Source organism: Equus quagga, chromosome 14 (assembly GCF_021613505.1).
Source record: "Equus quagga isolate Etosha38 chromosome 14, UCLA_HA_Equagga_1.0, whole genome shotgun sequence".
NCBI classification, from domain to species: domain Eukaryota; kingdom Metazoa; phylum Chordata; class Mammalia; order Perissodactyla; family Equidae; genus Equus; species Equus quagga.
Genome location: NC_060280.1, coordinates 42,527,023 through 42,671,201, shown reverse-complemented (window position 1 = coordinate 42,671,201; position 144,179 = coordinate 42,527,023). Strand labels below are relative to the sequence as shown.

Below are 144,179 nucleotides of genomic sequence, written 5' to 3'. Positions count from 1 at the left end.
GCTTTATTATCTACATTTTATAGATTAGGGCACCAAGGGGAAAACATTTCAAATAGCTAGTTCAAGACTGTAAAACTAATTATGTGAAAGATTTCATTATTCATTCCAGGTCTTCTGATTCCAAATATTTTATTCTCTCTCAATGTATTGTTGATTCTGAACAGTTTTCTCTAAAATAGTGTTAGTAACCAATTACTTGACAACCTCCCTCCTCCCCCATCTGTTTTCTGCCGTTGTTAAAATGGTCATGGGTTTCAATGAGGTTGCAGCTTTTGTTGGATGGATTCAGCTGAGGAGGACCACTGACTAGAAGGGAAGGCATCCCCAACGTCCAGTCAAAACCAGAGTTTAACTTCTCTTCGGTCCTTTTTCTGTGCATCTCTTCCTTTCATCTTTTGTTCTCTTTTTTTCTCTTGTGTCCTTTTTACCCCTTGGTTATCATACCTCCAGTGGTATTACAAGTGTGGCAGAGGTGAGAGATCTCACATGTCCTAATGCTGAAAGTTCAGAGAAACAGAAATGAAATAATCTCGAATTTACTGGTCTTTCCTTTTTTAAAAAAAACAAAACTAAAATGTATTAAACCAGTTCTTCACTTTGGAAGGCTGTTACTTCCAATACCATAGGACTATGCAGTACTATAAATATGCTTAATAAACTCTCAATTCCTTTGCAGTTTAGAAGTATATTTTTTAAGAACTCTGTGGTCTTTTGCGCTGGACTCAATGTGCACGAAGGTATTTTGATCTCTGTGAAACATTTACCCAATCCAATTTGTTGCTCAGCCACACAGAAGAGAAGAGCTAAATTTAGAAAAATTAACTGAGTACATTTAACTTGGAGGGCATGTCTAAGTCATACATTTGCTTTCAAGTTGATAAGTCAACTCAAGTCATTGATTTTTGACAGATGGTCAAAACTTTTCAAACAAGTTATTCAAATGATAAAATATTTCTTTTAACTCAAAACTGATTCTAAAAGAACACAAAAGAATACGAAATCACTTTACCTGCAGAGATAATCTACTACTACTTTATATACTGTTTCAGCCAAGATTTTTCTACTTTAATACAAATTAATTTCAAAGTGCTGCAAAATTTTTAAATGGTGCCTTTTAGATTTTGCACCATATTAGACATGTTAGGGCAGAGGAATAAAATGGGGCCTTAAGGATTCATCCGGCCCAAGTGTTACATATAGCAGCTAACAGAATGGTGGCATCAGGCTGGCTGCATCAGAATTACCTATCTGCAGCCGGCCCGGTGGCACAGTAGTTAAGTGCGCACGTTCCGCTTTGGCAGCCTGGGGTTTGCCAGTTTGGATCCTGGGTGCGGACATGGCACCGCTTGGCAAGCCACATTGTGGCAGACGTCCCATGTATAAAATGGAGGAAGATGGGCACAGATGTTAGCTCACAGCCAGTCTTCCTCAGCAAAAAGAGGAAGGATTGGCAGCAGATGTTAGCTCAGGGCTAATCTTCCTGGAAAAAAAAAAAAGAATTACCTATCTGATCTTGTTAAAAATAGATTCTAGAGCCTCTACTTGTGCTACTGAGTCAGAATCTCCCAGGGTTGTACCCTAAGATCTCTGTTTTTAAACACATCCTGAGGGTAATTCTTATGCCCAGTGGTGTTTGAAACCATACAATAAGGCCCTCTCCTGTAGGACATAGAAATCATCCCACAAAGAAGAGATATGATTCTGTTTTTAGAAATAATACTTTCACTATATATTTCAATAGACCTTATATTTTGTAACTTATGGATTTCATTTATTTTTTTTATGTTTCTTTAACTATAAGAATAATAATTTCTTTATAGCTCTCCTATGACACAGGCATTATATATGCAGAGAGAGAATGAGAGATTATACTAATTTAGTTATCTTATAGTACCTCACATTGCTGAGAGGTGATTCTGAGACTGGTACCTGTTCAAGTCTCAATTATTTTCCTCTCTTTTCCTAACAGCTCTTCCTCCCTGGGCTACTTCCTCCCCTTTCCACTCCTTTTCCTCCTATCCCCTTCCGCTTCACTCCAGCTCCAGAAAAAGGTTGTTTCCTTTTACTTATACATAGCCCTCTCTTCATTTCACATTACAACACATACAATACTGGAATAATTTTACCATTTTCTCATGCATGAGTGTTTTAGCTACTTATTATTATGTACAACGCCAACAAAGTCTGTATTTTCTTCTTTCTATACATGCATTTTAGCTTATTGAGCTAAAATGTACAAACAATAAAATGCATGCTTTTTAATTGTATGCTTAGATGAGTTTGGACAATTATATATATCCAAACTACCACTATCTAAAAAAAAAAAGAATGGTATAGAAGGGCAAAAGTTCTAAAGAAGAAGTCATCCAAAAGAGAAATGTTAAATGGGAATGAAATTCAATATGAGTACATTTTCAGGCTCTGATTTTAACTTTGGTGACAAGAACTTCAATCTGCCATGAGGAAAATTTTGACAAATGGTAAGAGGGAGCCATTTGTATTGAGACACACACACGTTTCTTGGCCAGGACAAGAATGGATAAGGTCATACTAGTGGCTAGGTAATATCCTTATATCCTTCCAATATTGTATTTTTATTAGCTCTATATTTTTTATGTTTTCATTCTTGTAATTGTGTGGAGCATTGATGCTTTTTCCATTAGCTCTCACTGTTTGGAAAATGGCCTTTGGTTGCACAATTTAACTACCATAAGACAGTTTAAGTAGTTAACAAAAAGGGGTAAGAAAAAGGATAGGATGTCCGCTATAGCAATAAATATTAACTCCCTCCCAGGTTTAAGCTTTATCATTCATCATTCCTGTGTGCAGAATTTTGGCAAGGCTTAACAATTTTTATACAGATACGTCACACAGTAAACATGATACTATATATTGCAAGTTATCTTATATGAGCTCAAGTTTATTCAACTTAGTGGGCAAAGTGGTAGTTTTACACTGGAAACATCTTGAGCACAGACTACACAGAAGGAAAGAAATGATAAAACATTTAAGTTCAAATTAATTCACTGAGCATTAAGAGCTACCCTGTAATAGTCCAGGTTTAGCAAACTATGGCCTAGGGGCCAAATGTGGCCTGCCACTTGTTTTTGTAAATAAAGTTTTATTGGAAAGCAGCCATATTCATTTGTTTATGTCTTGCCAATGGCTGCTTTTGCACTACGATAGCAACATTGAGTAGCTGTGACAAAGACTACCTGGCCCCAAAGCCTGAAACATTTACTATCTAATCCTTTAAAGAAAAGTTTTCCAACTCCTGAAATAGTTCAATACTCTCATTTTATGTCAAATGGCACTGGATGCTTAGATAACATCTCCTGTTAAAAATTTCCCATGGGCTCCACATATTGTTACAGGGCTCAAAAGTGAAAACACCTCTTCCATTTGTTGCACTAAGACAGCCATGATCTAAAAGGTAACTAAACAACCTGAAAGAGTGGATCATCTTTCAAAAGGCCTATTTTCAGCTCCCTTTATGTGTAATCGCACTGAAACTAGAGCAGTGACAAAGAATAAAGAATTGGGTCGGGGATAGTTGACAGTATTTGAAATGAAAGCCTGTGCTAGGTGGGAGTTCAGCAAACACATGGAAATTTCGGCCCTCACAGATCCCCTAAACTCAAAAGTATAGTTTGGAGAGCGCAATACAGCAGGCTCAGGTGGATACAGGAAGCTGAGATAGAAAGCGCCTCAGGAATTACACATCTAGGTCAGAATAAAAGGAACTAAAGGAAGGCAATCCAGGGAGCTGAAGATTCAGAGAGGAAACCAAGAAATAGGAGCTTATGGAAACAAAGTGCAAGAGAGAATAGAAGAAGAAATAGAATGAGACACCACAGCAGAGTAATCTTGTTACTCAGGTTTCCTTTAAGAAAAGGCCAAAGCAGGAGCTTAGCACCACAGGGCTTTTTGCTGATCGAAAATTTTCCAAACACCATCCTTGCCTTGCCCTGCCACCATCACAAATTGTACCCTTTCTCTCACTCAGCTAGAAGCTCCTTCAGCCCCTGACTATTGTAATCCTTGCTCTCTTCTTTCCTGATTCTTAGAACTAATGTCCTTTGAACTGACCAGTCATTTGAAACCACTTTTTGACCTGGCTCCTGTTGAGTCAGAATGACATTCGGCGTCTTTGCTCTGATTTGTTTTGGATCTTCTTCTATTCAGTATTCTGACTCAAATTCAGTCGCAGATGACGAGGACAATTCTTATTTTTTGCCCTTTATTTTACCATTCTCACTTCATATATAATAGAACTGTGATTCTAATGGGCCCAATGTCCTTCTTTAATAACTTTATGATATAGAGTCCCCTTTAGTATCCTAACAGGATTCACAAAGAATATTAACCACTTACTCATATTACTTAAAAATCAATATAATGTCCTAACAGTAATTGACAAAAGTAATAAAAATTATGCTTATAATTGTCATTCAATATGTAAATGTTTTGGCATAGCCACACTAGAAAATGTAATGAAATGGTCATATACTTGTTCCTATAGATAGAATGAATATTAATGAATCAGCCATAAATTCAAATTGATGGTTGTATTGATAACTTAAATACCCAAAATTGACATTGCTACCCATGCTGAGATTTCTCTAAAGGTGAATAACTCATGTTAAAATTCCAAACAGAATAAAATATAATGCTGCATTTATTTATATGGTATTATTTTCCTGGAAAATTTAACAAACATTAAAATTAAGAAAAACTACTGTGGATTTAAAGGTTGTATACAGAGATGTTTTAATATTATATTTCTATCATATGTTTTGTGCATTAATAAATATGGAAGTGCTGTGAACCGCAGGATTATGTTTTGGTAAATTTGATACTCCAAGAGTACTGTAATGATACTTACCTGTTACCTCTCCACCCTTGACAGTAGCGCGATCCTCGTTGTGACAACAAAAATACCCCGAGGACATTGTTCCCCATTAAAATAGAATGAGGAGCAAAGAACAGGGATTCCCTGCTCTGCCTTCTGGTTGCCTGCTCTCCCCTTCGTGTTGTAGTTTTGGAACCCTAACTAAAAGAAGTTTGCACTGTAAAAAATAAGAATCCTGGGAAAATTCCAGAAGTGAGGTGATGTTTCTGATGTAAGCTATTTCTAAGGCTTAAATTTAGTAGCGATTGAAGGTAAAAACAGGAGAAGGGTTAGTTATGACTGGAGGGAACACATCAGTGAGAAATAGGACAGGACTGGGACATGGAGTGGCATGGCCATCTGGACATATAGCTAACTATTTCATACATGTAATACTGAGTTCAAGAATAGGCTTAGAGCAGGTGCTCAATAAACACTCATTGATAATTTACATCAGTGATTTTAGATAAAAGAAGCAGAGTTGTTGTTAACAACTTCATTAGTTTGTATTTAGAGGGTTTTTTTTTTTCAAATTGATATTAATACTAACAGCCTACGAACAACTCATACATTTTCCAGGGGATGATGATAATCGTATTTGTAAATTTGCCTTCTGTTTAAAATCAGTCAGAAAGCAAATGTAAGTAAGTTTATTTCTGTTTCATGCCTGAATCACAGGTGTTATCAGTAAAAAGCAAAGTTCCGGAGAGAAAATACAAAATGGTGAAATTCCAACGTGCTTGTAAAAATTCAAGAGGATTTTATTTACTAATCTACTCCTGAAGTCCGAAATAAAAGTACAACATAGAAATAATAGGAGAAAGCAAATGATACTTGAATTTGAAACCGGAACATAGATAATTCATGAATTTGTCATATTTTTATCTGAAGACAGATTGATAGGAAAACTGATCAACCTTTAGAATTCTTCTTCTGTTCTCCTCCTACTTTTATCCTTCTTCTTACCACACATGCTAGATCCAAAATATTCTCCTTTTATTGTCTCTTTGTGGGAAACATGTTTTTAATGTTCCAGACTTACTATTAATTTCAAGATTTGTAATTTCTCTCAGAGTATGAAGTAATCTCAAAATATTTTAAATTTTCAAACAAAGGAATATCATGTTGAAATCTGGAAGATTATCAGAGATTGTGAGCTTTAGTTTTCAATCCCAATCACTACTCTTCCTAAAAGACCAAATAGATAATACTCAAGGGAGTTTGGCAAGTTAATAGATGAAAGGGAGATCATGGAGACCCACGTGGTGCACATCAGGCCACACCCCTACTCTCTCTGCTGTCGGGTACCACCTGAGGGTTGAGTGAGAAATGGGCATAAGCAAAAATAAAAGCTAATCTTAAATCTTTCAGTCAGACCTGGGATAAATCACTTAACACATACATCCGTCTTCTTGTTTTTAAAATGACAAAATGCTTTCTTTCTCTCAGAAAATAAAATCACTTGAAGTCTTTAAATAAGACTTTTGAGTCTTATTTTATTAATAAAGTATTATTTTTCTTCTAAGAATAATGATTCTCGGGCTGTTATCCCCTGAGCCATTATCCATCAGGAATTGAGAAAGCATTCATAATGGTTGCCTTTCTTTCAAATGATTTATTGTTAATGCTGAATATGTTTCTTAATGACTCCAAGCTTGAGCAGTGCTGTGAAACCACAAAACTTGATGTTTGAGATTTATTTTTCCATACAGATAAAATTTCAACTATGCTACAAGCAATTAAAGTGTGGGGAAAGTCTTCGTTCCCATTTAGACCTTTTATAAACTTTTAAAAATATATCACCATCTCTCCAACATGATACAGTCTTCAGCTGGGACACTATGTTACAGTAAAACAGTGGGGACTGAGTCAGGTTGAAAAGCTTGTTTGCAGAAATCATCGAGGACCTTTACAAAGCAAAGCACAGGAAAGTCATTTGCACTAGAAAATACTGACTTTTGGATGGAACTATTACTATGCAGAATGACATCAAACTTGGATATGACGGAGACAGAAGCCACAATTCTCATTAAAATTGCAAATAAAAAACGTAATAAAAATAGGAAAATTTAAAAAAAAGAAGAGATCTGGACATTTATAGATTTAAACACATAACTGGCTGGCTCCTAGGCATTCCTTTCTTATAAAACACTTGAATGTGTTCCATGGATATCAGGTACAATGCAGGATTCTCAGGCTGCGCTTGCTGTTTCGTACCTTCTCCAGTCCAAGTGTTCAACCGCCTCTAGCTCACCAAACTCACAGGAAGTATCTTCTTATATTTTACTAAGCGATAAATTAATTTGGGTTGACAAAGTTTTCTCAAGCAGCTCCTCCATTAGATAACTATCCTTTTTACATTTTTCCTCCCCCTTACACAGACACGGACATATTGTTTCTTACATTTGGTCTCACTTTGAAGCAATCTTGAAAGCTAAACTATAAGATCCAAATTTGTAAGAAAGGAAAGGAGCGTATACTTTGAAGAAGATTTAGAGAGAGAAATCAGACCTTAATTCCTTCACGTGTTTTTCACACAATGTAAAAATATTTTTTAATGTGAATCTTTGTGCCAGGTATTAAGAAGGGTGTCAAAATCACCATTATGAAGACCGACGTTATTGGCTTTGAGGATTAGTGATATTTATTTGTATTGATTTAGACTTCATGTCACCAATAGGAGGCTAAACTCGAAGTTACAAAAATGTACTAGTAAATATTCAACAGCAATCTTCTCTTCTATAAAGAACTCTACGCATCAAGGTGCTGAGCTGAAAGACAGCATACATCAGCTCTGTCCTTCGTTCTCTCAAAAAATAACAGAGCGGCATTGAATAAGCTGCTTTCCTTGATTGGCTGATTTTAACATTCTCTTCAGCTCTAACATTCTTCATTACCGATTATAGCTTACTATATGCATATGAACACATCTCTGTATAATAGATGTCACCTCTGTTATATTGGAAGATCTAAGAACTGGAGTCATGAGTTTGCTCCCTGATAGTACAGAATTGGTCACATTAAGAAATGCAGGTATAGGTGATGTCAGTGAAAATGGCAGACTAGGGAACTCTGGGGGTGCATTCCTCCCCAGAAACAGAATGATCTAGCAAAAACTGTCAAATCAATCTTACCAGAACTCAGAGAGATAGTCAAAAGTTTAGAGCAATCAAGCAAACACTCAATCAGAAGAAAGACAATTTAAATGTGGTAGATCTTTGTGGCATTTTAACTGACCGTAGCCCCATCCCTCTCCCAAGCACAGTGGAGGTCTTGAAGATGCCAGCTCACACTCTTGATATGCATATCTGGTTTCTGAAGGAACACAGCAGACTTTGTCCCCAAGAAATATTGTTTAGGCCTGAGAGATTTCCAAAAGGACCAATGCAAGGGGCTTCTCTTTGCTCATCTCACTGGGAATTCTATCAGGCATGAGAGGCTATGAAAATCTAAGAAACAAATGAAAAGCCTTTGCCATCTGGGGCAAAATGTAAGAGTTGGGGCAAATAATTGACAGAAAACCTTGGAAGAATATCTGGGTAGTGAGAGTTTTGGGAAATAATGTCTTTGAAAGTTTTCACATTTTCTGGGGCAACTAGAAAGCCATGTGCATACCCAGGGCAGGACACATGCTTAGGAAAGATTTGAGGAGACCAGAAGATTTAACTTTGGTTAATTTTTAAGCTCAGCACAAGCAGGAGGTAAAGGCTAAAGTGGAATTGAAAATGGGTTGGCTCCAACCAAGAATATTCTACTCAGTAAAGTTGTACATCAGAACTAAAGAAGAGAGAGAGTTTTACAAACAAGCTGAAGGAGTTCATCTCCACTAGACCAGTCTTAAAGAACTATTAAAGAAGTTCTTCAGGCTGAAACAAAAGGGTGCCGATTAGTACTAGGAAAATATACAAAAATATAAAATTCACTAGTAAAGTAAATATCTAGTTAAATTCAGAATACCCTACTGTTATAATGGTGGTGGATAAATCACATACAACTCTAGTATGAAGGTTAAAAAATGAAAGTATTTAAAAAACTATAGAATAATTTGTTGATGGATACATAATTTTAAAAAATGCAAATTGTGATAGTAAAACCATAAAATGTTGAGGGGAGAGCTTTTGTAATCATTTGAAATAAAGTTAGGGAGAAGATTTGTATTCATTTGAAATAAAGTTATCAGCCTAAAATAGACTGTTAGATATTTTATGGAAGCCTTATAGTAACCACAAAGCAAAAACTATTATAGATACACAAAAGATACGTAGAAAAGAATCAAAGCATACCATTATAGAAAATCATCAAATTACAAGGAACAGAGTGAAAGAGGAAGACAGGATCAAAGGAATTACAAAACAGCCAAAAAACAAAATGGCAGTAGTAAGTCCATACCCATCAATAATTGCTTTAAATGTAAATGCACTAAAATCTCCAATAAAAATGCATAGAGTGGCTCAATGTCCAAACAAACCCAGCACCCAACTATATACTACTTAGAAGAGACTTACCTCAGCTCTAAGAACACAAAGTGAAAGGGTGGAAAAAGATATTTCATTCAAACGGAAACCAGAAGACAGCAGGGGTAGCTGTACCTATGAAACAAAATAGACTGTAATTAAAAAGTTGTAACAAGGGGTGAGTTCACTATATAATGATAAAGAGGTCAGTTCATTGAGAGGATATAAAAATGTAAACATACAAACACCCATATCAGACCACCTAAATATATTAAACAATTATTTACAATAGCATCTAAAAAGATAAAATACTTATGAATAAATTTAACCAAGGAGATGAAAGATCTGTACACGGAAAACTGTAAGACATTGAAGAAAGAAACTGAAGACACAAAAAAGTGGTCAGATATTACATGTTCATGGATTGGGACAACTAGTATTGTTAAAATGTTTATACTTCCCAAAGTGATCCGCAGATTCAATACATCCCTATCAAAATTCCAATGGCATTTTTCACAGGAAAAAGTAATCCTAAAATTTGTGTGGAACCAACCACAAAAGACCCCACATAGCTAAAGCAATCATGAGAAAGAAGAACAAAGCTGAAGGCATCACACTTTCTGACTTCAAGCTGTGTTACAAAGCCATAATAATAAAAACATATGGTATTGGCACAAAAGCAGGCACGTAAATAAATGGAACAGAATAGAGAGCCCAGGAATAAACCCACACCAGCAGAGAACACATTATTCTCAAGTATACATGGACCATTCTCTAGCAAAGACGATACATCAGTCTACAAAACAAGTCAATACATTTTAAAAGATTGAAATCATTCAAAGTATCCTTTCTGATCACAGTGCAATGAAAGTAGAAATCAATAACAGAAGGAAAAGAGTAAAATTCTATACTCAGCCTATAAGTCAAAAAAATAAATACTCTGAAACAAATGAAAATGAAAAGACAACATACCAAAAATTATTGGATGCGGTGAAAGCAGGACCAGAGAGAAACATCTAGCTATAAATGCCTACAGTAAAAAAGAAGATCTCAAATCAATAGCCTAACTTTATATCTTAAGGAACTAAAAAGAAAATAGAAAACTAAACCCAAAGCTAGTGGTAGGAATTAAATGATAGATGTAAGAATAGAAAATGAAATGGAGAATGGAAAAACAATAGAGAAAATCAGTGAAACCAAAATTTGGTCCTTTGAGAAGATAAAACTGACAAACTTTTAGCTAAACTAAGAAAAAAAGATACTAAGTTACTAAAATTTGAATTTAAAGTGGGAATATTACTACTCATTTTACAAAGCTGAAAAGGATTATAAGAGAATACTATGAACAACTGTATGCCAAAAAGTTAGATAACCTAGATGAAATTGACAAGTTCCTAGAAACGTACAGCTACCGAAACTTGACACAGGGAGAAATACAAAAAATAAAGAAATTGAATCGATCATCAAAATCCTCCCAACAAATAAAAGGTCAAATTCTATCAAACATTTAAATAATTAACATCTCTTTTTCTCAAACTCTTCTAAAAAACTGAAGAGGATATAGCACTCCCTAACTCATTCTATATGAGTTCTAATTCCATCAAAATAATCTAATTACCCTGATTCCAAAGCCAGACAAAGACATCACAAGAAAACTACAGACCAGTATGCCTTGTTAATACAGATGCAAAAATCTTCAACAAAATACTAGTCAACGGAGTCCAGCAGCATATTGAAAGTGTACAATGACCAAGTGGGATACATCTCGAGACAGCAAGAGTGATTCAACATATGAGTCACTCAATGTGATGTACCGCATTAATAGAATGAAGAAAAAAAAATCTTCTCAATTGATGCAGGAAAACCTTTGACAATATTCAACACATCTTCATGATAAAAACACTTGAAATTAGGAATAGAAGGGAACTTTCTCAACAGGGTAAAGGCCATATCTGAAAACACCAGAGATGACGTCATACTTGTGTAAGTTTCCTAGGGCTATGGTAAAAAGTATCACAACCTACATGGCTTAAAACAAGAGAAATTGATTCTCTCATAGTTCTGAAAGCTAAAAGTCCAAAATTAAGGTGTTGGTAGGGCTATATTCCCTCTGAGAGTCTGAGTAGAACTATTTTTTGCATCTTCCTAGCTTCTGATGGTGACCACAGTCCTTGGCATTTCTTGACTTGCAGTTGCATCACTCCAATCTCTGCTTCTGCCATCACATGGTGTTCTCACCAAGTATCTCTCTCCACGTGATCACCTTTTTCTAAAAATAACTGTCATATTTGGTTAGGGATCCACCCTACTCCAGTATGACCACATCTTACACCTGCAATAACCCTATTTCCAAGTAAGGTCACATTCTGAGGTACTGAGTGTTAGGACTCCAATATATCTTTTTTAGAGGGATATAATTCAACTCATAACAACACTCAATGTTGAAAGACTGAAAACTTTCCCCCTTGGGTGAGGAATAGGCAAAGGATGACTAACACCTGCTTTCCCACTTCTATTCAATATTGTACTGGAAGCTGTAGTCAGAACATTTAAGCAAGAAAAAGACATAAAAGGTATCCAACTAGGAAAGAAAGGTAAAACAGTCTCTGTTCAAATATGACAAGATCTTGTATGTAGAAAATCCTTAATGATACACATACACACAAAAGCTATTAGAGCTAATAAATGAATTCTGCAAAGTTTCAAGAGTCAATATTAGAACAGGAAAGTGTTGTACTGCTATATACTAGTGATAAATAATCCAAAAAGCATATTAAGAAAACAATTTCATTTACAATAGTATCAAAAATGATAAAATGCATAGGAATAAATTTAACCAAAGAGATGCAAGACTTACAAACTACAAAACACTGCTGAAAAACCCTAAAGATCTAAATAAGTGGAAAGATATACTGTGCTCATTAACTAGAAGATAGTCTGTGCTCATTATTGTAAAGATGACAATACTCTCCCAAATGATCTTCCAATTCAGTGCAATCCCCATCAAAATCCAAACAGTCTTTTTTGCAGAAATGGAAAACCTGATCCTAATGTCAATATGGAATTGAATGGTACCCTAAAACCAAAACAATCTTGAAAAAAAAGAAAAAAAAAGAACAAAGTTGGAGAACTCACACTTCCCAATTTCAAAATTTACTGTAACGATCTAGTAAACAAAAAGTATAGTATTGTCATGAGGATAAGCATATAGACCAAAGGAATAGAATTTAGAGTCCAGAAATAAACACACACATCTATGGTCAATTGATTCTGAAAAGGGTGCCAAGACCATCCAAAGGGGGAAAGGACAGTCTCTTTAACAAATCATGCTGGGAGAAATGGATATCTACATGAAAAATAACGAGGTCGGACCCTTCTTTCACACGGTATACCAAAACTACTTCAAAATGGAAAAATAGACCTAAATATAAAAGCTAAAATTATAAATCTCAGAAAAAAATCGAAGTAAAACTTCATAATGTTGGATTTGGCAATGGTGTCTTAAGTATGATACTAAAAACATAGCAACAAAAGAATAAATAAATAATTTGGAGTTCTTCCAAATTAAAGTTTGTTTTTTTTATTAAAGAACACAATCAATGGAGTGAAGGCCAGCCTTGTAGCCTAGTGGTTAAGTTCGCCTTGCTACACTTCGGTAGCCTGGGTTCCCAGGCAGGAACATATACCACTCATTGTTGGCTATGCTGCTGTGGTGACACGCATGCAAAGTAGAGGAAGATTGGCATGGACGTTAGCTCAGCATGAATCTTCCTCAGCCAAAAATGAAAAAAAAACAAAAGAGTGAGGAGACAATCTGTGGAATAGGATAAAAAATTTTAAAATCTGCAAATCATATAGCCAAAGGTCTAATCATTGATTATATGCAGAATTATTAGAACTCGACAAACAGCTCACTAAAAACTGGGCAAAGGTCTTGAAGAGATATTTCTCCAAAGAAAATATACAGATGGTGAACAAGCACATGAAAAGATGTTTACAGCATTAGTCATTAGGAAAATGCAAAGCAAAACCACAATGCGATTATCCTTACGAGGTAGGCCAATTTTTTTTTTTAAGGAAAATAATAATGTTGTTCAGACTGTGGAGGAATTGGAGCTGTTTTACCTTGCTGGTGAGAGTGTGAAATGGTGCAGCTACTGTCAAAAATAGTTTGGTGGTTTCTCAACAAGCTAAACACAGAATGACCATATGACCCAGCAATTCCACTCTTATGTATATTCCCCAAATAGTTAAAAATGTGTATCCAAACAAACACTTGCACACTAAAATTCATAGAGACTGTTCACAGTAACCAAAAGGTGGAAACAACCCAAGTGTTCATCAACTGCTGAATGGACAAACTAAATGTAGTGTATCCATAGACTGGAATACTAATCAGACATCAAAAAAGGAAAGGAATGATACATGTTACGACGCGGAGGAACCTCAAAAACCTTATGCTAAGTGAAGGAAGCTAGACACAAAATATCTTCTGTTATACAATTCCATTTATATGAAATATCCAGACTAGGTAAATCCATAGGGACAGAAAGCAGATTAGCGATTCTGGGGGCCGGGGGATGGAGGGGATGGAAAGTGACTTCTTGTTGAGTTGAGGTTTCCTTGTGGGGTGACGAAAATATCTTGGAACTAAATACAATCTTGGAGGTATATATATGTATATATATATGTATGTATAGTTATCTGGGTTTTTTTAAAGTAAAATAGAGGTTGGAGAAATCTATTCACTTTTGCCCATATTTACAATTACTGAATTTTCTTAGTAAAAATTTTCTAGAATGTGGAGATATTTTATTTAGACCACAGTTACTGCTTAAAATAATACATTCAAGTGATCAATAATCCTATACTGATATAAGGACTGACTTATAGGCAATATATCACCAAGATACATAGAAATGATCTGATTATGCGCCTGTCTCTGCTGTGGTCTGTGAGCTAAAGGGAAGAACAAAGGTTAACAATTCCCATAACAAACTGGTATAACAAGCCACCTCCAAAATAATTATTTTCTCTGTTCTTTAGGTGAGTTGAACTGGGTCTACTCCACATTTCTTCATTTTTTTGTGGAATTAGCAAACTAGCCAGGGCATGTTCTTTTCATTTTGGTGGTAGAAACACAAGACAGCAAGCAGAAACCAGAGGCTTCTCAAGTCTTAGTTTTGAAACTGCTACGCTCTCATGTCTGTCCACATGCCAATGGATGACTCAAGTTATAAGTTCAAGTGCAAAGTCAAGGGACAAGAAAGCATACTAACAATGATAAGGTTCTAGTAAGGGTGTGGATGCAGGATGGGGTGACATTTGGTGCAATAATTCGGTATACCACAGAAAGTATACAGCCTTACTTACTTTTCCTCAGAACATGGCACAGTGACTGCTACCCAGCAGATAAGTAATAATTGTCTGTTAAACTGAACAGAATCAGGGCTGGCCAGTGGCACAGCAGTTAAGTTCGCACATTTTGCTTCGGCAGCCTGGGGTTCGCCAGGTCGGATCCCGGGTGTGGACATGGCACTGCTTGGCAAGCCATGCTGTGGTAGGTGTCCCACATATGAAGTAGAGGAAGATGGGCACAGATGTTAGCTCAGGGCCAGTCTTCCTCAGCAAAAAGAAGAGGATTGGCAGCAGATGATAGCTCGGGGCTAATCTTCCTCAAAAAAGGAAAAAAAAAAACGCTGAATAGAATGAAAGTATTATATTTTTAGTTAAATCTGTATTGGATGTTATGAAGAAATAGGAAACATTTTGGCAACATTTTCTTTAGCTCACAGAATTGGAAGGAAGAGTTGGAAAAAATGTCTAAGAAAATATAGGAAGCAGCATAACACTAGTGTACAAGATCAGGAACTGCTCAATCAGATCTACCTCGGCAGTATTACTCAAATGATTTGATACATGTGGATATTTGTAGAGCACACACTCTATGAGGGCAGGGGTTTTTCGTTTTTTTTTTTTTTTTTATCTCTTTTGTACACTAACTCCAGTCTCTGGAATAGGCCTGGCACAGAGTAGAGGCTTAACAAATTCACGTTTAGTGAATAAATATGTTTCCATCCTTGTACTAGTCCAATCAGATTTAAAGCTCTTGGAGACAGAATCTAACAGCCTAAATTAGGTCACCTGCCTATCAGATGACTACTAGCTCACCTTGATTTACCACCCCTTGGATTTTGCATATAAGGAGTAGAAGTAATTCTCCAGAAGGAAACTGGGATGCTGTTATCAGAAACTGGGTGATTATAATGACCTAAATACTACATATGTACACTGAACTTATCTTACCAGCCTGCTTAAAAATCTGATGAGTCATGATTGCATCTGTCACAATGCCAACCTCTTTCCTATGAGTGTCTTCAAAACCTGGTCATGTCATTTCTTTCCAGACTTAGTTCAAATCTCCATCCCCTTTATCCCTGAGTCTCCAGCCTTTTTGATTGTACCACATGCATGCAATGTTGTCTCAGCCATTTGTAACGTATTGGTTAAAGTATAGGCTGAGCTACTATGACAAGAGGCACAGTACACACAGCAGCTCTGATGAAATACAATTTTGTTTTTCTCTTGTGTGACAGTCCAAATTTAGGCAAGCAGTCCAAAGTGGACAAGGACCAGGTCCTGTCTCTTGGGCTTCTTCAGCATTTACTAAGATATAGCTCTCATCTTCGTGGTTAAAGTTGACTCAACATCACGTTGTCTGCATTTCAACATAGAAAGGAGGAAAGAGAAGCAAGGGATAAGCATCTTTTTAAAAAAAGATACAACCTGGAAGATGCAAATGTGACTTCTGCTTATCTCCTAATGTCCTGAACATAGTCACATGGCCACATGTAGCTAGATAAAAATATTGGAGAACAATTATTAAAGTAAAGAAGTGGATGTGGGTACTGGAAGACAATTAATAACCTCTATCACAAATGTTTTTGCACATTTTTTCTTCCTGAAATGCTATACTTCCTCTCCCATTCCTGTGGCATGTGTAAGTGCCTTCTGTCCTGGGAAACTTTTCTCAGCTTCTCATGGAGATTTAGTTGCTCCATTTTAGAACTTGAGTACCTGCACTTTGAACTTACCACTTCCACCACTGCTTACCACCTCCATCTCCTTGAGGAAAAAGAACTTATACAGACTTGTATTTCCAGTGGCTAGGTCAGCATATTTTTTGTTGAAAAATCAACAAGTCTTAAGAGTGTATTTTCACTCCAATTTACTGTCAGCTTACGAAATATTATTCCTGCTCGTTAGTAAGTATTGGGGACCACTTATTGGGAACCAGAATTACTGTACAAAGAATTTTTTACCTTCAACTTTAGTTTCTTAAATGGGTTCATTGAAGCTCAGGAAAGAAAAGTACTTTTCCACGGACATCTCTGGATGCAAATTTTCTTTGATAAGGCCATTTTGGTACTCTTTGTTAAAAACCTATATTGTACATGAGTGTATTGTATTGTTAGGAGACATCCAAATGCTATTATAATGTGTATTTTGAACATGTTTAAAGAATATTTTAGGGACAACGTTCATGATAACTCAGTCTGCTAAGCAATATAGTTCTTCTGAGACTGGTTATATTCCAAAGCAGAACAGAAATCTAAGATAGCTAACTGAAAACTATTCTGTGCATTTATGACTCAATATGGTGAATGTAATTTACATTAAACGCATCATTTTCCCTTCACAACAAACAATAACAATTAAAATCCTATTCACTACTTCGCGCTTTGGAAAGTCTCAGTTGCTTTTTTCTAGGTTAGTTCACTGCTGTTAAACTATTACTTAATTATTGAAGCAGCTCCCTGATGTTGAACAAAACTTTTAATACATAATTAATACAAACAGGCTCAAGTTGACATAAAAAATTTCCTCGTATCAGCTTAACTCTTTTTGTCCAGCAAGGTAAAAGAAGCAGAAAATCACGTATTCCTTAAAAAATAGTAATCGCCATGAGACTTGGAGATTATTTCTGAGTTCTTTAGGTGAAACTTGAGAATATCTGGATAGAAGCAGAAGATCCAGCCATTGCAAATTTGGTTCCATACAGGCCACAAAAAAGCTGTTAGGCTAAGTATCTGTTGGTACTTCTTATTTTCATTTTTACTCATTCAGTATTCATTTAAAAAATTGTATGTGAAGATTCATCTAGATATTTTATAGCGGTTGTCTCAGTTACTCATTTTCCCCAGTATAATCTGAGTTTCTGAAAAGAGAATATTGTGTCTCAGTGATTTTTTGAACACTTGGATATCTTTCTAGTAATATCTCTTTCTGCTTTTCCTGGTCTTGGACACCTTTTTTAATCCCACCAAATGGACAGTTAATCAGAAAACTTGAAAACTGCCGCCAGTGCTCTGAACAAAACAGTAACAAATGGAAGGGAAAAAAAGGGTTTTTGTGCTGCCTAGATTAGGTAAAAATATTGAGCCATGGCTAAACAGAATGTCCCAGGGTTAATAACAAAGGATTGACCCAATGTTCTTGAAGTTCTTAATAATTATGTATAAATATTAAAACATTTCATTTATCAATTCATTTATTTCCTTGACAACACATTCAACAAACTCATTTGTTTTAATATTAGCAAGAGTTCAACACTAATACTTTTTGAAGCAATATATTCAGATTAAACAGATTTAAGATATTGAACAGAATGTGTCCCTGTGACTTGTTTAGATGGTAGTTGAAAAGTTTTTCTGGAAACTGTCTTCTTTAAGTTTGAATAGCATGTTTGTATTAGGTGGAATGAAGTATTAGCCCCCCCATCTCAAAACGTTTTCCATGTTCATAATTGTGTTCTGCTCTACTCATATTTTCTATATCATATTCTTCTACTGTAATTGAAGTTAAAGATTTTTATTCATAATATCTATTTGATTAATTCTATAATGTTTTTCTTAAGTTCAATATTCTTTTCTTTTTTTAATATTCTTAGTCTTTATTTCCGCAGATTTTGGATTCCAAGTCTATCGTCTCTAAGAATCAATCAGGACTCAATCAGTACTACTATGAGTACTATGGAATAAGGAATTAGATCAATTAGAAGTTAATCATAGAAGGAACTAGGGAAATAAAGGCGTAAAAAATTGTTGAAGAGTGGGAGAAACATCATTAACCAGCTCTGGCACAGGCAAATGGTCTGAGCTTACAAGGAAATTTGGAAGAAGAGGCACATCTAACTGCTAGAGTGGGACCATGAAGGGAGGTTGATGTTTGTGGCAGGCTATTGGCTCTCCATGCTTACCACATACAAGTTTTCCGCAAAGTGTATGGCAGTGGGCCTTACATCAGTCTTAGTAGGCAGGGCTGGAACTCACAAAGGAGAACTGGATGGTGAAAGGGCAAGAGCAAAGAAGAACTAGAATCCTCTGGAAAAGTTACACTTGAATCTCACTACCTCTAACCCACAACCTTCAGAACATAAAGATTCTGCTTTCCTTATACCTGCCAAACCTCACACAACTACAACTTTTGCCAACTCTGAACTTGAAATCATGGAGTAAAGTAGATTCTGGGAAATGTAGTTCCCAACATAGTGAAGTTGACAATAGAACAATGCAACTCGTCTCACCCCTTGTCAACTTGACATCCACATATACCTCTTTAAGCATATTTAACTCCCACATAAAGGCAATAGCAAAGTCATGCTTCTTTCTAATACTACCAAGCAATCCTTGCTTCCATACAATCACAAACACTCTGACACACTCCCCAATATTATACCTCTAAATCCAATTTATCTATCTTTAGATGATTTCCTCCTCTATCAGTGACACTTCCCCTGTTGCCATTCTGTAAGTTAGATATTGAGATACAAGCTTGACTACTATTAACACATCTTATATTAGTAGGGAAATGGAATAGGGACAAACAAAGCAAAAATAATCACTAGTCTCTCTCTCTCTAGACACAGAGATATGTACAGGTATATAGATATATATTATGTATGTGTATCTCTATATATGTATTATGTATTAATAGACCTTATTTCTGGCCATAGTTACTATTTACTTCCTTCTTCCATTACCCCTTCTGAATATAGTGAGGGATATGTATGGTCACACACACACACACACACACACACACACACATATATATATATATCTCAAAAGAGATTTATTATAAGAAATTGGCTCATAAGATTAGGGAGGCCAGAAAGTCCCAAGATCTTTAGGGTGAGATGACAAGCTGGACACCCAGAAAAACTGATGCTTTAGTTCCAGTCTGAGTCTAATGGACTGAGAACCAGGAGTGCCAATAGTGTAGTTCTAGTCTGAAGGTCATCAGACTTGAGACCCAAGAAGAGCTGATGTTTCAGTCAAAGTCCAAAGGCAGAGAAAAAAGCTGATGTTCTAGTCTGAAGACTGTCAGACAGGAAGAATTTTCTCCTAGTCAGGGAAGAGTAAGCCTTTTTGTTCTATTCAGGCCTTCAACAGACTGGATGAGGCCCACCCACGTTACAGAGAGCAATTTGCTTTACTTAGTCTACTGATTTAAATGTTAATATCATCCAAAAACCATCCTCACAGAAACACCCAGAATAATTTTTGATCAAATATCTGGGCACCCAGGAGCCTAGTCAAGTTGACACATGAAATTGACCTTGACACCTCCCAAATCTAACTCCAATAAAGATGAACTTCTTCTTCTTCTTCTTTTTATTTTTTGGTGAGGAGGATTGGCCCTGAACTAACATCTGTTGACAGTCTTCCTCTTTCTGCTTGAGTAAGATGGTTGCTGAATTAGTTTCTGTGCCAATTTTCCTCTATTTTGTATGTAGGATGCTGCCACAGCATGACTTGATGAGTAATGTGTAGGTCCACACCCAGGATCTGAACCTATGAACCCTGGGTCACCACAGCGAAGCATGCAAACTTAACCACAATGCCACTGGCTTGGCCCAAGATGGACTTCTTTTAAGTCGGTTGAACTCTGCTGCATGTTAAAGGAAGGCTTTTGTAATGAAAGAAACTTATAAATATGTTATCAGGACTAAGATTCAAACCTCCCCTGTAAATGTTAAAAGAAAAGCCTGTTAGGCTGATTGGTTCACCAACTGTTGGAATGCATGGGGCTATTTTGAACAGAATTTTCTTGATGTACTACACCACTATTTCTCAACCAGAGCAGCCCATTAGAATCACCTGGTGGAACTTTAACACTACTTGTGCCCTGGCCCCATCATTTATAGATTCTACTTAATTACTCTGGAATGGGAACCGAGCATGGATACAATTTTAAGGCAGCTCAGATGATTGTGAAGTACAATCCATGTTGAGAACCAGCTACCACTCTATACTCATCCTAAGAAGTCAAAACCTTTTCACACTCTCAGAGAAAGGAAGTTGAGCAAACTGGTTCAATTATCATAGTTTTAATTAAAATATTATGATAGTTGAATAGCAAAGCTGTCAATGTCTTCACTGATTTTTTACTTCACAATATCCTTGGCCAGTTATTCAGATGCAAACCTAATGTTTAATAAGATGACTTTCTGCCTTTTCCTCTATACATCAGAAAATCCATGCCTTGTTATAACTACCATTTTCTGATATTCGGTTGAGTGAATTACTGAAGAACTGTCATTAAACTCTACATGAGCAAGGCCCACACATCTTGCCCGTATGCAGTTTCTTATTTTTTATCTTCTAATTATCTTTGAAACACAACTTAATCTCTTTGATTTTGATACACTTGTTTTGGACTCATTATAAGCTGTAGTGAGGTCATAGATTTTTGATTGTCAAAATTATTTTTTCAGTTATTAGAAAAAAGTCCCTTTGAATTTTTTTTAATTAGAAGCTCATCTGGAACCCTCCTCTTGGATTAGTACAACGTACATGCAATTGATTAAGGACAAGTGCCAGAGAATTCCAAGTGAGTCTTCCACTTGCTGGAGAATTTTCTTTTCATCTAATGGTAAAAAGACAGAGGATTTTTTGTTTTATTTACTTGCTCGCATTGTTTTGCTTCTAATGCAAAATAAGTAGGTAGATAGATAGACAGAAAGCACCAAAGAGTGATTCCTGGGAAAAAAAAAAACAAAACAAAGATCAGTTAGTGATTTATTGTTTTTAAGTTCAATAATTTCTCCAAAAGTTCCACCCCCATGCTCCCTTATTTTCTAAGCAGGGATATTTTCAGTGAGTTATGAGCACTAACTATAACTTGAAAACTTATCCCTTTACAATAAATATCTTCTTTGGAAGATATTCACCTCCAAAATGTGGCCAATAAGCCTGCAAAAAGCAATGACCGTAATATAATTACACTCCTCCTTATTAAAATGTTCAACCATTTGCTACAGATGCACAGTTCATGGTTATGGAAAGGGGTAATTTGTTTAATAATATATTCACCCAGCTACGCATAATGTGATTTAATCAGTACATTATATGCAGGCTTCAAATGTAAAGTATCTCAAATGATCAAAATGAATTATTAACAGTTTACAGTCACTGAACCACATGGGGGAGGGGGAGAAATGGAGATTCATCTTCTCCCTTTATAAATCTTTTACCTTTCAGCTACAGCTAAAGACTGATATTCTGAAAACCACCCACCATATCAAACAATGGAATAACAGCTCTACCTGTGGTAGACAAAGTCAAAGCTATTCCTCTGATTTGACATTGCTTTGCTCATATTGTAAGTTTATGTCACTTGAGAATAATTTACCAGTAAGTTCTTATTCCGGCCAGAAACCTTTCTTCCCTCATAGCACATAATAAATCTATTGCACATTCTTCAGTCCTACCTGCAAAATATAATCATGATCTGGCTGTTTTTTTAATTGCTGCTACCCTGGTCCAAGCCTCTCTCTCACCTGGATTACTGCTACAGACGCCCGTTTCATCTTCCTGCTTCTGCCCTTGCCTTTCTTATGCACATTCTCAATTCAGAAGCCAGTGATGCTATTTAAATGAAAGCCAATTCCTGCCACTCCTCTGCTAAAAGCTCTCCAGTGAATCTTCATGTAACAAAGAGTAAAAGCCAAAACATTGGAATGATCTGAAAACCCTTCTTGTTATCTGTCCCCAACTATTTTTCTGACTTCATCCCCTATTACTCTCTGCATCCTTCACATTGATCCAGCCTCTCTGGCCTCCTCTCAGTTGCTTCAACACACCCGACATCTTTCTACCTCAGACCTGGCACAGACCTTGCATCTATACGGGATGCCCTTCCCTCAGATATCCTAATGCATTACTCCTTCATTTCCCGCGAGTGTTTATCAAACATCGGCACCATAGTGAGGCCTTCCTGAAGAGCCCCATCCAAAATTGCAAGCCATGATCTTTCCCTACTCCATTTTGGTTTATTTTTCTTCTTTTTTTACTTTTTGCCATCTTTTACTTATATATCTACTATAGATATTATCTGAATGTTTCAATGTTGTATCTCTAGCACCTGGTGTAGAATAATACTTACTGAATTAGTAGGTATAGTAGAGATAGTAAACACCAGCAACAGACCTCACCTACACCAATACCTTGAATGTACACTCAAATACAGCGGTTCTCTTTTGGCATGATGGCAGTAGTGAAAGAATTGTCCCCAAATTTGAATGACAAATTAAGCATTCTACTATGCTATATTAGTTGCTAATGGCTTCATAAAAAAATCACCCCCAAAACACAACAGTTAAAACAGTAAGCATTTGTTTAACTTTAGTTCACAGGATTGTAGGTCATTTGGATCGTTCTATTGGTGTGTTTAAGGTTCACCTGATTTTGACTAGTCTTGCTCATGGGTCTATGGTCAGCAGGGTGGTTGACTGGGGATTCACTGATCTACGATAGCTTCAGCTGGGATGAATTGATTCTGTACCATGTGATTTCTCATCCTCTAGCAGGCTAACCTGGATGTGGTCACTTGGGCCCAAGCAAGAAAGTAAAGCAGACAAGGCCTCGGCTTAGAATTGGCACACCTGACTTTCTGCCACATTCTACTAGCCAAGACAAATCACGAGAAAGCCCAGATTCAAGGGAGTGAAGAAAAGATTCCTTCTTTAATGAAGGAGCTGTAAAGCCACATTGCAAAGTAACAATATCACTCATGGTCACAAATCATTAAATCTTAATAGTAACATGGAAAATCTAGGAGATGGTCTCTTTGCATACCACATAATCATGTTGTGTCATTCTTTATCAATAGTAATTGTATATCTATTTTGTGTACACAGCTCTATTATGACCAAGATTAGATTATAGTAGTACATATTCAGAATTTTCTTGTTCTATTTTCATATTCTCAATGGCATCTGTAGAACAAAGGTTTTCTTAAAGGGGAATAATTAGCTTAAGGCCAATTATTATTAATATGGAAGGATATTTTGAATAGAACTAACCATATAAAATTTTAGCAGGGACTTTGAAGAAGGAATTGAGGTGAAGCATGCATTAAAATCGTAGAAAAACAACAATAAACTAACATTCGCACCTATTAGAATGGCCAAAATCTGGAACACTGGCAACACAAAACGCTGGCAAGGCTGTAGAGTAACAGGAACTTTTATTTATTGTTGGTGGGAATGCAAAGTGGTACAGCCACTTTGAATGACAGTTTGGCAGTTTCTTACAAAACTAAGCATATTCATAACATACAATCCAGCAATTATGCTTTTTGATATTTACCCAAAGGAGCTGAAAACAATGTCCACACAAAAACTTTCACAAGGCTATTTATAGTAGCTTTATTCATAGTTGCCAAAACTTGGAAGCAAACAAGATGTCCTTCAGTAGGTGAATGGATAAATAAACTGTGGTCCATCCGGACAAGATTATTTAGCACTGAAAACAAATGAGCTATCAAGCCATGAAGACATAGAGAAATCTAAATTCGTATTACTAAGTAAAAGAAGCCAATCTGAAAATCATGCATACTATATGATTCCAACTATATGACATTCAGGAAAAGGCAAAACTATCGGGACAGTAAAAAGATCAGTGGTTGCCACGGGTAGGTGGAGAGAGATGAATGGGCAGAGCACAGAGGATTTCTAGGGCAGTGAAAATATTCTATGTGATACTACAATAATGGACATATGTTATTATACATTTGTCCAAAACCACAGAACACAAAACACCAAAATTGAATCTTCAGGTAAACTATGGACTTTGGGTGATTATAATGGATCAATGTGGGTTCATCCTTGATAAAAAAATCTACCTTTCTGGTGAGTGATATTTATAATGGGGGGACACTATGCATGTGTGGGGGCAGGGAATATATGGGAAATCCATGTACTTCCCTCTCAATTTTGTTGAAAATGTTAAACTGCTCCAAAAAGATCATAGTAGAAAACTTGGTACTTTGTTGATGATTATAAACCAGTATTTTAATGGGGAAGCGTGGTCTTGGAAAACAGATGTAATCTCTGTAACTCTTTCCAGAGGAAGCAGTCAAATGCAAAGACAAATACATGAATATATGCATTCCATCTGTATTTATACGCATTCCAGCATATATATGTTGGTTATTTATTTTTTCTGCTATTTTCTCTCTTTAATCAATTACCTATTCTTTTCATCTTGAATTTTGCTGACTTTTCTCTGAGATAACACACAATTCTTTTGTCTTTTCACTTTTCTGATCTTGGCATCAGGCTACTCTTTACTTTCTGTCACATTCCCTTTCTTACCAGGTTGGAAATTTGAGTTTGAGGAAAGGACAGAATTTTCTCTTAATTCGCGGATATTTGAAGTCTCCCGTATAGGACTTCCTGTTTGTGCTCAAATACAAATACAAGTATTTGTATTTATTATCTAATATTTGGAAATATTATATAAGTGATGAAATCCCACAGAGTAGATGGAATTTTGATTCTTGTGCCTAACTGTAAACAGAAAATTCCTTAAAAAGTGAGGAAAAAAATAGTAGACTCAATATAGTTTCTGAACTATCTTTTCCTAAACTCTAAAGTGTTAATTTGTATTGATTTAGTTGTGGATACAGAAGAGGATAAAGTTTCTGGTACTAATATGGCCACTTTGGGATAAATATATTTTCAAAAGAACCCCCAGTAGGGTATAGGTTGCATTTTGAGTGTGAATAGCCCCAGAATTTGGTTTGAATGAAAATAAAACCTAGCTATAATATGAGCAACTTATACTGACAAACCACACATGAATTCTACACAAATATAGTTATTAAAAATTCATATATGGCAATGCAGTAGTACTTACAGAATTTGAGTACTGGCTTTAATAATAGAGAGTCCTGGATGGAAATAACTTTCTGCTGTGTTCTGCAAATTATTTAACCTCATGTTCAGAGAAAGATTTGGCTGACTTTTCCTCTATGGGCCAGAAACCTCCTGAATATACACATACATTTAATGATATTTCCCTCTCTCTTGGTCAAATTTTGACTATTTATATTATTCTCCAGTAAATTCCCCCAAGCTCTGTGGTAATCTTTCTCAGAAAAATAAAATCTATATTGCTATATCAAATATAACATGTGGAGCTAGAAAAATATTTTTTAATATCATTATTCAAAAATTGTTGAACAGCTTGCCACTTATTGTTGCTACTGAAGAACAGAGAGGGGCTGGCCTATTATACTTTCTCAAATGAGGTAATGGAATTTGTTTGGGCATCATAATTGCAATAATGGCTGCCCCCAGAGAGATGACGAAATGGGTCAGAACACCTCCACCCTTTGAAGCAGCTTCCCCTGCGTGATTAAAACCCCCTGAATATGTCTCTGAAAAATTCAAGGTGACCCAGATCTGCTTGAATGTATAAAAAATAAATAAATCTCAAAAGCAAAAGACTGAAAAAAAAGTGTTGTTATATTTAAATGTTGTTTAATACCATTGGGAGTAATGAACAGGAGCAGGTCTCAAGTCTTTTATATTTCTTACAATTTTCTCATTAAGAAGATTATATTAGATAATATAAAGTGCTTACTACGACTCTGAGTCACATAATATACTTTAAAAATGTAAGAATTAGTTATAATAATTTGGAGCCATTCCCTATCACCCTGTAATTGCAAATTTCAATTTAGGCTCCAAATAGACTAGTAAATTTCCAGAACAGCCATCAGTTCAATGTGATGTCTCTGGGTCACAATACCTGTAAGTCAGGGGCCAGTGTCACTTCAAATTTCACCCCAGACCCAGTCCAACTCAATACGACTTGGGGAGTCCAGCTCTATGCGTAAGTTATACAAGAAAGAAGCATCTCAGAAGTCCCAGTTTCATTGGAATGCAGGCATGGGGGAGCTATTAGCTCTACCTCCCCCTGCTAAATTAGCTTCTGGCTACACCATTTCTAGATTCCCCAGCTGTTTTATTAATGTTCCAGACATGCACTGGGCAACCATTCTTAGTGGGTGAAGTTCTTATGCCTTAGAAACAGAAATTTATCTTCTGTTCTTATTAATGTTCATCTTATTCTACTTTATATGTCTGAATAAGTATACTGGGTCTATGACCACTTTTGGACTCAGAGGGCCTATCATCCTTCCCTGATTCCTTGGGCCTGGGTGTATGAATCATTCCAAAGCTTGCTCATCCAAATCCCCTGACCCCAAGCCACCTGGTTTTCAACTTTCTTCCTCGTGCTACTGACTGGAGGGCATACATATTCCATGACTGAGATACAAAAGGAACTAGCAGGCTCCCCTGAGCTCTCCAGTTTCGTCTGTGTACTTCAACTCAATCTGCTTTGCACTGGGATACTAACTCAGATTAATTAAAGACTACTTAATTCATCTACAGTCTGTTGTTTCATGTATACTTAGTATGGAATAACTCATGGTGGGGAGAGGTGGTGGATTATGTTTTGTACATCACTATATCTATGACTGTATCATTAAAGATAATCTAAACCTCAATAAGCTGAATTAAAGAGGGGGGGAGGGAGTGGCTTGATATTTGAATACTCAGGCAGACCACACAGAAACCACTGCTGTGTCTTTATTGAAGATTTCTCTAGCCTCTCCAAGTTCTCTTTACTGGATGGCACTATTCCCAATGTCTGGATAGAATTTTACACACCTCACCAACAATATATTGTCTATGAAACTGAGATCTGGGAAAATAGAATTTTTCCTCTTCTAGCTAGGATAATAAAAAATCTAGCAAATAAAAGAGAGAGAAGAGAAGTAAGTTCATATTCACCAGTAATAAATCTATTATGTACATTTAATTCAATACAGACGTAACTCACAAATACCAAGGAAATTGGCTGACCATTTTTTGAATTTTGGGCTTGAAAATATTTCTCTTGCTTTTCTTCTGATTCACTTATTTTCATAGTTAAAGAGAAAAGTCATTTGATCAAGATTCCAGATTGTCAATTCAGGACAGTCTGAAAATGTCATTCTCCACCTTAGAACCCTCAACCAACCTGGTTGTATCTGCTTTAGGAGCCCTGCCTTCTTCCTCCTCTTCCTCCTTCCTCATTGTTTCTCTTTCCTTTCCTTCTGCCGTTCGTTCTTTTCTCCTTCGTTCCCTCTCCCTCCTCCTTCTCCTCCCTTTCTAAGTTATTCTCTCTTTCCTTCCTCTCCTCCCTTACTCATCTTTCTTTCCCACCTTTCCAACTTATTTTCCTCCACTTCCTCCTCTCTTCATCTCTTGCTTTCCTTTTTCTTTCTCTTATTTCTCCTCCTCCTGCTCTCCTGTTTCTCTAGAAAATCACTCACTTTGCTCTTGCTAACCTAACATTTTGGTCTTATCCAAAAAGGGATGTGAGCATCTGTCTTTCAAAGAAAGAAGCAACAGCTGCATATAAATCATATAATACCCTCCACTAGTTTCAGTCGGTGAAATGTACCTGAAGCAAATAGTAATGAATTTTTGGATGTTAATACGCGCTGTATTATGTTTCCAGGTGAACAATTTCTTAGCATCTGTTCGAGTTGAAACATCTCTAGAAACTCTTGCCAGTTTAATAAAGCAGTAGAAACGAATAATAATAGCACAGTTAGCTGACAGAATTAAGTAATATAGAAGAACTGCAAAACTCAGTCTGGATCATGTTTCTATAAAGCTCTATCTATTACCGGATCTTGTGGAACCACAAAATATAGGGAGACCAGCCCTGTGGCGCAGTGGTTAAGTTCACATGTCCCGCTTTGGCGGCCTGGGGTTTGCCGATTCGAATCCCGGGGGCAGACGTGGCACCATTTGGCAAGCCATGCTGTGGCGGGCGTCCCACATGTGAAGTGGAGAAAGATGGGCATGGATATTGGCTCAGGACCAGTCTTCCTCAGCAAAGGGAGGAGGATTGGCAGCAGATGTTGGCTTGGGGCTAATCTTCCTCAAAAAATATATATATATAGTCACTGAAGAATCTTTTCTTTTTAAAAATAGTAGACCCTAATAATGACCTAGCATAGTTCCAAAACTGAGGTATGTTATCCATACATTATTTTTACTAATCTTTCCTTTTAAGACACAGTATTTTAATGGAAAATATTGGGATAATTTCCCAAAGATCCAAGCCTATGCACATCTTTAAAGAAGAATAAAAGCTGGAAAACAAGTCACCAAATAATCAATAACATGATACCATGTGAATGAAGAACTCAGACAATTTTTTTTTAATTTCCCATCTGATAGTAATTAACCAGAATCATGTTAAGTATTGCCAGGCATGAGCTTCAAGTCTAGGTGATTTGTTTAGTAGGAGAGTCCACTGACGGGTCTGTTGCCTACAAGTTTAAGTAAATCTGCATTCTTTATTTTCACAAAAATTTTAAACTGAAGCTAGAAAATATTAAGACAGCTTCAGTAAGTCAAATTTACCATGTAAGTTAGGGACTCCAAAGGGTTCAGGTAATTGTAGATTAGGCACTTCATTACCTAATAACCAGTTCCTATACAGCTAATAATAACCCGGCTTCTACCAGAGCACTTAATAGGCTTCATTGTTTTTCTGAGAGGTTTCTGGGCCCTTCCGTTTTGAGTATATTATCAAATGTTCATATTTGCAAAACTATAAGAAGAAAAGAACAAAGAAGTAAAGGAAGGATTTGTAGGCAAATAGCTCCTAACTACTTCTCTGTCTCTGCCACATGTTGTGTGGCAGGTGTGTTGCTGGGATGAGTGCATCCAAGTCTCAATGAGGAAAGACCTATTTGTGAATTCCAGGCATAGCTTTATTCACCATTTATGCCAGAATAAAGTACTATTTAATTTTATCTAGCAACTGAGACAAGTGACAAGACATAGATGTTCCAAGTGTAAATCTGGCTAGGAAAGAACAACATGATCTTGTGAACCACAAGCAGCAATATTTTTCAATGGCTACAAATGACAGTGTAGATCAGTTGAAAAAAATCTTACTGATTGTTTTTCCCGTGTATCTTCTTTTCTCTGTTTCTTTCTTTCTGTCCCTGAATCTTTGCCTTTCCTTCATCTCAATTTCATCTCTTTTTTTGTTGTGGCCCCTATTCTTTATCATGTCAAGTCTCTTTCCTTTCTTTAAAGCTCCTACCGCTAAAGTTGAAAGAATGAATATATTAACAAAATAGAGTATTGTTTTATTTTCTCAACTTGAAAAATAGAAGATCATAAAAACCTAGAAGTTGTTCTATATTACTAAATTTTCTCTATTTACTTACACATATATGGAGCTACAAGAACAGAATCTGCCAAATATTCAACATAGCAAATGTTAATTTATTTCCCCATGGGTATGTTCCCTGGCTGATTTTTTTTTCCTTCCCAATGGATCTATGGCCTCAGTTGATCTTTATTTTTTCTACTCAGGGTTATGAGCACAAATAATCACGTTTACGCAGTGGTAAAAAGTATAACTTTAAGGTATTAAGTCCTACTCTGCTTCCTGGTTTGAAGAAGGCGTCTGTGCAACACAGTCATTGATTTTCAGTGGAATTGCAAAACTTTATAAAGCTGACTTCTTATGTTACTGGTTTCAGTTTATAATACTATAAAAAATTTCTGCTCACAATTTCCTGAAGCTCACGTTCTAAAAATGTAGATCTTTAAACATCCCTACCCTGATATGTTTCTATTAACATTATATTGAATTATTTCAATTTGTTAGAGATTCAATATTAATTGTAAAATCTAAGAAATTATTGGAATTTTAATAAAAAGAAAATATATCTATTTGTAGGATCTCGATGAATTTATATTTTGATGCAGTATCTATATTTTCCCATCAATTTTTTAGAAAGTATTCACTACTAGAATCCCCATACTTTGGCTATTTTTTCATCATTCCAGCTCTTAGTGTTCAACAGTAGAACACTTACTACATTCCAGGTAATCTGTTGAGGCATTTACATTCATTTTGTCTAATCCCTACAGCAATCCTCTGACATAGGTACTATTATTTCCACTTAACAGCTGAAAAATCTGAAGCTCTGTGAAATTAAGCAACTTGATAAAATTCAAAGAATCATAACTTGAATCTGATTCTGTTTGACTCAGAACTACTTTCTGCTTTGTCTCCTTAATTTTGCATCTTGTAGCAACTTGATTGTGACTTAGATGTGGTTTATTATTCCTAAATCAATCACTGAAGGGTCAAATGGCATTGCTGTAATTATATTAGACCAGTAGTTTTCACCCAGGGGCAGTTTTACCTCCAAGAATACACTTGCCAATTTGATTAGGACAATTTGGTGTTACAATTAGTGGGGGCTGGAAGGGATCCTACTAGTATCTAGTGGATAGAGGACAGGGATGTTGCTAAACATCCTACAGTGTGTAGAGCAGCCCCATAACAAAAGATTGTCTGGCCCGCAATGTCAGTAGCACTTCTGTTGAAAAACGATGCTTTAGGATTTCAATAAATGTCTAGGTGTGCCCCTCCTTCCTAATTAGCCACTCCCTGACCGACCCCTCAACAGGGCGATATATGCGAAATGGACACTATATAAGAGAAAGCATTAAGAAAGAGGAGTCAAAGAGACTGAAAAAATGAACTTTGACTATTGACTTTTCCAAGGGTATATATTAATCAATCAATTATCTTATTTTCTGCCTTGCTTTCTCAGAAACACCTATAGTACGATAATCTCTGTGATCTTTCATAAATTAATTTAATTAATTTAATTTTTGTGGGTGGTATATAATCCCCTTTCATACTACTCCTGAGAATGTTTGAAATATAAGTGTTCTTGTCACAGAGCTTTATAAATACATGTAATTAATAGAAAATATAATACATATATCAGGCATGATGTCTTTAGGCCATATATAGACATTAAAAATTCCAGGGTGACTTCAGTGTGAAAAGTCATTCAAGTGATGCATAAACATTGAATAGTATCTTGGGGAAAAGAAAAACAAAAAGTATCATAACTTTGTCTTCAATGTCTTCAATATGCAGCTCCTGGAATTTCCCGACAGTTCATTTCATATAGTATATTCAGAAAGTAGCCAGGAATTCCCTTTCAGCTCCACATCAGTCAAACTGCGAGTTTTCCTTTCCATCGGTGCTATCTCTTCTGCACTGTTGCATTTGATTTGTGATCCCTTCATCTCTTGTCATCCAAAGGGCAATGTCCAGGCAGTAGCATGTGACTTTCTAGCTTAATACACCAGAGGCCCTTAAATTACAGGAACAGCAGAGGTGGTGTGACCTTCTCTGGGATCTGAGGGCAGGGAAGAGCAAAATCAGAATCCTCTTGCTGGTTGTTGCCACCTTATTTTTCTTCTCTTCATCATTTTTCCTGTCTCAACCAGAGTCTTTCTCCACAGTCAGTTCACTCTCTGATGAACTCTGTTTAGTTTTCCAATATCCCTATCTATCACATCTTTGTATTGTCATCTTGATACACTGCAGTAACAAAGGCTTATATTGTGGATCTAATGAATGAAATCCTTTGTCTGGGAATTAATATCCAAACCATCTTCAGAGGGAAACCACAAAGTAAAACATTCAGACGTCCAGTTCATTACTTACCAGTAGGAAGATCTCAGAACCATATCCCCGAATTGCAAGCAAAATTAGTATATAAAAAGACTGTTTCACCCGTAATCACAGCAGAACACTATTGAAAATGAGTTGTGCTGATATTGCTGAATGAGTTCTAAGAGCTATACAAACAAGGCTTCAGGACCTGACTTCCTAGCAGTTTGCATCAACACAGATGCCAAATATACAACTAATAGCATAAGTGATTCCAAATATTCTCGTAGAAAATTGGTACAGTGTTTAACCAACTACATTTATTTGTTGGATCATTAAAAGCATGAAGTATAGGGGCAATTTTAAACTGGTTTTATATCCAAGAAACATAATAAAAAAGGATTTAAGGAAATAATTATTAATTAAAACAATTTCAAACCTTATTTCACTAATGCGGTTTTATCTTTGAAATAAGCCAATGTATGCTATCAATCAGCAAAACATATACGTATTAAAGTCATACTATTTACAATGCTATTTACTCTAACCTTTAAAAAATTTCCCTACAAATAGTAATGCTCCTACTCACTCTGTTTCTTTTTCCACATTCCCAAATTTAAATTTGTATCTGAAATTCTTAATTGTTCTCTTTGTCTCTTCTACTCACTTGGCTTGAAAAGCCTATATAGATTAGCCTTACTGAGCAAGTATATTTTCCATACAAAAGGAAGAGATCATTCAAAAGAGTGAATAATCAAAATGAGTTTTTATTAAATCCTTTGATAATTGAAGTTGGAAGATTTAGATTTGAGTTAATGAGATGTGTGTTATTCAGATGTATAATTATTTGGGGAAATCACTACACCAAATTTCCAGGTGCCTTAGTATTCTTGTTGGTAGATAGTAAAATATTTACAATATTATCTCTTTTCCCTTAGTTCAAGTTTATGGAGAAAAAAATTATCTAAAATTATGTTTTCTTGCTGGTTTATACTTAGTTTATTAGCATATAACAACTAATTTAATGGCAACTAAGATTGCAAACAATTTATTTCAACAACAGTTCATGGTCAAATAATTGTTTTTTCACTGTTTAATTAAACTGTAAAATGTCTTCCATATTCCTTCCCCTTTTTGCATCTGCTTTACTTATTGAGATCACTAGAACGTGCAGATAATAACAATTAACCTGTGTAAGCCAAGGACTGTTGGTAGGAGTAATAGTGAAAAGATTATCTCACTCCTTATAAATATGGAAGAAGACAGTAATATAAGAACAGCATTAACATTTCCTGGTGGCAAATCACATGACAAAAACTTATATGTTAGAACATGAGTCAATTTTAATGAAAAGATTCAGTTGTGATCTATTCAATCCAACATTTATTGATTGAATTCTACCTACCAGGCATTAAACGAGATCCTGGAAATACAGAAATGTGGACAATACATTTTCAATTCTGCAAGGATTTATAATATTAGAGTAGTAAAAAGTAATTATTGGTAACATTTATCGAGTGTTTACTAAGTATTTTATGTTCTTCTAGGCAGAGAACTTTGTTAATAGAAAGAGTGAGGTACATTTGGCTAACTGTAAGTAGTTCACTGCGGCTGAAGCAAATGAAATTATTGATTTAATTTGAGGGGTCATGTGTCAACATCACTTGAAGAACTAGATGCTGGTAGAATGTACTAACACGTATTACCATATCCATCTAAACAAACACACACAGCAATGGTGGAGTCACATTTCAAATCACTATTTTTACTACCTGTTTTTGTTAGTGACACTTATCTATTTATACTTGAGTTAAACCAGAACCCAAAGTTCACATCCAGGATCATCAACCTGGTCTTCAATATTTGGTGGCATAAATTAGAATTATAAAAATAATATGTAAACAACAATATTTTCATATTGACACATGTTCCAAATTATACCTTTGCTGTTAATGAATGTTCCAATTCTGAACTGACCTTAATAGTCTTACACTAAACAAAATGAAGAGCTAATCGGTAACTTCCACCCACAATGTATTTAACTTTGAGCTTTTCTCCTTTGTATAAAAGTCTGCTATAACACACTGACTCAATTCATGCAATCATGCATTTGTTTAATCTTTCACCAAGACTCTATTGCATACTTTCTCTGCATATGCCTCAGTACTCAGTCCAACACCTCAGAGGGAAATTCTTGAAAAAAAAACTTCTTTTCACAAATCTTTTTAACAAAGCTCTGATTCCGTATACAAATGGAATCAGATCTATGAGGGGAGGATATTATATGAAGGGAGTAAGTACGTAAATTGTAGGGATAGTTAGAAATGACAGAAACTAGAAAGAAAGGGCAACATCATGGTCTGTTGGGAAAAGCACAGAGGTAAAATCCAAAGTTCATGTAGAATATCAATTAATGGGAACTCTGGACCAAAGAGGAAGTCTCCACTTCACTGAGGAGCAGACATATCACAGCTGTCCCTCTTTAATGAGGAATTTTTGCCCTGGAATCAGTACATTTTCTTTAGAAAGACCTAAGTTGTATTAGAGGTGAAATGGAAGTAACTCCCACTCAAGGTTTGGGGAGGATATTTTTGTATCATATAATATGTGTGAGAACTAAAATATTTAGAAACTGTAACATGGTATAAATGAAAGTTTACTGACCAAAAACTAAGTGTAAAAAAAAATCATTCCATTTTATTTTAATTTGTGTCCATTGAATTTTTTAACATCATTTTGAAGTAGATGCACAAGAAGTTGCAACAATAGTATAGAGAAGCCTCTGGTACACTCCTTCAGTTTCCCCATTGGTTGCATCTTATGTACTAAAGTAAAATATCAAAAGCAGACAATCAACTGTGAGTATAGGATGGTGTCATTTTACCAGCTGTGGATTCATGTAACCACAATTCAAAATACCTGCTCAATGTAATTCCTATCCCACCATTGTATGATCACCAGGAAATCCCCCAGACCCCATCTTCTCCTTGGGGACAAAGTGTTGGACCGCACATTCCGTGCTCCAACATTTCTAGGGGCTTCCCAGAAGACTGGCTTCTGTGTTGCCTGTCTCAGAGCATGGATGGGACCTGGAATACTCAAGTTGGCTGGGAATCGCTAAGAACAAAGATGGCAGTTTGGGCTGGCATTAGCCATAGACCGTCTCCCTGGCTCAGTACAGATCAAGTGGATGAAAAACCCCAGCTGCCAGCTTCTCTTTAGGGAGTGAAGGAGCTGACCCTGCATCCAAAGCGCAAAATTTTCTCTGGGCTCATCAAATAATTGACTTCTGTCCTGCTTGTCTTAGAGCACTTATAGGACCCCAGCATACCCTTGCTGCCTGAGAGCCAGTGAGAACAAAGCTGATTCGTTGAACTCTTAGCTGCCATAGTCCCTCTACCTGGCTCAGAGCAGAACAAGCTGGCAAAAACCAGTTTGGGGGAGGGGAAAATGGAGAGTTTCTATTTAACAGTATAAAGTTTCAGTTATAAAGATGAATAAGTTCTAGAGATCTGCTGTATGCCATCTTGCCTAGTTAATAATACTGCATATACTTAAAAATTTGTTAAAAGGGTAGAGTTGATGTTAAATATTATTATTACAAAAAAGAAGAAAAAACAACCAAAATCTATGCATGAAGGTATATAGTAGCTTCGTTCTTAATGGTCAAAAACTGCAAACAACTAAACTGGCCTACGTAGGTTTATGATTACTGTGGTTTACCATACCGTGGAATGATACTCAACAATAAAAAGGAACAAACTATCGATACATAACAACTTGAACGGATCTCAAGGGAATTATGCTGAATGACAAAAGTCAATCTCAAAAGGCCAAATACTATATGACACAATTTATAAAATATTCATGACATGACAAAATTGTAGAAATGGAAAATGGATCAGTGGTTTCCAGGAGTTGGGAAGAGAGTTGGGAAAGGGAGGTGGGTTTGAATATAAAAAGATAAGAGGTATCTTTGTGTTGATAAAACTGTATATTTTCTGAATCAATGTCAATATCCTAGTTGTGATAACCTACCATAATTTTGCAAGATTTTACCACTGGGGGAAACTGCATATCACAAGTACACTGAGCTCTCTGTGTTATTTCTTACAACTGTATTTGAATCTACAGCTATCTCCAAATTTAAAAAGTTCAGTTTAACAAAATGTATTGGGGATTAATCCCCCTCACGTATTCTTTGGAAGAGATTGTGTTGGATCTGTGTTAATTTTTCTTTATATATTTGTTATAATTCTCCAGTGAAATCATCTGGGCCCAGAGATTATCACCAGCACCCAGTCTGTGATAGAAGAGCCAAAGAGAAAAGCCAGAGAATTCACTGTTGTGTCTTTTCTTGGGTTCCAAGATCCCTAGCAGATCTGCCTTATCCTCTGCACCTTTCAGAATCTTCTTATGTTTGTCTTATATATAATGTCAAGGTTTTTAGCTGCACTTTTGAAGAGGTATGGGGAACAGTGGGTACACTTCAACTTTCTGGAAGTGAAAGTCCCAATCTCCTTTTCTTTCTTAAAAGCAAGAATGAGTACTATTTATCGGCCGTCTAGGGCTTTAGTGCTTTAATTACATCATCTTTCCTTTCACATTAACTTTATGGAGGTAGTAATTACATGAATAAAATGTGTCCATTTTAATGTATAGAGCTCAATGAGTTTTGACAAATGTACATATCCTTGTATCTACAAATATAGACTAGAAATAGATAATTTCCCTTACCCCCAATTCCTTCTTCGAGCACCTTCAAAGTAAATCCCCTACCTCGGGATGCAGGGACTCTCTGATCTGCTTTCTATAATTATTGATTTAATTTATCTTTTCTAGGGTTTCTGATAAATAGAATCGTACAATATATACTTTTTGTGCCTGGAGTACTTCAGTAAGAAAAATATTTTTGGGAGTCATCCACCATATTTCTGAATAGGATTCCATTGTGTGAATAAGCCATAATCTGTTTCTCCACTCAGATAATCATGGCCATTTGGGATGTTTCCAGTTCTTTTGGCTATTATGAACAAAGGTGTGCAGACATTTTTACATATGTGTATATATGTATATATATATATGTATATATATTTTTTTTGGTGACGAAGGTTCACCCTGAGGTAACATCTGTGTCAATTCTCCTCTACGTTTTTTGGTATGTGTGATGCCTCCACAGCTTGGCTAATGAGTGGAGTAGGTCCACACCCAGGATTGGAACCCTTGAGCCCAGGCCACTGAAGTGGAGCTCACAGAACTTTAACCACTTGGCTATGGGGCTGGCCTCCAGACATATATTATTTTACTCAAGTAAACATTTAGGTACATAGCTGCATCATTGTATGGTAAGTGTATGCTTAACTTTATAGGACATTGCTAAATTGTTTTCCAAAGTGGTTGTATCGTTTTACTTCAACACAGCAATGTACACGAGTTCCTAAAAATAAGCTTAATCTTATTTTTTTTTTTAAAGATTTTATTTTTCCTTTTTCTCTCCAAAGCCCCCTGGTACATAGTTGTATATATTTTTCTTTTAGTTGTGGGTCCTTCTAGTTGTGGCATGTGGGACACCGCCTCCGCATGACCTGATGAGCAGTGCCATGTCTGCGCCCAGGATCTGAACCGTTGAAACCCTGGGCTGCCGTGGCGGAGAGTGTGAACTTAACCACTGGGCCACGGGGCTGACCCCTTAATCTTCTTATTTTAAAGATGTTTCTTCCACTCTCCTTAGGAATTTCTTCTTAACTGTATAATTCCTATCCTTGCTAAACTCTTTAGATTGGTAATTTGGTTATTTCCTAATCTTTTGTCTATGTGTATTCTGCCTATCTCATAGCCATTCCAATCATTCATTAGAAGCTTCAATCACAAGTGCCAATCAACAAAATCAATTTATGTCCTCACTTTCTTTGTCAATTCTGCAGCCAATGGCTCTTTTTACGTGATGGCTGCTCCTCAGATGTCTTTCATGACAAGATTTATGAATCAACATTTGCTTACATAATATAATGTGAGGAGTGAAGAAAACTTTCTGTCAAAAGTATTCCTTACATTGAATATAAAGAATTGTTTTTGAATATTAAACCCTTTCACATTTCAATGATTCCATTCTAGAATGCAGATACATTTGGAAGAAATAACTAAGATGAATTAGAAGAAATCTTAAGGAGGCAGATTTTGACTCAAGGTAATTGTATTAGGATGGATTTTAACATTATCTTTTACTTCTCTTCTTTGGTTTTGCCAGATACTTATTTCTGGGACTTGTCATAAACCAAGAGATTTTAAAGAAGGAGCCACTTGAAATATTATTTATATCAAGGAAAATATATGGAAACCTTTTAATGTAACAACATTCAGGAGTTATTTAGTTAGACCCCAGAAGCCAAAGAGTCAGGATTATTTTTCTTTAGTAAAATTTTCAGCCTTAATCTGAATTTCCCTTTAATTTTGAACAGGAAAAAAAAAAATGAATGTCTGGAACGTGGTCAGAGAGTCAGGGTGAAATGGAATCCTGAGACTTCGGGGGAGCCACAGCGTTAAAGAGAGAGAAGTGTTCATGAAGGAATAATAAAGAAGCAACATTCCTCTAGAAAATGCTCTACTCCTCTGAGAAAAGGTGAAGGCTCCAAAAAGTACAAGTGGAACAAAATGAATAAAGCAGAAGCGCCTCTCCTTAGCCCTCTCTGAAGGTTAGTGTTGTATAAACCATAGTTTGCAACTTGAGTCTAAAGTGAAGAACTGTATTTTCTATCCTGGATTGTCTCTTGTGTGTTGGTTTGGCTAACAGTAACATTTTCATTTTTTGATGTAAGACTATATTAACAACTTAGCCTCTAGATATTGTGAGCATTGTTAAGTAGTTTCATGAGAAACACAGTTTTAAATTTTACAGTTCTTGGTGAGGAAGCGAATCCTTGACAGTAGTATTTGTTTTCAGGCAATGGGAGTTAACATGGATTAATGGGGGAAAAAAAAACCCTTACATTTGTGGAAACTGTAAGCCATCCAAAGAAATAAACTTCTGAGTAATTTGAACAGGGAAAGTTATTATAAATGAATATTGACTGTAATAGTAGAGTTACTGTAATGGTATAAAGAAAACTCAAAAGAGTATCCTAGGACTGAAGGAGAGTAACCAAAGAAGGGACCAAATGGGACGGGGGCCCTCCTACCAGGCTGGCAATCTGACATTGTTGGAGAAGATATGGTTACGGTTCACTTCATAGTGGAGAAATTCAGTGGGTTCTTGTGCCAAAACTGGTCCACAGTTATTAAGCAAGGAGGAAATAGCCTTCTGGAATGAAGGAGGACCAAGATTAGTGAGCCACCATACAGAGGAAGTTGGCACATTGGGAGCATACATGCCAGTAGTTCCAGCTGAGATATATAGTGTCCATATTGCAAGGGCTGCAAGAAATAACCTCTGGCAAGTGGAAGTTAAAAGACAGGCACATAGAAGGAATCAATGTGTCAGAAGCTTGCTCACTGGTAGCATGGCACTAGGTCTGGAGTGCACAGGGTCCACCTTGAGATGGTTACAGCAAGGTGGTTAGTGAGGGTGGGCCAGGGTCCAAGTTCACAGAGGTATTGTGCTCTTTGGTTGCATGGCTGGAATAAAATGCCTCTGATCAAGGGATGGCAGATTAAGAAGAAAAATCAGAGACACAGGAACAAAGAGAAGATGATCCTTTAAATTAATTAATTAGATTTTTGATGAGGAAGGTTGGCCCTGAGCTAACATCTGTTGCCAATCTTCCTCTTTTTGCTTGAGGAAGATTGTTGCTGAGCTGACATCTATGCCAATCTTCCTCTATTTTATGTGGGATGCCACCACAATGTGGCTTGATGGGCAGTGCTTGGTCTGCACTCTGGATCTGAACCTGCAAAGCCCCGGCCGCCGAAGTGGAATGCGTGATTTTAACCACTATACCACCAGGCCGGCCCCCCATTTTTTTCATAATACCCCTCCAGCACCTCAACTGCTACCAAGCTTACTGCAAAGGAAAAATGCTTAAAGGTCCCAGCCCATTATTACAAAGTAGGTAATGAAAGGATGGATTTCGAGCTGAGAGGCAGTAAATTGATAGCTGACACAAAATTAAAACAGCTTGCTTTTTACTAGGCATGTGATCTTTTGGCTTTGTAAGAGATATTGCAAAAAAAAATGAGACAGATTATAAAATGATTCTCACAGTAATGTGCATAATTTTTTTTCTCTTTAGCTTCCTTTGATCGGATATTGGACAGTATGTGAATCAATCACTGTGTTCTGATAGCAAAAGAGGACAAAAACATTACAAGAAAAGAAAACCACAAATCAATACCACTCATGAACGTAGATGCAAAATTCTAAATAAACAAAAAATGGCAAATCAAATTCATTGATACAAAAAAAGCTTAATAGACTATGGTCAAATGAGGTATATCCCAGGAAGTTTTAATTAATACTAGAAAAAAGATTCAATAGAAAGTTACCATAATACCAAGCTGAAAAGAAAACATAATCTCTTCAGTAAATACCAGAAAATAGCCTTTAATAAAATCCATGATTGTTGGTTTATAAAACCTCTCAGCAAACTAGAAATGAAGGGAACTTCTCGACCTTGACAAAAGGCATCTACAAAAAATCTTCATCTCACACCACACAATGGTAAGAAACTAAATGTTACTAAGATTAGGAAGAAGAAAGGAAGTCTGCTCTGATCACTTTTATTCAACTTTGTGCTAGAGTTTTTAGCCAATGCAATCAGGAAAGAAAAAGAAATACAAGGCCTACAGAGTGGAAAGGAAGGAAAATTTGTCTTTGTTTGCAGATCACATGATTTTCTATGTAGAAAATTCAATAGAATCTCAAAAAAACTGACTAGAACAAAAAGGTGAATTTAGCAAGGTAGTAGGTTACAAGAATGATGTAAATAATTCAACTGTATTTCTAAATATTAACAACATTTGGGAATTAAAATATAAAAATAATTCAACTTAAAAGAGGCTTAAAATATATATCCTTAAAAATCTGTGCATATGAATGCTCAGCAGCTTTTTTTTGTAATAGCAAAACCAGAAACAGCCCAAATGTCTATTAACAAATGAATGGATAAACAAACAGTGATATGTCCAAATAATAGAATACTAGTTAGCAATGAAAACTAATAAAGTACTAATATAGGCTATAATATTAAAGAATCTGAAAATAATTATGCTGAATTAAAGAAACCAGATGAAATAGAGCACATGCTGTGTGATTCCATATATAAATATTCTAGAAAATTCTAGCTAATATTTAGAACCAGAAAATAGATAAATGGTTGCTTGAGAATGGGGATACTGGAAGGATGTGATTATAAAGGGCCACAAGGAAACTTCTGGGGGATATATATGTTCATTATCTTGGTTGTGGCCATAATTTCACAAGTGTAAACATATCAAGTTATCAAATTATATGCATTAAATACATATGGCTTAATGTATGTCAATCATAACTTAATAAAAGTGTTAAAGACAAGGAAGACACACTTTGCCAAAGAAGAAACACAGATGGCAAATAAGCATATGAAAAGATGCCTCACATCATGCACCATGCAAATTAAAACAACAGTGAGGGGCCGGCCCAGTGGTGCAGTGGTTAAGTTCACATGTCCCGCTTTGGCAGCCCAGAGTCTGTCGGTTCTGATCCCAGGTGTGGACATGCCACCACTCATCAAGCCACACTGTGGCAGGCATCCCACATATACAGTAAAGGAAGATGGGCATGGATGTGAGCTCAGGGCCAGTCTTCCTCAGCAAAAAGAGGAGGATTGCTGGCAGATGTTAGCCCAGGGCTGATCTTCCTCAAGAAATAAATAAATAAATAAAAATAAAACAACAGTGAGATACCAGTACACACCTGTTAGAATGGCCAAAATCCAGAATATTGACATCAAATGCTGGTGAGGATGTGGAGCAACAAACTCTCCTTCATTTCTGGTGGGAATGAAAAATGATTGTCACTTTGGAAGACAGATTTGACAGTTTCTTAGACAATAAATATACTCTTACCATACAAGTCATCAATTGTATTTTTTGGTATTTATCCAAATGAGTTGAAACTTATGTCCACACAAAAATTTGCATGCAAATATTTGCAGCAGCTTTATTCACAATTGCCAAAACTTGGAAACAACCAAGAAGTCCTTCAGTAGGTAGATGGATAAATAAACTGTGGGGCATCCAGACAATAGACTATTTTCAGTGCTAAAAAGAAATGCACTACTAAGCCATTAAAATACATGGAGGAAACTTAAATGCGTATTACTAGCGAAAGAAGCCAATATGAAAAGTTTATATGTATGATTCCAACTATATGACATTCTGGAAAAGGCAAAACTATGGAGACAATAAAAAGATTAGTGGTTTTCAAGGGTGGGGGTGAGGGAAGATGAATTTGCAGAACATAGAGGATTTTTACAGCAGTGAAAATACTCTCTATAGTATTATAATAATGGACATATGTCATTACATTTGTCCAATGCCATGGAACGCATAACACCAAGAGTGAATCCTAAGGTAAACTATGGATTTTGTGTTATTATGATGTGTCAATGTAGGTTTATCCTTGGTAAAAAAAAAAAAATGTACCATTCTGATGAGTGATGTTGATAATGGGGAAGGGTATGCATGTGTGGGAGGAGGGAGTGTTGAGAAATCTCTATCCCTGGCTCTCAATTTTATTGTAAACCTAAAATTTCTCTAAAAAATTTGTCTTTAAAAAAATTTTCAGGAAAAAAAACAAAAACAAAGAAAACTAAGTATCTTTGTAGCTCCCAGAAACACCCTTATTCCTACTCATTCTTCAAGCCAATCCATGATACCTGCTTTTAGAATGCTTTCCTAGATTTCCTAGATAAATTTAAGTCCTTTTATCTCATGTTTTATTGTTCATTGTAGCTATCGAGTACTGCGATTGTCCTTGTCCTGCTTGCTCCAATGGCATTCTTGCTTTCCCTACCATATGTTTTCTTATAGCATTCAGAGTAATAAAATCAGATTATATCACTGGTCTGTTTCAAAACTGTCAATGACTTTCCTTAGCAAATGACTTAGAGTAAAATCAAATTCCTTACCATAGTCTGTAATAGTCTACGGGACAAGCTCTTACCTACATTTCTGAGCTCATCTCCTATATTTTTGTGGTGTTTACTAGTGTCAAACTTTCTTTTGGTTCTTCAAATGCTCCAAGCTTATAAAGCTTATATTGTCTTTAATGAATAGCTCCCAGAAGCACTGAAATAAGTGAATTACATTAAATATAAATTTTCTAATTTTATGGTGATTATTTACATATCTCTCTCTCATTGACCTTAAGTTTCTAAAAAATACTTTGTCTTTATATCTATAGCCTTATAAGTATCTCTACTAAAAATATTACTGATGAATACTTGAATGAATAAATATGTCATCTTTAATGTTTAATCTGTCACTTATCCTGAAAACTCTTTAGCATCCTAAAAATTACCTTCTTGCTAGGATGATAGCAGGAATATCCAAATTCTAACCCAAGCTTTCACCTTCACTTCTTGGCACTTATAATACAACTTCACAATTTCATCAAATTTAAGTCCTTTCTTCTGAATTGATAATTTTACTGGCTAATAGCTGTCACAGTTTCCTCTTTATCTAATTCTATATCTCTCATATCTTCATTTTTATGTTTTTAGGGATATATTTTAAAATGTCTTTAGAATTGCATCTATTATTTCTTCTATATGTAGTAACATATCATCTATAACTAGAAATATGGACCAGCATAAAGATTTTATTTCCCATTAAGGCATCTGTATAAATGAAATAAAAATAGATCTGTTTTATTATTCGAACTTTTTGGCTAACATGAACTCAATTCTATTTTGCTCTTTCTCTCCAACTTAGAGCAGCCTTTTCTGGCTTCCTTGTACTTTTCTTCATTTTCCCTCTTGCCAGCAAGACGTCTGTCTGTGATTCTTAGCGGTGTTTTTAATTTGCTTTAGTGAGAATTCTTTTTCTTTGACACAATAGGCATGCAAATTGCACTATCAGAAAAGACCACCTTTCCTGTTTCAAGATGACCCACTTGCTAACTGTCAAAATCCAGGAGTGGGGAAAGTAGTAAATTTCTCAACTAGGACCCACATCAAGTGTGGCTTCTCTTATTTTGAGAACTTATTATAATTTGTAACTCTATCTCCAACCCAGATGAGCCTGATAGCTTGCTATATTTTCATGATAGCTTCCTCTGTCATATCTGTGATTATCGTGTACCATGCTCATTGATCTGCAATTGTAACTTCTCAAATGTCTTCCTTCTGACTGCTATGCCTACTAAAATTGATGTTTATCAGTCTGCTTTGGTCAATGATTCATGATTCTATTTAATTTTATTTATTTATAGAAAATACATTATAAAATGCCCAATTATACAGAAATTTAAAAGAATGGTTTAATTAACATTCATATACTCATCATTTAGATCTTGAATTTATCAATATTTCCCATATTTCGGTCTATTTTTCTGAAATGTTTTAAATTAACTTTCAGGCATCATGATAATCAGCTATAATTATTTTATTATATTTTTCTAAACTATAATGAAAATTCAATTTAAATTTTCCTACATAAACATAATTTCATTATCACACAAAGTAAAATGAATAATTGTTCTTATCATAATTTAATAAAAACTCACTACTCAAATTTCCCCAGTTTTCCCTTAAATTATCACAGATGATTTGCCTTTGACTGTGGTTCTTAAAGTCACATTTAATCGAAAACAGATCCACAGTTTTCAAGACATTGATTTGTTGAAAACTAGGTGAGTTTTTCGTACAGGGAAGTTCCAACTTCTGAATCTTGATGACTGCTTTCTCATGGTGTGACTTAATTTGTTCCTCTGTCTCCTCTATTTCCTGTAAATAGGAATTAAATCTGAAGACTTGATTAGTTTCAGGTTAAACATTTTTGGCAAGAATAGTTAATAGCTGATTCTATATAGTTTGTTTTAAATTATGAATACACGTAATGGTTGACTAATCTACATTGCTTATACTGATGAGTGGGTTCAAAGGGTAGCTGTTTTATTTATTTTATTTTTATTTGCTACTTTTGTGTATTTTAAAACTTCAGGCAAGTTGTAAGAAAAAACAAATAACACACATATAAACCTTTTACCCAGATTGACCAACTGATTACATTCTGTGCCTTTTGTTTTACCCTTCTCACTCTTTATACATGTGTGCACACACACATATATGCACACACATATACACGCACACACATACATTTCAAACTTTTATCTGAGTCATTCGAGAGTAAGTCGGAATATCACACCACTTGACCCCTCAGTCTTTTACTGAGTATTTACTAACACAATGTCTTCCATATTTCACAATGACTAAAATCGGTAAATCTAACATTGAAGCTGTATTTTAGTATTTATTCCAGAGACTATGTTCAATTTTTGTCAGTTGTCTCTATGACGCCATTTGCATACATATTTTTCCAAGTCCAGAATCTACTCAAGAATATACTGCATTTGGTTGTGATGGCTCACTATTCTCTTTTAGTCTAGAACAGTTTTTTTAGTCTTTCGTTATGCTTTATGATCCTGATATTTTTATTTTTAAGTCCTAGGCAGTTATCTTGTAGAGTGTGCCTTAGTTTCGGTTTGTCTGATGTTTTCTCTTGACTGTGGAGATTTAAGGAAGTCAGATTCACTCTTGAGAATCATGGATTGTTTTAAGGCTAAACTGAAACCCGGATTTTAAATACTTGGCACGTTTCATTTCCTTTTCTCAACTCCATGAAAGATATTGCTAATAAACAAAGGCCTTCTTCTCTGCTAAACCAGGTTTGAATTCAGAATCCTTCTCAAAGCAACACTTCCTACACCAAAAGAACTAAAAAAGAAATACCTATTTGACTCTTTTTCTTAGACTCTTTCTTCTACTCATATGGTAATTTTTATATGGCTTGCTTATTTTAGCTTATTTTATAGCCGCTGAATATATAAGACCCTGAACCCACAGGACAAGTGGCATTGCATTAAGCACTACTTAAATGGCGTAACTGAAGGACGATATGTTTCATAGGTTGTAAAGAAGCTCTGAAGTCTAACTGAACTGGATTTTTATCCTTTTAGGATTATCATTGTGGTAAAATAACTTATTTTTTTGAATCTCAATATTCTCATCTATAAAAGAAATGGCACTATCTTCTAAGATTAATGTGAAGAATGGAGATGTTGGACATGTCCCTAAACTACTTCAGGCATTGGGCAATTAGTAACTATTATTGTCACTTTTATTACTTGTTAGACTATGTGCTAGGAGTTTTTACTTTGAATCCTATCTTAACATTTGCTGCTGTGACTGAGAGATGACGTTAAGAAAACCACATCAGAAAGCACATAGGAAACATACAAGCACAAGTAGCTATAGAAAAAATGTTGTAGACAATTGGAATGGTGTAGTACAGTAAACATACCGCTGACTGTGTATCTCTCCCAAAGTCTCTTACTCCCTCCACAGTTTCTTTGCTAAGCAGTCACAGTTGGGAATATTCGATGCTGCTTCTAACTCTCTCGAAGTAATAGGCATATTTCTCCTTTTATTTTCAACAACTCACTATTTTTTGCCACTTGCACCCTTTCAAACACACTGATAATATTGGTTTCCTAATCTTGAACTGTACATAGGATAAAAAAACAACTAGTAATAAAACTGTTGCTAATATTTAGGAGCTTTAACTTTCCATTCCCTAATGCCATTTGCTTCATACGAGGACTGCCAAAATTTACTCATCCTAAAATCAATAATGAAATTTTATATCTATAAAGGACTCTATAATTCACAAAACTCTTTCACAGATATTGTTTCATTTAATCCTCAAAAATGGTTCTCTGAGGTGCTCAAGGCGAAAATTACTGTACACATCTTAATGATAAATAATCTCAACCTAAGAAATTTCAATGACTAGTCTAAAGTAACACGACTAACAAACTGATCAGGACACAATCTGATTTTCTCTAACTCCATACTCCTTGTTATTTCTACTGCATAAGGTTGTTTGACTGCTTTCTGGTTTCCTTCTTTAATTTCTTCAATGATCCATTGTTTGTTCAAAAGCGTGTTGTTTAGTCTCCACATTTTTGCACCTTTCTCTGCTTTTTTCTTGTAGTTGATTTCTAGTTTCATAGCATTATGATCAGAAAAGATGCTTGATATTATTTCAACTCTCCTGTATTTATTGATGTTTGCTTTGTTTCCCAAAATATGGTCATCCTTGAGAATGTTCCATGTGCCCTTGAGAAGAATGTGTAACCTGCTGTTTTTGGATGAAGTGTTCTGTATATATCTATTAAGTCCATCTGGTCTAATTTTTCATTTAATTCTATTATTTCCTTGTTGATTTTCTGTCTGGATGTTCTGTCCATTGGTGTTAATGGTGTGTTGAGGTCCCCTACTATTATTGTATTGTTGTTGATGTCTTCTTTTAGTTCTATTAAGAGTTGCTTTACAGATTTTGGTGCTCGTGTGTTGGGTGCGTATATATTTATAAGTGTTATGTCTTCTTGGTGGAGAGTCCCTTTGATCATTATATACTGTCCCTCTTTGTCTTTCTTTATCTGTTTTGCTTTGAAGTCTACCTTGTCTGATATTAGTATAGCGACACCTGCTTTCTTTTGTTCATTATTAGCTTGGAGTACTGTTCTCCATCCCTTCACTCTGAGTCTGTGTTTGTCTTTGGGGCTGAGGTGTGTTTCCTGGAGGCAGCATATTGTTGGGTCTTGTTCTTTGATCCATCCTGCCACTCTGTGTCTTTTGACTGGGGAGTTCAATCCATTTACATTTAGAGTGATTATTGAGATGTGAGGGCCTACCACTACCATTTTATGTCTTGTTTTCCGGTTTTCTTCAATTTCCTTTGTTTCTCGTCCCATGGTTTAATCTGTTCTGATGAAGAGCTGCTACTCTCTGTTGTTGTCCTTCTACTTATCTCCTCTGCTCTTGGTTTTGTAGCCCCTTTCCTTTTTTTGATTTTTCAGGAATGAAGGTTTTCCTGAGGATTTCCTGAAGAGGAGGTTTTGTGGCAATGAACTCCCTTAATTTTTGTTTATCTGGGAAATTTTTTATTTCTCCATCGTATTTGAAGGATATTTTCACTGGGTAGAGAATTCTCGGCTGTAGGTTTTTGTCCTTCAGATTTTTGAATATATCATTCCACTCTCTTCTAGCCTGTAAAGTTTCTGCTGAGAAATCTGCTGATAGCCTGATGGGGGTTCCTTTGTAGGTTAGTTTCTTTTGCCTGGCTGTCCTTAGTATTTTCTCCTTGTCATTGACTTTTGCTAGCTTCACTACTATATGCCATGGGGTTGGTCTTCTTGCATTGATAAAGTTTGGAGATCTATTGGCTTCTGTCACCTGAAGATCCATTTCTCTCACCAGATTTGGGAAGTTCTCAGCCATTATTTCTTTGAATAGGCTTTCTGCTCCTTTCTCCTTCTCTTCTCCCTCTGGTATACCTATAATCCTTACGTTGCATCTCCTAATTGTGTCTGATAATTCTCGGAGAGTTTCTTCATTTCTTTTTAGTCTTACTTCTCTCTCCTCCTCTGCCTGCAGCATTTCTATATTCCCATCTTCCAAATTTCTAATTCTTTCCTCCATATTATCGGCCCTACTGTTCAGTGCATCTAGATTTTTCTTAATCTCCTCTATTGTGTTCTTCATTTCCAGTATTTCTGTTTGGTTTTTCTTTATCGTATCAAACTCTTTTGTGACATAGCTCCTGAACTCGTTGAGTTGTCTATCTGAATTCTCTCTTAACTCATTGAGTATTTTAATGATGGCTGTTTTGAAGTCATCACCATTTAGGTTATATATCTCATTTTCTTTGGGATTGTTTTCTGTGTATTTGTTATTTTCCTTCTGTTCTGGAGATTTAATGTATTTTTTCATATTGCTTGATGTTGTAGATTTGTGCCTCCTCATAGAGATAGAGTTTAGTTGCTCCTTCCACTTGTTTCTGCTGGTGTGGTGGGGGAGCAGCTGTTTATACTGCACCAACCAGGAACCCTATCCACAGTTGCTAACTGGGCCTGGGCCCCTCCTTGTAGTCACAGTGGTCCTTTGGATTCCCTCTTCTGCCGTGGGGGCCATCACAGGGGGGCTTCAGGCTGCTGGTGCCTACTGTTGCAGCCCACCTAGACATGCTCCCTCCTTGGGGTCTGCAATGGTGTTATGGGCTTTTCCAGTGGCCAGGGGTAGGATCACTTATATTTGCCACTCCGTCACTGTCAGCACCCACAAAATCTCACTTGTCCACTATGGGTCGCAGCAGGGCTATTGGCATCTTCTACAGTCTGTGGTTAGCTCACCTAGCTATGCTACTTTTGTCCTGGGGTCTTCCAGCCTTGTGGCTCCCGGATGGGGGCTCTCTACTAGTGCTGTGCAGAGGCTTTCCCTGAGGCTGCTGTGAGCCTGTAGGGTTTCCCCCTAGGCTACGGAGCTGGGTTGCTGGAACTCCACCCAGCCCCAGTCCTGTTCCCCAGGAACTCGGGGAGCCCTTTGCCCTAGCCGGAGATCCTGATTTCAGTGGTAGCTGGTCAGCTGCTGCACTGCCTGATATTCTCCTCTCCGGGACCCTCCTGGTGTTGTGGATGCTGGGCGTTGCCCCTCCGCTAATAGCAGACAGAGAGTTTTGTCTGCTGCCCGGGCGGAACTCTGGAGCTTCCCCTCCGGGCCGCAGAGCCGGCCTCTGGAGCTCCCCCCAGCCCCAGTCCTCTCCGAGATCACCAGCAATCCCTAGCCCCATGGGGCGGGCAACGGCAGCTGGGGGTCACCTCACCCTCTGGGATTCTCTCCGGGACTTTCCTGGAGCTGTGAATGCTGGGAGTGGCCCCTCCGCTAATGGCAGACAGAGAGTTTTGTCCGCTGCCCGGGTGGAACTCTGGAGCTTCCCCTCCTGGCCGTGGAGCCGGCCTCTGGAGCTTCACCCAGCCCCAGTCCTCTCTGAGATCTCTGGCAATCCCTTTCCCCCCTGTGCAGGCAGTGGCAGCCGGGGGGCCGCCGTACCCTCTGTGATTCTCTCTGGGACCCTCCAGGGGCCGTGAACACTAGGCGGGATCTCCCCATCAATGGCGGGGCGAGACTGTCCCCACGTGCTCAGGTGTGTAACTCTAGAGTTTCCCTCTGTGTTTAGGAGTAATTGCGGGGGGTTTAGGTAGGGTTCTGGTCACCTGTTTCCACCGTCGCTCCTCTGGTGTGTGCTCGCTCCTGCCCTAGGTGTGTGTTGATCTTCTGTGGGCGTCCGTTGGAAGAAAGCCGCTTGCAGGTACTAGGCTGTTCGGTCGAGATCGGAGAGTTTTCACCTATCTCCACATCCTCCCGGAGGGAAGTCCGTCCGCCTTCCAATGTATAGTCACGTGGGTCTCTCAGACGTCCTGAGATGCTATCTGGATATCCTTTGTTAAGCGATGGGTGTCCAAATAATTGTAGACTTGAAGGGGGAGATACAAAGAGGACTACTCACGGCGCCATCTTGGATCCTCCCCATTGACTGCTTTCTGGTTTCCATTGGAGCTCCTGGAGCCCTAAAATTTTAGTGCCCATGATGCAATTAAACCTCTCACTGAGAACAGGTTTGAGTCAGCCACACCATTTGTGGGAATGAAAATAACAATTGGGGTTCCTTCCTCCTAATCCTTCTATCCCTAGCAATATTACATATGTATCTGTATTGTGATTTCTCTTAATCAGCTATTTCTACTATGTCTGAATCTTTGAACTCAATTCATTGAGTCATCTATCTTTAGCTTAATATCATTTGAAATGTAGGAAAGAATTGATGACAGAAAAGAAGCTTATTAGATAAGACAGAAACTAATTCTATTTTTTTAATTTTTTTGGTGAGGAAGATTTGCTCTGAGCTAACGTCTGTGCCAATCTTCCTCTATTTTTTTGTATGTGGGACACTGCCACAGCATAGCTTGATGAGTGGTGTGTGGGTCTGCACCCGGGATCAGAACCCAGGAACACCAGGCCGCTGAAGTGGAGTGCCCAGACTTAAACACTATGCCACCAGACAGGCCCCTGACTAATTTTTTTAAATCAAGAAGAAAATAACTTCTCTTACTACCTTGACTCATCATCTAGGTTACCACATCAGATCCTGAGGCTTTAAATATCATCTGTATGATAATAACACACCAAAGTGTGTCTTTACCCACAACACACAACAACTCCAGGCTTGTATGCTCAACTGCATACATGACATCTCTAACTGTATGTTTAAATGACTTCTCAAAATTAACATGTCCCAAAACCAAACTTTCAAAATATATCCACCTCCAAAACTACCCTTCTCCTCCTACTTTGTTGTACATCTCAATAATTGTCAATTCCATGTTACCACCTACTCAGGCCAAAAATCATAGGGTCATCCTGATTCCTAAATAATAGCCCATATTCAAGTTACCAGGAAATTGTTTGTCCTATCATGAAAATACTCAGTTCCCAAATCTACTTCTCAACAATACCAGTGCCACTCAGGTGCAAGTCGCCATCATCTCACTTTGTTGGAATAATCTTCTGAGATGTCACCCTCTTCCCACCCTTGCCCTCCCTGTTGGTTCATCTTCAAATCCAAACCAAATTGATCCTGTTAAAATAAAAATCTGATTATGTGAATTTTATATTCAGAAACCCCTATAGTTTTTCATTTCAGTCAGAGTAAAAGCCAAAGTCCTTAAAGTGGCCTAGAAGTTCCTCATAAGCTGTTCCCATTCCCAATACCTCTGTGACCTTACCCCCTACAACTTTTGTTCTGCTTAATTCTGTTCTGTTCATGAACATATCAAGCACATTCTTGCCTCAGGACGTTTGACGTTGCTCTTCCTTTTACATGCACTGCTCATTCCCCAAAATATGTTCAAGATTTGCTTCCTCACCTCCACGGCATCTCTGTTCAAATATCACCTTATCTGAGAAACCTTTCCTAATAATCCTACTCAAAATGGCTAATCTCACTGCCTCAACTCTCCCTATTCTTATTATCTCATCCTGTTTGTCTCCACAGCACTGTAAACTAACAGATCAATGATATTTTATTTATTTCTGGACCTGTGATCTGTTTCTAGCAGAATCATTAAAACTCCTTGAAGGAAGAATGTTTGTTCTCCAAAGTATTCCCAGCAATAGAACACTATCTGGCACACAGTAGGCACTCAATGCATTTGATTGAATAAATTAATGCAACATGATTGCATCCCTTTCATTATGAATTTTATCAGTGAGAATACAGACCAGAGATGAGTAGGTAACCTATTCAAGGGGGTAAAGGACAGTGACAGTGCCAGAGCTAATAAGAAAGAAATCCTAGCTCAAAAGGACTGCTAGCTGAATCAGGCCGAGGTGTCCCCAAGCCAAAAAGAACTGCTTAGACTTGATTTAATCGGTGAAGGTCAGTGGTTAAGTATCTATTCTCATCACTTCTATTGGTTTTTTTATGAGCTGTGCTAAATTAACATTGAGTGGTACAATGGCAGTAAAAATGTTATTTGAGTTTAGTAGGTGATAGTTGCATATTAAAACATATAATAGTTGTTAAATTCCAAATCAGACAATGCTTACTCAAAGCTGACCACTATTCAGAGAGTTTGTTAATTTAACATTATTTAACCTTGAGACCATGCTGGCAAAGGAGGAGGGTATATTTAGCCTAATGATTTAGAATTTTATATGGGAAAATCTTAAAGCAGGAGACCACACACACTTTCATCTAAAAAATAGAAAAAATTAAATTTCAAAAATCTTATGATTGCTGCTAGGAAAGGAGTACTATAAGGGACCGTATGGTGAAGTTCTCAGATGGTATAGGTATTTCAGATAAGCAGTTGTGTTCTCTTCCTGCCAGAACTTACTAGGCAAAGACACAGTGACAGCCACAGAATTCCTGACTAATCAGATGAATATGCAAATCATTTGTAGATCATGGTTAACTTGTTGGTGACCCTTAGCATCAAATATTAATTTATAAGAATAGCAAAAAGAAGATGCTATAGATATGAGAGTCAAAAATAGTTTATCCAGTAAAAAGTTACTAACCTTGGGATTTAGCAGATATAAAACTGAAAGACCATTTAAGCTACTAGTTGAAGATGGCCACATGAACTTATACAGTTTTCTCTTTTCTAACTTTAAGTTTATATTGATGGAATTTTTTTAAGGACAACAAATCTATAACAGAAAATAAGTGGGAGTGGAGCCATCAGGAACTAAGAGAATTTACTAAATATGTGGAAGTTGAGGATAATGGTAGAATATTCTCAGAGGAAATGAAAGCCACCACCTAAAGGGTGGTGATGGAGGAAGGAGAAATCCACAGACTCTGGACTTGGAAGATGCCTGTGTGATGAAAGGCAGAAGAGAGAAGATGGGCTGAAAAAAGGATAGTTAAGTATCAACATAGCAGAAAATCAGATATTAATTTGTGTATATTATGTTCATTTGTAAAGTTGCATTAAGCAAGTTTCTTAGCGTTAAGAAATATAATCTTTCTCAAGCTGATTTAAATAGAGAAAGAATTTGTAGGAAGGGTACTGTGTAGTTCACAGAATTTCCAGGAAGGCTGGAGAACCAGAAAATGGGGGAAAAAAAATGACACAGCAAAATCTTAAGAAGCCAGAACCACAGAACCACATCTCAAATGGTCTCTCAGAATAAGTTCAATCTTGCAGTAGCATCACTGAGCATTGGCTGCTGGGGCTGCATTGATACTACTGCTGGTGAAGGTTGATGATGACTCCAAGGATCATCTCTCTGCTTTCTGATTCCCTAAATCACTACAGAATCAAAAGTTGATTATGGTGCAGCTGATTAGCTGAGCCTAGCTCACATGCTCTAATTGCCGGGTTACAGAGAAAATAGGATCTGTTTTTTATAGAGACCAGCTGTTTCTGCTATCAATATTTCTTTATTGAGCACAGACATTGGGTAAGCAAAGGAACAGAAAATTTAAAAGTTGAGAAACAACTAATAATTGTTAGAAGTGGGGAAGAAGTAAATGGGAGTCTATAGATAAAATTTATATGCATGTGTGTATTAACTCTATACATACATTAGAGATAATTTTATATAACTATATAATTTTATGTAATTTGATAAATATATATCTAATCAGAAACTAAAGCTAGAAAAAGGTAAACAGATAAATTTGGTTTGGTTGTTAGTCTAGGATGAAGAGTGGAGAGGAGGGAATGGATGCCCTTTCATTATAAGTGTTTGCCTACTTGACTTTGTCACATCCATGTTTTTGATAAATTTAATTAAAAAGTAATGCATTTTATCAGAAAATTATGAATTTACACAAAATTAAGGGAGATTGGACTAAAGGCTCTCCATTTCCAAGGTTCTGCTCCTGGACTTCCATGATTCTGTGGTACTATAACTCCATATCACAAGTGTAGAGTCTGCAGCAATTTCTGGAAGCCCTATCTTCTTATCTGACATTACTTGTCATCAAAGAAATGCAAATCCAAACCACAATGAGATACTTCTTCACGTCACTACTATAGCTATAATCAAGTAGTCAAACGATAGATAACAAGTGAGAATGTGGAGGAATGAAACTCTCTCAAACTCTTGTTGAAAATGTAAAGTGGTGCAACCACTTTGGAAAACAGTCTGGCAATTCCTCGAAGTGTTAAACAGGGTTAACATATGACCCAGCAATTTCACTCCTAAGTATATACTCAAGAGAAATGAAAACATATGTCCACATAAAAACTTACACAAGAATTTATACATAAAAACTTATACTATTATATGTTCACAATGACATCATTTGTAAAAGCCAAAAAGTGAGAAATCCGAATGCCCACCAACTGAAGAACAGATAAACAACCTTTATCAGTCACAGAAGGACAACTGCTGTCTGATTTCACTTATGTGAAGTACCAGAGGCAGTCAAGCTCTTAAGCAGAAAGCAAGATGGTGGTTGCCTGAGGCTGAGGGGAGGGAAAAATGGAGAATTGCTGCTCAAAGTGTTATAGAGTTTCAGTCATTCAAGATGAAAAGGTTCTAGAAACCTGCTCTACAATATGTGCGTAGAGTCAATAATGCTGTACACTTAAAATTTCGTTAACAAGGTAGATTTCATGTTATATGTTTCTTACCACAAGGAAAACAAACGTTATGGAAATACAAAGTGTTTTTTACAGAGATAAATTTGAATAGCTACAATAAAACAAAACAAACACAACTACTTGTGGTATGTCCATACAATTGAATATTTTTAAGCCATAAAAAAAGAATGAGGTATTGATACATGCTATTACATGAATGAACCTTGAAAACATTATCTTAAGTGAAAGAAGCCAGTCACAAAAAACCTGCATATTACGTAATTTCTTTTACATGAAATAACTAGAATTGTCACATCTATAGACCAGAAAATAAATTAGTGGCTACTTAGGGCTTGGAGAGAAGGGAGTGCGGGTGGGATGTGTTATCTAAAAGGTATAGGGTTTCCTTTCTGACCTAATAAAAATATTCTAAAATTGACAGTGGTGATAATTGCACATATCTGTGAATGCACTAAAGACTATTGAATTGTACACTTCAAATGGATGAATTGTGTTCTTGTGGAGTGTGAATTTTATCTTAAGAATGCTTTTATTAATAATAATAAATTAATTAAAAAGACAAGACACACAGCACTCTTACGGTAGGTAGTATGAACTACCTCACGGAGAAGGAGATAAACCAGCAGCCCCAGCACTTGAAAAGAAAGCTGAATGTACATGAGGATATAGACAAGGAAAAAGCAATCTGGGGAAATAATTCAGCAATTTATTAATGATTTAACTCAAATGTGCTTGTGGTGAAAGCTGAAGATGGAGTAGCCATTGAGGCCTTAGAATAAACCAGTTCAAAGTAGCGTCTACCATCACCCGGGGTTCCTTGTTAAGAAACATGACTACCTAGAAGAGAGAAAAGTAGAAGGAGCTGCAGAGAGTTTTGTTGTCCAGAATGGAGTCAAACTGAGAACAATAAAAATATAAACAGATTATTTTCATAACTAAATAAACTGATTCTCAAGTTCATAAAGAAAAATGAAAAAGAATAGCCAAGAAAAAAAGTAATAATGGAGAATTATTCTTATAAGATATTGAAATGTATTACAAATAAAACCGTGGGGTTTTTTTTTTACAAGAAAACATCTTTATTGTGTTTCAGTGTTCTTGCATTATACAGATACCTAGTCATATAAACTTAGACTTCATGTTAAACATAAATTAAACACAAAAAACTATAAACAAATCAGCAAAACAGCTGGACAATCCCTCCAAGTATGAATGCTTATTGAAAATATGTGCCAGGACGATGAAACTGTCTTAAATCATCGTACTCTGAAAATTGTCAATTATAGCCAATGTAAAATGTTTAAAGAAGGAATAAAGGGCAAAGTGATATGCAATAAAATTCGTAAATTGATAGGTGAATGGAACTAAAGAGAAAATTTAGGGCAAACCCAACTATACAGGGATATTTCATTTTTTAGAAAATATTTTGTCAGTGTGGAAAATACATGGCATCCAAACAATTGAGTAGTCATAGAGAAAAAAGTAAGGTTGAATCTATTTCTCATAATTTCAATAGTATAAATTCCAGTTCGATTCAAAAAGTTTAAACGAAATAAAAACCAAATATATAAAAGTACAAGATGACACAATGAAATGCATTGTATTACTCTGAAGTTGGAAAGAACTTTCTAAATGTGATACTATATCCAGAGAAAGATTGATAAATTACATTATATAAATCTCAAATATATCCTGAAAACAAAAATCACCATCACTAAAAGAATTACAATACCCTGGGAAAATACTTGCACCTCATATACTTACATTCTTATATTACACTTTGCATAATACACACACACACATGCTTCATATATAGGGCTCCTTCTTGAGGTAATGGCTTTGAGTTTACTTCATCCTCAAAGATATGCAATCAGCATCAACCTACACTCACTGTTCTTAAGCAAAAAGGAAAGTTTGGGGGGTTTGGATTGGATTAGAAATACTACAAATTAAAGAGTATTCTGTTTGTAGGTTTTCACTCCTTATACAGAAAGATATTCATACATCCTATTCTTGTAATTGTACTAGTTTATGGTCATATGTTTGAGTGGATTTAGTGCTGAATATGTTTCATTTTCCCCAATAACATAGCATAGAAATCTGCCAAGTAAATTATCCTAATTTAAAGCTTTTTTGACTTCACCCATTTTTCTCCAATGCTTAATAACTATGCTTCAAAATCTGTCTCTGGAACAACTAAGTGGTAAAAAATGCCACATAAATTTAATCAAAAATGAAATATTGCTTATTATAAAAGCAAGGAATGATTTTTGAAAGGCATGAGCTTTCAGTATTTAAGCCATTTTACCTCAATATGCATTTCTCTATTTCTAATACTGGAGCTGATTGCTAGTGGTACATTAAATGATTTCATATCCTATGTTTGTGCTCTTTTCCTGCTTGCTTTCACACCTATTTATGGTCAATAGGAAGGGTCTCTGAAAACTTGTCGTTACCAACTGAAGGAGGCTGTGGGAGACACCATGTCACATCATTAATGACAGTAGCATAGCAGGGGGCAGTTCACGTTAGTCTGAAGACAACTGTAAACCCTTAGAAGTTGGTATGCTAGACTCAAGCTAACGCTCTTCCCTTGCTGATACCCAGTTTTAGAGATGCTGATTAGTTTGACTCTTCTGGAGGATAGAGGTTAAGGATCTAGTACGTGAAGCTAGACTGACCAGCTCCAAAACTGCTAGTATTTGACCTCGAGCATATTAGCCAACCTCACTGTACCTCAGTTTCATCCTTTTTTAAATGGTGCTAATAAGTTTTTGTAATGATTAATTATGTCATTAATGTAAAATGCCTAAAATGGTGACTACTGATCATGTAAGATCAATAAATATTAACTATTTACATAAGAGAGAATGACAAGGCATTTAGCACCAGAAGACCAAGTATGAAAATACAGATTAGATTGAGAAGGTGAGAAAGTCTCTAGATTTTAAACTCTAGAGCTTGAGTTTAGATTGAAAAATTGTCATCAAAGAGGTAGCAGGTTATTAAAAGAGAATGATCTCGGGAATTACAGCAGCCTGATTTTCAGTTACAATTCTGACATTTACCAGCTGCATGGCTTTAGATGAGTGGTTTCTAACCAACAGATATTAACTTAGTGATTATTACAGTCCTAGCACATTAACAGATGCTGGAGCATAGGTCCTGTGAAGTACTTAGGATTACAATGAGCCTTTTGATTGACATTTGTAATCCCAAAGTCACATCCCTGGCAGATCTAGAGATCACTGAAATGCAACCCTAGCTACATGAATCTGTTTAAGAGCGCTAGCCATCTCTCTTGCCTTTGCACAGTTATGGGAGGGACTACTTGCCTATCACTCTGAGGTTCAGCAAAATGCAAAGAAAGAACAGCAAAAGGTGAACCAGAACCTAGGAGGGAAGATATTCATCTAATGACCATCAAGAAAAGAGAAAGATGCTACACAAACGGAATTACCCTATCAAAATATTTCATGCTGTGTTTAACATATGTTAGGGAGCTGATATACATAGAGATGGACAAGACAAGGCCTTCAATGAGCTCAGAGACTAGTTAAGTTATCATTTAGCATGCTCACCCCGGCAGACACAGGGACTAAGCAAAGTACTGTAGAAGCACACAGAGTAGAACTTCTCTTTTTAAGCAGAGAAGGCAGATGGGAATAACATGGAAGCTTATATGTGAGAAGGATTGCAACGGAAGTCTAGGGATTTTTCAGGCAAAGACAAGTAAGGAAGCTTTCAGATAGTAAGAACGTGTGTAAGGCATTGTACACAAATGGCTAGTAGTTTAAAAATGAGAATTTTCAGTGACCCGTACCTCTTCTTTTACTAAACCCCTGACCCCAGGCTACTCTAACGCTTTACAGCCTCATCAAAGGGGAATTATATGGATTTGGTCGAAACATAAGAGTGAGGTAGAGAATAAACAGCTAAATCTGAAAACCTAGGTTCGTCCAGATTGTGAAGGTCGAACATACCATTGTTTAGAGTGTGGCCTTGTCTTTTATGTGACAGGACATCATAGAAGGTACATAAACTGAAAAGTATAGATATTATAACTGATTTGGGGCCTATAATCCTTACAGCAACCTGTATAATAGACAGTGAGCTAAAGCTTGAAGGCAGTGTAACCATGTCAGATGCTGATGCAATTGTTAAAAGAGATGAATTCTCAAGAACTAAGAAAGAAAGGCTAGATTTAAGATAAAGAATAGATAGTAGGTCCTATTTCATTTATTCCACCCATATTCATTGAGCACTTACTTTGTGCCAGACATTTTCTAGTTTCTGGGGATTTAGCCAAATAAGACAAACACAATCTCTGCCACCATGAAACTTAGATTTTAGTGATCTGAAAGCTGAGAAAACATCTGGCACATGATAGGTGTTCTATAAATATTACTGAATGAATAGATGACTTGAATTAATTCAAAGAGATAGAGAATGACTTCAAGCTAGGGGATTCACTGAATACCGAAACCAATAACCCAGGTCAGATATAAACTCTGCATATTTACAGACAACAGAAAAGAAATAAAACTAAATAAATTCCTCTGACTCCCTTCAGATTATCCTTTAACTAAAAAACCAAGAGGGTGTGTGTGTGTGTGTGTGTGTGTGTGTTTGTGTGTGAGAGAGAAAGAATTAACAACTTAAAGTACATTGAAAAGTTAGTACCAAATAAAGGACCTAGAATGTTCTCTGGTGCTTCAAAATTGGGAGGAGGGTCATTGTCTAACAAGGGAAGTTTCGAGAAGAAAATAGGATTTAAATGGTGATTGGGATCAAATGATTAAAGAAGATACAGATAGGGGAACAGTGTGATCAAAATAGTGTGGGGAATGTGGGGAATAGCCAAACACATTCTTGGGGCTGGAAAAGGAAACTAGCCTGGGGGGAAGAGGACACCAGAGAGGCCTGAGAGATGCAGCTGAAAATGAAAGGAGGCGCATTGTAAAGGTGGTGTTGATTGAGAAGGAAGAGTTTTTTCATCAGGAACCTTGCTGAACTCCTTTGCTCTGTCGATTCTTAATGAAACTGACATATGGCAGAATGTGTCCTATAGGGGAGGAAAAATGTTTTCTTGATCCTCTTAGGGTCCCAGCTGAGTCTGAAAATTAAATTGACGAGGACAGATTAACAAAAGAAAAGCATATAAATTCATTTAATGTAAGTTTTATGTGACACAGGGGCCTTCATAAGGAAAGGAAGACACAAAGTAATGGTTAAACCTGAGTGCTTTATGCTAGGTTTGATGAAAAGCGGAAAGTCCTGGAAAGATATGATAGGACAAAGAATATGAGCTAAGTGTAGTAAACAGAGGGAAACTTAGCAGGGCCTGTCATTCAGATTCTTTTCCCTCCTCTTGGAGATTTGGACATTCTTTTCCTAATAGGGAGGGCACCTCTCACATGAGGGTCTTTGACCTGCTTCAGAGGAGAAGGGTGGAGGAAGGTCAGAGAAACCTTCTTGCTTCTGCCATTTCTCAAACTCCTTCAACTTAGAATATTAATCAATATGCCAAGGGGCCATATTTTGGGGTAGCTTGTGCTGAACCCTGTCAGTCTTAAATTACGTTGTGTCTCAGCTCTTGCCCTTCTCTGTTGTTTGGCAACCGCCACGCCGTTAATACCTAAAATGTTAGGGTCTCTCATTATTCTATTGCCAGAAAACGCTGGACTACAGAATGCCCAGTTACGTCTGAATTTCTAAACAATGGATGTATTTTTCATATATGTATGTCTCATGAAATATTTAGGACATACACTAAAAAGTTTTTCATTGCTTATCAGAAATTTAAATTTAACTGGATATCCTATATTTTTATTTGCGACATCTGTTAACTCCTAGAACTATGAGAGAAATTGGACTCTGAGCGGTTCTTATCTGTTAGTTCCAAGGATTTCAAATGAGAGGTTGAGTATCTGTGATATTCCTGTTTAAATTAAACCTACATAATGTTTGATATGGGCTGCGTATGAAGGAAAAATTATTTTCTCTGTAGGATTTATCACTTTGTAACAATTTGTGCAGGGTTTTGTCTAATTGCAAAGGCAAGGGAAAAAATAAAACAAAAGAGGAGAAAAACAACTCAGACATTTCAGAGTGAAGTGATTTAAAAATGGCAACTACCACATGTGACTGCCAATTCCTCTTCTCAGTGTGGACTAAGTACATGAAGGGGTTAAGTCTCAAAGCTCCCCTCAGCCTTTTGCCCTAGGAGTCTTATTTACTTTAATGGAAATCACTTTTCCAAGGCACCATGCAGGGTTCTGAAACACAGGGTTAAAGGTCATCCTGCAACTCCAAGAATAATAAATTTGCAATTTGTACTTTCCTGACCTCTAGAAATATTTTTAGGTGTTTGAGGCCAAAGAAAACAAAGCAGTGCTTTGAAAAGACTGGGGAGCTATCAATTGATCAATTTAAGTGGGATTATCTGATAATTGGGTAAATACATTGTTATTGATGTGCAGAAGGAGGAAGATGTGCCAAGAAAACACTAATGCTTAGGCCTAGATTTATCTGCTAATCCTTGAAGGAGGCAGTTTACTGAGGACATGAGTAATTGCTCTGCTAACAGATTTATTCTTCATTTAGGCCCCATTTGGGGCTTAAATCCTCCCCCTCTCTTTCAGCGGTTCAAAATGTGGCCTGAATCCCACTGCCCACAGTGTTACACTTTGCAGCCCTTCCTAGGTATGTTCAGACTCCAATTTCTTTGATTTAACATGCACCGCTATAGCAAGAGAGTGGTGCTCTAGCCTGATATGCTTTATGTGAATGAACTTTCAGGAATTTTGCATTTGATTGAACTACCTGGAGAGACTTGCCTGTTCTCTTTAACCATATTTTTAACCCAATTATTTTTAAATAGAGCCCTAAGGACAATATGGCTTCATGGGAAGAGCCCAGGACTGGAAACCAGGAAACCAATGTCCTAATCTTGACTATGTCCCAAATTAGCGTTATGACCTTGATTAATCTTACTACTTTCTCTAACTCTTTCGCCTCTAATTTCTCATTTGTGAGTCAAAGGAGTACAACTGAGATTGCTTCCAGCTCAAACTATCAATGAAGGGATGAAATAATTGATCTTTATTTTATATTGAGCATGTAGACCCAAATACTAGGATTTTTTATGATTTTCACTTCTATCCTTCCTGATATAGACATATGTTATCTTTACAAGATGAACGGTACTTACGCCTTCTTGGAATTTCCACTGAGAGAAGTAAGACAATTGCAGAGAGCAGGACAATTTTATTTATCCAAAAAAATCTATATAGAATATTCCTGTAGATATTAAACTATTCTGAAACCTCACTCTATCCAGCTCACTTTAGAAATAGGGTTCTTTGAATAAAATGAGTTCCAAATCCAAATATCGAAATGCAAGTGTGCATATACACAAACAAAATCTTCCCGTATATTCTCTCATGCAAACAGTAACGTCTTTAAGATTACAAAATAAATTATTCCCTAAGTGATGACCCTTTCTTTTCTTGGATTTTTTGATCTGCTTGAGCATATTTGATGCCTCAACTTCATAGCTGACCTCTCTAGAGACATCTCTGGTTATAGGAGGCAATACTCCATTGAAAACCTCTTCTTATTTATTTATTTATTTATTTATTTATAACTATGAGTCAGATTTACTAAATTTGAAATCTTTAAAGCCATCTTGATCCACAAGGCCAGATTGAGCACCACAATATTGAGGGACTTTTTCAATATATATCTTATTTGTGAGCAAAAATATGACATGACTCACATTAACTTGGAGAAAAATCAACAACAAACAACCAGACAATCTGTAAAAGAAAGAAAGAGTAATGATCTTAACCTCATTTAAAATACATTAGAGAGTGTATTAGTTATGGCATCAACTCAGCTTCTTAAGAAATACGAGAGAAGAAATGCTGTGGGTCAAACAAGATAGAAATTTCCCTCTCGAATAACGAGGTTAACAGGAAGCATAAGCAAAAGGCAGGCATGTGGGGAAGCAGCTAAGCATAGCAGGGAGCAGGTAAAGGGACACTTGTCAGAAGCCAAGTTGAGGACATCATTAAAAAGGAATCTCTGTTCCATGAGCTCATCTGAGGGCCTGTGTTGCGTTTGTCTCATTGTTCTGCATCCATTAGTGTTCCTCTTTCCCGCATAGTCAGTGCTGGCTTTCATTCCAGCCCCACATTTCTCCAGATGAAAAATGTAGAGTAGGCAGTTTTCTGATACAAAAGTGACTCAAAAGTGTTATACATCATTTCTGCCCACATTGCATTGGCAAAATCTTAGTCACCTGGTCACTCCTAACTGTAAGGGAGCTCAGGAAATGTAATCTGACAGGATGACTGTGCGGTATACTTTTACCAAGAGTTCTACTACTATAAGAAGTGGAGAATGGATATAGGGGTCATATAGCAGTCTCTACTACAGAGATATGTCACAGTCTAATATTTTTAAAGGTCCCTCCATCAATAGGCAAAACATTTTTCAATAATTCCATATGAGCTCTTCAGTCATCATGAAATCTTAGTGATAATGATAGTGTTTCAAACACTAGTTTTATACCTTCAGTTAATGAAAAGGCCAGCTAAGGACAAATACTTAAATTGAGCTCTTTCTTACCACCATGAAACATTCCAAACTAAAAAGAGGTTTGCTTTTAGGATAGTGTCTCAAATCTTCCCAGTGTCGCCAAATCTCTAATTCTTCTTGAATGCCTTTCCAAGCTCAGACACACATACTAGTATAATTGTGACTTGAGATTAATATACTACACCACAGCTGGGAAGATGTTAGACACGTCTTAACCATTAGAGACTTACTGGTCCTTAGAACAGGAAAGAATCTAGCTCTAGAGATAAATTACTCTCATAGTCTTTCTCATAACATTCACGTTCCTTTCTATGCATCTGCTCCATCCGCCTTCTGTTCTCTGAGCAATCTTTATTTATATTCTATAATCCGAACTGTAGAAGGAGCTAGCCATGTTTATACAAAGAGTTAACATTCAGCAGAGCTCTTTCCTGGTGGCCATCTCATGGTAACCAGCCGAGTTATGGAGTGACCGGCTCTGGGTCAGCTGTAACTTTGAGAATAATTCAGAGCTGCTTCTGAACAAATGCAAGCTAATAGCAGAATCCCTGAACAGGCGGCAGTTCTATCTGGAAAGGGAGGTTGAACATTGAACGTACTGTGATGAGAAAAGCTAATACCGTGTTTTATCCAATATACTATTGATTTTAAAACACATTACTATTTATGTATTTTTAAGATAGAAAACAAATTCTGCTGTTTAAGACAACTCAATTTGACAGAGGATGCAGCGTGAAAAAGTAGTACACCATAAGATTGATAAAACACTGTAAACACTTTATTGATAATAATAGAGATGGTAACTAGCAGTTGTGAAGTACTTACTATGTGGCAGAGATTATTTCATGTGATTTGCATGAATTAAACAATTTAATTACCATGACAATCATCTGAAGAACCTAAGATATTTAATATAACAAATTCGGAAACCTCACGTATTACCTCTCTGGTAGGTAATTATTCGTGCTTTAAAAAAAAGGTAAGGAAGCTATACTCCCTCACATAGTAGACCATTCATTTTTTTTAACACTGAATCCATTTCTTTATTCTTTTTCTCCAATTTTATTGAGATATAATTGACCTATAACATTGTATTAGTTTAAGTTGCACAACATAATGATGTGATATATGTATATATTTGCAGATGATTACACAATAAGTTAACATACATCACTTCACATAGTTATAATTTTGTGTGTGTGTGATGAGAAATTTCAAAATTTACTCTCTTAGCAACTTTCAAATGTACAATACACAACTGATAACTATAGTTACCAGATTGCACATTACATCCTCAGAATTTATCATATAAATGGGAATTTCTACTTTTTGACTACCTTTGACCATTTTCCCCAACCTTCCACCTCCTACTCCTGGCAACCACCAATCAATTCTCTGTCTCTGTATGTTTGTTTTTTTTTAGATTCCACATAAAAGTGAGATCATATGGTCTCTGTCTTTCTCTGTCTGACTTATTTAACGTATCATAACACCCTCAGAGTCCATCCACATTGTTGCAAATGGGGGCATTTCCTTCTTTTGATGGCTGAATAATATTCCATTGTGTGTGTGTGTATTTGCATGTATACACTTTTTTTTATCCATTCGTCTGTTGATGGACATTTAGGCTGTTTCTATGTCTTGGCTATTGTAAACAATGCTGCAGTGAACATGAGAGCACAGATACCTTTTCAAGAAAGTGGTTTTATTTCCATTGGATTTCTTTTTTGCTATTGAGTTGTATGAGTTCTTTATATATTTTTTATATTAACCATTTATCAGCTATCTTATTTGCAAATACTTTCTCCCACTCAGTAGGTTGCATTTTCATTTTGTTGATGGTTTCCGTTGCTGCGTAGAAGCGTTTTAGTTTGATGTAGTCTCACTTGTTTATTTTTGCTTTTGTTGTTGTGCTTTGATGAGTCGTATGGGTCTGCCTGGGATCTGAACCTGCGAACCACAGGCCACTGAAGCAGGGTGCATGAACGCAACCACTATGCCACTGGGCTGGCCCCTAAGACTATTCATTTTTGAAGACTTTATTTCTTAGAAAGTTTTTCCTCGAGCTGAACAATGATCCTCACCAATACCCTTTCAGTGGTCCCAATTTTATTTCTCTTTCTTACAAGTGAAATCTCTTGGGTAAAATACTTAAAATCTGCCATCATGCCACTGTTGGAACCCTCTTTACGATAATCTTTCCTAAGCCCTACAAACATTTCTGAAACAACATGGCAGCCTGAAGGATTGCGATTCTTTTTATCCTCCTCTACTTAGAATCCGTTGAAGCCTCCAGCTGGTTTCCAATGCTGGGTTTATAAGGCTTGTTACAGGGCTGGCTGACTACCTGTAAGACTAGTCACAGCTCAGGGATTCTCCTACAGCTCATTACTTAACCGTGTGCCACAAGGACACAAGCTGGATCCACGTGCCACCTGGGAATTTGTCTTTCAGTAACTCAACTTGCTTAAGTTGTAAAGGTTACAACAGTATCTACATTACATCAACCATCTCAATAAACATATTTCTAAATTTCATGAATTAGAGGAGGTAAAAGTAGGGCAGTGGCTATTATCTGTGGTTATCTATCTACATGGCAACGAAAGGCAAAAAACAAAAACATAACTTTGAAACTAGGCAATTTTAAGAAAAGATGACTTTTGAATTAATTAGAAGAAACTTATATAAGCAGATCCAAAGGTACCAGGATGCTTGGAAATGTTTTCCTTAAATCATTCTTACATGAGGTATCTCATGAAAAAGGGGATGATAATCTATCTATGTTTCAGAACAATTTGAAGTTGACAAAATAAAAAACCCAGAATTAAAATATGTGTTTTCATTTGTCCAAATAAATGCCACTCAAATGATTACATCTTTTTCTTGACCTCAACTTCATAAAAGAATGATCAACAAAATAACTCCGCTCTGTGCCTAAGAATTCCACAGTTAGTTAATGACTCCTTAAGATTTTATCATTTGAGTGGCATATTATTGAACCTGGTCTCCTCAGGAGGCTGGTTAGGTGATTACAGGAGTAACTAGCAAAATGCTTAATCATCCACTTTATTATCTCCCTATTAATAATAAATACCAGAAGGTAGATGTATATAATTACATTGCTAGTTTAAGAATGGCATAAGAACCTAAAGTTTGCAATATTGGAATACTAATTTAATCTGAACAGCATCACATTGGTACCTGGGACAACAGCTGTGTAAAAATATAAGAAAATATAAATCCCTGTATTTCAAACCAGGAAAACTCATTGATAAATTTGATGATGCTTAAATGAATGAAAGCTCCTCTTCACATAATCTGGAACCTTTCTAATGAGTAGTATTTCCTTAAATAAATTGTTGTACAATATTGTCTCTCAGATAATTCATGACCTTCAGTATTTGAGAAGTTCTTATTAAGATGGCTGGCTCATTTATGTCTGACACATAGGGGCTACAAACAAAGATTATTCCTCTAAAAATATCAATTTACTGGTTTAGTAATCTCAGTCTTCTGATTATTAAGTGTAGATACTACTAAGACTGAATTTTGAGTAAATATTCATGGTTCTTTCTACTGTCCTTGACAAAACAAGGCAGAATCATGTTTACTTTTCTTCTAATAAAACGAGTTACCACTAGTAATCTGTTTGAGAATGAAAGATTTCTGTAATTGAGTCCCAACCTACCTATTCATCAGATATCCTTTTGGTCAGACAGCAAGTATTTTCTTGAACACCTACGATGTGTCAGGCACTGATCTTTGGCACAGAGGTTCTCAGCCTTTATAGGCTATGGCACACCTAAGAGAGAATGTTCACCTATGAGATATGCCTCCAATACGCAGTATCGTGAAATACCAACTGTTGCTCCATTTTTCTTGACATTCAAGCAAGAATACTTACATGTAACTGAGTATTAGTACTGTTATTATACAAATAATATTGAATATTGACCTTACGCTAATTTATATGACATGAATGTTGAGTATTTAAAATCATATTAGTGACAAATCACATGTAACACACCAAGACTTACCAGCATGACAGACACTGCTGCTCAGAACCAAACTTTTCCAAATCCGATAAGTCCAAATGTACTCCTCTTGGTCTCTCTATGTGTACCATTTCCATTCCTGCTTCCGTGACTTTGATCAATGTCACTCTTCCATCCTAAATCTCCTTCTTCTTTGTGCCAAGAATCTAATATCTATCCTTCAACTCCAAGTTCAAATCTTCTTTTATTTTCCCTAAACTTAGCCCGATTACCTCTGCAAGTAACAATCTGCTCATTCATTGACTTCCATTTTAAGAATTTATTATACGTCTATAACGTACACAGGGTGCTCTAACTGTCCCTTTGATTTGTACCAGCCAGCACCATTTAAATTGGTTTAATAGGATTTTCTTTATTCTTCTATTGAAAATCTAACTTCGCTTTTTAATCACCATGATGGGAAGGATGCACACATGCCTTACATTTCTTTCTTTGATAGTAGATAGCATAACTTAAAAATATATAGTGCTGAAACTGGTGTGGATAGATTGATTTATGGTGATGCTAGTATTCTCTGTCCATCCATGCTGATATGTCTAGAAGGTAAATTAAAGGTGGGAATCCCAGCATCAACTGAGAGCTTATTAGAAATGTAGAATTTTGTAAATCACTTCAGATCTGCTTAATCAACTTTTACATTTTTAAAAGACCCCCCAAGTGATTCTCATGTATATTAAGTTTATGGAATATTGACAAAACCAAAGCACACAACTTTTTAATTTCATAGTATTCAAAATATACAGAATATTTGGTATTCAGGATATAAAATATTTACAGTATTTGGTTAATGGTATTATTCAAAAATAACTCTTTGCCTAAAAACAGAAGACAAAAGGGAAAAGGATTATTTCGTATTATTAATCCCACGTTTTGAACATTAATATGCAGTTCATATTAGCATTACACGTACACTATATAACATATACAATCCAACATATTCTTTTACTGATGTGGAAGTTAATGTCTAAAAACCGGTCAGTGACTTGTCAAAGGGCACAAAGCCTGTGAGTTACATGCTAGATTTTAGCTAGTTATTCTGTTTCATTATATTTAGTACACTTGGGAGACCTATTAGATAAATATTACTACTAATTCCATTTTAGTGACGAAGAAACCAAAGCTTTAAGTGACAAGAAACTTCCTTTAAATCATGGAGCAAATAAATAAATCAGAGATTCACACATACATCTCTGTTCTTTGACACCATGCTCTTCATTGTGCTGTTTTATGATCACAACCACCCATGGCACAGATTTCCAAAGGTATGACATAGAGAGGAAGCATGGAATATTCAAGGAAGGTAAAGAAGTTTAATTTGGAAAAAGAAAGCCAGGAGGAATGTAGTATACATTGATGCTGAAAAGGAGGCAGGCTTCATTTCACAGGCCAAGTTGTAAATTTTAACTTTTCTCAAAATAGTACGGAATCATTTTAAACAAGAATGTGATATAAATAGTTTTGTGTTTGAACAGACTACTCTTACGGCATTATGGAGAAAATATTGGAAAGGAAAATAGTATGGATGCAAGAAGACTACTATTTCATTGCTGAACTCTAGCAAAGATTAATGGCAGCTTGGACTAGGGGATCTGGCATTGAGAAGGTGGAGACAAACAATTGAATTTGAAGACTAGAATTAAATCAGTAGGAACTGGAGATAGATTTGGTATGTTGACTAAAGGTAAAAAGAAGTCTCAAAGAAGAGTTTTAGGTCTCTGGTTGTCTATTTAAATGAATGAAGGTGTCCTTCCCTGAGATACGAAGCCCTAAAAGAATAATTGGTAATAAACTCTGAGACGACAATATTAATTTTGAAGTACATTTGAACCATTAAAGTTTGGAAGATACTTGAAAATGTAGGTCAAGGACTCAGAGGAGGCATTGAGCTAAACACAATAGTTAGTGAATTATCTGTGTATAAAATGAAAAGTATTGTGGTCCTAAGATTGAGGATTGAGTAAAGCCAATACTAAAACATTGCAGCAGAGATGAAGAGGTAGTAGACATGGAGGAAAGAAAGGAGAACATGTTAGTTCAGAGCCAATGGAAAAGCAACTCTTTTAATAAGGAAGACCTGTGTGAAGTAAGCACTGAACTATGTCCATTGGATTAAACAATATGGAGGTCATTGGAAATTGTACGGAGAGCTGTTTTGGTGGAACACTGGGAACAGAAGCCAGATTTGAATGGGTTTAAAAGTTAATAAGTGAGTAAACTGAGATATTAAATATGGAAAACTCCTCCTAGAGGTTTATTGATGAGAAAGATAAAAGGTATATTGGGGACCGGCCCAGTGGCATAGTGGTTAAGTTCTCATGCTCTGCTTTGGTGACCTGGGGTTCGTGGGTTTGGATCCCAGGAGCGGACCTACATGTCGCTCATCAAGATATGCTGTGACAGCATCCCATATACAAAATAGAGGAAAACTGGCATAGATGTTGTCTCAGCAACAATCTTCCTAACCGCCACAACAACAAAAAGATAAAAGGTATAGAAGTGCGTAAAAGATTTGAAATAAAAATTGGATTGATTTGTTTGATTGTATACATACAATGAGAGACATTTGGGAATTTCTAAATATCTATAGGAAGGATTCAGTTAAAAGAAAATAATATTAGGGTATATAAGATAGAAAAAAAGTTTATTTTGAGTGATTCCTGAAGATAGACAAGGAAGAGGAAAAGAAGCATAGGTTTTTTGGATCTTTTGTTTTACCTGAGATGCTACCTGCTGCCACAACAATGGTTACTAGCTTGATATTGCTTGTAAAATAATTTGGTTGAGCCTCAGTTGCCTCTGTAATTGTTGATGTGTCTGATTTATGAAAAGTAACTATTCATTACAACATTTCAATGTGCCGGGCTGCAAAAACACACACACATACACACACCACATACAACTTTTCAGATTTTTAGAATAAGCCCAAATTTGGCACAGAGAATTCCCATATACAATTCCTTTGGCTTCCCCTAATGTTGACATATTACATAGTGATATTGCATTTAGCAAAACTAGGAAATTTGCATATACGTTATCATTTACAACTCATAAAAAGTTGTGTGACACTTTAGAGGTCAAAATATTGATCCAAAGTTCTGCAATTAAAAATTTGTCTTAACTGAAAGACCTGAAATTGCAACCCCTATGTCAACGTTTTTCAAGTGTCTCTGTATAGACTGGTGTTGGTTTTTGATGATGTTTCTATAAAAATAAATTTCTTCTATTAAAGGACTGATCTTGGGGCTGGCACAGTGGTGTAGTGGTTAAGTTCACACGTTCTGCCTGGCAACCCAATTTGGGTTCAGATCCCAGGTGTGGACATACACACCACTCATTAAGCCATGCTGTGGGGGTGCCCTACAGACAAAATAGAGAAAGACTGGCACAGGTGTTAGCTCAGGGACAATCTTCCTCATCAAAAATAAAAAAAAAAGGACTAATCTTTATCCTGAAATGTATTTGTATTCCCTCCTTTTTGTACACACATACATACATACCCTTACACACATACTCAAATGAAATAGTGCTGAGAATAGATGGTGGTTTCTCTTTGACATTCTTTCATTGATAAAATAAATCATTGGCAATAATATGCTCAACAGATTCACATTTTTTTATAGCTTTGAAAATACCCATAATTTAGACAGTATCTGCTATAATTTATCTTCTGATCCAGAATCATTTCAGAGTACAAAATGACTCTAAAATGTGGTTCTGGGGTGCGATTGTGTATTTTTGTGCAAGCATGTGTTTGTAAAGAGAAGACATGTTATATAAAAATATACTTTAATGATATTCCAGAGGACCTTTAAGTATGATGTCAACTTACTGACTCTCCTAAAACTACAGGTTATGAAAACCAGAATTTTGCCTGTACACGGTAAAAACTCAGCAAATATTTACTTAATAGAAGAATAAATAGAAGCACAATTTTCAGGTATTTTGTGCACTGGAATGGAGAGTAGCACAAGGTGATTAAATGTCTTCTTTTTTAATGGATCAGGAAAGTTTGTCCAAATTACGTCTCTGGAAAGGTCACTTATAACACTCTCCAGGAGGAAATAGGGAATGAGGAACATTCGTCTATTAACATCTAGTACAATACATTTTAATTTTTTGCATACGGGACTCTATTGCAGGTAACAGGAATATAGTAAACTTCAAACAGAAGAGTGAGTTTCCCAACAATGACACATTCTGCAGCGTGAACAGATAAACATGCTCATAAGTTTCCCTTAGTCCATCAAATGAAGCAGTGTTACGAGGTTAACCTTTTGGACTTTAAGAAAGGAAAGCTAAAATACTCTTGCTTATTTACCATTTTTGCTACGTTTCTTGGAAATTCTCGGAAATATATCATTCTTTTTATCCTATCAAAATTATGGTGCTTTACTTATCTCTGAAGCATTGCCAATAGCCTGAAAAGATGGTGGTTTGCTATAGTGAGAACCGATTGTTCAGTTGTTACATCTGGGGCCTTTGGAAAGCTAAATTATCAATTTCCTCTTCTTTTTATATCGTATGATCATTAGACTCCCTTTTATGGTGTGCTTTCGTTTTCCATTAAACTTTCTCATAATTGATGATTACCAGGTTATTTGTATGTGGACAAGGAGCCCTTTGTTCCACAATCATCTTTTCCCTCCAGCCTACTTTAGTTGGTGTTTGCAATATCACAGATTATCACCATGGAGATAACTATAATGACAGATATCGGAACAAATCAAATGGGAAGAGCATGGTTAGAAAGCAGAAGTGATTTTGCTTTTTAAGTGAACAGCCTCACAGTAATCAGCAATATGTACATATTTATTAAAAATATTTATATAAATATATAAAAATATTTTACATATATTTATCTCAATAAATATTTCTTACACTTTTAACTCTTTCACTAAAAGAGACTTTTGATTGTATGGCATTAACATGTATCCAAGTATACGTTCCTTTTTAGAATCTCTTTTGTATTTTTTTTTTAATTAGTGACACAACTCTACTTGTTTAGCAAAGATAGTCTTTTCTTAAAGATCTTCCTTTATAATTCTAATTAAAAACAGAAAGTTAAGGGGCCGGCTTGGTGGTGCAGTGGCTAAGTTCGCATGTTCCACTTTGGTGGCCCAGGGTTCGCTGGTTTGGATCCTGGGTGCGGACCTACACACCACTTGTCGAGCCATGCTGTGGCAGGTATCCCACATAAACTAGAGGAAGGTGGACACAGACGTTAGCTGAGGGCCAGTCTTCCTCAGCAAAAAGAGGAGGATTGGTGGCAGATGTTAGCTCAGGGCTAATCTTCCTCAAAAAAAACCCAGAAAGTTGACATGTAAGAGTATATTTGATATTACTTCTTGCCCAGCTGAGGCAATGTGATATATTGGAAAGAGAAGATAAAGGAAGAGAGATTTGGGTTTCATGTTGATTCCAACATTTACTAGATTTAGTAGTTTTGTAACTTTCAGAAAATCCTTTTGTATATGAAGATGAGATTAAGCTATCTGATTTTATTTATATATATCTCACAGAGAATATAATTCTCATAAATACTGCATTACGTATATTTTACTTCCAGAATGAGAGAGCAAAAACATTCCAATTATGATCCAATTATGGTCTCTCTCTGTTTCCTGCCACAGAGGTGGTAAATGCCTATCAGCCTGAGCCATTGGGTGACCATGTAGATCAGACCATCACTGGACAACTGGGGAGAGTACTTGTCAAACCATCAGTGGACATGTAGGGTGAGTAAGAAACAAATCTTTGTTACATTGTCATTGAGATTTGGGATTAAATTTTGTTATTTTTTATAACAACATTAGTAGTTACTACCTATAGCATTACATATCCCATTACATTTATAATGTACAATATAAAAAGTACATTAAGTATATCACTCATATATCTGTGCCTGTTCTTGGCTCGCCTCACTTCTTATCTCTCAGTTTTCTCAAGAGCTTTTCCTTTTTCCATGTCAGTCTGGCTGCACATTCCTGTGAGGGAGATTCTATTGACTACAGGGAGATGCTAGAAACAGTAGTAGTTTTCTTCCACTTGTTTCCCTATATAGCTGTAAAATAAAGCCTTATTATATTTGCCTTTATCTTACCAGTCAATAAAATTTATTTGACTTGCACCCATTTATTACAAAAGAGAAATAGTTTAGTCATAAATTTTATATCATCCTATCAATTCAAATGCATCAGCAAATTCTACTCCTTCAACATAAAATTTTCATTTGATGAGTTGCTCTTACTGCGGAAAATATTACTGACAAAACTGGTTTTTACTCTGCAATACTATAAGTATTAATTATCACATCTATAGGTTTGACAAAATAAAATTGTTTCATAATTATCCTTTAAATAATATTAGTAAGTTAATCTTTAGGTTAATGGATTAGCAGTACCAAATAAGGGAAAATGTTATCAGTAAAGTTTAACATCCCTAAGCATTTTAATATACCATCAAATAGTTTTTTGTTTGTTTAATGATGTGTCTAATATAACAGAAGTGAGCACTGACTAAAATAACATATGCTGGGAGCGCTCAACACTGTAAACAATGGATGGTATTGATATTATTAATAGAGTTTAAACGTTAAAGTCTTCATTGAAACATTTTGGAGTAAAGAAAGCAGCCATGGTTAACTCTCAGTGCAATCTGTAATACAGAAGTTCCTTTTGTGTTTGCAACAATGTTTGCAGCAATAAGACTGTTACACTTATCAAGAATCAGAGACAACTTGGTCTTTGCTTTCGAGTAATATCTGGTCAGAAAAAAAGACAAAGTAGTTCAGAAAGCAGAACTCATCAAATAGCTAGTTTTAGTGACTGTTTAACAAACTTGTAATTGGGTTCTCTCTTATGGAACAGAATTAATACTTTCATTTACTTCTACTCAATAAATCTTTAACTTGGAACCACTTTCTGTCCCCAACTAAGTTTCTCTGTTTACTCTTAATTCCAGAAAATACTTCAAGTGGATTTGGTTGCACATAATTTGCTCATAGAAACACTGTACTTAGGGAAGGGAGCAAGGACTGTTCCTTTATTTCACTCTCATGGTCTCATGGTTGTAAACAGTATGTGCTCCCAGGTGACAGGAGGACTGGAGAATGTATGTACAGTTTGCTCAGGATAGTCTTCATATATACCTTTTGCTACAAGGTGTAGCATTTGTCCTAGATTTTTCACATGTTTAAGACAATTATATTCAAGACTTCGTATTGGAAAGGAAACAAAGGAAACAGATAAATAAGAATGATTCTTAAATCCAATGAGTCTATTCTTGCAAGAAAGGTTTTATGCATATCTGATAATGTCTGAATTTATCCTTACCCCAACTCAGAGAAACTAGGTGAACTTAACTGGAGAAACTGGCAAAACAGATTAGATTCTAAAGAACCAAAAAATCCAGAATATTCTATCTGGGATATTAGTGGGATAGGCTCTTGCTATGTCTTTTAAAAGAACTTGAGTGTTCTACATGACAAATCTTGAAGAGAAGCCGGAAGGTGATAAACATCAAATGGATTCAGAAGGTCAACACTCTAGCAGACTATATATAGATAGTAAGCAGGACTATCATTCTGCATAACAGTGAAGCATTAGTGTCTGAAATTTATGGCTCATGATCTATAGTTTGGCTTAAAGGGTGAGTGCCAGTGAGACAGAGAAGCAGTATGTGGAAGGGATGGGATGGGTGCAGAATCTCAGAGTGTTTAAATCTGGGATTCTAGAATCGGGTAGAACTGTTTACTTAAGGGAAGCGGTTATCAGCTACATGACTTAGGACAAGTTATTTAATCTCTCTTAGACTTTAGTTTCCTCATGTGAAAAATGAGTATATAATAATAATCCTTATGTGAGGTTTAAATTAGATAAAATACTTACAACATGCTAGGCACTGTGTCTGGCACTACCAACTATTTAATAAATGTTAGTATTATTATAGAGGGGGAAACACCATGAGATGGGACAATATATCAAACCAGTCATTTTCATGAAAGATTGGCCTATCTATGACCTGAGAAGTTCTCATGAAATTCACCTTTATGAGAGCAGTAAGTTTGAAGTAGGAAATATTTGAAAGATGAGGCAGAGTGACTCTGGTAATTAATGGAATAAATTCAAACAGAATTCAGCAGTAATTGTATTTGGTATTTAAATGTAGATCATCTTTCAATTTCTTTGCCTTCTCACTAATTGCCCTCTGGTATGTGTAAAGTATTGTAAATCTCAAGAGTTCCAATGACTCATATTGTGGAAAGAAACTTAGGATTTAATTTGGTTTTAAATGGTTTCTGAAATATGTATCTGAGCAGAGGCATAAATCAAACTCCTGTTTACCTAGACCCGTCAGGGAATACAATGGTCTAATTGATTGACTATTTAGGTTAATAGTTCATTAGAAGACGTACATACCATGAGCTAATTGCATATTTCAACACTTCATACTAAAACTAAAGGGAAAAAATTAATTTTTGAATGTTTATACGCCATTTGAAGATCTTACTGTGTCTTATGTTCTTCACATAAATGTCATTTATTCCTTTTCTTACTCAGACCTTTTCCAAACTGAGCTAACATAACCTCAATTGATTTCCCACCTCTAACTGCAGACTCTGCTTGTTCAGAAATTCTCCAGCATCGCTGCATCAATGTAACAAAGCATACCCTTTGTGCTAACCTCTGCTGCTCAGCACTCTTGCAGGAAAAAAGCTATCAGGAAGAATACCTTTCAGTGCACATTGGTGGTATCCAGTCATCAACATACCCTCAATATTACTGATTATTTTTATTTTAATAATTATTATTTTATTATTAGCAAATAAATAATGATATTCATTACTTTACAAGAGAGAGTTTCTTCTCCATTCTTCTCAACAGTTATTCCAAATGTTTCTGGAAGTCCTCTGCATTTCCTCAAGTCCTCTGCAGATTCCTGCCATCATCTCTCTCAAATGGTCAAGTGGCATTGCTACCTTTTTTATAGAGGAAGCAGAGATTATGCGACAAGAGCACACATCATCTCCCAAATCCACCTGCACATTTACCTGCAATTGCCCCTCTTCTTAAACAGCTGTCTTACAGGGAGAGCTAACCTTCCTATTTACCCGCATAAATAATTCTCCATGCTTGTCTGTAGTCTCAACCAGGCAAGTCAGCAACTTACAGGTTCAGCACTAAAATATCTCGGGCATTGTTGACTAAATTTTGTTCCAATAGATTCACATCTCAATTTTTTATGTTGCTCTAGGTTTCCAATCTCATTTCGATGAAGATTTATTTAGGAAAAGATTAAAATAACCATGTTTTTAATCATCCTCCTAGTGTACCTAAAGTTTTATAATTACTTATCCCGATAAAATAATATTTATTGTGGATGGATAAATTATTATTGCACTCACTAGTTAATTAATATAAACTTTTGGAGCTATGTATATTTGTATTATATATGTATTTGTAAAAATCTGTTAACATATGCAATCATTTATAAAAGGAGTTATTCTCTGTCCTTGAAAGAGGATCAAATATGTAAAATGTATTCATAAAAAAAAAGAAAGAAAGACAGGAAAGGAGGGAGGGAGGGAGGAAGGAAAGAAATAAAAACCTTTCTCTTAGTTACCTTATTTGCAGTTACATGTCTGTCTTCCCCGTCCTTTCCTCATTAACAAATTAAGAACATTCTCAAATCTAAAGATTTATTAAACTTTTGTTAAAAGTGAATTTTCTTAAAAGACACACACCTTTGTAAATAATTTCACCATACTTTCATCATTCAAAAAATGCCTTATATAAAGCTAAATAGTACCTTCCTCATATAAATATTTCTCACATAAAAATTACACAATAGGATATATATGAATGATATAGAAATACATATCAAACAGCAGCAACTACTCTTTTAATTAAGCCTAACCATACATAAATGGCAAAATAGAAAATATTATTGGATTTGGGGAGAGAAATGTTTAGTATTTCCAAAAAGTTACTCATCAATAAAATTAGTAAATCTGATTTTTATATTTTGGTTATCAAAAAATTCTTATAAGTTTTTTCTTATTGGAGTATGACTCATGACTTGTGAAAATGGTGATATAGGAAATGACTTCTGTTTCAGAGATATATAACTATTAAAATTTATAGCAAAAAGATTAATTATGTTAACAGTTTGAAAAGTTTATTGAGTTCTTATTTCCATGACCAATCTAACCTATTTATGTAGGGGAAATATATTAGCTGTTATGATCTAGGAATTCTGTTTCTCTTTATAGTTAATACATACTAAATACTTCATTCTAAATTATGAGATTCTATTTGTGTTTACATGAAGCAGCTTCTGGCTTTTTCATTTTATTCAGGTCAGACGTATTGTAAGATCCCTATTTCTTATACCCTTGGGTGCCATCAGGAGAGATTGATTTCTGGGACCTCCATTTTCTTTATCTTTTCAAACTAATGAAGTGAAGATCTTTTGAGTTCTGAAAGGGAAATGTTATTTTAAAACCTCATCAGTTTGAAGTCCCAAAACCCTACTTATAAATAAGTATGAGGGACATAGTGTTATGAAAACAGATTCCTAAATTAATGTCATTTTGATTACTCATCTGTAGTGGGTGTTGAGGAGAGCCACCTGAATCCCACTTCAGGACTGAGGAACTCAGTTTTTCTGCTGCCAAGGGTGTTGGCTGCTGATGCAGCACTTCTGAGTCCCTTACCAGTAAAACCGTCCTCTCCATTAACTGATTGATGGGGCAATAGAAAGGTCCAGGCCATTGCTTGATGTGGGATGGTTCGTAGGGCCATCCCAGATCCAGAGCTCCCTGTAGGATTGATTGAGATCACTGTTACAAATGCATGTAGTTCAACTTTCCCTCTGCCAAATCTTGCTTTCCTCACTCCCTCACATGGTTATTTCAGAGATAACTCCCCAACAAAAACTGCTGCATGAAAATCTCAGAATCTAACAGTCTGTTTCCCCAGGAACTCAACCGTTTGTTACCCAAGGTGGTTATAGGAGGCAGACCCTACAGTGACATTTTGAAGTTGGATGGTAATTAGGAAAAAGATTTGTTAAAACATTTATAGTTGGTGAACTTGGATGGGATAATGATGAAAGAAAATGCACTGGTAAGTGTAATATCTTAGGCGACTGAGAAATACTGAAAAGTAGTAATTATAAGGACCATGGAATCATACAGCTGCTGCTGAGGCACTTGATACATTACAGAAAGACAATAAAAGGTTGAGGGTAATTAATCATTAATTTAAAACTCTTGGTTTTCCTTGGTAGGAGAACTTCCTTGGCAATAAATAAAGATATTTTTATCTCCTTTGGCCAAAGGACAAAAAGCATCAGATCAGGCCCAGGAATTTTTTATAGTAGTAGAACAGTTATGGGAGAGGTTGAATTCTCAACCTCCAAAAATTAGACGCAACCAAGGTCAGAGACTTGATGGGGAAGTAATCAAGGGACTTGGGTGGGGATATCCAGATGAAGACACCAAAAAATCTTAAGTCCTCAGATTCTCTTGAACCCTTTGAGACTGTCAAAGTCTCTCACTTCTTGTTGCTTAAGGATGATTAATCCCCGTGATATTCTGGTAAATGTTTAACAACCAGCTGAGAGAAAAATCAAACAAACAAGTCAGCAAAGCCCTGACTGGTAGCATTTGCTGATTTGCGTGATGTGAATACTCACACCATGATTGGTTTCATAACTGTTGGCTTACAAAATTCCTGGAATGTTTAACAATTGTATCTTATGAGCTGAAACAAGCCAGCTCCAGTACATCACAGGGCCAGATTATGTATCCCATCCATGATCTCTTCTCTTGACCACCAGAAAAAACTAGACCATAACACCAAGTTAAATCGTAATATAACCTGGCTTTGAAAGTGTGTGGCTAAGAGAAGAAAGAGACTTTATCCCACATGATTTTGTCACTATATACAGTCAAGCACAGAGACTGACTGAATGTGCACAGACTAAGGGACTAGATCTAAGGATGTCAGAATGCAGGGAGATGGTCCAGAACATAAAGTTGGATAAAGGAGAAATGTATTGATATGGGAGCACTCTACAGTGATACATAGTTGGGTATTCTGGAAAAGACCTCAAAAGATGATCCTAACACATTGCTGGCATGGTCTTAGAAGTTTGGAGAAAGCGAAGACCCATACAAAGTGAAAAAGAAACTCCAGAACTGCCATGGCAGACAGGGGAAGAAATGATCAAAAGACTCAAAGAGATGGACATACCATACATATCACACTAAACGCAGTAAATTTTTATGTCCTATGGAAAGATCCAGAAGACATTCTATTTAGCAAAGTGCTAGGAGTGCACTCATGAGAGGGGCATGTGTACTCGAGAAACTGATTGGTGACTCTTCTCTGGAGGCCAGGGATAATGACAGGAGATGCTTTTACAACAGTGGGCTCTCTGATAGCAATAAGGATCAAATAGGATTTCAAAATAATAGAAGCCAGATGATGATGCTTAATTGACAGAAGCAAAGTTAATGTAATTATTGAAATAAATGGCAAATACAGATTGGCAGCCAGGGTGTCAGACCCACAGAAAACTGTGGAAATGCTTTACGGAAAGCATGGTAAGTACAATGGAGGCCTTGAAAAGACACGCACTCTAGGGCTGGGAGCTAGAGGTGGTGTTGATAAATACCAAGAAGATTCAGACGCCTGCCATATCAAGGAAGGTTTTGGAGGTCCAGTGATCTGGGACTTCATAGAACATCATCTTCAAAATAAAGCACAATGCCTAACAGACCTTTTCACATTCTGGAGACACCATATTCTACCCTTTGGAATCTTTCCCAAACCAATTTACTGGGAGATATGAAAGACTGCCTAGGTTGAGTGTGAATATGGCTCTGGACACACCTAGACTGATGCAGTCTACCTCACAGGCCGTATGACTTGGCCACCTGTATAGTGTTAAATATATTTGTTTATGGGGAAAAACATCTTATGGAACTTATGGCAAGTACCAGCAGAAGAATCACAACGTAAACTTTTAGGCTTCTGGAGCAGGACAATGCAATCTGTAGCAGATCATTTTACACCACACAGAAAATAGCTTGTGGCATTGATTTGGCCCTGATAGAGATGGAGTGCTTGACCATTAGACATCAAGAAGCCATGCAGCCACACTGTCCATCATGAGACGGATTCTGTCAGACCCACTAAATCGTAAGTTTGAGCAAGCCCACAAATATCCTTCATAAGATGGAAGAGTACTTCTGGGATGAAGATCACACATAGCCAGAGACCACAAATAAATTGCGTGACTAGGTAGCTTGAACTCCCCTATTATCCACCACAATTACATCTGTGCCTTTCCTGAAATTCACACATTTGGCCATTTGGGAAGAGGATTCCTTTATGAACAGCTAATAGAAGAGAAAAAAACTAGATGTGGATCGTGGAGGGTCAGCTCAATAGAAGACTAAGCTGAAAGAGACTGTGGCTGCACTTCAGCCTGATTTATGGATGGCTTTGAAAGACAAGGGTTTTAGGGAATATCTTCTCAATAGGCAAATCAGCAAACCTGATCAACCAAATTGTGTTGAAAAAGGAATACTCTGAGGTAACAATATATGAAAACTCATGGACGGTGTGCAACATCTTGTCTAGTTACTATAGGGCTTGGAAGCAGAAAAATTAGGAGGTTGAAGTAAAAATGTTTTGGAGAAGATGCATGTTGATGGGTCTATGGGAGTGGGCATGAAGCATCTATCATGGAAAAGGCATTTAATATCCACGTAAACTAAGTGTCTCAACCAGTTGCCATCAGCCAACTCTGAAATCTGCCACTCCAGTGCTGGCACACTAAGCTTATGAACAGAATAGCCATCATGTCAAGAAAGGAGGATATTCATAGGCCCACTAGGATGTGCTCCCACTGACTAGATTTCTCTAGCTATCCTGCAGCTGAACATCCAAACTTCCAACAAAAAGGAACAATGCTAAACCCTACAAATGGCCCCATTCCTTAATGAAACCAATCAGCTATGTTGTGGCAAGTTGATTAAATTAGATGATTTCACCCTTAAGAGTCAATAATTCATCTTGACTATATTCAGCATAGGTTTGTGTCTGCCTTTCCTGCCCTCCAGTCTTCAGTGAGCACCACTCTCAGACAACTTAAAACATGTTTGATCCACAAACAAATGATACCACATAAACTCATATCAGACCGAAGGATCCACATTACAGCAAAAGGGATGTGGCAGTGTGTACATGACCAGAACATAGCCACTGGTTCTATCTATGCACACTGCACCATCCAAAAGCTGCCTAATGGAACCTGATAGAACGATAGAATGATCATTTACAGGTACAGGTGAGGTGCTGTCCTGGAGATGGCACCTGAGAGGAACAGAAGCCGTCTCCTGGGATGCATAATTCTTCCTAAATTGATAATTATTGGATGGTGCTATATCCCCAATGTGTAGACTCTATGTTCAGGGAATAAATAGATATGAGTAGGAATAGTCTCACTTATCATGACTCCCAGTGACCCACTTGGGAAATCTGTGCTTCACTCCTCCACAATTCTAGGCTCTGTGCCCGGAATAAAAATAGTCTGGGGACAGAAAAAGAGTCCCACTAAACTATAATGTATGGAACTCACACAGTTACTTCAGGTTCTTTATGCAAACAGACCTATAGGGAAGGAAAGGATAGGAGTTACCATCCCGGCATGGGAAAATAACTCTATCATAAGGAGATAGAACTGGTATTAGGAAGGGAAGTTTTGGTTTGTCACTGTATCAGCTGGGGTTAAACCAAAGAAATAATACCATTAGGACATATATATTAAGAGATTTGTTGTCAGGAATTGCCTTCCATGTTTGTAGGGACTGGCTAGGATAGACCCAAATCTGCAAGGCAGGCAGTCAGGAAGGGCAGGATGAAAATCTTGGACAAGGGTTGAAGCTGCTGTCCACAGGTGAAATTTCTTCTTCCTCAAGGAAGCCTCAGCTCTGCTTAAGACCTGTTAAGTGATTGAATCAGATCCACCCAAAATATTGAGGATAGTCTTCCTCACTGAAAGTCAACTGATTATGAACGATAATCACATCTGAAAAATACCTTTACAGTAATGTCCAAAGTAGTATTTGAATAAAGAGCTGAGGACCTTAGTCAAGTCGACACATTAAAAAGACCATCACAGCCACCTTCAGTCCATTCAGGATTGAAGAAGGGATTTTGGTAATGGGTTCAAAGCCATGGATGAGAATTACCCTCAGTCAAGGGAAGCTGCTTTGTCCAAGGCTGTGCTCCTTTTCTGGGGGTAGATTTCATCCAGTGACTAGTCCTTGTGGGGATATATGGTTTTGGAAATCGCTGTGTGCAAGAATTTTGAGGAAATCCTCTGAGAAACAATACGACTAGGAGACAAAGGAAGTAGGATTAGGAAGAGGGAGAGGTTGAACTGCCCTGCAGTGACAACAGTGACCTTAGTCACTGAGTCAGGCTAAATAGTGGAGCATATGGATATGCTGATTGTAAGGAGTTATTGAAAAAAAATCATTTATTAAATGCTCTGATTTTGGTGAGAATTGTAAGCCTGTCCACGAACAAAGCCTAATAGGTTTATAAATTTGCTCACCATTCTTAGAATCTTGGCCAGTAGATTCTTAATAAATAAATAACTGGTCAAACAGTAGGTAAGGATGGTGATGCTCTAAATGAAATAAAATGATATTCACTTTCTAAAAACCATTTTAAGACTCTTACCATAATTCCCAATTTGAACTTGAGAGCAAGCCATAGGGTTAGTGTTCGTGGAATACATACCAAGTAAGGCAGACAGGTCATAGAGGAAGAGTCCAACCAAATGGTTTCCTCAGTAACAATCTTATCTATAAAAGCAATATTTCCCCTGCCCTCCTCTTTTTCTTTGACAAAAAATAAATGTAAGCTACAATACTTTGAAGTTAGCAGAATCTAATCTGAGCTTGATTCGTTATGACAGACAGTGGGTGGTATAAATACCAGGAAAGATGCGATAGTCATGTAAACTGACAAATCCTTAGCTTTGGTTCTAAACTCAGATGTCTCCCAGCTGACTGGCACATCCCTGCACTGGGATTTGAATCATATGTATCTCTCTTCAGTAAGCTCAGGAGAAAAGCTGTCCTATCCTTCATGAATAAAGATAAGCACTTTGATACAATTTCCTTCCCCTAATGCAATTCATTAGGCCATCCTAAACAGAGTAGCCACCTATTGTGTTCTTAGAAAACTATTGACCTGTTCCATGAATTATATGTGCATTCTTTCTGCATATGGCCGTGTCTTTTAGTTTTCATAATGTAATGCCATATTTCTCTAACTCAAATAAATCATAAAAAGGAACAGAGAGGAAATCTTAATTTAAAAATCATTATTAGGAACAATTTAATCCACTTGAATGGTTTGCATGGCATAGGATTTTTCTCTGGCTGAGCTCTAAATCTTAGACATCTTCAAAGTCATCATCAATGTCTTCAGGCTACAGTTGTAATATTTTGAGGTCACCATTCCATAATAGTCCATCAGGACAAGTAAGTAGGTGCTTTCCTGGCAAAACACATGAAGAAGCAATGATTCACCACTGTCAAGAAGAGCTATAGAATATCGAGAAAGAGGGTGCTCTTTTATTTATTTTTGAATGGTGTTTAGGTGATTTTCAGGAAACCAATGTTAACTTCCATAAAATACCCATAAGACTTGTCAGAGAAACAATACTATTAAAATTGCTTTAACTGTGAGGAGCTCCTAAGAAAGAAAAAGAAAATTATAGGCCAATAATTAATATTACATGGGGAAGTTTCAGGGAACTATAAAGTAGATTTTATAGAGCTTAGGGAATAGCTTCCGCCATGACAATTGCTATCAAGAATTTTATGACAATATGGAACCAAGTTGTAAACTCCTCAAAAGCAGAGACCTTGAAAAGTCTCCGAAGTGCTTCTCAAATTGCTTATGCTGAGCTGGGTCCCCCATTGTTCTCAGAGCAGTCACCATAAAGCAATGTCTTGTTATTCCCAGGTGACATATCTCCCTACAGTTTTGGTTATTTCCAATGTGAGCAAGATTTGACCAAAGACTGGCATTCCTTCGCCTGTAAGCAATTGCCCTATAAAGAGAGACTCTCCTCAGGAAACTTTAGCCACTACCTTTGTCAACCTCAGCTCAAGGGCATAACTCTCCTCTGACCTTCATAAACCGTACTTCGCAAAAATCTCCTTTCACATGTAAACCAAAACTAATGTACAGAACCTCTCCCTCTGATGCACGACACATGAGACAATTCTGTCCACCTCCTCCAGAGTAACCTGGGATTCACGTGCAGCCCTTATGCAAAAGAGTATTTTGTTTTGTTTTGTTTAATGCCATCTTGATTCAGTTTTGAAGCCCTGGTTAGAGGCTCGTCAGTACTCTTCTTGAGCAACTAATTAAGTCCACACCCAATCCCTTCCCTCCCACAGTCCAGACCACTGTGTATCACCCCAATCTTCCCAAGGCCAGGCCCCAGACAACTAGGGAAAGCCCACACACCCAGGAACCAGAGAAATTATTCAAATTAGCCAATCCACAGGGAGCCTGAAAAACCTACCTAACCACCTCCACTTGCCATGTATAAGCTGCCCCTACAATTTCAGCTTGCTGTTATCCTGGCCCTGGGTAGAACTTCCTGGGTGTATGGTCCCGGTTGGTAGCCTTCCCTCCTTGTAAGTAACTAGCCATCAAAGGAACCTTTACATCTTATAAAACAGCCTGCCATCAACATCATAAACCAAAATTCAAAGGCAGCCTTTACCCTGCCCATAATGCACAGACACATTCACCCAGTCCTCTGCTTCCAACCTGAAACGCCATTATGGTAAATATGTTTACATTATTTATAACATTTTCTCATATGAAATTGCTTACTTATAGTATACCACTGATATCTATTGATCCTATTCATTGTTCTAGCCATCATCTTCCTGTGGAAACTATATAGTTTCATGCATCACTAAAGATAACCTTCTGGATAAATACCACAAAGTTCTTAACTTTGGTCTCTTTCTTCAAGACTTAACACTCTCTTCTACCTCTCTTATCCTAAAATTATTACATGGCACTGCTTTATCCTAATTCTCTTTTCTCTAATTTCTGTTCCTTCAATATATTTTTCTGTTATTTCTTCTTAATTCTAATAGGTGGATATCTGTGAGGTTTTCCATAAATTGTTGAGTATCATTCTCATGCAACAAATAGTTACTAAAAATTTGCTACGTGCCAGACACTTTACTAGGCAGAAGATATGGCATTGAAAAAGAGAGCCAGAGTTTCTGCAGTTCGCAGTCTGATGAGGAAATCAGGGATTTACTATCAATGCCCATTGCTTTGGCAATAGCGTCTCTCACACCTCTTACCTTACTTCTTTATAATTCCTAAGCATCTCCATTTTATTTTCCCCCAAGTTATATTGTATACATTTGTTCACTCATGCATGCATTTACTCATCATTCCTTCTCTTCATCAGAAGTTTTTGTAATCATTTTTTTCATACTCACAAATAAAGCAGCGCTGCTTTTTTACTTTTGGCCTTTGTGAACTTACTGTCCTGCCTATACATCCTGTGATGCCCTTTTTGCATATCTTTATTCGCTCCTCATTCATTTTTTTCTGTCTGAAATTAGCTTCCCTCTGTCTTCTATCTCCCCATGTTCAAATTCTACAAAACCTCAAAGGTTTGGTACGAAATGCCTTTCCTTATAACTCTTCACATTTGGTCAAATGCTACACACACTTTGGGACTTATCTCTTCCTCCTCTGAAAACCAATATTATGCTCTAGATCATTCATAATATACTAGTTACTTCATTTTTAATTAAGGCGAGTTTCCGTTTGTGTGAATGTGGGTCAGTCAATGTGTACATGTCTTTCTTGCATATCTGTCTCTAAGAACAAGATGTATCTGATTCTTCTTTATTCGTCCTCTGTGAGAGATGTACACAGTGACAGATATTGAATATTGCAGATTTAGTTGGTACTCAGTACATATTTGTTGAGCAAACAGATACATGGTTCTCATTATTTTTTCACTTTATTCCAAATCAAATTGAATTCGCAAATGAGAATTGGCTCCTATCAATCCTTACAGCTATATTTCACACAAAAAGAATTTGTCATGTGAGCAATGTTGGTCACCTTTGTATGTTGCACTTATTTTGTTTTGCATCTTATGTTACAGAAATCAGATAAAATAAATTAATATTTTAGCTTGTTTCAAAACTCTTATGCTCCTCTTCCCATTTCCACCAAAAACTTTTCCAGAGAGGCCAATCTCCATTTGAAATTGTAAAATTATGATGTATCTACCCAGTGGAATGTTATGTGTCTATTAAAAGTGATAGTTAGTAAGCCTGTGTATCATAAACCCGTGACACATGTTTATGGTATTATAATCAAGGAGATATATGTACAAATTTCACAGTGTGCTATATTACAACTATGTAAAGAAAATGTCTAAAAAAAGGTGGATTTATGTGTAGTTTTTTATGTCCTTTCTTATGTTAGCATATTTATGATGGGATATTACTTTTATATGTAGAAAAATAAATGTTAAAGTAATAGCAATGCATTCTCACTGTGAAAATAGACCAATTGTACTTTTCAACACACCAAACCTTTCCCATGGTAAGCTCATGTTTCAGAAAAGAATAAAGCAGTAAGTGGAAGTGTTGGGACAGAGATGTATTATTAGAACCTTGAAAATGAGTTGGGCTTTAACATTTTCAAAGTGCCCCTTTTTTGACCCTCACAACAACCTCCCCAGGTAAACAAGACAAGTGTTTATAAAAGTTCTTAGTCTACAAATGAGAGCGCAGAGTACTCTGGACAGACTCTCAGTTGCGGTTAGAAGATTCAGATTCTTGTCTTGATCCTGCCATGAACAAGTTATTTGAGTTTTTGACACCAAACTAATTTTTTTACTTTTTCTAGAGTCTCTTTTTTCCTCGTTTGTGACATGTGGGACAATGGTTCTTCAAGTATGGTGTATGGACCCTTGGGAATACCCAAGACCCCTCTAAGGGGTATGCGAGGTCAAAAGTATTTTCCCAATGATGCTAAAATGCTATTTGCCTTTTTCACTGTGTTGACATTTGCACTGGTGATACAAAGCAATGGTGAGTCAATCTGCTGGTGCCTTAGCACAAATCAAGGCAGTGGCACCCAACCATACTAGTATTATTGTATTTATCGCCATGTTTTTGACGAAGCAATAAAAATTAATAAAGTTTTCAGTTTCTATCCCTAAATACATAACTTTTAAAATATTCTGTCTGATGAAATGGTAAGTACACATAAGACACTTTTGTTGCCATACCAACGTTTGAGGACTGTCTTGAGGAAAAGCAATTGGGCAAGTGTGTGATGTGCAAGTGGAAGTAACAGCTTTATTCATGGCACAACATTTTGGCTTCAAACTTAGGCTTTTGGTGGATATTGCGTTGAAAATGAATAACGTGAGATTGCCACTTCAAGGAAAACCGTGGACAGTGTTTGTCTGTGATAAAATTAAGATTTCAAGCAAAGATTAGAATATTGGAAAGGGTGTATCTGCTACTGTGATCTTGGCACCTTCTCAATGGTTAGAGACTTTTCTGATGAGATAAGTGGTGCTATCAGTAAATGTGATTTTTAAAATATTGTATAGTTAATTGTGTCAATATTTGGAAGCTATGCATCACTACACCAAACAATATTTTCTAAATGACCAATGCAGGAAGTTACAAAATCATTTACCATGAAAGAAAAGCCAATGGATTTAAGGTAAAAAGGAAATATTATATGCATATTGATGTGTATCATATTCCACATTGCAACTATTCTTTAAAATCAACCGCCACTCCAGTTTTGGTGTAGCATCAAAGGAGAATATCCACAATTATCTCAAAAAGTTCTTAAAATATTCCTCACATTGCCAACTAGATATTTGGATAAAGCTGAATATTCTTTGTATCTTTTAATGAAAACAACCTTGCAATAAAATTAACACAGAAGCAGGTATGAAAATCAAGCTTTCTTATTAAACCAGACATTAGAGATTAACAAAAATAAGAAACAATGTCTCTTTTCTCACCATAGTGGAAAATGTTTATCATAAAGAATATGCCATTTATACTAACAAGTTTACCAGGTTAACAGGTTTATGTTAATGGCTTTATCAGGAGCTGGCAAACTACAGCTCATAGACTAAATCCAGCCTGAAGGCCATATCTAGCCTATCGGCTATTTTCGTAAATAAAGTTTTCTCTTGACTAGAGTCACACACATTGGTTTACATATTGTCTATGGCCTTTCGAGCTACAACAGCAGAGTTGAGTAGTTGCAGAAGAGACATTGTGGTCCACAAAGCCAAAAGTGTTTACTATAGACCCTTTACAGAAAAAGAGTGCTGATTCCTGAGTTTATTATTGTTATCTTTAAATAACTGAATACATATCTTTTTAAAATTTGTTTTAATTTCCAAAATCAAGAGATTTAACCTCATGTAAATTAAAGTTCTTTAAAGTTCTCAATAATTTTTAAGAGCATTAAAAATTGAGTCCCCAAAGGTTGAGAACCATTTCTGTAAGCAAACAGAATAAATCTTATCTTTCAGAAACACCATAGGTACTCAATAACCACGAGTTTCCTTTCCAAAATATTTCACAGTCCTTAGACTGACTGCGGACAGCCCTGGTAGTTAAGATCTGGCACGCTCACCACTGCGCCTGGATTCATTCAGCAACCATCTGTTGGTTGTCACACTGTGGCCGCTGTGTGTTGCTAGGATGCTGAAAGCTATGCCACTGTATTTCAAATACCAGCAGGGTCACCCATGGTGGGCAGGTTTCAGCAGATCTTCCAGACTAAGACAGACTACGAAGAAGGACCTGGCCACACACTTCCAAAAGAATTGGCTGTGAAAACCCTGCGAATAGCAATGAAGCATTGTCGCAAAGATCAGGCAGGGTTCTTCTCTGCTCTCACTAAGAGTAGGATCTATTGGATGGCACTAACAAGACTGACTGTCCCTTGACAGAGGCCACTGCTCCTCTCTAGGTCATAACTTGTTTCTGATTCCAGCGACCCCTTCTTCTTTTCTCTCTTAGGGTGGTGACAGCCCTGCTGTTATTTGCCCTGAGTTCCTGGACTATCCCTGTAGTTCCTTCAAACTCCACCTACGTCTTTGATATTAATCCTTTTGATAGTAATCTCTTTCTTCGATTCTCCTAATTTGAATTTGCCATATATATTTCCTTTGGCACCAGAACTAACTAACTAAAAAAAAAAATATATATATATATATATATATGTTTACATTCATCTTATTTAATATAACAGCTATGAAATATGTATCTTTTAGTTCTCATTTTACAGAAATGGAAAATAAGGCATAAAAAGCTGAAATAGTTATCTCTAGGACATTGAGTTCGTACGTGAAGCCAGGATTATAATGCAGGCGGTCTCACAACAGAGTTTAGGCAATCAACCCAAATAACCGTCACTCTATTAAACAGAAATTTTACTTATTTTTATGTCATCCATATTATTACCCTTAAAAATAAATAATTGGCTTTTTTCATGATCACAGTACTAGCATCAGCAACATACATCAGCAACTAATAACTATATTTTTCAGTATCTGGATGTTCAGTGTTACAACTTTGCATTTTCCGTGTATTACTGGTAGTATAATAGAGCAAGAAAAAAAGAGCTACTGAACATAAGTTACTTCAGCATGAACTATGGCATCTGCGATAGCAAAATATTTGTCTTTGTGATCTGATATGGCTCTCATGGTTTATTACTAGGCCTGAATGTGAACTTTTCTACTTCCCATATTATTTCAACTTCTATCTGCAGTATTTGCATGCTACAGCAAAGCATATTTCACCCCATCAGTGTTTTGTTTTTATAAGTATAACTAACATTGCTCCATAGGGTGGAGGGAAAGATGAACAGCTTATTGATTTGTAAAACACAAGGGATAGCATCCCTTACTGCACTAGAAAATGAAAACTCTTAAGCTGATTAAATGCCTCACCATAAACCAAAAGAGCCATTTATCATTTCAACTGGTGTACTGCCCTATACCAGAAATATGTGTGCTTCTGGAAGCTAAGGTGTAAGCAGCGTGTTCACAGGGAAATCTCTGTGCTTTCTCCTGACAGCATCACGACTTTCTTCTTTCCCATTACATTTTCAGTCACAGTCATTTTAAAGTATAAATTCTAAGTGAACACCTGAATGTCTATAAAATATGTGATATTCACAGAATCATTTCATATCCTCAATTTAACTCAGAACACTTTTAAACACAGGGCTAGAAGGTTGCCTTTCCTCTGCTGTGATTTCAAGGGTCCTAAAATAGCTCCTTATTAATTCCTCCCACATTCCTCACCTGCCAGTTTTCTGAATATTTCATTCTCTAACCATAAGGCAAAGCCTTTCCTCCCACATCCTGAACTAAAGCTAAAAATGCAAACTCCTTAGAAGAAGAAACACTATAAATTAAATTCATACTCAGGTGTCAATGACTGATACAAAACTATTTCTTGGGGAGTGAGTTTTGACATGAGCAGAGTCCTAAAGGAATCCTCCAAAAGGGATGGAAAGTAGAGGGCCACTGAGTAAACAAAAGGCTCATAGGAAGGGATGTCTGGGGTCACCTCCATATTGTGACATGCCACGGTATTTCTGAAACTTGAGCAGTGATAAAAAGACCTAGTATAAAGTTGGTTAAAATCCCAGATTCCTGGCCTCACTCTAGAAATATCAAATCAGAGTTTCCAAAGGAGAGGCCTGAGAATTTTATTTTTAAGTTGTGTCCAAGAGGATTTATTTAATCAGGCAATCTTTGGAAATGTTGATGAAGTGAGAAGGATGGGAAATGTAACTGTTCTCACTCAGCCATGTGGTTTTGATCCTGCTGCTTAACCTCTCTTTGCCTAAATTGTATTACTAAAACATATTGGTAAGAATACTGACTTCGCATAGTTGTTATAAGAATTAAACAGGGGCCGGCCTGCTGGCGCAGCAGTTAGTTTCACATGTTCCACTTCAGCGGCCCGGGGTTCACTGATTTGGATCATGGGTGCAGACTTATACACCATTCACCAAGCCATGCTGTGGTAGGCATCCCACATATAAAATAGAGGAAGATGGGCACAGATGTTAGCTCAGGACCAGTCTTCCTCAGCAAAAAGAGGAGGATTGGCAGCAGATGTTAGCTCAGGGCTAAACTTCCTCAAAAAAAAAAAAAATTTAAATGAAGTAATACATATAAAAGTGCTTGGAATCCAGTAAGTACCCAACAACAATCCTTTCCCTTTACCTCTGTCATACTTTGTCACAAATTAGTGTATTTACCAGGGCTTGGCCTGCTTCTCCAAATTCTGTGGAAGCTTAAGCATTCATAAGAGGCTCTCCAAGGCCTTAAAATACCAAAACTGTTCATTAACTTGTTACTTGAGATGAACAGTATCTCTAAGTGCCAGCATCTACGTGATCATAACACAGTCCCGCCGGCTTCAGTTGGCCATTGTAATATGCTTTCCATCTTATTTTAGAATAGGAAGAAGCACAAAATAACAGCATGTGAAATTTGAGTCACAGTTGATCGACTCTTTGAGGGTAGATTCAATCTATCACTTCCTTTTGTATCTTCTTCGGAAAAATTAAATGAGAGCTTCAGAGAACACAAAAGAAAAATCTAAATAAATGCAGGTGAAAGTCCTGCCTTGTGTGACTTAAGAAAAGTCCAGCACAGCCAAAAATAAGCTCTTGAGCTTTAGATTTAGAAATTGTTCTAATCCTGGCCCTGATGAGAAAAGAGGCAACATCCTTGAACCATTGCTTGCACAAAGCAGGTATTTGAGAAAGTCTATTGATAGATTGAACAGACAGGAGGAATACTAATCAGTTTGTCACAGTGGCCCATTCTCTTAAGAAATCCCATTTGACCATGTAATATATTTAGTTATATGCACTTCTTCTATTCCTTAGCAGATTTTAAGCTCCTTGAAAGTAAAAATGTTGAATTCATCTTCGTATCATCAATTGTAGCATCTTAGTCATAGTAGTTGCTCCATGAACTTTGTTGAATTGATTCAAAGTAGCCTACATAAATTTATTTTTTCTTTCCCTTACTGATTTTTACAAACTGTGCATTGTATCAATTGTGTTTAACAGGCGCAGTTTAATTCAACAAATACTCTTATCTGGCCTAACTTTTTTTGTTTCCTAACTACAAACAGAAGCAGTCAGGGGTGTTCTGTTTATAACACAACTTTCCAAATGAAAAGCACATTATGCCAGATATGCCTCCTGTTGGAACCTGGTGAAGCTAAGGTGACGTCTCCAGTCTTCTGATATTTATTCCACTGTGATATTTATTTCATAATGATATGAAGCATTGAGATAGAAACCCCTCTGGAGAGTTTGCAGATGCTCCCTCTTTAGAAGGGAACTGGAGGAAATAAACAAATACGTGTGCCTGCCACATTCCATACCCTTTAATAGATATTTACATATATATTATGATGTTACATCTTCACTCCAATCCTAAAATGTAAAAATGATTATCCTCATTTTGCATTAGAGAAAATAGAGGCTCAGAGAAGTAACTTGAATCAAATTACATAGTTAACACTACAGTTGAGATTGGACACTTGATCTGCCCTGTTCCTAGAACAAATCTCTTTCCCCGCAGGACGTAACCTCTAAGTACAGATTCGAATCACACCGGAGGCAATACACAACCTTCAGTAACTCCGCCAAGGCTTTCTATCTCCAATTCTCATTATTTTCATAAGCAACTTGTGTCAACTCATCTAATAGGTTAGCACTTCTGCTTTTATAACTTCCCTTTCATCTGACCTTCGGTTTTTGAAAAGCACCATTGCCAAGCCTTTAGACTATCTTTCCCTTTCCTGTCTCTTAGCTCCTATTCCTCTAGACTTTTGATGCCAAGTTAGAGTATGTAATTCATTGAATGAGCACCTGAATGTTATCTATTTTCAAATATTTTAAATCCAATGTGCTTAATTTGCTTTAAGCAACCTAGCATTGTTGAGAAACACGTCTACATTAACTGTAAATGAAGAGATATTATGTAGACTTCCTTCGGGTTCCTTTTTTCCCATTTCAATGTAGTGTATTTATCTTTGAGGACAGATTTGCTACTTTGCGATTTCATCAGTTCTTTGAAATTGAATCTACTTGTGAACCAAATGTGAATTGCTTGACTAATAGCCCATTTGGCCAATGATATAGTCAATTTTGGCATTGAAATAGATTTCAAATATCAGAAAATGCATTTCCACAGTTAGAGAAATAAATAGGATGGCACACTTTTTTGCTAGTAATAAAGTTCAAGAGGTATTCACAGAACCGCCTGAATATAAAGCAGGGAGAGAGTACCTACATTTGACAGTTAACACAAGGTAAATTAGAAATATTTTCATGTATAAATAGAGTAGAATTACAATGTAAAACACAATCAGAATTCCATTAAAAGTATGTTTGTGGTAATAGTGGGTGGAGTGGTGTTGAAACGAAGGCAGTTCCTTTCCAGATTTTGTTTACTGTAAGAAAAAAATCTTGATTCTAATGATTAGTTAGCTTTGGAATTTATAAATAGTTTCTATAGCTATACCTGATGGCTTTTCCCCCCAATATTTTATATAAGAAAGATGAATTGAGACTGATAAGAAAATAATTCTGTATACAATAGTATTTTTATATGCCATCTACCATAGTCAGTTTATGCCATAAAATAAAGCATTTTCACTCAACTTCAAAGTTTTCAGCTCCTCTTTGATAATGACGCTTGAACCAGGGTGCTGAAGAGAAGAAGCTCTATGAAGACTTCAAAAAGGTCCTCTCTTGGGGGAGGCCATGTTGCTTTTTCCCATATAATCTTCCCTGCATCCAAATCACTTTTCTAAAGAGCCATAGGATTTTATCTTTGTTTATATGCTATAGCTTTCTGCCTTATTAATCAAAGAGTTCCATTGCTATAACTCTCCAACCAGCTATATTCTTTCTTTGGAATCTGTATTTTTATGTACCCAACACCTGTTAGACTCAATTTCTTTGTTGGAATTATCATTTTTAGGGCTATAAAAAGAGTTTTTGAACTTTTTTTGGTGGAAGGAAGCAAGCTGCTGATTTGAACCAGACTTGAAAATAGATCTTCCATTTTATTAACACCATAATACTTCCCCTATAGCATTGTTAAGCATCACTCGAAAATACAATATGTTGGAATTCCTTATTTATCACTTACTATGTAAGTTGACTCAGGTTTATCTGTGAATATGACACTGTGAGGAGAGAGTGACTTCACCCAACTGGATCTTCTGGTTTCAGGAATATGACTTTTTAAATGTGGCATTATATTTCACGTAACAAAAACATAGTCATAGATTTACTTTTGAACTCTGTGCTCGGGAAAAAGAGACAATGAAGAATGTGCCATTAAACATCTTTCTCAATCTATTTAGAAACATGTTCCCTCCAAAATATGCCCCAATATTCCATGCTATTAAACTTCGATAAAAATACTGACAAGTGAAGCAGGAGAAAATCAACAGCAAGATCTTTAATTCTGCTTTAAGCACATGAGCAGATGTAGCGGGGAGGAGTCTAGACTGGAATAAGTTCCAGATGGGGTGCCTATGTTAATAAAACTCTCTGAAGAATCAGTGGTAAGTGAAATCCCAGCTCTTGGAGACTGAATACTTTCAATTACTCTACTAATAAAACAATTGATAAGCTCTAAGATTTTGACTGGCATGGGTTGTTATTATTTGTAATGCAATTTGAGCCATGAGAGCAATTAAGAAATTCAAAATTGGCCAGAGAACAAAAGAGTGCAAAGTCATTAGAGTTTAAGGAAGTTAAAAATTTATCCAGTAAAATAATTTTTAAAATGACTAAAGAAATCTAGAAAACATGTGACTTCATTATATCAAACATAAGTTAATGTCGAGGCAGGCCTAGAAATTACTGCCAGTTCCATGGCGAGGATTAGACGTTCTAGATTCATTTTAGATAAATAATGCACATGTATAATTAATTTTAATCCCAAAATAATCATTTACTCTTTGATTTACTTATCACATCTAAACCCTAAGTATTTCAGGATGAAATAATATAACAGGTAATACACTAATTATTCATCAGTCTTATTTACTTTGTATGTCATTGAGCTTTACTTTAAGCATTTTGATAGTTTGATGCATCATGGACCTCAAAGGATTAATTTTTCCCCAAAACATGAAGTTTTGATATTTTCTAACTATTTTTGCCTTGAATAGAAAATAAAATATGCATTTCCATTTGATGACATTGATAATTTCAGTTTCTACAATACTATTCTGTCGTATCAAAAAATTAAGTAGCTTAAAAGTGAGCCTGGGGGATTCTTTTTAATTTTATCTCCAACTATGTCACAAATATTTTCTATACTTGCACAGATCTGGCTGCTGCCTTTGCAGCCACATATACACACACACTCACATCACATACACACACACACAAACCCTACTGCTCCCTAATCTTTCCAGTGGTAGCCCTAACATTCTTACCCAGATATATTTATTGTGATTAAAGACGTTGTCTTCATGTGGTACCTGCTGTAATGAATGTGTGTTCCCTGAGAAGGCTTGGCATGCTGAGTTGTTAGAGTATGTCAATATAAAATGAATATTTTGCAAGAAATCGAAGTCTTGGGCCTATAGCATGAGCATAAAAACTATCATGGTTTTCTGTGTTGAGGACTGAGACTTGTGATATTTTTCTTGTTCAGGGGAATGTTTTAGTTGGGCTGGGCAATGTGAGGTGGGCCCCACTGGAGGAAGCAATAGGCTGCTTAAGTACAAAGAATGTGTTGAAAGGAGGGGCCACAGCAATGACTCTGAAAGAAGAGTACAAAATGTTAGGCTGGTAAATGGCGCTCTAACAGAGGCAAGCCCCTATTTCACAATTTTGTGACAGGCTGGTTGTGGCAGATACTGTTCAGTACCTTAAGTCTTTAACCTCTTCTGACCCTAAACTTCTGCCTGGAGGTTTCCCACATCTACAAATACAAAACCTCATAGATTCTCTCTCTTTAAATCTTCCACATCTGCCTATATTTTTTCCATACCTATTGCCAAATCCTAGTCCTGAATATCATCAAGTTTTAACAGGATTATGCCAACACAGTCCTGAATGGTCTTCCTGCTTCTGTTTTACCAAATCTAATCTATTTTCTACACTGTTGTCTCCTCCAATAAACTTCTCCCTTCAAGACTAACTCCCAAGATGATCCATGAGTGTATGGGAAGAAAATATTAGAAAGTCACTTGATTTAATTTTTACAAGCATATAAGAAAAATATTATATTTACTACTATTTGATGTCCACACTGACCTGGTTCTCCCACTTGGTTTCTCACACTGTCATATGTCACTTGCATTAAGCAGGTAGTCTGCAGAGAGGATAGACATTCAATGTTGAGGAGTCCCTGGAAATACAGTGCCTTCATTCTTATTTCCCTTTCATTGTGTTGTCACTAACACAGTATACATGTTTCCATTAAATGGTTACAAGGCTTCTATTGCCTAATTTTACGTAAAAATATCACCAGATGTGGACAGATGGTTTAAAGGGTCTTTCCCCAGAGCCACGTTGTATTAATGAAGTAAGCAGAAGCAACCACAAGAAAAAAAATAGTGGAGGCACTTTTATTACTCCTTGTGAGCTCTTCCTCAGCTATATTACAAGATGGCATCAAACAATGGTAATTTAATCATCTCTGAAAAAATGAGTCCAAAAGACCCCAATATTAGTAAGACTATTTTAAATATGACTTAACCTTCATGTTCATTAACAAGGAACCTCACTACAAGTGTATAATTTGCCTTGAAATACTAGCTACTAACAGGAAGAGGCCCAAAGGATTAGCAAGACATTAAAAATTATTATTTAGTTGAACTTTATCTCATTCTTTGTTAATGCACACTTTAAGTGTTTTATAATGTATGCATTTGTGAAATGATATATGTGTGGACACATACACACACACACAAGCTATTTATTGAGTGAGAAAGGTCAAAATGTTTTACTCATTGTGGTACATGATCAGAAATATTTAAATACCACAGTCAAAGTTAGAGCGATGTTTCTAAAACACAATTATGATCATATCATTTTTTGCTTAAAATATGTACATGCTTATCCAATTTTTCGGGATGAAATCCAGACTCCTTGCCACAGCATTCAAATCCCATTTCATGGCCCTGTCCCCGCTTACTTCTCCACCTCTATCTTTCACTTCACACGCCAAATACTGCATATTTTCTTATCCCTGCACATCATCTCCCAATGCTGAGCACACACATTTTCTACACTTTGGAGGTACCAAATTACACTACAAGCTTTTGTATTTGATGTTTTTGAAAAATGTATTTGTTTAGCTAGTTGAGTCAGTGGACACAAATGGCCTTGGTATAGTAAAGAATAGTTTGCTCGCTCTGAGATTTCAGCATAAAAGTGGCAGAATATGAGCAATAATATTAAGTGATGGGAGGCTAAAGGAGTTTCTACTGAACTTTCAGTTCCCTTCAGCCTCTGCGTTCTCTTGATCCAATGCTACTGTTCCCTCTCCTTCTTTTCAACAAGTTAACTCCTATCTCATTTTCAGATCTCAACTTGCGTGTCACTTTTTCTAGGACGCCTGCCCTGATTTCCCCAAGACCTCTCTTGTGTGTTCCTCTGGTGCCTTCTTCTTACGCTCATCATGGCACTTGTCTCCAAATCAGGCTGTGAGCCCCTATCAGACGGTTTACACGTCTGATTCACAATTGTATCTCTAGAACCTAGCATAGCGCCTTGAACATAGTAAAGGATTAATTAATATTTATTGAATGAATAAATAAGTACAAATTTAATTTCAAGATTAAGCAGGGTCAAAAATGAGAATACAAAAGTATTAATTTTTCCTGCCACCCCCCCTTCAAAAGCCCTTCCCATTTCCAAACACCCCCTTTTTCTTCCCTATGACTTCTCTTCCCCACAGACATAAACTCAAATCTAACTCCAATTCAGAGGCCAATCAACCACCTGTAGTTATTTACCGATAACAAAAGGAGTACTTCTTCTGGCTGTTATTTGACGAAAATAATTTATACAACATTTTCTATTTGCATAGCACTTCATGTGCACTAAATGTCAAAAGGAATGTATATCCGTGAGAGTGGAACGGCGGGTTACAGGACTGATATCTCCAGACGTGTACCCCTTCCTGAGATGCCTGCAGGAAGATGTTCACAGTGCTTACTCACAAGCCTGTCCCTGGCGAGTAATCTGTGCATTCTGAGAATGGGTTTTGTCTGAAGTAGGGCAATAACACTAAATAACCTTTCACATTTGTAAGGCATTTTACACTAGTTTTTCTTGGTAAGTGTCTCATTGAATACTAATTACAAGTCTTTCAAATAGGCTGGGAAGATTCTTTCTCCCTGTCTTCTCTTCCTCTTCACGCATACACACACACACATACACTCACACACACGCACATACACACAATTTAAAGTTGAGGGAAATAAGGGTTAGAATTTAAGCCACTTGACTCTACAAACAGTAAGAGTTAACACTGCGATCTTTCTGCTTCCTAATCCAGGGTTCATCTCTACGCATCAGACAAGCGAGTCATGGCCCCTTTCTCTTCTGAGCCAAGCAGCTTATGCCACTAGAACTCCTTTTCCTCCCAGCTACCATATGAGCGTGAGAAAAGTAGGACAGTGCACAGAACAGCCAATGTCAACCATGCTCTATAATCGCAGAGAAAATGTTGTGCTGATTAGTGGGAGGTGGCAGCTTTTCCACGCTGCTCTGTCCACGCTTAGATGTTGTCCCACAGTGACAGAAAAGCCTTGATCTAGAGAAGAATAACCGCCCAATCTCTAACTTGTGACAGTCCAAACAAGCGCAAGCTGTGACATGCTCATCCATTAGAAACTCTTCTTACATCTTAATCAGGCCAGGAAACTGCACGGAAGTTGTGAAGACATTAGTATAGTTACCCCTTTGTAATTTCAGAGAGAATGAAAACAGCAGCAAAACCTACAATTTAGCATCTTCCAAAGAAGGAAAATAGCTGCAGTTCTTTTTCATCAACTGAATCGTATTAGCTCTGTTGACTAAAGCTCACTAGTATATTAATCATGTTTTAAAATATCAGCCCAGGCACTGCCCTATTCATTTTTTACACATTTGATTCATTCTCTAAGTAATTCTGTGCATGTCCATTTCACAAGTGAGAAAATTGAGGTACAGTCAGGTTGTCCATTGAAATTTAGCTAAGAAGTAGTGAAGATTCAAACTCAACTCCCTCTGACGTCCAAGCCCATCCTCTTAAGTGCGCTTATATATCCTGTTTTACATGCAATACGATCATGGACCTGATTGTAACAGGGAAAATTTTTTGGCCCAATTGAAAATTGTACTCAATGGATATATTCACCCTAAACTAAAGATAATTCTAGGAGTCATTTCTTTCCTCAAAATTAAGTATTCTAGCCTGTGAGCAGACTTCATGATATAAAGTGTGTACCATGAGGGTCAACGGTTTTCTTTTGGTCCTGACAGTTGGATTTTCTACAGTGACACTGGCCCTGCCTAACTGAGCTCTTCACCTTGCCCTCAGACATCCAAGCCCTTTGTCTTGAAATATTCATCTTTCAGATTTTATTCATCCCTTGGCTACAGCGAGTAGAAGTGGCACACAAAGGACACAAAGTCAAAAGACTCAGTCCAACTTTCCAGAGCAAAACAGATTTTTTTCTTCTAATTCTTACTGCCTCTATCATCCTGAACACCTTAGCACCTGAGGATTTCTGGTCTATTCTCTGATGGTGTTTCCTTCACTCTAGTTCAAGACTTTTGTGTTAAGACTTCTATCTAGCCCCTGGCCCTTTGCAGTTTTGGTCACTAACTAATATATCTAATGCAATTCCTAGATTTCCATTTCCCCTTACCTCCTACTTTCCTCCTGCGTTCTTCTTGATGAATCAAACTCAATAGAAAAAGCAGAGAATGAGAAAGATATTTTGAAGGCGTAATAGTACACAGAAAATAATGTAACGAAAGTTGTTCAATATTAGAAAAAAGAAGCTTTGTGTTTGTTATGTTTGCTTGTTTTTGTCTGGTAGATCTTTCACCCTAAAGGTGCTAATGGATCTAAAATGCCTTCTGAGAAAGATCTGCATCTGTTTACAGAATAGATATAGGAGTGAGACACAGAGCCCTGAAGTCTTGTGCTTCTCTGCTAGACTGAAGGCATGATTCAAGGAGAGGCTTGAAGTAATGAAAGAAAGAAAGGATTCTGAAAAATAGGGGAAAAAAGAGAGACAAGAGAAAAGAGCTCATGGATTTTCTTCTGAGATGATTCAATGGAAACAGTAAAAAAGGTGTTTTGTGCCATCTCCTAGAGTCTAACTGTATCTGTAATTGCAAAATAGTACAATTATTATTTTTCAGGTAGAGATCTAGTCACATTAAATATACTCTAAATATGTAGGCCTAAATCATTATGCATAAATTGTACATTCCTTATCACATTTTGGAAATGAAGAAACTAAGTCTTAGAGAATTAAAAAACAAAACAAAAAACCCAACACATAGCCTTTAAGTGGTAGACTGAGGTTTGACTATACCAATGCTTGTCTCTGAATCATTATTCTACTCAGCCACTCCAGTTAATCTCCACCATCTGTTTTTTTATACAACACAGATATTCTTTTGTAAATTTTATCCTTATCTACCACTTTTCCCCAGTCTCTTCAACTTAGAAATGATTGGTATATATCATCATTCTGGGTGTTTTGTGTGCATATGTGTATGGAAGAGAGGAGCATGGGGAGAGAGACAGCACACATGCCTAAGTGAATGGGGAATCCCTGGAGTTGTCAACAAAGTGAAAGTCATATCCAGGAGTCTGGGCCAATGTAGAGGGAAATGGGAGCCACGGCAAATTAATCACATGCTTAGACAGGCTGACTCTGTAGTAGGGACTGACGGATATTAGGAAGTTGTGAGAGCATTTGCAAAGATTTTCAGTGTCATGTTTTTATTTCCTAGCTGCTTGTAGAAAAGGAAAAGCCCAGAGTTGAAGTGCCTTCTCTGTATCAAAAAAGTGACCCACTTGTATTTTCTTCAGAATAGGGTGAATTTTGCTATCCACCTCCCAGAGGAAAGAATAAAGCACTAGCAAAACAATTTTACCTATTCTTCTACTAAGTGTTGTTCTCCTACTAAACACTGGAGGAGACAATCTCTCTATTCAAACCTGTGTATTATTGCTGATTTTGTCTTTTTTATGAAAGGCCTGACTTCAACCAATCCAGGTAAAATTAAAGACGCATTCTATATTTTCTCTGTATTTCTTTTTACTTTAACAATCATATTTTCTTCTGAAAGAGAGCGAAACGAGTGTCCCTTTCTTGGTCTCCATCATTTCAGTTTCAACTTTTAGGTTAATAATTCAAAAGTGTTTCTGTGCTGACTATAGTTTTACTGTGTGTGTGATAAGATAGGAAACATCACAAACATAAGACCAGCTTGGGTCATTCAATTTATTTCCAGAAATAGCAAGGCATGACTATCTTACTATGGGGATCAATCTTTGGGTTCAGGTTGGAATTTTACTGACTCTCTTTAGCAATGTATTCCACTTTTTTTACTAAAATGTCAAATATCATCCTTAATATCTAATTTCAATGTTTTAAATTTAGAGGATAAATTACATTTTGTTTCCAGCTTTTAAAATGCTTCATCCACTCTAATTAATCCGAGTCTCTATTTTATCACTTTTCTGAAGAGTGAATACTTGGTACTAGATACCAAAATAACAAATACATTTAATGTCTAAAAAACCTAATTTTTATCAGAAATATACCTCTTTCAGCTTATTAATCAATCTCTACATCATTATCTAATACACGGTATATTTTACTTAATTATTTTTCATATTATCTGAAAATAAACTCAATGACATTAGGGAATTTTTGTACGAGTTGTCTACTCTTGTGTCCCTTGAGCAAAGAATAGTGCTGGGCACATAATAAAGTAGTCACTCCATAATGTTTTGATAGAAGAATTGATAATATTTATTGAGTCCTCACATGTTATGTTAATTGATAAGGCACAAACAATGCCATAGATTGTTTATATTCATGAAGAGAAAGCACGTAATAAAGATTACTTATAATCAATATTTACTGAGCTTGCTGGCGCTTTACTTGTATTTAATAAATTAAAAATTAATTCTCAAAACAGTAAAAAGGCTATTTTTATTTAGTAATGTCAAGTAGCCTCTATAATTCTTACTGAGTCTGGCCTGCTGTGCCATATGGTCACACTTAGATGCTACAGAAACTAGGAAATGTAATTTGCTATTGTTGTTGTGGCTGTGGTTGAAACAGAGCTCACTGCCGCCCCCCGCAATATTCCACAAAAGTGGAATTGGGTTAGTGAGGGAGAAGAGGAGGCTGGATACCCAGTCGCTCAAGCCCTGCCTCCTCTAGAAGTGTTCTCCCCTTACTCTAGCTCATGGTGACCATTCCATCCCTTAACTTCTGTGTGGATCATACAGATTCTTACTTTATCTCACACTGTCTTGTAAACACTATTAGTTTTGTAACAGTTTATTTCCTGAAATAGACACTATTTGAAGCTTTTGCAAAAGAGATGATACTTGAGTGCAGCCTTAATTGCAAGGAAGGATTCTCATGAAACAGACAGTGTAATGGCATGCTTACCTTGTTATGTCAGAATTTCTACCGAAGGCCCAAAGATGAGAATGTTAGTCTATAATTACTCTCACAAAGGCACCGAAAGATAGGTCCCCTCAGGACTCAAAGCTATGCAGCCGATTGCTCCTTTGACCCTTACCCTGCCCCATCCTGCTGTCAGACAAACAGGCTAGGTATTTGAGGTAATGAGCTGTTAGCCTAAAAAAGTGCTTTGTACAGTTTCCTTTTCGACTTTGTAAGAAAGGAAAGAAAGACTCCTTAAAGCAAGTGAGAGGACTCCAAGAGAACCCATCAAAGATCCTAAGTACATGAAAGAAGAAAAGTTGGGCAATTCAATCCCCTTCTGGATGCTTGTTTAATTACTCCAACTTGGACAGTATTCCTCATTCTGTCACCAGAGCAGAACATCATAATTTCCTAAATGAGCTTAGCATATGTCTGCCGGAGTTTGAGGGGCATACATAAGCATAAAAGCTAGTACCTGCTTCCTTCCTGAAGGATTTGGAAGCAAGAATTTGGCCTGACAAAGACATGAATTTTCATTGATGAAGTGGATCTATAAAAGTGGCTAAGCTTAATGCAACCTGCTCAAAAGTGTAGCTTGTGGGGATGCCAGGAATAAAACTGTTACGTGTGAATTACCAGGGGCAGGTGGTAAGTGGAGCTTGCAACAGGTCATCAGAAGGTGCATCGCATGTCAGGAAAATAACTACATGTATAATGAAGAGGTCCATGTGGAGCCTCCAAAGAACCTCATCAAATGTGCCTCATCAAAGTGGCAACACTGAGACTATGATCAGTTCAGTCATTATTACTTAAGAGAGAACTTCAGCTGCACCAATGTGTAAGACTTCTTGCCTTTGCCATACTGCAACCTTGGAACAGTCAGAAAATGAAGAAGGGGAAAAGATGGGAAAAGAATGAAAGAATACACACCTTTACTTTCCCCAATGAAGGATTGCAAACAATAGGTCAGATCTGATCTCAAGGGAGTGTATAAGCTCTGAAATAGATACAAAATTGAACTTTTGTTTTGAGTCTAAATTTTGTGATGCCTATCAATGAGTCTTAACAAGGGAAATGAAACTGTTGCTATAACTAAAAGTTATCAGAAAACAATGGGAACTGTCTAAGATATATCGCTGAATGTGGAAGGATTATTCGACAAAATGTATATGGTTAATGGAGGGAGAAAATGAAGGGGTCCTCTATTTCCACCTCATTGAGTTCTACATTTTCAAAAAATGGCTACATGTGTATATGAATAAATTGACACTATTTGTTCACCATAAAAATGGATTTTCCATGTATGCCCAAGCATATGCTTTCCTCTCATGCTTTCTGCTTCACTTGAGGGCCTGTCTCTAATTTCATCACCTCCCGCTTATTTATCTTATAGAGTTCATCTCAAACACCACTTTATTCCTGAGGGGGTCCTTGATTTCTACTACTCCTCACCTCAAAACTTTTACTTATGGTATCCATCATTTCCTTCACAATTTATCACGCACTTAGTTTTATAATCTCCATGAGGTGTAACTTTGAAATAAAAAAGAAGTAATCTCTGTCATTAAGGAGCTTGCAGTCTAATTAGGAAACATGCGTATAAACAATTTCAACGCAGTGTGAAAGTGAATACACACGAGGTAAAGTGTTGACCTACAGAAGTTATTCTTCTTTACTGGGGGCTGGAGGAGTGTGATCTCACAGGAGGCAAAGAGTCAGCATTGAAGAGAGGTTCAGATAAGAAGATGCAGGATGTGGATTCTGATGGATGTCTTGAACTAATTAGAAACTCCCTCTTGCTTTAACTTAGATCCTGTCTTTTGAATAAAAAATTTTCTCCCTACTTGAAACTATTGAAACAGAATATAGAAACAGAACATAATCACATGGAAAATCCTTAGTAATCCAAAGCCATGTAATGCAAATTTTCAGCAGCGTAGAAGATGTGAAGGAAGAAGGGGAAGTTACTTGGCAGCAAGGCAGAAGAAAATTAGACATGAGAGGTAAAGTTAGTCCACAGGAATAACAGAGCACTGGAGTTAAGTTTTAGAACTTCCTTTTTCTAAGAACCATAGAGTGGTCTCGAATGCAGAACCTCACTATAGCTCCTGTCCCTATGCAGCCTGGTATTTTTCCCTCACCTACTCTTGAGTACTTTGAGATGTCTCTAAGGTCTTCAAAATTTGTCCCTCTTCTTTAGCTGTATCATGTAGGTTCTGTTTCTTGGGTATAGAATACAGTAACAGAAACGTAAAAAACTAAATTAAATTGAAAGTTGCATTTGAAAATAGAGATCCAAACTGTATGTTGGTAGAAAAGAGAAAGCTGATATATTTTAAGTATTGTGAGGATCCGTAGTGTCTTTTTCACCTTTATTTTTTTATCCTGTATGTATAGAAAAGTATCTTACAGATTATAGTTTCTCTATCCATGTTTATTAGAGTTTAAGTAAAACTATTAGTGAACATATTTGTGACCAGGTGCTATAGAGGAAGTGAAGATATAATAACAAATAAGATGGAATCATTGTTTTCACAAACTTACTATCTGTCAGGAAATAAAAACACAAAATAGATAAGTTCAATGTAGGGCAAGCGCAGAGCTAGTAGTAAAATCTAATTTAACTTCTAGGGAAAATAAATGTCTGCTGCAGAAAGATAAAAACTAGTTCTAAAAAGGTAGGCTTTCATTTATTTGTTTAATGCTGATTTCTGTTACTTGTGAATTTTTCTCAATTATCCTTCTTACTCACACTTTTTAAGGAGAAGAGTTTACTTCCTCAAAGAGTAGGTCATACAGCCTCAACTAGTGGTTGCATGATCTTGTGAATACATTAGTGAGAGAATTTGAATTTCCTTAAGAGATATATGAATAACAAATTGGGTAAATTACTTTCCATCTGTGATCAGTCTAGCCTTATCCATGTGGAGGAAATGCATCAGACTTCTGTTCTTCCCTTGGGCTTGCTCTCATGATCCTGGAGAATGGGAGTCAAACCAAAAATGTCCATCAATTTCATAATGCCCATGAAATCATCTACAGAGTAGTATGAATATTAAGAGTAGACATAGAGCAAAAACTGACCTCAATCAGGGTCTCATTATGGGGACATGATACAAGTATTAATTTTGCCTCTGTTTGGCTCTCAAGAATTCAGAATAGCATAATTGCTTTAAATACAGAAATAGTTTAATATGGGTTGTGTTAATATATCTTGTAATTTGAGGGCTTAACTAAGTGACTTTTAAGTCTCATTCTAGCATGAAATAAACCTATAAATGCTAGTTAATATCTTTCAAACTAGATTTTTGGGAGGCTCCAAGGGCTATTGGTTATTTTTTTAGAAAACACCAAGGAACGTGTTTTCTTTCTTAAGGGCCCAAAACAAGTTGATAATAACCTTTCTTACATTTCTGCTTTTTATAATGGTGGACATTTCTGTATAAATTTATGAATTTAAAGTTGCCAGATTAACCCACAGATTTTATTCATAAATCAGATGACAAAGGATTATTCACAGATAAAATCCTCTTTGAAATCAGCTGAAAAATGGATTATCTTTGCTTTTTAACAGTTTTTCAAGGTATAAGTGGTACACAAATAACTTCACACATTTAATGTCTCCAATTTGATGAGTTTGAACATATGCAAATACCCATCATACTGTAAACCATAGTCAAAGTAATAGACATATTCAGTACGTCTTAAAGTTTCTTTGTGTCCCTTTGTTTTTTGTTTTGTTTTGTTTGTGGTAGAATGCTTAACATGAGAATTACCTTCTTAACTTTTGAAGTGCACAATACCATATTATTACCTATAGGCACTATGCTATACAGCAGATTTCTAGAATTATTCATCTAGCACAACTGAAACTTTATACCTATTAAACAACCAAGAATACACAATGGAAAAAGGATTGTTTCTTCAATGAATGCTGCTGGAAAAACTGGATATCCACATGTGGAAAGAAAAAAAAAAGAAAGAAAGAAACTGGAGTCCTACCTTATACCATATACAAAATTCAACTCAAAACAGACTAAAGACTTAAACACAAGGCCTGAAAGTGTAAAACTCCTGAAGGTTACTTTTGTTTCTAACTTTATTGCAAACTTTTAATTTAATTTAATTTATCAATAGAAGGCCCACCAGGGGAAATAGCTATCAGCAGGTTGAGGGTACCATTCCTTAGCATATTTTCCCTTTGTGTGTACAATACTGAAAGAAAAGTTTTTTTCTACTTAGCTTTTTTTTAAAATGTAATTTTAAAATTATGTTTATTACAAACCTAGTTAGCTACATGGATAGATCCCCAAATGTCCAAACATATATCAGCTCAGGGAGATAAAAGGAAAATGAGGTATATAGAACATTAATTAAAGTTTGGATCACTTGAAGGCTCTTTTTAATCCTCAATTTTTATTTAGCTTCCATTCCTCCATGGCTTTATACATTTTGGGTGGGAAATGGTTATTTTTTATGCAAGTCAATTAAGCTCAGTTTAATGTTCTTCACAATCAAAATCAGATGATAAAATATCATTGGGGCATTTACAGTTATGATACTGTATTAAGCCATTACCGGCAAGGTCAATTGTTAGAGTTTCTCTCCAATTATAAAATATTTCGGACCTAAAATAATTATCTTTCTCTTTTTTACTGACTTATACCCATGTCTGTACATCTGATTAAAGTATTCTAAATTAGAAAAAGATACATAACTCCTTTGATGTGTTCTTTGAATTTCTCAGTAAAGTATAAAGCTAAACTCTTTAAAACCTACCATGTGACCTACATAAACTAAAACATTTTGAAATTCAGAGAAATCGGAGAAATAATTATTTGAGACAAAAAAAATAGTTCGCTCTCCTTTGGGAAGCTATAGAAACTCTGTTTCCTCATCAGAAAAAAGTTGTACATTTAACAGATAGAAGATATTTATAAAGTTTTCTTTTCTGAATACCTTTCAATAAAAGATAGTTGGTCTTCTCTCCAGGGTGGAAAAGCTCAGGTTTTCTAAGTTTCACAACATAATTATATCAGCTGAATTGCAATTGGAGACTGGAAACATTGGAATTACTCTTTCTGGTTGTTATAATGCCATTCTCTGTCTCTTATAAGTATATCTCAGTACATAATTTCAAAATATACATCCAATGGATATTAAATAAGATATTACAGATGGAATAAAAAAAGAGTTTCTGGTCAAATAATGTTAAGGCAAAAACTATGGTTCATTATTACAGCATTTCTCAGAGCCTTTGATATCATAATATAGTATGTGTCCTACAGTGGGAGTGGCAGAGAATAATATACTGGTATGCCATCTTAAACTCTGTTAACCTGGAATAAATATTGACATTTGTCTAAAGATACTACTCTGGATTTAAGATCTAAAAACAAACTCTAATTATCATATATACTCTGATACCCTCTACAACACTGCCACTGAAACCCAAAGAAAAAGATAGATCTTTTTAAAAGTCCATTTGGAAATTTTTCAATACATTGCTCTATTGGCAAAAAAGTATGGCATCCACAGACACCCCAAATGAAGGGAAAGCAGGAATCCTGAGGTGCAAACCAGCACTCAAGGTAGCTTTCCACATGGTACCTTCAGTTTCAGCTTTAGTGTCAATACAAGACATTGATGAAAGAATGTTAAGCCTTAAATGTGGAGTATCATAGAAGATTCCCACAAAAATCTGTTGAAGGAGGCAGTAGGATATTGGATAGTCTCAATCTTTATGTTGGACACAATGGGAAAGAGTAAGTTCTCATGGGAGGTAACAATATCAAGCTAGTCCTTAAATGAGTTTTTATCTGAAATTTGGAGTATTTATAAGGGTAGGAGAGAAAAAAAAGATAAATTATCTTAAGGTAGTTTCCCCAGTACCCTGGAAAAAGGAAGGGAGGAAGGAAGGAAAGAAGGTCATTAAAAATGATACAGATAATTACATCAAAGTAATTTAATCTCACAATCAAAATCCACCAAATGAATGAAGAGAAAAAGCCACCACAAGGAAAGAAAAGCAGAAAAAACAAAGACAAAATATGAGCCACAGATATTTTAAATATTGAAATTATCAGGCATAGGATAAAAAATAGAAATGTTTAATATGTCTAGATAAATCAAGCTTATTGAAAACATGAATATGATACATGAAGTTTCTAAAATGATTGGACATGTTTGAAATAATTTCCAAGAGAATTTATAAAAATAAAAAAATTGAAAATCTGGGGCTGGCCCCGTGGCCGAGTGGTTAAGTTCGCGTGCTCCACTGCAGGCGGCCCAGTGTTTCGTTGGTTCGAATCCTGGGTGCAGATATGGCGCTGCTCATCAAGCCACGCTGAGGTGGCATCCCACGTGCCACAACTAGAAGGACCCACAATGAAGAATATACAACTATGTACTGGGGGGCTTTGGGGAGAAAAAGGAAAAGATAAAATCTTTAAAAAAATGTTGAAAATCAAAATTTAAAATGATATGGACAGTTTAAAATAATACATTTCACTGAAGCGTGAAATATTTATTTGGAAAATATAGCTTAACTGTTACATGGATTATATCACAGAAAGATGAAGAACTTAAAAAATTTAGTTTTAATATGAAAGAGTGGGTAAGAAACATGAAGTAGAGAGTGTGAAAGCCCAATATATATATAACTGTAAAAGGCAGAAAAAGAGTGGAAAACTACAATAGGAACAAAGAACAAGGGCAACAAATAGAAAAATAATGAGTATGATGGCTGTTAATTCAACTATATCAATAACTACTTTGAACATCAATGGTCTAAATGTACCAATTAAAAGACAGACATTGTCTGAGTAGATGAAAAAGCAAGACACAACTCTATGTTGTCTATAAGAAATCCACTAAATACAAAGACACATTAAAAGTAAATGGATGGAGAAACATAGTCTATGCTTACATTAAGCAAAAGAAAGCAGAAGTGGCTATATTAATTTTAGAGCAGATTTCAAAGTAAGGAAAGTTATCAGGGATAAAGAAATGCATTACCTAAAGGGGTCAACTGTCCAAGAAGACATAAGAATCCTTAACACGTATGTGCCAAAAACAGAGTGTCAAACTAGGTGAAGCAAAAACTAATAGAACTGCAAAGAGAGATGGATGAATCAACTATCATAGTTGGAAATGTTGACAGCCCTCTATTAGAAATGGATGGACCTAGAAGGCAGAAAATCAGTAAGGACATAGTTGAGTTCAACAACACCATCAATCAACAGGATATATTAGACATCTATATCTATAGACTATGTCTATAGTTTACTTCATACAACTACAGTGGAATACACGTTTTTGTTAAGTTTTCATGGAACATTCACCAAGGTAAACTACATTCTGTGCCATAAAACCTATGTTAACAAATTTAAAAGAATAGATATCATGCAGTGTCTGCTCTCAGATTACAATGGAATTAAACTAAAAATAATAACAGAAAGATAACTGGAAAGTCTCCACATATTGTCGAGATTAAACTACATATTTCTAAATAACACATGAGTCAAAGAAGAAACCTCATAAGAAACTAAAAATATTTGAACTAAATAAAAATGAAAACTATCAACAATTACAGGATGAAGCAAAAGCAGTTCTTAGAAGGAAATTTATAAAATCAGAAGCATATATTAGAAAAGAAGAAAGATCTAAAACAAACAATCTAAGTTTAAAATATAAGAAACAAGAAAAAGAGCAAATTAAATCCAAAATAAACAGAAAAAAGGAATAATAAGAACTAGAACAGAAATTGAAAACAGGAAATTGATAGAGAAAATCAATGACCAAAATCCAGTTTCATGAAAAGATCCATATAATCAATAGGCCTCTAGCCACACTAAAAAAGAAATAAAGAGCGAGGACATAAACTTTACTAATATCCAAAATGAGAGGGAGACATCACTACAGATCCTATGGACATGAAAAGGATAATAAAGGAATATTCTGAACAACTGTATGGTCACAAATTTGATAACCTAGATAAAATGAAACAATTCCTTGAAGGATATAATTTGCCAAAACTCACAGAAGAAAAAATAAACAATCTTAAGAACTTGTATCTATTAAAGAAATTGAATCAGTAACCTTCTAAAACAGAAAGCACTAGGCCCAGATGGCTTCATTGGTGAATTCTACCAAAATTTAAGGACAAAATTTATGGACAAAATTATACCGATACTATACAGTCTCTTTCAGACGACAGAAGCAGAGGCAATACATTTCAACTCATATTATGAGGCCAGCATTACCCTAATACCAAAATCAGAAAAAGACATTATAAGAAAAGAAAACTAGAAACCAATATTTCTCATGAACATAGATGAAAAATTATCAACAAATTATTAGCCAATCAAATCCAAAAAATGTAAAAAGATAATTATATACTACAACTAAGTGGGATTTATCTCAGGTATTCAGGACTAGTTCAACCATCAAAAATTAATTAATGTAATTCATCACATGCATACAAAAATTGCATGATCATGTCATTAGATGCAGAAAAAGCATTTGAAAAAGTCCATCACTCAGTCATGATAAAACCTCTTAGCAAACTAGGAATAAAGGAGAATTTTCTCAACTTAATGAAGGCTATTAGCAAAAAATCTACAACTAATATCCTACTTAATGTTGAGAAACTCAAAGCTTTCCCACTGAGATCCTGTACAAGGCAAGGATATTCCCCTCTCACCACTTCTTTTCAACATAATACTAGAAGGCAAATTTAATGCAATAAAACAAGAAAAGGGAATCAAAAGTGTACATATTAAGAAGGAAGAAATAAAACTGTCTTTGTTCACAGATGACATGATCATCTATGTAGAAAATCTGAACAAGTGGACAGAAAACTCCTGGAACTAATTAGTGATTACAGCAAGGTTACAGGATACAAGGTTAATATAAAAAATTCAGCTGCTTTCTTTATACCAGTAATGAACAAGAAAAATTTAAAAGCAAGAATACAATATTTACATTAGCATCCCCCAAAATTAAATATTTAGACGTAAATCTAACAAAATATGTACAAGATCTACATGAGAAAAACAAAACGCAGATGAACAAAATGGAAAAGGAATAAATAGATATTTCATGTTAATGGATATGAAGACTCAAAATTGTCAAGATGTCAGTTCTCCCCAAGTTGATCTATAGATTCAATGCAATCCCAATCAAAATCCCAGCAAGTTATTTTGTGGCTATTGAGAAATTGATTCTAAAATTTGTATGGAGAGGCAAAAGACTCTGAATAGCCAACACTGCATTGAAGGAGAAGAACAAAGTTTGAAGACTGACACTACCTGACTTCAAGACATACTACATAGTTACAGTACTCAAGACATCGGTGAAGTACTCAAGACATTGGTGAAATACTCAAGATATGGTGAAAGAATAAACAAATAGATCAATGGAACAGAATATAAAGCCCAGAAGTAGACTTACATAAATATAGTCAACTGATTTTTGACAAAGGAGCAAAGGCAATATGATGGAGCAAAGATAGTCTTTCAACAATTGGGGCTGGAACAACTGGACATCAGCATACAAAAATATGAATCTAGACACAGACCTTACACTCTTAACAAAAACTAACTCAAAATGAATCACAGGCCTAAATGTAATAAGCAAAACTATTAATCTCCTAAAGATAACATAGGAAAAAACCTAGATGACATTAGGTATGGTGATGATGATATACAATAACAAAGTCACAATCCATGAAATAAATAATTGATAAGCTGGACTTCATTAATATTAAAACTTTCTGCTCTGCAAAAGACAATGTCAAGAGAATGAGAAGACAAGCCAAAGATGGAAGAAAATCATTGCGAAAGTCACATCTGATAAAGAACTTACATGAAGAAATCTTAAAACTTAATAATAGAAAGCAAGTAACCTGATTTAAAAAATAGGCCGAAGAAATTAATGGACATTCACCACATAAGATATACAGATGGCAAATTGTTATATGGAAAGATGCTGCACATCATATGTCAGGAAAATGAAAAATAAAACAACAGTGAGATATCACTACACATCTGTTAGAAGTCCCCAAATCCAGAACACTGACAACACTGTATGCTGACAAGGATGTAGAGCAGTAAGAACTCTCATTCACTGCTGGTGGGAATGCAAAATGATTCAGCCATTTTGGGAGATAGTTTGGCAGTTACTTACACAATTGAACATACTTGTGCCAAACAATTTGGTAATTGTTCTCCTTGATATTTACCCAAAGGAGTTGAAAACTTATGTCCACACAAAAACATGCATACAGATGTTTATAGCAGCTTTATTAATAATTGCCAAACCTTGGAAGCAACCAAGATGTCCTTCAGCAGATGAATGGATAAATAAACTGTGGTACATCCATACGATGGGATATTATTCAGTGCCAAAAAGAAATAAGCTATCAAGCCACAAAAAACCATAGAGGAACCTTAAATGCCTATTAGCAAGTAAAAGAAGCCAACCTGAAAAGGCTGCATACTGTATGATTCCAATTCTATGACATTCTGGAGAAGAAAAACTATGGAGACAGTAAAAAGATCAGTTGTTGTGGGGGTGGAGGTTAGTTGTGATGGTAGGAGAATAGATGGAACACAGAGGATATTTAGGGAAGTGAAAATACTCTGTGTGATACTATAATGATGGACACATGCCATTACATATCTGTCCAAACTCATATGTACATCAACAGTCAACCCTAATATAAACTACGGCCTTTGGGTGATGATGATGTGTCAGTATAAGGTTCATTAATTGTAACAAATGTGCCACTCTGGTGGCAGATGTTGATAATGGGAGAGGCTATACATGTATGCAAGCAGGGGATGTATGGGAAGTCTCTGTATTTTTCCCTCAAATTTGCTACGAACTTAAAACTGCTCTAAAAAGATAAAGTCTTAATTTAATAAAATTAACTCTGAAAGAACAAGGATAAAGGATGATAATTTGCTAGAAAATCATAAAACATCAATCATGAAAATCAAGAAGCCCAATGAATTCTAAGCATGTAATTATTAAGAAATATGTCAGTGTATTAATCAAACTGCATAACAAAGACAACAGTAAGAATTTAAAATCAGTAAGACAAAAGGATAAATTACAAGCTGACTTCTCAAAGGTAACAATATAAGCTAAAGAAAGGGAAACAATATGTTCACGGTGCTGAAAGAAAGTAAGTATCAACCTAATATTGTACAACAAACAAAGCTAGTATTCAAGAAGGTGGGTGAAATAAAGACATTTTCCAACCAGTAAAAGCTAAGAGTTTATCATCAATCAATTTTCGCTAAAGAAATGTCTAGTAGATGTTTTCAGCCAAAGGGATGAGGATCAAAGGTAGATCTTCTGAGAAGCTAAAAATTACGTTGAACAAAAAAATTGGTAAATGTGTGAGTAGACGTAAACAACGCCTGTATTAATGCTTTTTTTGAGATTGAAATTAATGAGAAAGCTAAAATACTGGATAATGTTTGGTAAGGTAGGTATTAGAGTGACAGTGCTCTTATTTTCTTGTAATATTTTATAGAAGAGTAAAGAAATTTGAATAAACATTAGAATTTTTTAGGTATATAGAATGAAATATCTAGAATAACTAACAAATAAATAGAAAGAGAATGTAATGTTAGACTACAAAAGGGAAAAGAATGGAATAACACTGCCTATCTCCCAAATAAAAAGAAAACAGGGTGGGGAGAAACATCTTTATCATCCAAAACAAGGCAAAATGAGACAAAATAAAAGCGAGAAAACAGATAAATTGAAAGCACAAACTAAGAAGGTAAAAATTAATTCAAGTATATCAGCACGAAAAAGTGAAACTGAACTAAGCACTCTAGTTAAGAGACAACCATTGGCAAATTATGTGGCAGGTTTGAGTTCACCAAGAAGAGACTTTGAATGGTGTTTATCACAAAAGATGTTTATAATGGAAAGCCCTTGGGGACAAGAGCCCTAGAAAGAAGAAAGCAGGATTGGGCACAGCAGGAAGTCAAGTTCAATGAAGGCCCAACGACAGCCTGGGCTAACCCCACAGGGAGCACCGGAGCTAGGACAGCCCTTCTGAGTTTTCCTAAGTTGGGTGGTGATATCCAGGACTATACGAGCAGTCACAGGAGGCAGGCCATCCCAGAAAGGGGCATCACCTTAGGTTCTCTGCCACCTAAAGGACTGACAAAATGAATGTTTAGAATATTATTAATTGCAAGGTATGGTTTTTATCTAGAACCTAGAAAAAGAGGAGGAAAAAAAGTAGCAGAAAAAGCAAATAAGGGTAAAAGCAGAACTCAGTAGAAGTTAAAACAACAAAAAGAAAGGGCAAATCATAATAGAACATCAATGAAACAGCTGGTTCTTTGAAAAGATCAATAAAATCGATAGACCTCCACCAAGATTGAGAAAGAAAAGAGAGAAGATGCAAACCACCAATATCAGGAATGAAACTGGAATATCACTACAGACTCTGCAGACATTAAAAGAAAATAAGTGAATATTGTGAACAGCTCCATACACATAAATTTGACTAGTTAAGACTCTGTGTGATTGGTGGAGAGACAGACACACAAATCAGTGGAATGGAATAGAGAACCCAGAAAGACAGCCACATAAATATGCCCTGATTTTTGACAAAAGTGCAAAAGCAATCCAATCAAGAAGGAATATGGTTTTCAACATGGTGCTGAAGCAATTGGATATACACAGGGGGAGAAAAGAACATTAACCTAAACTTCATACCCTATACAAAAAATTAATTCTAAATGAATCACTAATTTAAGTGCAAAATGTAAAGCTATGAAATTTTCAGAAAAAATGTGGAAGAAAATCTTCAAGATCTATGTCTAGGCAAAGAGTGATAAACATCAAACCATGATCCATAAAACCATGATCCATGATATACTGGACTTCATCAAAATCACAACAGAAAGACTTGGGCTGTGCAAAAGACCCTGTTAAGATGATGAAAACCAAGCTACAGACTGGGAGAAAATATTTGCCAACCATAAATCTGACAGAGGACTAATACCTAGAATGTATAAAGAGGTGGACAAAACTGGGTAAAATGAGAAAGTTTCTCACTCTGGTGGCATTATCTACTTGAATCTATGACATCGTAGATGTACCTAGTCACAAGCAGGGCACACTGATGGTTTTGAGTCTCTGGACCTCCTGGGACTCACACAGCTCAATATTTGCAGTGGCTTCCATCTATATCAGTATTAATAGCTCTCCCTAGTTGGCAAAAGGTTTTGATTATTGTTTAAAACCATGAACTGCTGTGAACAGGAAAATAGGTCCATATAACAGGACAAGAATATGAGGTATAATTATGCATATCTTTGAGGCAGAAGGAGCAGTGGCAATGACAGGAGAAAACTGATGAGACTTTATAGAATCAGTTATTCAGAAAACTTACATAACTTTATGGTCTGCTGATAATATAGGTAAATGTATTAAGATAACCCTTTGTGTTGACGTAGAAAAATGAAGAGACCACTGTGAATGGACACAAGAAATGACAGGTTAGGTGTAGGGCATGCGGGTATATCAGGGAAGCTTAAATTGGATGCAAGACATGCAGAGCAATGTAATCAATTATGTGTGCTGTTTCTTGGGTTTCTTGGGCCTTGCTGGCTTAGACATAACTTCTCATCCTTTAGTCTGTAAAGGATACAGAAAAGACCATAATAAATGCATTGAACACTAACTAGTAAGCTTACATTTAAGATGGGAATCCTCCTGCCTTCTCAGGCTGGCCTGTAACTCAGGGAATCACTACAAGTGGAAAGCTAAGTTAAAGTTATCATGGTAAAGTCACCCTGCTCTGCGACTTTCAGGGTAAGATTGGCCCCTGGAGAAGATTATTTACAATAAAATATCTACTATAAAATTTACAATAAAATATCTGAAAAGTTCCATATCACAACCTTCTGTATGGTGACCGTGAAAGTATGAGGGGTTAGAAGGATTTGCTGCACTCATGATTTTTGTGTATTTGCTTCTACTGTACTTTGCAGATATTTTCCTGATAAAGAATAAGAGCCAAATGAGCCAGCCCAGATGGCCTAGTGGTTAAAGTTCAGTGTGCTCTTCTTCAGCGGCCCGAGTTCAGTTCCCCGGCACAGAATCACACCGTCCGTCCGTCAGTAGCCATGCTGTAGTGGTGGGTCACAGAGAAGAACTAGAAGGACTTACAACTAGAATATACAACTACATACCTGGGCTTTGAGGAAGGAAAAGAAAAAGGGAGAGAGAGGAAGATTGGCAACAGATGTTAGCTCAGGGCGAATCTTTCCCAGCAAAAAATAAGGAGAGCCATACAAATAAAACATATTATTTTTCTTGATCTTTGTTATATTCAAGCAGAAAGCTTATTCTTATAAAGCTTATAAGGCTTATTCTTATAAAGATGAGTATAACCAAAATTCTAGGACTAGCCTATAAATAAAGCTGAAATGTTTTTCAATACTCCCATCATCATTCATTTATGCATCTAACACATATTGAGGACTTGCCATGTGCTAGGCACTATTAAAGGCACTGGAAGTTATTCAGTGAGCGAAATAAAGTACTCCCGTGGACTTACATTCTAATGGGGGAAGGTGTTAACAAAGAAATATATACTATGTCAGTTGATAGTACCTGCTATGAATAATAGTAAGAAAAATAATAGTAGTATTAATAAACACTCATGTAACACTATACTCCGGATATTGTTCTATGAGACAGACACTATTAGTATTTTCACTTTATAGAGGAGGAACATGAGGCATAGTGTCTTGGCCAAATTGATAGTTATTAAATGGCAGAGCTGGAAATCCAAGGAGATTGGCTCTAGATTTTGTGATAGAAACAACTAAACCAGATTAAGGGGAATCGAAAGAGCTAGAGTATGTGCTATTTTATATAATGAGATCCCTAGTGACAAGATATTTGACCAGAAATATGAAGGGACTGTGACAGTAAGCCACACAGAAGTGGCTGGCACACAGGAGTAAGGGAGAAAAATGGCAGGAGTGAAAGTCAAAGAGAGTGAGTGGAGGTGGCAAGAGTCAGATCATGTGGGCCTTAGAGGCCATAGCAAAGTGTCTTGAATGAGAGGGGGTCTTTAGAGTTTTGAAGAGAAAAGTGACATTATCCAGCTTAAGCTTTGAAAAGACTGCCTCGGGCGATTATACAGTCAATAAACAAATATAGAAGTAGTGAGACCGCTAAGAAGACTAGTAGAACCATAATTCAGGTAAGAGATGGTGTGGTTTGGACTAGGGTGACAGCAGTGAAGGTGGTAGGTGGGAAGTGGTCAGGCTCTAGATAAATTTTAGAGCCCATATGAATAGGATGTGTTGAAAGAATGGCTTTGGTAAGTGAGAGAAAGAGAGCAGTCTAAGAAACTCTAAAGGTTTTGGCTTGAACAAGTGGAAAAAAATGGAATGTCATTTACTGAAATGTAGAATAATAGGTGAGGAAAGAGGTTCAGGAGTCTTTTTTGGAAACATCGAGACTGATGGGATTATTGGGTGTGCAAGTGGAGATGTTGAGTGGGCTGCTGAATTTTCACATCTGGAGTTCAGAAGAGAGAATGAGGTTGGAGTTATAAATTTCGAAGCTATCAGCATATAGACCCTATTTAAATCCATGAGACAGGAGGATATCACCTAGGAAGTAAATGTAGACAGAGAAAATTTAAAGTTTTGTTGTGGTTGATGTTGGGTTTATATAGAAAGAACTACACCAGTTCATAATTTAGGGACCAGGCCAGCTGGCAGCAGGGTGCCCATGTCTGAGCATAAAAAGAGAATAAAAGCACCTTCTTCCTCTTGTTTCAAGACGTACTGAGCTACCACAGCACCTCTAATGAGGGCACGTCGGTGGTGGTATGAACAGGAGAGAGTCTTCCACCCACCGAAAAAGAGAGTGGTGGTGGTGCTGACTGCCACACAAAACAGATCTTTGCTGGAGAGTCAGATCTATTTTAATAGGATAACACAGATCGATTCAAGGATATAGGCAAGAAAATCTGAGATTCTCAAAAAGATTGGGGAGATAGATGAAGTCGTTTCTCGGGAAAGACTCCACTCTTGAAGAAATTGGCAAATGAAAATCACACGAAAAATGGCTAAAGCCATTGTGATTTAGAATATAATGTTAATGTAAATTCAGTAATAATCACAGCCTATGTGATCTCTAACATTGTTTGCAGTTAACACAAACTTGTTAGTGTCTTTAATTTCTACAATTCAAAATTCTCGTTTATAGCAATTTACATTTCTTGCCTAACTTTGTTTGCATGCAGTTTTTCTAACTCATTGTAGACAATGTAGAAAGATTTAAGATATCATCTGATTTTTTTTTAAGATTTCCTAAATTGGTATGTGTGATACATTGATACTGCTGTCCTCTTTAAATATTCCCTTTGATCTCCCATTCATTGATTCATTTTTCAAATAAAATAGAGACCCAGTAGTAGAATAATTTTCTGAGTTCATTCTGTGTCACGATGACAGCATACAACGGTAGAAGATTGTTGCTGACGGTCAGTGGGTGAAGGCAGGCAGGGGAAGGGCCAGTCGCAGACCTCTACTTCCGTCCGCCTGCACTGTTGCAACGTGCATTGCAAAGAAGCTTTGGCTTCACATTTTTATTTTTGACTCTTGCAAAAAAAGTGAAAGAGCTGCAAGTCTCTGGGCAAGTAGAGTTCAGTGTGATGGTTCTCTAGTAAGAGGTCCATTTACCTATACCCACCCAAGGAAACCCTGCGTTACACAAAACCCTTTCGTTTTAATGGATCGTCAAGTTGTTGAAGTTTTTTCTCCAACATGCTCTTTTTGAAGCCCAGGCAATGTTACCGATGAAGGTGTTTTCTAGTAGTGATAAATTAGGATAATAAAAAGAAAATAAAAGGTGAAAAAAGAGGAAGAATTCAAAAGCAAAGACAAGGAAGAAGCTAATACGTATAAAGGCAGAGAGTCCTAGAACTCAAGAAAACTGGTTTTCTAGTACCTGCTCTGCTGCTAATTGTGTGACAATGAGCAGGTCAGGAAAGCCCATTAATTTAGTATAATCTGCCAAATGAGGTAAATACATGAAATTTGAGAGACTTTATAAAATTTTTTAATAATATGGAAATGCTGAGTAGATTTATTCAGGGCATAGCATAGTAATACAGGTAAATTACTTTCTTAAGAATAAAAGCTAAATGTTTTTAACCAGCATATTATGTACTTCCTTTAAAATTGTTAAATAAGTTAATATTTAGAACAGCCTTGTTCTGTTAATTAGCTCATTAACCAATCAATTAGTAAGAAAAGTCATTTGTTTTTTAATTTATGTATGTTTACTTGTATCTTGATAAATGAAGTGCCCCTGCAGGACTTTGACCATAGATAAACATCTCTCAGCAGCATAGCCCTTTCTCTGGGATGTCACATCCACTAGGACACTGTTATTCATTTTGTAGGTGGCCAATTAGGATTTCTTTAATTAGTGAATAAATCAGTAATCTATAAAGCACTAACAACAGAAGAGTCTCTTTATTGACAATATCCTAAAAACATTGCAGAGCCGCTGCAAACTGTTCAGAATCCCCACGTTCAACTTTTTATTTATTCTATACATTTCTTCATTTTTAACTACATAATAAGCTCATCAAAAGCAAATGAACAGTAAAAACAGATTCTAAATATTATTGACTAAAAATTACATTTTATGAGACTCAGACTATGACAAATACAGACAAATATAGATTATGACAAAATATAAATGTCTATGAGAACATAGAAACTCTCCCTTAGGTAAACATGTGTGTATTCAAAAGTCTGTAATTTTCACTTTCTAAAGTATATTTTATCACTTAATAAGAACTAAAAATTCTATGTTTCCTTTAGAAAATGCGCCAAATTTTAGAACTTAATTTCAAATGATGTCAGTCTGTGTTCAGAATAAATCAAATAAAGCTGATTGTGGCTAAACATATACATACATATATATATATATATATATATACATACTTATATATATATTTTTTAGTCTAGCTATGTTATTAGTAAAAGCAGAAATGTCCATGGAAACTATTAACCTGTTTGTTAAAAAACGGTGAAAGAAGACAATTTAGGTGGTACAAACAAACTTTAACACTTCATGAAGTGAACAGCCTCCTTTTGGAGAAGAGCAAAATGGGGTGGAAGAGAAGAAGCTTCTGTGGGAGAAAAAGTAAGGAAAAAGGAAGAGAAAAGTACAAACTATCTGTTTGGCTGGGGCCACCCAGTCGACCTCGTTTGGGGTGAGAAGGCCCAGAGCTGGCCTGGTGTTTGGGCATGGGCTGACTGGTTCTACCATGTTTCTGGTCAAGTGGAACATTTTCAGGGACACAGAAGTTATCTAAGTTTCAGTTTGCTGACGTGCCACCCTGGGAAGGAGTGGCTCCATCTTGGACCTAGAAATTTATTTCAATATATGCATATGTATATAATATATATCTATGGCACCTAAGTAGCTTTTTGAAATTAGCACATGCAGAAAATATTCCAGGTGAGAATCAATTTAGCATTGCATTGAGTCCCATAGTGGACAGAAGGAACATGATAAAATTCTTAATTATTGCATACTCAGAAACTCTATTCTTTTTCTTTTTTTGTCAGATTGGCACCCGAGCTAACATCTGTTGCCAATCTTCTTTTTTTCTTCTTCTTCTTCTCCCCAAAGCCCCCCAGTACATAGTTGTATATTTTAGTTGTAAGTCCTTCTGTTTGTGCTATGTGGGACACTGCCTCAGCATGGCCTGATGAGCTGTGCCATGTTCACGCCCAGGATTCAAACTGGTGAAACCCCAGGCCTCGGAAGCTGAGTGTAAACTTAACCACTTGGCCACGGGGTGGCGCCTATTCTTTGTTTTTGATCTTCTTTAGAACGCACGCTTAATCGTTCTCTCAACTACAATATCGTTTCGTCAACTTCTGTTCCAACCCCTTTTATTTCCTTTTAGACTAAACATCCCTTACTGCCCCTTTTAACATTGTAACCACAAAGATGGAGAGGTCATGGAAGTTTTGCTTGCGAAAGGCAGGTTCTGTTCTGGAAACTAGCCTTCAAGCTGGGAGATGACCCACTTGCTGGCTTCAGTAGTCATACATTCTCGTTTGAAACTGAGGATTTCTCTTGGCAACAACAGAACACTGTACAGTGATACAAAAGATATTATGGGTTAATTAGGCTTATATAGGCCAGCTGGTCACCTAACTAGACTTTATAAAATTGATTTCATGGGTAAAATATTCTGGGATTTAAGCCTATTATTTTCAAATAAATTCTTGTAATATCACACATTTTCCTGATGGGGTCTGCTGTGTTGGCATTATACTGCCACTCCCTTTTATGATAAAAAGAAGGTTAAATTATAAATTCTTACCAAGTATAGAAAAGTATATATATGGAATCTAACACTTTTCATAAACACTAATTTGCTTATCAGATTTTTTCATTGCTTACCTGATAAGGAGCAATATCTGATGAAATGGAAAACAGGACAGCTGATATTTGAAGAATCCTGGAGAAGGGGATATAGAAAAGAAAGGAATAAATTTTGTATGGGGTACGTTTTAAGAGGATGGAGTTAATGTGGCGAAGTTGTAGCAGAAATCACCGGGCCAATGAAGAAGAGAGGATAAAGGAGAGAAAATGAGTGAAGCCTGGTGAAGAATACTTTCACTTGCTTAAAAATCTTGTCTTGAGCTAGTTTTGCTACTTTGTGTCTAGTCTATGAAGCCTAATATTAAATAAATATGCAGGCTGGTATTAGGTGTGCTTTTTTGGGGGTTTTTTTGGTGAGGAAGATTGGCCCTGAGCTAACATCTGTTATCGATCTTCCTCTTTTTTTTTTTTTTTTTTTTTGCCTCCCCAAAGCCCTAGTACAAGTTGTAAATTCTAGTTGTAGGTCCTTCTAGTTCTTCTATGTGAGATGCCACCTCACCCCAGCATGACTTGATGAGCACTGTGTAGGTTCACACCCAGGATCCAAACCGGCGAACCCTGGGCCAACAAAGTGGAGCATGCGAACTCAACCACTAAGCCACTGGGCTGGCTGAAGCCTGGTACTAAACAGCTAGTATATTCTTCCTATGATTCTACCAGCTACAGAAATATCTCTTATATTGTCAAAGCATTTTCTATCTTCAGTTATTTTCCTCGATTTCTAAACTTAAATATCCCAAGTTAATTTCTAGGCTGATGATTTCTATGTTGACTTTTCAGATCACCAAAATGCTGTATGCATTTTTAAAAACAAATTGCTAAATTAAATGTTCAAAATTTGCTTTTACTTCTTTGCACCAGATGATGAATCTGGTAAAACTATGGGAGCAATTAAATCCTATTAGACTATTTAATAGTATCTCAGTGAAAGTGTTTCTGGCTTCATCATTTTAGTCATTTTAAACTCGTTTGGACAAATCACCAGGGAATACACTGTGAAGAGCTGCCTCCTGGCAGTGGACTAAATGGCCAACTGCACCAGGACTTTCTTTTCCGTGATTTTGTTACAAGTGACAGCTGTGTTCCTAGTGCAAAAATAAGAACTTAAAGCCACCCACAGAGTTCTCCCCCAAAATAACCTATTTCCAGGAGATCTGAATCTGAAATATAAGGGTTTTTTGTTTGTTCTTATTTTTTGTTTTCTAAATGAGCACTGAAATCGACATACTTTGACATCCCAATGTTTATTCATATTATAAAATACACATTTCACAGACTGTAGGATGGAGAGAATCAAATCCTTGGGATTTCTAGTAGCATAATATGCCCTGCTAGTGATTGTCACCTAAATCCCCTGGCAATTCTCAACTCAGATGACCGAGGGAAGGTGTGTCAGAATCTGCGCATGCGTCTCTGTGAGGAGGGGTGGCCGTGTGGGCAGTGTCTCGTCTGCCAGCCCCACTGCAGGTTAATAATTATTGCTGCAGATTATACAACTGCCAACCAGGACGGCTGTGGTGACTTTCCCTTAATACTATTTGTTTCCAATTCTTTCATCTGAACTTAATAGAATATACGATTGCTTCTGATGAGCACAGTTATTAGAAAAAGAAGTAGATTTTTTTTAACTGGCATTAAATCTTGAAACACACAATAGTTTTAAAAAGCTAACATATTAAAGCATCTCAATGCAGTTTACAAATGATTGAGTCAATACCAGCTCTTCTACTGTTTTTCTGAACAAATTGAGCCGCCAATGTAAGCAGTCAGTAATACTTCAGACACAGCCTTGGGAAGACCAATCTATCTTCCTCTGATAATAGGAAGTTTGGAGGTTGGTATAAATCCAGAGTACCTCCATATGGATTGGCTGGTACCAGATAAAATGTGTCGTTAAATAGATGTCTTTATGGTGGAGTTGCTGGTAAACACTACTAATTATGATTAGCTCCAATATTTCACTGCTCTGTTTCAATATTTCCATATTTCATTGTCCTGCTAATCTGGTTTCAAATCTGTGTCCATCTGCTAGTTCCCTCCACACCTTTCTTGCATTACTCTGGCTCCCTTAACCCTACTCCAAAGTATCAATTTGTTTCTTGACTGTCATAGCAGGGAGTGAGATACTTAATCTCTGTAAAATGGGGATGTGACTAGCACTTGCATCATTGGGTTGTTATCAGATGAAAGATAATGATGTGCGTTAGGTACTGTTAAAATTAAATACAAATTGCAGACCAGACTTGAAAATTTCCTGAGCACACAAAACCATTTAAGCCACATAAGTGAAACTTAATTTAGCTTATTCTGCAAAACAAGCAAAACTTAACTTGGACTACTTCTTGCAAAACGCCTTGATAATCATAAAAGAAACATAAGTCATCTTCCTAAAAATGACACAAGATAATCACTTTTAACCAATCCCCTGTCATCTAGAAAGCCCATTGTAATAACCAATCATTGTAAAGGTTAAACAGCTTCCTCATTTTCACTTTATAAGCCATCCTGTAACGTCATGCCCCTGAGCTTCATAGCGGTCTTTGAATTTGAAGGCTCCTACTTTGTGCACTGATTTTTGTGCAAATAATAAGCTTTTACTAATTACTATTTCAATGTCCAGTGGTTTTACTTCTGGTGTTTCTAAAATGTTGAAAGTGCTTAGCACAGCATCCTGCCACTGTAATTGCCACAAACAAATGTTTGCTGTTATTAATATTATTTTTGTCACAATAATACTATTCTCTGTGCATCTCCATCCTGGCCTTTGCAGCATTCACTCTGGCATCCTCTCCACCTACACTCTTTGTGGTGTCTCTGCTGAGCAGACCTCACCAAGGTTCCCACCATTGCCCCCTTGAGTTTCTAATCATCTAGCTACCTCCTGCTACCTGATTCTTTCTTGGACTTGGCAGGATTCTACTGATAGTTCCACTGTTAAATCTCACTTGTTTGAGAGGGAAATGGTAGGCAATATCTAGCTTTTTACCTAAATGACAGGCAAGCAAATGATATAGATTTTAGATATCATTTCATGATTAATGGTCACCATTAAGTGGAGTACGTCTCTGTTTTTGAGTTTATATTCTTGTCAGGAAAGCATTTATGCAATCAAAAGATATATTTTGAATGTCTTCTTGGAACTTCAGACCTTATCAGAATGTAATCTCAAATATAAAGAATAATCTGTTTGTTTAATTGAAATTCTATTTAAGAGAGGTTTAATGATTCTTGAGCTGTGCTGTCCAATATGGCGGCCACAAATGGCTATTTGAATCTAAATTTAAATCAAGTAAAATTAAATGAAAACAAAAATTCATTCCCTGAGTCACACTAGCTACATTCAAGGGTCAAATCACCACATGTGGGTAGTGGCTACTGTAGGGGAGAAGATTTTGCCACCCCATATGTATCTATTTAACTTGATTGTTTTTAAGAACAAAAGATTCAGGAAGAAACTTTGACCTCCCCCTAAACTGCCTAAAAGAATTTAAGATAGAAGGCCTGATCCAGCAAGGAGCTTTCACTGTAGATAACTATAGTATAATATGAACTAGGTGTGGTGGACAGGGAGGAACCTAGCAAGGCCCATTTGATCAGAGTCCTCTCCAAATCTCTTTGTCTTTGCATGACAAATATTTGTTTATGAAACATTTTCTTTTCCATCTCCACATGAATTGCCTTCCTGTCCTTTGAATTCCAAAACAACAACCTCCTTTGTCTTTAGCTGAAGATTGTATTTAAGGTGGTGGCTTCAGCCATTGTGGTGAGTTATTCAGTTTTTCTGGGATTCTCACATGTATGCAATTTGTTAGATTTCTTTGATTTTCTCCTGTTATTCTGTCCTATGTCAATTTAATTCTTAGACTAGCAGAAGAACCCAGAAGGGTAGAGGAATATTTCTCCCTCCCCTCATTCCACCCCATATTAAATAGCACAGATAGATATAGAACATTTCCATCATCACAGAAAGTTCTATTGGACAATGCTAGTCTAGAGAAATGTAGCCAATATTCTATTCTAATCTATCTAAGGTAGAGACCTAAAAACTCACAGTATAAAACAGACATATGGCCAAACGTAAAAGAAACTGGACTTAAAGTTGCCTGTGACCTAGCAGCCAGAAGGGACACCAAGTACCTATGCCTCTAAGTGTTTGGGTATTTATTTCCCTGGGGAAATCAATTGAGTTCGAGCCATTGAAGAATTCCCTGTCAAACTTATGCTTCTTGATTATGAGGACCCCCACTTATCTGTGTCAGCAAGCCTGTTTATGGCAAAAATTAGAGACCTTGAAAAGGCATCCACTTTATCTGGAGATTTGTGGTCTGGATCAAGAGTTCCTCCTTGTTGGCACTTCATTGCTGCAAATACTGCCTGAATTGTAAGCTATAAGAAGAGGTGACAGCTGTCCCTACAAATCCATCAATAATGGAAAAACATGGTCTCCTCAACCTAATTACTTAAAACAAATTTGTACGGAGTGAAGTGTCTAATGATCATCTCAGTCAACCCAGAGAGCCTTGGTGATGCTTCCCAGTATCAGGGTGGTTATTCAGCCTTTAAGGAATTATGGCATAGGTCTGCTCTGATTGGTCAGTGTTCTTGCCATACTGGTCATTAAATATCATCATCTGAATATCATCCTTGCTCAACAGCCAGTTTGTAGAATCCTAAGTTGATTCCTAGCTTTCCTAGATACACTGATGTAATAATGTGGATTGGCCTGCTTTGTTTTGGAAGTCTGGAAATCAAAATTGATACTTAGAAAAATTGAAGACATTCAATCAGGTTTAAAAATGTCAAACTTTTCCAAAATAAGATAAAGAATGAATGCTTTTTCTTAGTAATTTAGAGAAAAATAATGCTATTAAGACAATGGAATTGGAAAACAACATCATGCAGGGTTTGAAAAGTCTAAAAACCGTGCAGCCGATTAGTCCTCCTTTGAAAACTCCTTTTTATTACATCCTTCTGGTTTAAATAACTTAAAAGGAAGTGCACTCTCTAAAAACTATATTCTCCCAATTAAGAAGATAGTACACTATATTGTACAAATTTCAGAAAACGTAGAAATGTGGCAGCATCATATATTAAGACGTTAATTTGCATTTTGTTCTTAAAATATTTTTCCATGTCTTATTTCAAGAGAGCAGTTAGAACTCTTTGTTCTTCCTTACTCAGAAAAGATTTCTCTTACCAAGCTGAAAGCAGAAGTTGTTTGCAGATAATTTTCTTTGCTGGATTTAATTTTTGGAAAGTCTGAGTTCCCGGGGCAAGAAGTTACTCTTGGAAAACATGACAGATGGGTGCTTTTAAGAAGAAAAAAGTGGGCTCAATGGGCCTAAGACTATGTAAAATGGGAAAACAAATGCAAGATCTTGGGATGGCAAGGGATTGGGCCACCTGACGCAGCTATCTGCAGCACCTGAAGAAAAGGCGGCAGGTCTAGGGTGGTGCGGGATGTAAATGAGATGTTACCATGGTTTAAAAATCTTCTGAAACCACAGGAAAAGGTGCTCTCAGCATTCAAAAGACTATGGAGACTTATGCAGTGGATGTCTCACCGAAACCTGGGACCAGAAGAGATTCTCAAATTTGTTATGCCAAATCTTTCACTCCTACCTTTGTATACTAAACTCCATAGGATCTTCACACGACTTGTGGTAGGAGAATGGTGACAATTAGGGGAAAAAATTGAGATAGAATTTCTTTTTTTTTTTTTTTGAGGAAGAATAACCCTGAGCTAACTACTGCCAATCCTCCTCCTTTTGCTGAGGAAGACTGGCCCTAAGCTAACATCCATGCCCATCTTCCTCTACTTTATATGTGGGACGCCTACAACAGCATGGCTTTTTCCAAGCAGAACCATGTCCGCACCCGGGATCCGAACCGGCAAACCCTAGGGCACCGAGAAGTGGAACGTGGGAACTTAACCACTGCGCCACCATGCCAGCCCCTGAGATAGAATTTCTTATTAGCCAGGAATGGGGCCTGGAGTTAGATTCCATTTAATTAAAATAAATGATATAACATTTTTTTCATATTTGCATTTGTAGAGTAAAATTTATATACTCTATATACATACAGAACAAAAATCTAGATATTCGTGGGTCTAGTTCTATTCCAAGACTAAAACATAATGAAAAGAATTGAAAATGATAAAGAGTTGTATTGTAGAGATGGATATAAACTGAAAAAATTAAGTGCAGTTCCTTTCATAGAAATGTTTCTCTTTTAGTTGTGTAATGAGGACAAAAAATATATGGCAGGACTAATGCGTGAAGAATCTCTGCCCTTTTTACGTATCCTTTGCCAGCTATTAATAAATAAAAGCAAGTTTGAATTTCAAAGTATGCTCTCCCAACCCAGCTTGCATTTCCATATTTTTATACGTATAACAAGGAGCTACTTAAATAAAATTTTACTTAAACAGTTAAGTTCATTTTTGTGGAATTATTATTACTTGAATAATTCATAATTTGGTTCAGCATAATGTATTTAGAACAAAATGCATAGAATTCACACTTTGTTCTTCTTCCTTTTCTGTTAGAAATAGCAGCTCTAAACTTCTGGCAAACTCCCAATCCTTCCAATTGGTGTTCCAATTCTGGAAATATTAAAAAGTTCAGTACTTGGTTCAGACATCATATAAAAAAATATCCATCATGGGATAAATGTATATGTTAGGAGGCTGACGATGGTTCAAGCTGAGTAAACTGGAGAGTCTCTCATATACATCCATTCTACATCAGTCTTTTAAAGCTAAAGGTCTGTGCTCTGACTCATTCCACACTGAGCAAAGCAGGTGAAACCTCTCTTCCTTTGCCCAACAGAAAAAAATAAATTTCCCTATGCATTAGTAACCTGCAATAAAAAAATCTGTGCTCTCTAAAGTAAGTTAACTTTTCTCTTTTGATACTTAAAATACTTAATTTCAAAATGAAAACCGGACTCTGAGCAAAATCAGAACTCCCTCTAGTGTTCAGAGTTGCTCGGCTCTACTATGAAAAAAATCTACGAGCAAGCTTAGAAATGTTCCCTGTCCTTCCGACTGGACAACTAGCTTAGTTTCCCTATTTGGCTCTATATCGCAAGCATGTGGGGAGACCCTGGCAATTAGAGACTGATGAAGAGGCTCCCAGGCAGACTCTCCTATGACCTTGAGCCGAAAGCACCAAAATGCCAATCTTGGCTCGTAGAAACAACTGCCCTTCTCTTTGTGCATCTTGATGCAAATGGAAAAGGGCATGTTGGTTCCACTCCAAAGAGCAAGTATTAATGCTATACAGCTGGCAGGAATTACTTTCCTTCTTGAGACTTTGAGTTCCCTGGTAGCATATGTTATTCATCTAAACACAGCTGATTTCGCATGTTACAATTATATAATGAGCATATTAACTTATGATGCCCCCCATAACTCCTGAGTTAGATGAACAAAACTCCCATCCTCCTTTGTCTTTTTTCTGCTTTGTTCTGAACCTATTCTCAAGATAGCCCCACCGTGTTTTTAAAAGGAAATTCCAATTTAGACTTGTCTGCTTCTCCAAGCCACTCTGGTGTTGTGACTTGTCAGTGCTCACTATGAGGGGAGACAAGGCAGAGAAATTAATAAAATCACCCGCAAGGAAATCTGTGCAGATGTATTCACCTTGAGCCAAATGCTGCTGCTGGGTTTCCTAGGAGCTGAGTGTAAATTGCTTGAGGGGTGGGCAAAGTGGGAGCTTTTTGAAGGTAAAATGATGTTGATGGACTAGCCCCCCTCAGGTTTTTGGCTATGGTTTTCCTAGGTTCGTTATCAGGGGCATCTCTGATTTTTCTCCCACAGTTGTTCCTTTGTTTCCCTGCAAGCAGACATTAATTTTCACATCCCTAGTTTCTTAACATCAGCAGGACATAATGGTACCAGATATTGACACTTCAGTTGAAATTGCAATGATGCTTTCTTCCTGAACCATGTTTTAAGAGTTTGGGTATTTATATATTGGTGGAAATGTTGTTATGCCTGATTTTTATCTAAAAGCATTTAAAAAATCTTTAATCAGATGATTCTAAAGTTTCTCCAGTGTGCAACGATATAGATTTGTGTTATTACTTATTTAAGAGCAATGATATAATGGGCACTAGGCAGAATATTAAGTGAAATAAAAACTATTCAGCTCACAGAAAGCAGGGCAAGAGAGGTTTTGGAATACATGTGGCTTGACAAAGAATCATTTTAAATAATTAAAACTGGCAAACAATTTGATTTCCAGTGAGCATGAATCTCTTCTCAGGAAAGTTAGCAGAATGACAAGCATGAATTAATATTCTTAGTGACCATCTATGTCTTTCTAGGAAGTCTGGACTTTGCTCTGAGGTGTCCTGAGTAATCTGCCTTTCTAAACCTTTCCATGCCTAGGAAATATAATTCAGATTGGTGTAAGCTTTTCCAAGTGAAGCAGGGTCATATTAATAACTATCCTCGATAGACAAAAGGAGCTAAAGAAACTTAAATTGAAGACCAAGGGGAAATGTTAAAAAGAAAGAAGAAATTCTCCATACTTTGCCTCCAGTGTGAGCATAGGGTTGTTGTGAGGATTAAATTAGATAAAGTGCTTAGCACGATGACTGGCACATAAATTTACAATAAATACAAGCTGGAATATTAGAATGTCAATACAAATCCCTTTTCCCCTTTGTACCTTCTTAATTTGGAACCCGTGTGCACAAAATAAGTAGGGAAAAAATGTCAGCTATATTTCTGATAAGCTAAAAGGTGAATGTAGCTTTGACGTGAAGGCAAAAGGACTTGCAAGCATTATCCCCAGGCCCTCTACAAGTGGGTACTGTGGAAGCACATTCAAGGAAAGTTTGAGTGCACAGAGTAGATCTCCTTACCCAGGAATGCTGTCTCACACTGGTCTGGGGCAGATAGGAAAGGAGTAAAGAGTATGGATCCCCAGTGATTGCAACAGTTTAACAAAATGACTCACGAACATGGACCAATGAATTTCACTCACCAATTTGCTGGAGTGTAACTCTAGTCAAAATTCATCCATATAGAAATGTCAGGCTAAAGGGAAATAAGGTCCACTCCCCAACATTAACTATTGTTATAATTTATTATTATTACTTACTACAAATTTACAATGGCTGTTACTTGCTTATTGAGCTAAAAACTTAGAAGTAAAGAAAGCAAAATATGTGAACTCAAGGAGTTTAGTAGGAACTATCCTTGGAAGCAAGGAGGATCTAACGTTCCTGTTGCATATATTTCATTAAGATCATTTTTCACACCATTTGCAAACAAACTTTTTCCTGCTTGCTGTCTTCCTAATATACTCTCCAGCTGCATGCTGCCAAGATTCATGGTCCCATAGGAATTGGTCCCCACCAATGTGAGTGAGTTCCCAGAGCAAAAGAGAGTGGACCTTGCTTAACACTGGGGAGACCTTAAAGTCAACGTGTAGAAAAATGGCCAAATGCTTTCATTTCAGAGACAAGAAATTCTTACCATTGACCCCTTTTATGTGGGGATATTCAATTCTATAGCAGAAGGGTAGGGAGAGTTGCTGGTAAGAGTAGGAAAACCACACTGTTCTTCAGTCATTAACGCACAAGGAGATTCTGTTTGTAGTGAAACTTGAGTGTAGGAACTTAAATAAGCAAAGTATTTAGAGTAATTTGGGTTAAATGAGGAAGAGAAACACGTGGAGTGGAGGATTCTCTAAGAAAGTGAGAGAAATACAGCAAGGAGGCAAGAAGCTGACTCTAGGCTTTGTGGTAGGGAGGAAGTAGGAGGAGAAGGCATGTTAAAGTGGGTGGAGCACTCAAAATGGAAGATGAATCTGTTTAAGTGTGACCAAGGGAAACAAGAATAACTTGACTTGGCATTCATTCATTTACTCATTATTGTGATAAAATACACATAACATAAAATTTACCATTTTAACCATTTTATACTACACAATTCGGTGGCATTTAGTACATTCACAGTGTTGTTCAATGGTTGCAACTATTAGCTCCAAAACATTTTCATCACCCCAGAAGAAAACTTCCTATCCATTAAAAAGTCACTCTCCATTCTGTACTCCCCTGAACCCCTGACATCCATGAATCTATTTTGTGCTTCTATGGATTTGCCTGTTCTGGATATTTCATCTAAATGAGTGTATGGATTGAATTGTGTGCCCCGAAAACATATGTTGAAGTTCTAACTGCCAGTATCTCAGAATGTAAACTTCTTTGGAAATAGGGTCCTTGCAGATGTAATTAAGATGAGGTCATTCTGGAGTACAGTGGATCCTTAACCCGATATAACTGTTGTCTTTATATACAGGGAGAGAATGCCAAGTGATATTACAGAAGCAGAGACTGAAGTGCTGCAGCTGCACGCAAAGGAATGCTGAGAATTGCCAGGAAATCACCAGAAGGTAGGAAGATGCCCAAAAGCATTCTCCCCTATAAGTTTCAGAAGGAGCATGGCCCTGTCAATACTTTGATCTCAGACTTCCAACCTCCAGAACTGTGAAACTATGCCTGTTGTTGTTTTAAGCCACCCAGTTTGTGATACTTTGTTACGGCAGCCCTAGGAAGCTCATACATGTGATTTACAATGTGTGGTCTTTTGTGTCTGGCTTCCTTCACTGAGCATAATGTTTTCAAGCTTCATCCATGATAGTGCATGGAGGAGTATTTCATTCTTTTACACGGCTCACTAGCATTCCGTTGTATGGACATACGACATTTTGTTTATCCATTCACTAGCTGATGGACTAACCTGACTTTTTAAAAAACTACTCTTTAAATTGCACACATGTAATAACTTTAATTAATATCAAAGATATGATGAGGTATAAAAAGTCTGAAAGTTAAAAATCAGTGCACGTAAAAACTAAATCCTGGCCGCACTAACTAGAATTTATTTGAGGTAAGGCATTTCATCATTTTGATACTCTGTATTTTATTATCACAATGGAAAAAATACCTGCCATGATTCCAGAATTGTTTTCAAATGAGTCATCTTAATAATTCTGCTTAAATCTAGTGCTTCTTAAACACAGAGCCATCCTACATATCAGAGTTGGAACACTCCTACTCGTTCACTCTATATGGAGCTCTGTCTTAGCACTCACCACAGGATATTGTAATTGCTTGTATATTCCTATCTCTTCCCTTTAGACTTTGAGAGTAAGTAGGATGTCTCATTCACTTTTTATCCCTTTGTATGCATGGCACATAGTGGGTTCTTAATAATTGTTTCCTGGTTGAGTGAATAAATAAATGAATTAGCCCAGTCTGCTTTCCTCCCTTAGGAAGAATATCATTCAACCATTTTCCTGAGCATAACATCACTTGACAGCAGTACAAACCTTAGACCCACACTAGCCTAGGAAGCATTAATGGTCAACTTCAAGATTGAAGGGGCTGAGCTGTGCTCACTTCTTAGTATTTATGGCTACAAGAGAGAATGTCTAATTAACTTTACCTCTGAGTTTTCCCTTTGTACCTCCGCATCTCTGCTTCAGTTTGTTTATTTTTAAATTAAGGTCAAATATGTTTAGCCTCAAATACACACTCGCTTTTGAAATTCTTATTTTTCCCCAAACCACCACATTTTAAAGAAATAGTAAATTAATCATTAAGAGAACACATAACTTCTTTCAGATTGCCTAGAAATTCAATGTCAGATTTGAATTAAAAAAAAAAACACGACAGTAATAAAAGCTGTTAAGTCCCTGGGGTTATGATGAGCTTAATGCAATGCACTCAACATTCATTGACTACCTACTCTGTGCAAGGCACACGGATAGATCGCATGTGTGGTAAAAGGACAGGTATGACAAGACCTTAGTGCCCACAGCTGTAGACAAAATAGGCAGCTACAGAATCAATCACAAGTCAAGACAGAATAGGCAGAATATAGTGTATGTTTGGGTGGCACAGAGGCAAAAACAATGTATTCTGAAGGCCCAGAGGAAAGAAGTTTTAGTTCTCAGTAGAGGAAATCTTTAGAAAGTAAAACTTCAAGGAATAATATTTGAGCTGACTCACTTTGAGATATAAATGACCAAAGAGTAATTTTTATTAAATGCTTGCAATGTTCCTGGTTCTCAGCTAGAATCTTACATACTTTAACTCATTTCTTTAATCCTCACACCCATGCTTGGAGATGAGACTATCATCACCATTGTACAAATGAAAAAGCAGACGTTCAGATAAACTAAGTAGATTTGTCTAAAGTCACATAGTTTGAGGAAGCAGAACCAGAATTTACATCTGAGTGAAATTTATAATAAACTTCAGATTCCTAGGTTTGTTTCCATGTTATTTCATAGTTCCTTGACCCAATGATAGAGTTACTACACCTCTCATTTCTCTGGAACACTTAACAACAGTCTCATTGAGAGAGAAAGTATATGATCACCCTGCCGAATACACCTCAATGAGCAAGAACAAAACCTCCTCTGGAATCTCCCAAACGTGCTGCCTGCCCGGTATCATTTGGGAGGTGGCATATTGATTTAAGCATATGACCTGACACAAAGTACTTCGACCTTCCTTCTCCTCTCATCTCCAACTTGAGAATCTATTTTGACAAAAATCAAACAAATAAATTCTATATGTATCTGTGTGCATGCGTGTGTGTATTCTTTTCTTTGATTGAACATGGGATAATTTATCGTCAAATCCTCTTTTTAAACTTTTTTTTTCTTTCTTTTGAGGAAGATTAGTCCTAAGCTAACATCTGCTGCCAATCCTCCTTCTTTTGCTGAGGAAGACTGGCCCTGAGCTAACATCTGTGCCCATCTTTCTCCACTTTATATGTGGGATGCCTACCACAGCACGGCTTGCCAAGCAGTGCCATGTTCGCACCCAGGATCCAAACCGGTGAACCCCGGGCCACCGAAGTGGAACATGTGAACTTAACTCCTGTGCCACGGGGCAGGCCTCTCAAATCCTCTTTTTGAACAATGGCTCTGATCTTAACTGAGGCTCCAAGACCAGTATTGTATTCAGAATCTGACCTGGTGTTAGAAGAGGAAAATGTAGCCTTCAATTCCTGTGTTTCTCCAGCCAAAACTCTGTTAGGAGACATTTGTCTGGAGAAAGGAAGAAATAACTCAGGATAAGTTTTGTAAATAGTGACTTCCAAACCAAGGGTGTTTCACCTCTTAATTCCAGCTCCTTTGAAAGGAATGACAGAATAGAATCCTTTTTCAGTTGATAAACATTCTAAACTACTAACAGTATGTGTTTTAAGTACAGAAGAAAATTAGAACTCACAGCAGTCCTATAGGAGCTACAACTTTTAATAATACACAGTTCAACATTATGAATGGTTGAAGCCACTTTTCTGAGAAAATAAAGAAAAATGCCTCTCTCTTTTAATGAAGTTTTTTTTAGCACTCACCAGTAACTACAGTATGATTTCTCTCTAAATGCTGTGGTCTGTAGAAAGATTGCCAAGTCTCTCTTCTATAACCAAGACAGACGTCACTAATCAAGCTTGGCACAATTGCTGAGGGTGCCCATCGCCGAGAATCATCTTTATTAAACCAGGTGTGTATATGTGTGTGTGTGTGTTTGTGTGTGTAAGACTGAAACATTTTATCATGACCTCCTTATGTATGATCTTTTCTCCTAAAGGTCAGGGACATTGAATTTTTATGTAGGAATTTTTTTTTTTAAGGATTCTTTAGTTTCCAAAGTGATTTACCAAGATACATTTACATATGGATTCTACTGCATTCAAAATATATTTGCTCATACCTAATATTTAAGGACATTATGATATATAAAAGAAAGAATGCATATGTATACCACAGATAATGTTAGTGATCAAAAAGATTTCAGAAAACTGGAACTGGTAAAATGCTTCTTGGAATAGTAATAAAGCATATATTCAATGGGACAAAATCTGTCCCATTATGAATTCAGAAGGCGCACATTATGTCTAATTATATATTAATATTCTTGAGGACAATTTTAAAATTTTAAGAGACTATTCACTAGTCAGCTAAATTTTCGAAGGTTTTCCTCTTTTCAGAAACAATACAGCATAGAGGAGGATGATAGCTGGTGTTTCCTTGCATGCATGCCTCTTTCCATTGATGGAATTAATCTCAGTAAAACATTTTTAGAGCAGCACTTGTGGGTTGTAATGCAGTTTCATTGTTATTGATAATCATTGTGCATTACAGTGGTGAGAAAAAATACATGAAGGAGAGTTAATTAGCAGACCGAACATAGGTAGGTGAAGAAACCTTGACATGTGTTAGCATTTCCTCCAAATGGCTATATGACCTATCAAGTTCACAGTGTTTAATATATTCCACTCTCTTCCAAAAATATATCTCCTTTGTAATGGCTTTGGGAATAGAGGTTTATGTAATCATTGCATATTTTAAGATTTTGTAGGGGTGGTCATTTTTTAAATGTAAGCTAGCAGTGAAAACTCCAGCTAGAGATGGAATCTGTCATATTCTAGTGTTTAAATAAATCATCCAAACTTGTCTCATATCACTGGGAAGTGTTAGAGAAAACATTTATTTGGCAAATAAATTAGTTGCTTTAAAATATTGAGTATGAAATGAAAATGTACAATTGAGCTATTCTCCATATAGAAACAAAAACAAAAGAGGGAGCCCAATAGTGTTATTAATAGTATTGAAACTTCGTGAAACGAACACCACAATCAAGATAATCAGCACATCCATCACCCCCAAAGTTTCCTTATGTCTCTTTTTACTTCCTTCCTGTCTTTCCTGCCCCTGCCTATCCAGAAGAAATCAGTCATCTAATTTCTATCTTTAGTTTAATTTATAAGTTCTAGACTTGTGTATGAGTAGAATTGTATAACGTGCATTCTTCTTTGGCTGATTTCATTCAGAGTGCTTATTTTGAAATCCATCCATGTAATCATGTGTCAATAACCCTGTTCTTTCTGATGGCTGAGTAATATTTCTTTTAATGGTTTCATCACAACTTGCTAATCTGTTCACCTCTTGGTAGATATTGGGGCTGTTTCTGAGTAAAGCTGCTTGCTATGAATATTCACGACCCAGGTTGATATGGGCATATTCTCTCATGTCTTTTGAGTAAATATCTAGATGTGGAATGTCCAGGCCTTATAGTGGGCACATGTTTAAATTTTTAAGAATTTTTATTTTTTTTTACAAAGCAGCTTTACCATTTTACATTTTTACCAGCAGTGTATGAGAATTCCATTTCCTCCACGTATTTACCAACATTTGATGTAGTCAGCTGTTTTGTTTGTTTGGCCTTTCCAGGGGGAGTGTGGTAGTATCTCCTTGCATTTCTCTCATGACTACTGTGATTGAATAAGTTTTCAGGCATTTATTTCTCATTCTTATCCCTTATTAGGTAGAGTCTTTATTTTTTTGTTTTGTTTATTTATTTATTTTTTTGGTGAGGAAGACTCACCCTAAGCTAACATCCGTTGCCAATCTTCAGGTTTTTGTTTTTGCTTGAGGAAGACCAGCCCTGAGCTAACATCTGTGCCAATCTTCCTCTACTTTGTATGTGGGATGCCTCCACAGTGTGGCTGATGAGTGGAGTAGGTCTGTGCTGGGGATTTGAACCCACAAACTTGGGCCGAAGCAGAGTGTGTGGAACTTTAACCACTTGGCCACAGTCCAGCTCCCTAGAGTCCACATTTTTTAATTGGCATTTTTGTCACCTTATTACTAAGTAATGAGACTTCTTTATATATTCCAGATAAAAGTCCTTGGTTGGATATGTCTTGCAGATCTTTTTTTGCAGTCTATGCTTGTCTTTTCATGTTCTTAACAGGTTGTTTTGCAAGTGTAAAAAAATTTAATTTTGATAAAGTCCAATTTATAGTTTTTCTTTGATATTTTGTATTTTTATATCACATTTGATAAACCTTTGCCAAGTTCCAAATAATTAGTATTTCTTCCTATGATATTTTGTAGAAGGTTTTTCATTTTAGCTCTTACATTTAGGTCTATGACTCGTCTCTAGTTTATTGATGTATATGGTTTGCAGTAAGGACCGAGGTTCCTTTCTGTGGGGAACGGGGTTCTACCTTCCCCATTAGATTGCTTTGGCACCTTTCTTGAACATCAATGTACCCTATCTCTGAAAGGATACTTCTAGACTCTCTATTCTGTTTGATTGATCAATTTGTCTATCTTTGTGCCGACATCAATCACTCTGTTTTAATTACTATAGCTTCATAACTGGGTTTTAAATCAAAGAGCGTGTCTTTCCACTTTGTTCATCTTTTTCAGATTTGTTTTGTTTATTCTAGATCTCTGCATTTCGATATAAAATTCATAATCAGCTTTCCAGATTTCTACAAAAACATTAGCTGAGATTTTGATTAGTATCACATTGAATCTTTGGACGAGTTTGGGGAAAATTAGCATGTTGACAATGTTAAGTCTTCCAACCCATGAATATCATATATCTATCCATTTATTTCTTTCTTTTAAATTCTCTCATGAAAATTTGTAGTTGTCATTGTGCAAATCTTCCATATCTTGTCAGTCTGTCTCTCAGTATATTTTGTTTTTAATGCTATTGTAGAGAAATTTTAAAAAGTAAATTTCTGTTGTTCATTGCTAGCATACAGAAATACAACTAAATTTTATTATTGACCTTGTGTGTTGTAACCATGCTATATTCACTTACTAGTTCCAGAAGCTTTTTTATAGATTACATAAAATTTTCTACACTACCATTTTGTCTATAAGTAGGCAGGTATACTTCTTTCTAATTTTTTCTTCCCTCTTTTTCAGAGAAGTTTTGGGTCATCTTTTTATGATTATATTTCATCTTTGTTTTTGACTTATTAGAATAACTCTTTCTTTTGTTATTTCAGTTTTTTACTTGAGGTTTATTACGAAAAAATTTAACTTATCATAGTCCACTTTCAAGTAATATTACATAACCACGTATAGTGTAAAAACAGAAAACAGTATCCTTCCATCTATCCCTCCAGGCTTTGTCTTATTGTTTTCATAAATTTTATTTCTACAGATGTTTTAAAGCCTAAAACACAGTAAATTTACAGTAAATTATAATTTCTAAAGAAATTAAAATTAGAAAAAATTATTTTATATTTTCCAACAGTAAATATGTGTTAATAAATAAATTTCTCATATTCTTCATTTCTCTGCATAGGTCTAAATTTCACTCTGGTATAATTTTCACTTTGCCTTGAAAATTTTCTTTATTGCTTTTTGTATTGCTTATTTGCAGGTGAGGAAGTCTTTTCATTCTATATGCTTAAAAAAGTCTTTGGCCTTCATTTTTGAAAAACATTTTGTTGAATATAGGATTTTAGGTTAACAATTATTTTTCTTTTTTGATACATTAAAGAAATTGTTTCACTGTGTTTTGGATTGTGTTGTTACCAACAAGACATCTACTGTCATTATTATTATTATTATTATTTAGAGATATCTTTTATTTTTGGTAAGGGAGACTGGCCCTGAGCTAACATCTGTTGCCAATGTTCCCCCACCCTTTTTTTCCTCACTAAAGCCCCAGTACATAGTTGAATATCCTAGTTGTAAGTCCTTCTAGTTCTTCTATGTGGGATGCCACCACAGCACGGCTTGATGAGTGGTGTGTAGGTCTATGCCCAGGATCTGAACCTAAGAACCCCAGACTGCTGAAGCAGAGTACATGACCTTTGCTATGCCACTGGGCCGGCCCTCTACTCTTATCTTGAAAATTTGTATCTTATCAATGAAAATATGTATATGTTTCTGTTAGCTGCATTTAAGTTATTTGTTTTAATCACTAGTTTTAAGCTATTTGATTAATATATACGGCCCATTGTAGCCTTTTTCATATATTTTAGATTCTGGTAAAATTCTTAATGTTTGGCTTTACTGTTTTCATCAAAATTAATATTTATTTTTTAGCCATTATTTTTTCAAATAAATTTGTTTTTCTGCTCTTTTCCTTTTTCTTTTGGGGACTCTAATTATGACTATATTAAGTCACTGGAAATTGACCTAAAGCTCACTGATGCTCTGTTCAATATATCTCTGTTTTTTCCTCTTTGTATTTCATTTGAATAGTCTCCATAGCCATGTACTCAAATTTACCTGACTTTCCTCTGTCAGTATCCAATCTCCATTAATCCATTCTGGGGTACTTATCATTTCAGATATTGATTATTTTATCTCTAATAATTCAATTTGAGTCTTTGTTATATCTTCTGTGTCTCTCCCTAATACTCTCAAGCTTACTTCTACCTTCCTGTATTTATGAAATATAGTTATGATAACTGTTTTATGTGTCTACTAATTATATAGAGCCTGTCTTTCTTGAAAACGTTGCTAGTAATTTTCCCCTCATTTTGTGACTTATTGTCATGCTGTCACATAATTTTTTATTGAAGTCAGATTTTTGCTGTTTACATTTTTTGCTGCTGAGTGCTTTTGTATTTCTATAAATGTTCTTGATCTTTGTTCTGGGATGCAGTTATGGTACTTAGAAATAATATGATCCTTTTAGGGATTGTTTTTAAACTTTGGTTGGACCAAAACAACCTTTAATAGAAGACTAATTTTTTCCCACTACTGAGACAATATCCTTGTGAGTATCCAATGTTCCTTAAATTATGAGATCATTTCATTTGGCTACTGGAAAAATTAATTATTCCTTGGCCTCTGTATATGACAGGGATTTTCTTCTACTCTTTTCTTATTTTTCATTTCCAGCCTCAGTTTTTTTCTCTCATACATCTACTGATTGGAGCTCAGTCCAAGTCTTAAGGGGGACCTTTTATAGATATCAAGATCTCTCTCCAGCAGTTCACTTCTCTACAGCACTCCTCCAGGTGACCTTCACCTGGCTTAGCTTCACCAGGCCCCCAACACAGTCTCCTCAATTCCACCTGGTTATCCTGTCACTGTGCTACATCCTGGAAATTCTCCAGCCAGTAAGATGGAGAAACCATAGAGCTCAACTCATTTGTTTTTCCTCTCTTAGGGATCACTGTCCTGAGCTTCTTGAGTTGAAGTATTCTATCTCTTGATATGCATTTTAAACTAGAAAGAGAAAAATATACCCACTAAGAAAAGAAATAAGATTATGGAGAAGCGCTGAAAAAGACGGAGATATTAAAGCTATATTATTCCTGAAAATGAATAATTTATAACTTTGTTCTACATTCCACACCTGATCTATAATGCGTGGACACAGGACATACCTAGCTATTTGTGAAGGGCCTAAGAATAATGTAAATTAAAATAACAGGCAAATGTGCTCAAATAAAAGATAATTCATCTTAATAGGGTTTGGGAATGCATTTCAGAGAAATGGAAGCTATCAGTCTTGTTATCCTTCCTTTCTCACTTTAATATGGCAATGCAAACTCTGTTAAATCCAGAATGAATATAATTATGATCTATTTTAGATGAATCTGTCCATGCAAATAAGTGCTGTAATGATAGCTGTTGTGAGAACTCATAGAGATATCTAGATGCTTCCTGGTTTTACAAAGAGGAAAGACTATTGCATTATGAACTAAAAGTGATAGCTACCAAAACACTTCTAAGAGATCATATCTAATTTTGAATCATTTTGTTCAAATGGTTCAAAAATAATAATGAAGGTAACACTGTAGATAGTATATAATTGTTGTGTATGAGTAGATTAAAAAAATATGAATAACTGTCCAGATTTGGGTATATATGATAAGATAGAGAAGATGTGCCTGATAAATAGCATTCATGAAGTAGGGTGAGGTAGGGAAGAGAATGATGCTAAGGGATATTGACCAGAAGATATTTAGGGACTATGGACCCAAGACAGAGTATAGGAAAAGTGAGCAATTCCAGAAGAAGAGCAATTCATGGTGAAGAGTCTAAACAAAGCCTTCATGACCATGGCAGGGAGAGGGAAAGGGAAAACATTGTGAAGTACTTCCATAGCTTTCTCCATAATGAAGTGGTATTCCCCAGAGTTGTTTCTGACCTGGAGAAAAGGTATTTCTTTTCCTATAGCCCCTTCTATCCTTCTTGTGTAACCTGAGGGTGGAAGAAAAAGCTAAGAAACACTTGTGAAGATTATAACCCAGGGACACAGGTCCACTAAAAGACTGAGATTTAATCATAAGATTGTAGAGTGCTTCCCTTCTCCCACACCTAACCACCATACCCATAGGGCTCTAGTATAAAAATAGGGTATTGTAGCAAAAAGAGCTCAAAGATACAGGTGCTACTTAGGAGGAGTCCTTAGGGAATTCTCAAGACAACAGGAGGGACAGAAAATGATAATTGAAGAATTCTAAAGAATTTGAAGGCTGTGGCACTTACAGCTATAGCAAGTATTAAACATAGAACTCCTATTCTGATTAACTTTAACACTCATAGCAAAGGCCTATTTATCTCGGTTCCTTTAATCTAACATAGCATGCTCAGCTTGCAACCAAAAATTACCAGGCATGCTAAAAAGCTTGGAAAATACAGTCTGAAGAGACAAACTATGCATCAGAACCTGAATCAGATATGATCCAGATTTGGAGTTATCTGACAGGAAATTTGAAATAGCTGCTTAATATGTTAAAGATTCTAGTGGAAAAAGTACACAACATGCAACAACAAATGAGGGATGTAAGGAGAAAAATGGAAACTCTAAGAAAGAATCAAAAAGAAATCCTATAAATCAAAACATTGTAACAGAAATGAATGCCTTCCATGGCTTCGACGGTAGTCTGGGCGGGGCAGAGGAAAGAATCAGTGCTCTTGAAAATAGTCGTTAGAAACTGCCAACTGAATTGAAAAGAGACAAACAAACAAACAAAGAAAACAGAACACAATATCTAAAATCTGTAGGTCAAT

General features: G+C 36.3%; 1 long non-coding RNA gene across 1 annotated transcript; it reads left to right on the top strand.

Annotated features, from left to right (window-relative positions):
- The first annotated feature begins 38,684 nt into the window (after window positions 1-38,684).
- LOC124251970 (uncharacterized) lies at window positions 38,685-136,895 on the top strand. The gene is made up of 4 exons (XR_006891888.1): window positions 38,685-38,893; window positions 73,646-73,750; window positions 133,670-133,763; window positions 136,789-136,895. It is a non-coding gene; the product is annotated as an uncharacterized LOC124251970 (long non-coding RNA).
- The last annotated feature ends 7,284 nt before the right edge of the window (window positions 136,896-144,179 follow it).